General features: G+C 43.5%; 6 protein-coding genes across 7 annotated transcripts in view; 3 read left to right on the plus strand and 3 right to left on the minus strand.

Annotated features, from left to right (window-relative positions):
* Window positions 1-5,119: 5,119 nt before the first annotated feature.
* On the minus strand, window positions 5,120-39,799 carry LOC106584698 (dual oxidase 2). The gene is made up of 34 exons (XM_014170214.3): window positions 39,644-39,799; window positions 39,250-39,375; window positions 39,022-39,105; window positions 38,710-38,874; window positions 38,091-38,278; window positions 35,795-35,996; window positions 34,584-34,750; window positions 33,949-34,012; window positions 33,048-33,144; window positions 31,199-31,289; window positions 30,465-30,567; window positions 28,197-28,369; window positions 27,723-27,898; window positions 25,595-25,713; window positions 24,865-25,005; window positions 23,508-23,618; window positions 22,934-23,136; window positions 22,453-22,638; window positions 20,723-20,948; window positions 20,356-20,449; window positions 19,718-19,893; window positions 19,544-19,616; window positions 17,869-17,949; window positions 16,106-16,284; window positions 14,884-15,114; window positions 14,483-14,582; window positions 13,254-13,303; window positions 10,785-10,912; window positions 9,957-10,110; window positions 9,389-9,621; window positions 8,988-9,146; window positions 7,832-7,987; window positions 7,123-7,251; window positions 5,120-5,938 (listed from the first exon to the last, which is right to left on the minus strand). The coding sequence occupies exons 2-34, from the start codon at window positions 39,314-39,316 to the stop codon at window positions 5,816-5,818; spliced, it is 4,629 nt and encodes a 1,542-aa protein (XP_014025689.3). The 5' UTR covers window positions 39,317-39,375; window positions 39,644-39,799; the 3' UTR covers window positions 5,120-5,815.
* A 20-nt stretch (window positions 39,800-39,819) lies between these two features.
* LOC106584699 (dual oxidase maturation factor 1-like) lies at window positions 39,820-45,265 on the plus strand. The gene is made up of 8 exons (XM_014170215.3): window positions 39,820-39,969; window positions 40,712-40,879; window positions 41,210-41,267; window positions 41,505-41,639; window positions 42,655-42,862; window positions 43,179-43,396; window positions 43,677-43,870; window positions 44,288-45,265. The coding sequence occupies exons 2-8, from the start codon at window positions 40,733-40,735 to the stop codon at window positions 44,345-44,347; spliced, it is 1,020 nt and encodes a 339-aa protein (XP_014025690.1). The 5' UTR covers window positions 39,820-39,969; window positions 40,712-40,732; the 3' UTR covers window positions 44,348-45,265.
* A 246-nt stretch (window positions 45,266-45,511) lies between these two features.
* LOC106584731 (uncharacterized) lies at window positions 45,512-70,634 on the minus strand. The gene is made up of 10 exons (XM_045706232.2): window positions 68,467-70,634; window positions 67,884-68,019; window positions 66,554-66,699; window positions 65,882-65,968; window positions 63,947-64,132; window positions 60,168-60,347; window positions 54,692-54,904; window positions 50,164-50,283; window positions 49,871-50,011; window positions 45,512-47,801 (listed from the first exon to the last, which is right to left on the minus strand). Exons 1-10 carry the CDS (start codon window positions 70,624-70,626, stop codon window positions 47,730-47,732), a joined length of 3,441 nt encoding a protein of 1,146 aa, XP_045562188.2. The 5' UTR covers window positions 70,627-70,634; the 3' UTR covers window positions 45,512-47,729.
* Window positions 70,635-74,847: 4,213 nt separating this feature from the next.
* fan1 (FANCD2 and FANCI associated nuclease 1) lies at window positions 74,848-93,940 on the plus strand. 2 transcript variants are annotated; one of them, XM_014170263.3, is made up of 14 exons: window positions 74,848-75,049; window positions 75,606-77,082; window positions 77,339-77,479; window positions 78,111-78,318; window positions 78,853-79,086; window positions 82,656-82,787; window positions 83,023-83,131; window positions 89,652-89,771; window positions 90,376-90,540; window positions 91,169-91,328; window positions 91,946-92,049; window positions 92,271-92,465; window positions 93,255-93,383; window positions 93,560-93,940. In XM_014170263.3, the coding sequence occupies exons 2-14, from the start codon at window positions 75,714-75,716 to the stop codon at window positions 93,695-93,697; spliced, it is 3,204 nt and encodes a 1,067-aa protein (XP_014025738.2). In that variant the 5' UTR covers window positions 74,848-75,049; window positions 75,606-75,713; the 3' UTR covers window positions 93,698-93,940. The 2 variants fall into 2 exon arrangements, with proteins under 2 accessions (XP_014025738.2, XP_014025736.2); XM_014170261.3 differs by lacking the exon at window positions 74,848-75,049 and adding an exon at window positions 75,079-75,409.
* A 254-nt stretch (window positions 93,941-94,194) lies between these two features.
* On the plus strand, window positions 94,195-125,775 carry LOC106584732 (disintegrin and metalloproteinase domain-containing protein 10). Its single transcript, XM_082968173.1, has 16 exons — window positions 94,195-94,349; window positions 96,879-97,032; window positions 99,907-100,025; window positions 103,167-103,325; window positions 105,393-105,493; window positions 107,335-107,484; window positions 107,655-107,747; window positions 107,992-108,175; window positions 108,856-109,019; window positions 109,683-109,866; window positions 110,353-110,503; window positions 111,074-111,257; window positions 115,529-115,640; window positions 116,918-117,138; window positions 117,775-117,901; window positions 120,547-125,775. Exons 1-16 carry the CDS (start codon window positions 94,283-94,285, stop codon window positions 120,777-120,779), a joined length of 2,403 nt encoding a protein of 800 aa, XP_082824299.1. The 5' UTR covers window positions 94,195-94,282; the 3' UTR covers window positions 120,780-125,775.
* Window positions 125,776-131,302: 5,527 nt separating this feature from the next.
* Window positions 131,303-144,179, minus strand: part of LOC106584734 (aquaporin-9) — a 22,178-nt gene continuing 9,301 nt past the window's right edge. Inside the window, exons 5-6 of the mRNA XM_014170268.3 lie at window positions 137,526-137,743; window positions 131,303-131,620 (exon numbers count right to left, since the gene is read on the minus strand). Of these exons, the coding sequence (XP_014025743.1) occupies window positions 131,410-131,620; window positions 137,526-137,743 (429 nt within the window). The 3' untranslated portion in view covers window positions 131,303-131,409. The remainder of the gene's footprint in view (window positions 131,621-137,525; window positions 137,744-144,179) is intronic.

Raw genomic sequence — 144,179 nt, forward strand, 5'->3', positions numbered from 1 at the left:
GGGAGGAATAATATTGTTTTAACCAATAAGGATTGGAATTTTGCACTGTCTAGGTCAAGGGTAAAAAAAAAAGTTAAATTGCACATAGAGTTGATATTTTTGTCACAATAATGTACTACAATTACAAATATGAATTTTGATTTATCTTTTAACAATTTTCTTTCTCAATATGGCAGTGTTATCCGGAAGGGCATTGGACAAAAAACGGTCAACTTGAAAATGAAAACTGGAGTTTTGCGTTTCAATTTGGTCATTGATTATGTTTACATATAAACAATATTGATAACGTATTATTACGTTTCCAACTAATTCTATCATGAAGGCTTCTACATAGTAAAATATGTTTTCGCGAGCTAATTTGTTATTATGTAGGTCTAATTTGATTAATATACTGAACGAATAATATAAACGCAACATGCAACAATTTCAACAAATTTACTGAGTTACAGTTCATATAAGGAAATCAGTCAATTTAAATAAATTCAGTAGGCACTAATCTATGGATTTCACTTGACGGGGAATACAGATATGTATCCGTTGGCCACAGATACCTTAAAAAAAAAAGTGAGGGCGTGAAATCAGAAAACCAGTCGGTATCTGTTGTGACCACCATTTGCCTCATTCAGCGCGACACATCTCTTTCACATAGAGTTGATCAGGATGTTGATTGTGGCCTGCGTAATGCTGTCCCACTCCTCTTCAATGGCTGTGTGAAGTTGCTGGATGTTGGTGGGAACTGGAACACGCTGTCGTACACGTTGATCCAGAGCATCCCAAACATGCTCAATGTTTGACATGTCTGGTGAGTATGCAGGCAATGGAAAAACTGGGACATTTTCAGCTTCCAGGAATTGTGTACAGATCCTTGTGACATGGGGCTGTGCATTATCATGCTGAAACATGAGGTGATGGCGGGTGGATGAATGGCACAACAACGGGCCTCACAATCTCATCACGGTATCTCCGTGCATTCAAATTGCCATCGATAAAATGCAATTGTGTTCGTGGTCTGTAGCTTATGCCTTCCCATACCATAACCCCACCGCCACCATGGGGCTCTCTGTTCACAACGTTGACATCAGCAAACTGCTCACCCACACGGCGCCATACACGCTGTCTGCAGTTGTGAAGCCAGTTGGACATACTGCCAAATTCTCTAATACGATGTCGGAGGCGGCTTAGGGTAGAGAAATTAATATTTAATTATCTGGCAACACCTGTGGTGGACACTCCTGCAGTCAACATGCCAATTGCACGCTCCCGCAAAACTTGAGACATGCCACACTCTGTGGCATTGTGTTGTGTGACAAAACTGCACATTTTAGAGTGGCCTTTTATTGTCCCCAGCACAAAGTCGACCTGTGTAATGATCATGCTGTTTAATCAGCTTCTTGATATGCCACAGCTGTCAGGTGGATGGATTATCTTGGCAAAGGAGAAATGTTCACTAACAGGGATGTAAATTAATTTGTGCACAACATTTGAGAGAAATACACTTTTTGTGCGTACAGTATGTAACATTTCTGGGATCTTTTATTTCAGCTCACGATACATGAGACCAACACTTTACATGTTGCGTTTATAATTTTGTTCAGTTGAAATTGAAATGTCCCCTTTAATGAAGTGTAAGAAACATTACATTAATGTAACCTTTAATATCAGAAAATATCTTGTTTTCAACTGACACCAAGCATTTTGTCATGTCCTCCGTAGCCTTCACTGAATTTGTATTTAGGATATGAAAAAATAAAATTGCTTATAATTCTTACATTTTACCATTGATATGAACATCTATTTGTGCTCTTTTGCTGAGAAAGTATTTTTTCCTAATAAATGCATGATTATTGATTAAAAATCACTATAATTAATTGCGTACATCAGTCTACCCTCAACCCCATTACGCCAACCAATCTCCCCTCATAAAAAATTGTGAACTTATCCTTATGTGACATCATCAACTGGAAGTGACATCATTACAAGTCTTCTGAAGAACATGGTGCAAAGACAGGCAAGTTGTATATTTTTTTTAATATCTATATTTCATTGATTTTTATTGTTAGATCAAGCTCAACTCTGTTACATGAAATAAAGATAGAAAACTATTACATTTTTTATTGCAAAAATATATACAATTTCTTAATTTCGTGCACACGATCTGGTCTCATGTTCTTCACCACATGAGGCGCAGTGGCCATTTTGAGCCAAAAAACACAACTCCGTTGATCATAACAGGGTTGTGAGACTGTGACAGAGTTGAGTTTCACTTTGTTTGTGAAGTTATCCAATTATTCAAATTAATTAATTATTTTTTATCTTCATTCTTATAACCACATGCATATGTTGACTGTAATGTTGTCCATGTTAAGATTACATACAGTAGTCTACATCGGAGCGATGTCTCTGGAGAGTGCATTCTTTCTTGTCAATCTACATTTCTGCTGTATGTGCTCAACACAGAAGCAACTCGACTGCAAGTGCTTCAACACACAACATCTACATTTTAGCAAGAAGGAGCCAACTGCTGCGCCACATTCAGCCAGTGAAGGAAATCCAGTGGGGAAGTCCAGGGCTGCTTGAGCAGGAGTGTAAGACCAGATCAGACACCAGACACTAGACACATCACGTTGAATCAACCAGATTATTCTGGCCTGCTCGTGATGACATCCACTGATACCTGTTTGAGGATGGCCTTGAAATCATTCCACCCTCACGTAGAGATCTTGAAAGAGGTATGGGACAGACTTTCAGGATGAACGCCATGAAGCAAGAGACACACACACACAAAGTATCTGCCTACCTGTGAGACCTGCTCCATGGTGGCCCTGAGTGTCTTCATGTCCACACACACACACCCCAAAGCCTCAGCCTGCCAAAGGAAGTGTACCAAGTGGGAACCCAGCCTGTGTTGTTTCAACAGGCAGGCCCAGGTCTCAAAAGGCAGGCCCAGGTCTCAACAGGCAAGCCCAGGCCTCAACAGGCAGGCCCAGGCCTCAACAGGCAGGCCCAGGCCTCAACAGGCAGGCCCAGGTCTCAACAGGCAGGCCCAGGCCTCAACAGGCAGGCCCAGGTCTCAACAGGCAGGCCCAGGTCACAACAGGCACCCAAAACCAACACGTATACAAAACACTGGGATGTACCCAAACAAAAGAGCGAGGGTAAACCTCGTAGAACGACACGGGACGATACCCGTAATACACACAGCATGCAACACAGGCTGAGACAACGCATAGGTACTCAACACGACCAACGGACATGGGAACAATAACCCGCAGCCCAATGGGGAAACAAAGGGCACATTTATACAAATACAATCAGTGAGGAATTGGAACCAGGTGAGTGTAATGACACAGTTCAGTGCAGCCTAGAAGACAGGTGACGGCGACCTCCGGAACTGGTGGACAGAATGAGCAGCAGTACCGGAGGGGATCCATGACACACACTTGCATACCCCGCAAGACATGCCACCAGAGGTCTCTTCACAGTCCCCAAGTTCAGAACAGACTATAGGAGGCGCACGGTACTACATAGAGCCATGACTACATGGAACTCTCTTCTACATCATTTAACTGAGGCACACAGTAGAATCAGATTTTAAAAAACAGATTAAAAATACACCTTATGGAACAGCAAGGACTGTGAATAGACACACACACACAGGTACACACACACGCATACGCACACACACGCTGGCACACGCACTCTACACACACGCACATCGTAAAATTGTTGTATGGTGGTATTGTACATTTTACATTGTAGATATGTAGTGGTGTAATAATGTTATATGATGTACTGTTTTATATTTTGTTTTAATGTGTGATGTAAGTGTCAATGTATTTGGACTCCAGGAAGAGTAGTTGCTGCCTTGGCAACAGCTAATGGGGTTCCCTAACAAATACAAAAGTTGGCTGGATGTCCTTTGGGTGGTGGACCATTCTTGATACACACAGGAAACTCAGCAACATTTCAGTTCTTGACACACTCAAACCGGTGCGCCTGGCACCTACTACCATACCCTGTTCAAAGGCACCTACATCTTTTGTCTTGCCCATTCACCCTTTGAATGGCACACGTACACAATCCATGTCCCAGTAGTCTCAAGGATTATAAGTCCTTCTTTAACCTGTCTCCTCCCCTTCATCTACACTGATTGATGTGGATTTAACAGGTGACATCAATAGGGGATCATAACTTTCACCTGGTCAGTCATTGAAAGAGCAGGTGTTCTTAATGTTTTGAACACTCAGTTTATGTAATTCATGTCAAAGTCTAAGTCATCCTGGTTTGGTGGAATTTTTATTGAACTAGGCAAGTCAGTTAAGAACAAATTCTTATTTTCAATGACAGCCTAGGAACAATGGGTTAACTTCCTTGTTCAGGGGCAGAATGACAGATTTTTACCTTTTCAGCTCGGGGGATTTGATTTTGCAAAATTCCGGTTACTAGTCCAACGCTCTAACCACTAGGCTACCTCCCGCCTTTGTTTGAAGCGCTGTCACAATGAATATGTTTTTAAATTAACTTCTCAGCAGCATACATATTTGATGCAAAAAAAAATGTATTAATGGCTTATTTTGTCGATTTGACAGACACAGCTTGGCTAGATTGTAGTCACGGTACGCCTGCATATGGAGCTCAGCCAGAACTGTTATTTTTGTAACTGAATGAAAACGTTTTAATGATGTCATTTAACCGATTGATGTTGGGAAAATAGATTGCGAAATGTATAATGGTCTTAAATGCCTTTAAACAGCTTGGGGAGGAAAAATATTTCCTAAAATGAAGGCTACTGATTATTTCTCAGTATCTACTCGCAAGCGTCTCATTGACAGTCTGAAGCACTACCAGTCATACCGTTTTCTGCCAAGGTGCAACCTTTGGTAGGCTGATGGAAGGCTACTCCGAGTCAAGAGGTTGTGATACAGCAAAGCCAAGACATGCCTGGGCCGTGCTCATCATGGTTCTGACAGGCGAAGTGAAAATGATACCATGATTTTGCTCGTTGTGCACGCTGCTCAATTGATATATCAATCATGGTACCATTTTCACTTCGCCTGTGTATGTAACAACACCATCGGACACGAAACAACGATACAAATGTAACAACAGCACAACAAAATAGATTTAAAAATAACATTTATTTTGCAGGTGCCTTGTCATTTTCTACACCGGTGGTTCAACATGTGCTTTCTAACAGTGACAGCAGGAGCAACAAACATTATCAACCAACATTATCAACCAACATGAGCAACCAACATGAGCAACCAACATTATCAACCAACATTATCAACCAACATTATCAACCAACATGATCAAGTGGTCAAAACCATTCATCTTCAGGCGATGTGGGGAGGTTGGTTCAAAAATACAATCTGTTAATTATTACATCATCTATAAAATGGACATATCTATGTAATACAGACTAGCTCATAACATTGCTAATCGTTGAAAATGACAAATCTACCCAATGGATTATGATAATATTGTGTTTTAAAAAAAAATGTAAGTGGTTGTGCAAAAACATACATTTGTACCTCCATTTTGAAAGTGGGGATGCAGCTGCTCCCTTTGCTCCAGTGCTCGGTAATCTGTAGGGATTACTCAGCATAAAACAATTCTACTATTCTTTTTATTAACAAAAGAATCCAGATGATTTGCAGTATTACGTAAAAGCAGTAGACAGTATTTGATTTTTTTACTTTAAAGAATTTGTAAGTCGTAAAATCTAGTCTGAAGGACTCATAAACTGTTCTTTTTTCATTGTTATTCGGCACAGTAGTAAGTGGTGTATTATGGGTATTCCCCAGTCCTGCTGTTAGAAGTTCTCATAGTGATGTATGAAATGTGTTTGGTCTCTCTTGTTCATCTGTTGGCAGGCCTTCTCTACGTTCTTAGTGAGACCAGGAGGACCACAGCTGAACACACCAATCTTACCCACCTAGGGAGAGAGAGAGACACACAGTAATTTTGTAAGATCAGTTCCAGTGTTTGAGTATCTGTTTATCATGGTAGATTGCTACTGCAGCCGATGGAAACGTGGAGGGGACACAGTACAAGGAAGTGATGCTGAATTCTGTGGAAGGGTTCAGAACGTCATACAGCATTCAGAAAGTATTCAGAACCCTTGACTTTTTCCTCATTTTGTTACGTTATAGCCTTATTCTAAAATGGATTCAATTCATTATTTTCCTCATCAATCTAAACACAATACCCCATAACGACAAAGCTAAAACAGGTTTTTAGATTTTTTTGCAAATGTATTAAAAATAAAAACAGAATTAACAGAAATCTACATAAATATTCAGACCCTTTGCTATGACCTCAGGTGCATTCTGTTTCCATTGATCATCCTTGAGATGTTTCTACAACTTGATTGGAGTCCACCTGTGGTCAATTCAATTGATTGGACATGATTTGGAAAGGTCCCACAGTTGACAGTCCATGTCAGAGCAAAAACCAAACCATGAGGTTGAAGAAATTGTCCATAGAGCTCCGAGACAGGATTGGACAACAGGACAACAACCCTAAGCACACAGCCAAGACAACGCAGGAGTGGCTTCAGGACAAGTCTATGAATGTCCTTGAGTGGCCCAGCCAGAGCCCTGACTTGAACCCGATCGAACATCTCTGGAGAGACCTGAAAATAGCTGTGCAGCGATGCTCCCCATCCAACCAGACAGAGCTTGAGAGGAGGCTGTAATCGCTGCCAAAAGTGCTTCAACAAAGTACTGAGTAAAGGGTCTGAATACTTATTAAAAATAACACATTTACATACATTTGCAAAAATGTCTAAAATCCTTTTTTTGCTTTGTCATTATGGGGTATTGTGTGTAGATTGATGAGGGGGGAAAAAAACAATTTCATCCATTTTAGAATAAGGCTGTAACGTAAACAAAATGTGGAAAAAGTGAAGAGGTCTGAATACTTTCCAAATGCGCTGTATGTAGCATAGTCTTCTTCCAGAGATGTTTGGGCTGTATTAGCTAACTTCTATGGACAATTAATACTGATAGATACTATGATAACATATGATAGCAATATAATGACCACTATAAAGCACAAACAGGTCTGGCATCAGGTTTTACGCAACATGGCGCTGATGGATGTGTCTATGTAACTGACCTCAGGGTGCACCTCCTGCAGAGAGCTGAAGAAGGAGAGAAATGGTGGACGACCGAAGTGGGTCACAGAACGCAGGCCGGTGAACAGGCTCCGATTCCACTCCTTCTGGAAGTGACGCTCACACACGTACTGACCAGACACATCAGGACATCCCACTTTAGTACCACATACTACATTTACTGTTAAATGTACAGTCCTAAAGTCCTCAAGTCCTAATGTTTTAAAGTCCTAAAGTCACAAAGTCCTAAAGTCTAAAAGTTCGATTCTTAAAGTCCTAACGTCTTAACGTCTTAACGTCTTAAAGTCTTAACGTCTTAACGTCCTAACGTCTTAACGTCTTAAAGTCCTAACGTCTTAACGTCTTAACGTCTTAAAGTCTTAAAGTCTTAACGTCCTAAAGTCCTAACGTCTTAAAGTCCTAAATTCTTAACATCTTAACGTCTTAAAGTCTTAACGTCTTAACGTCTTAACGTCTTAAGTCCTAAAGTCCAAAAATACAAACTCTGCCCTCCCGGTGCACCATAGTAGCTACAACTAAACCACACAACATATCTAAACTGTTGTACTCTTATCCTGTGACATTTCAAGCACTTTTAGGGCCAGTTTTCCAGACCCAGATTAAGCCTAGCCCTGGGTTGAGAATGTTTTGTTTTCAGTCCAGGACTAGGCTTAATCTACGTCCAGGAAACCGTTTGTTGGTTGTTCTCACCAGCATGGTGGTTCGCAGGTCAAACTTCTCTGCCAGCTGTGTGATGTAGATGTGGACAGAGACCAGGTCCAGACTGTCCTGCTCCTCCACCTCCCGGATGATGTCAGACACCCACTCAAACTGACGTTGCGTCCGCGTCACCCAGATAAAGTATACCTTCAGACAGACAGGATATTCCCCCCGGGCAAAGCCAAAGGTTAGGCATAGGGATTCAGATTAGGTTAAGGACATAAAGGCAGGAGGTATATTTACTTTTATTCTGATACGGGACAGTGTAAATACTGAGTAAATACTGAGTAAATACTGAGTAAATACTGTGTAAATACTGAGTAAATACTGAGTAAATACTGTGTAAATACTGTACATGCAACCATATCTACATGTACATACTACCTCAATCAGCCTGACTAACCGGTGTCTGCATGTAGCCTCGCTACTTTTATAGCCTCGCTGTCACGTCCTGGCCAGTATAAGGGTTAATTGGTATTGTAGTTTGGTCAGGACGTGGCAGAGGGTATTCGTTTTATGTGGTTCGGGGTGGTGTGTTTGTTGAAGGGGCATTTGATTTAAGTATTCCGGGGTTTTTGGGCACTGTTTGGTTTTCATGTATTCTATGGTTAGTCTAGTGTGTCTGTTTCTATGTTTGGTTAATTGGGGTTGGTACTCTCAGTTGAAGGCAGGTGTTGTCTATTTGGCCTTTGATTGAGAGTCCCATATATTAGGGTGTGTTTGTTTGTCATATGTGGGAGATTGTTCCGTGTTTAGTGTGTGTCAACATTACAGGACTGTCAGTTTATTGTTTGTTCTCTTTTGTTCATTTTGTGTTCATTTTGGAGTTAATAAATGTTCAAAATGAACAACCGCATGCCTGCTGCGTTTTGGTCCTCCTTCACCGCCGATAATCGTGACACTCGCTACTGTATATAGCCTGTCTTTTTACTGTTGTTTTATTTCTTTACTTACCTATTGTTCACCTAATACCTTTTTTGCACTATTGGTTAGAGCCTGTAAGTAAGCATTTCACTGTAAGTTCTACACCTGTTGTATTCGGCGCAAAGTGACAAATCAACTTTGATTTGATTTGGATCACTAGAACAAGCAGAAGCAGAAGAAGAAGAAGGAGAAGGTTCCTGACATTCTCATGTGGACAGCTTACTTTTTTACACTGTATCTTGAACTTGACTGAGGACTTGAACACCAGGTCCTTGAGGATGGAAGCGAAGGGGGTGACTCCAATCCCTCCTCCCACCAGGACTGACACGTCAAAATTTGTCCAATCCTGGTGGCCCTCCCCAAACGGCCCGTCCAGGTACAGCTGTAGAATGGGAGTACAAAGATGTGATAGAGAAAGCATTGCAAAACAGCAAGAATTAATCAACCTTCCAACCAACCAACCGCATGCACACAGACACGCTTGCAGCAGACACGGATGGATGCACAGATGTACACACACAGACCCCCCCAACCTACACACAGACCCCCCACCATACACACAGAGCCCCCACCCTACACATACACATCCTCCCTCCATGCCTCCCTTCTTCCCTCCCTCCATGCCTTTGGATATGTTCGCAGTTGTTCCAGGTTGTTGGGGGCGTATGCCTCTCGGAGGTGGCTGGTCCAGGGGCCTATGGCGCGGATGTGAAGGCTGAGGGTCTCCTCATGTGGAGCTGACGTCAAGGTGAATGGGTGGTACTCATCTGTGCCAAGCGCCAGACACGCCACCCTCACCCACTGGCCTGAGCGGTACACAAAGCCCTGGGGACGCTTGAACTCCAGGTGTGTCACTTCTATGTTAGGGTGGGGAGGGGTTGAGAGAGAGAGAAGAGACAGAATGAGATAGAGAGAGAGAGGAGAGCGACCAGTAGCACAAGGCAATAGCCAGAGTGGAGGGGAATATAAGGATAGAACTAGAATTAACCCACAAAGAGCATTAACTGGAATGGGAACTCATGCATTCATCCGCTCATCTATCCATCCATCCAATCCACCATCCATCCATCCCTCCTTCCTCACTCCTTCCCTCCCTCCATGCCTCCCTTCCCCCTTACTCTATCCCTCCCTCCCTGCCCCCCTCCCACCCACCCTTCCTCCCTCCCCTCCCACCCTCTATCCCAGTCCCTACCTGAGGGCAGCAGCGTAGCATTGACCACAGGGATCTCCACCTTCTTCCTGTTGAGGCTGATGAGTTTGTCCAGGAGGAAGAGCAGTCCCGGGGGGATCAGGTAGATGTAGAAACGAGGCTCCTGGAGCAGAGCAAAGCTGCCGTGGATGACTGTCTGGCGGGACGAGACATAGACAAGAGGATCATGTTTTAAATAAACTAGAAACCAGGGGACGAGAGGGCTATGAGGAAATATACTTCATGTTCTCCCTACAGGGACCAGCATTTACGTTCAATCCAACCAAAATGCATCCTACCGGCTGTATGTATGTATTTCTAAAGTTATATAGCTTAAAAACTTGATTGCTGACATAGAAAACATTTTGGGACTATATCAACAATGTACTAATGAAACAAAGAGCAAAAATATCGTTTTTTTGGTGGAATTTAGTTGGTAATGAATGAGGGGAGCAGGTTCCTTCCTTCACCTACTGACTAATTACATTTACATTTTAGTCATTTAGCAGACGCTCTTATCCAGAGCAACTTACAGTAGTGAATGCATACATTTCATTTCATGCATTTAAAAAAAAAATGTATTATTTTTTTATTATTATTATTATTATTTTACAAAAAAAGGACACTCTCCTAGACCACTTTTCGATTTCCAGGTCACGGAGGAGTCGAGGAGAGGACGGTCTTTTCGTCCAAATGAGAATCTCCCTGTGTTCACCGTGGTTCAACGTTATGGCAAGCCCCTTCGGTTAACCAGCAACTACTATAGTAATACTCATCTGTATATGTTGTACAAGGTATACGTATATGAATATAATGTATCTCTGTGCTCACCAGAATGTAGACAACCACATAGAGGTAGTGTGTGAGCCAGAAACCCCGGAAGCTGATTCGTCGGAAGTAGTGAGTGGCAAAGACGTACATAAACGCAAAGATGAAGAGAAGCAGGATGCCCGTTAATCCTGCAGTAACATTAGAGAGAGAGACACGTTAGAGTAACGTTAGAGAGAGAGAGACATGTTAGAGTAACGTTAGAGAGAGAGAGACATGTTAGAGTAACGTTAGAGAGAGAGAGACATGTTAGAGTAACGTTAGAGAGAGAGAGACATGTTAGAGTAACATTAGAGAGAGAGACACGTTAGAGTAACATTAGAGAGAGACATGTTAGAGTAACGTTAGAGAGAGAGACACGTTAGAGTAACATTAGAGAGAGAGACATGTTAGAGTAACGTTAGAGAGAGAGAGACATGTTAGAGTAACATTAGAGAGAGAGACACGTTAGAGTAACGTTAGAGAGAGACGTTAGAGTAACATTAGAGAGAGACATGTTAGAGTAACATTAGAGAGAGAGAGACACGTTAGAGTAACGTTAGAGAGAGACATGTTAGAGTAACATTAGAGAGAGAGACACGTTAGAGTAACGTTAGAGAGAGAGAGACACGTTAGAGTAACATTAGAGCGAGAGAGAGACACGTTAGAGTAACGTTAGAGAGAGAGAGAGACGTTAGAGTAACATTAGAGCGAGAGAGAGACACGTTAGAGTAACGTTAGAGAGAGAGAGACACGTTAGAGTAACAGAGCGAGAGAGAGACACGTTAGAGTAACGTTAGAGAGAGACACGTTAGAGTAACGTTAGAGAGAGACACGTTAGAGTAACATTAGAGCGAGAGAGAGACACGTTAGAGTAACGTTAGAGAGAGACACGTTAGAGTAACATTAGAGCGAGAGAGAGACATGTTAGAGTAACATTAGAGAGAGAGACACTTTAGAGTAACGTCAGAGAGAGAGACATGTTAGAGTAACATTAGAGTGAGAGACACGTTAGAGTAACGTTAGAGAGAGACGTTAGAGTAACATTAGAGAGAGACATGTTAGAGTAACATTAGAGAGAGAGACACGTTAGAGTAACGTTAGAGAGAAAGACACTTTAGAGTAACGTTAGAGAGAGAGACACGTTAGAGTAACATTAGAGCGAGAGAGAGACATGTTAGAGTAACGTTAGAGAGAGACACGTTAGAGTAACGTTAGATAGAGAGACACGTTAGAGTAACATTAGAGAGAGAGACACGTTAGAGTAACGTTAGAGAGAGAGACATGTTAGAGTAACGTCAGAGAGAGAGACATGTTAGAGTAACGTTAGATAGAGAGACATGTTAGAGTAACATTAGAGAGAGAGACACGTTAGAGTAACGTTAGAGAGACATGTTAGAGTAACGTTAGAGAGAGAGACATGTTAGAGTAACGTCAGAGAGAGACATGTTAGAGTAACATTAGAGAGAGAGAGAGACATGTTAGAGTAACATTAGAGAGAGAGACACGTTAGAGTAACGTTAGAGAGAGACATGTTAGAGTAACGTTAGAGACACGTTAGAGTAACGTTAGAGAGAGAGAGACTCGTTAGAGTAACATTAGAGAGAGAGACTCGTTAGAGTAACATTAGAGAGAGAGACACAGAGAGAGAGACACGTTAGAGTAACGTTAGAGAGAGACGTTCGAGTAACATTAGAGAGAGACGTTAGAGTAACGTTAGAGAGAGAGAGAGACTCGTTAGAGTAACGTTAGAGAGAGAGACACGTTAGAGTAACGTTAGAGAGAGAGACACGTTAGAGTAACGTTAGAGAGAGAGACACTTTAGAGTAACGTTAGAGAGAGAGACATGTTAGAGAGAGAGACACGTTAGAGTAACAGAGCGAGAGAGAGACACGTTAGAGTAACGTTAGAGAGAGACGTTAGAGTAACGTTAGAGAGAGACGTTAGAGTAACGTTAGAGAGAGACGTTAGAGTAACGTTAGAGAGAGAGAGAGAGACTCGTTAGAGTAACATTAGAGAGAGACGTTAGAGTAACGTTAGAGAGAGAGACTCGTTAGAGTAACATTAGAGAGAGAGAGAGAGACGTTAGAGTAACGTTAGAGAGAGAGACACGTTAGAGTAACATTAGAGAGAGAGAGACACACGTTAGAGTAACATTAGAGAGAGACGTTAGAGTAACGTTAGAGAGAGACTCGTTAGAGTAACATTAGAGAGAGACGTTAGAGTAACGTTAGAGAGAGAGAGAGAGACTCGTTAGAGTAACGTTAGAGAGAGAGACACGTTAGAGTATTGAGCTACTGTAATATTCAGCAATAACATAACATAATAACATAGCTCTTTACCGTCAATATTTTGGGACTAAAGCAAACCCAGCGGGCAAAACTGGTTGCATTGTTGTCGTTATAACTAGAAACGGGTTGAAATGACATAATTATGACATCAACTAGTTTTGCCCAGTTTTGACCGGTGGGAACGGTTTGTATTCTGTCCTACCTGGAACAGTCTGAAAGAACCACCACGACCATTTCATCGGCATCTCAGACCTGCAAATAGTCAATACATAGCAAATAGTCAATACATAGCAAATAGTCAATACATAGCAAATAGTCAATACATAGCAAATAGTCAATACATAGCAAATAGTCAATACATAGCAAATAGTCAATACATAGTAAATAGTCAACACAGAGTAAATAGTCAGATAGTAAATAGTCAACAGAGTAAATAGTCAGATAGTAAATAGTCAACACAGAGTAAATAGTCAACACAGTAAATGGTCAACACAGAGTAAATAGTCAACCCAGAGTAAATAGTCAACCCAGTGAATAGTCAACCCAGTGAATAGTCAACCCAGTAAACAGTCAACCCAGTCAACACAGTAAACAGTCAACACAGTAAAACCCATTGAATAGTCAACACAGAGTAAATAGTCAACACAGTAACCAGTCAACACAGTAAATGGTCAACACAGAGTAAATAGTCAACCCAGAGTAAATAGTCAACCCAGTGAATAGTCAACCCAGTAAACAGTCAACCCAGTCAACAGTCAACACAGTAAACAGTCAACACAGTAAAACCCATTGAATAGTCAACCCAGTCAACAGTCAACACAGTAAACAGTCAACACAGTCAACAGTCAACACAGTAAACAGTCAACACAGTAAACAGTCAACACAGTCAACAGTCAACCCAGTCAACAGTCAACACAGTAAACAGTCAACCCAGTCAACAGTCAACCCAGTCAACAGTCAACACAGTAAACAGTCAACACAGTAAAACCCATTGAATAGTCAACCCAGTCAACAGTCAACACAGTAAACAGTCAACACAGTAAACAGTCAACACAGTAAACAGTCAACACAGTAAACAGTCAACAGTAAACAGTAAACAGTCAACACAGTAAAACCCATTGAATAGTCAACCCAGTGAACAGTCAACACAGTAAATAGTCAACACAGAAGATAGTCAGATAGTAAATAGTCAACACATAGTAGTCAACCCAGTCAATAGTCAGCACAGTCAACTAGTCAACACAGTAACTAGTCAACACAGTAACTAGTCAACATAATAAATAGTCAACACATAGTAAATACTCAACACATAGCAATTCAGATACAAGAGTATGCATGTAAAGAGGTACACATGTGAAAATGGAGAAGAATCCCCAAAATATTCCCGAAGAATCCAGAAGAATGAAGAAGAATCCAGAATAATGCCATTACCCATTGTTGACTAGGACCCTAGGGAACAGACAGGCCAGGATGCTGAGGTCACTGACTGAGAACACGTAGACATTAACCACATGACCCAGAGAGTGGACAACTAAAGAGAGGAGGAGAAGAAGGGGTTAATTCAGGAGTAAAACTTAACATGAACTGGAAACACGTTGTAATTGTGTTACTACAATGAGATGTGAAGAACTAGTATTTATAAATGTAGGAGTTCCCCAAGTGAAATCATTTAGACCAAAAATATATCTATTTTTTTAGGATTTTACATTGGTAAGTGACTTTTTTCCAATATCCGCCCAGTCAACCCCTCCTTTTGTGTCGATTCTCTGAGAAGTGAGTCAACCTCTGATCTCTAACCTCTGATCTCTAACCTCTGACCTTTAACCTCTGACCTGTGAGTAAGAGGGCGGACATGGCCATGAAGCGGTGGAAGTCTATAGCGGCGTCGAAGGGGATGTATTGGTTGAGGAAGGTCTCTCGTCCCAGGGTGATGAGGTTACGGCACACCGTCAGCAGCATGTAGGGGTACAGGAAGGAGATGGCCGCCGCCGAACCACGCGACGCCAAGATACCCACGACCGACGTCTCTGGCACGCCCGTGGAGTATGCCTGTAAACCATAGTCTAAACACACAGCTAGGGGTTTGTTTCTGTTAGTCCACAGGCTTTACCTGAATCCCAAATAAGACCCTCAGCCCCTCCGTATTCCCTAGGGCACTCCCGTAGATCTGAAGGGATTGGATAAGTGTAATCAAAATGGCAAAAAAAGTCAGCCAAACAGAAGGGTAAGTTTAAGTCATCACCATATTGCGTAAACATATCCCATTCTGTTAGATCTACAGGAAGGATTCGGGCCAGGGCTTGATTTGGGATTCAGGGTATATACAAGGCTGACAGAAGACCTTTATATTCAGATACAGTATAGCTATTTTAATGTGATGGAAAATGTACCTAAGCATTCATAAGATGCTTTTGTAGGGCAATGGAGTTAAAATTGCACGAGTAATCAACAAAATTATGAATATCTCATTAAGTTAAGCATTTGTGTCAACAAAACAGTCATCTCTCGTGACCGCTGATTTGGTTCTGGGCATTGAGATAAAAAACAAAAAACAGGTAACTCCCAGCCTTCTTCTTCTTCTTGGCACAGCCTGGTCTCAGATCTGTTTGTACGGTCTTGCCAACAATCATAATTGTTGGCGAGACAGCACAAACAGATCTGGGACCAGCCAGGCTAGCTCAAATTCAAATCAATCAAATGTATATTATAGCAGTTGTAACGAAGTGCCAGCTAACTCCCAAAACAAAAGATCAGACAGAAGAGAAAATAATAGAAAAGAAGGACGAGAGAAGACAAGACGAGAGAAGACGAGAGAAGACGAGAGAAGACAAGAAAAGACAGAAGAAGAGAAAACAAGAGAAGACAAGACGAGAGAAGACAAGACCAGAGAAGACCAGAGAAGACAAGACGAGAGAAAACAAGAGAAGACAAGACGAGAGAAAACAAGAGAAGACAAGACGAGAGAAGACAAGACGAGAGAAAACAAGAGAAGACAAGACGAGAGAAAACAAGAGAAGACAAGAGAAGACAAGAGAAGACGAGAAGACAACTTACAGTAGCATCTCTCCAGAGCCACTCCGGCTGTGATGCCATAGACGATAGTGAAGCAAACAATGTGGCGACGGTAGTTCTCTACGAAGCGTTTGAATTGCTGGATCTTCTGCTGGATGGGGCTCCTGTTGTAACGCTCCTTCTTCGGCTTCACGTAGACCTTAGGACTCTGGAGGCCCGATCTGCATGGGAGGAGGAAGGAGGAAGTCATTTGCAGTGGTTTAGATTGAGAAAAGCTACATTGTCCCAACATAATTTATTAAACTGAAACTACCAAAGAAGGTTCAGGCCGCAGCATAACTGACTTCAATGGCATTTATTGCTGAACACGTTTAAGAGAAAGCTCCAACAAAGCACTATTGCGACCTTTTTTAACCTTTAAGTTACAGCAATGCAGCAATCAATGAATACAATGGATGAGTCAGAGTTAGCAAGGACAATAGAAATAAGTCATAAGGACAGTGGGTAAAAAATCAGAACATCCGGATGAGGTTCAGGCTGGATTCCCCTTAAGGGGAATAATTAAATGTTAAGAGGTATTACTGGGCGTTAGTGATATAACGAAGCCACAGGATAGATAGAGTGTAAGTACTGTGCTCCATGGTAACACCATCGTACCATCATCAATATATGTAAGGAACTCAGATTCAAGTCTAGTGTTATCTGATAATGGCGTTAAGTAGAGGCTGGTTGCATCACTGGGAGGACAACTCTAGATACCACACATGAGGTCAACCACAAAGCAAGAAAACTCTCTTACGCAACCCGAGGTAACCATGGTGAACCCATAATTACTGGTATCACTCTGCTTCACTTCCTTGAAATAGAATACTGTACAAATGTAACAGTTTTGCTTCCGTCCCTCTCTTCGCCCCAACCTGGGCTCGAACCAGGGACCCTTGCACACATCAACAACTGACACCCACGAAGCATCGTTACCCATCGCGCCACAAAAGTCGCGGCCCTAGCAACGCAAGGGGAACAACCACTTCAGGTCTCAGAGTGAGTGACGTCACCGATTGAAACACTATTAGCACGCACCACCGCTAACTAACTAGCCATTTCACATCGGTTACACATACAGGTAAGCACAACAACCATTACCACTACTGGTATCGACCTACTGTATAAGGACTTATTGAACTTTATGTAAATAGATTTTTAAAAATGATTAGAAAGCCATGCGAGAAAGTCATGAGAAAATCTGTCAATAAATAAAAAATAAAAACACGTGAGGAGAAGTCTGGTAGTGACATGAGCAGCATGAGGTTGGATGTGATCTCTGGTAGTGACATGAGCAGCATGAGGTTGGATGTGATCTCTGGTAGTGACATGAGCAGCACGAGGTTGGATGTGATCTCTGATAGTGACATGAGCAGCATGAGGTTGGATGTGATCTCTGGTAGTGACATGAGCAGCATGAGGTTGGAAGTGATCTCTGGTAGTGACATGAGCAGCACGAGGTTGGATGTGATCTCTGATAGTGACATGAGCAGCATGAGGTTGGATGTGATCTCTGGTAGTGACATGAGCAGCATGAGGTTGGATGTGATCTCTGGTAGTGACATGAGCAGCATGAGGTTGGATGTGATCTCTGATTGTGACATGAGCAGCATGAGGTTGGAAGTGATCTCTGGTAGTGACATGAGCAGCATGAGGTTAGATGTGATCTCTGGTAGTGACATGAGCAGCATGAGGTTGGATGTGATCTCTGGTAGTGACATCAGCAGCATCAGGTTGAAATTGCCCAACCCAAGAGAACTTACCTTTTCCCTTGTCGTCTGCGAAGTTCCTGCCCGTCTTTCCCCGGGCTACTGGAGAACTGTGTGTCCCGTTCTGAGGGCGAGCTAAGGAAGTGAAGACATTACAGTTTTTAAATAAAGAGCATGAGGCCTGCAGGCCGCCGTTTCAAAACTGATGCTGATAACTGATACTCCAAGGGTGGAGTAATTAAAATAAAATAATCGTAATAGTCGTCGTAATAGTAATATAACAGGTTACTTGGAAAAAAGTAGTTATCGTCATGAAGTAAATCATCATCATGTCCACAATCACACCCTGATAAGAGCATGACTATCGAGATCTTGGTGAATGGAGATTGTGAAATACAGTAAATGACCTTGCAATGAAGAGTGCATTTTTTCAATCAATCAAATCAATGTTTTGTTTGTCAGTAGTTCTCTCATAAGGGTGTATCCTCGTTACTAAGTTATTCTCTTCCTCTATTCTAATGTTGTTATCTTACCTGTTCCTCTCCGGGGTGATGAAAGAAAACGGGCTGGTGTTATTTGTAACGTCTGCTTCCAACTCACACCCTCAAAACACATAGATCCCCTGAACGCAGCTCACTTTCCAGCCCACTTTCCAGCTCACACTCTCAAACACCTAGATCCCCTGAATGCAGCTCACTCTCCAGATCCCAATCACCTGAATTCTAATCACCTGTTCACACACCTGTAGGTCATTATCAAACACTATTTAGTTCAGTTCTTTGCACCTCATCACTGTGAGGTATTGATTGTTTTGGGACACATGTCTGTCAGAGTGCTTGGTTTCCCGTGAGTTACTCCTCCCGTGTATGATAGTTTTTGCCTGCCTCACTAACGACGCCTTTTTCCTATTCCCTGCTTGTACTTAAGCCTATTGGATTTCCTGTTACCTACCTATTGCCTGATCTCCCAGACTACGTTACTAGCCTTTTCCCTGCGTGTACTGTTGCCCTTTTGGACCCCTGTGTATGACCTTCTGCCTGCCCCTGGACCCAGCTACATGCCTCCTCCTGTGTATGACCTTCTGCCTGCCCCTGGACCCAGCTACCTGCCTCCTCCTGTGTATGACCTTCTGCCTGCCCCTGGACCCAGCTACCTGCCTCCTCCTGTGTATGACCTTCTGCCTGCCCCTGGACCCAGCTACCTGCCTCCTCCTGTGTATGACCTTCTGCCTGCCCCTGGACCCAGCTACCTGCCTCCTCCTGTGTATGACCTTCTGCCTGCCCCTGGACCCAGCTACATGCCTCCTCCTGTGTATGACCTTCTGCCTGCCCCTGGACCCAGCTACCTGCCTCCTCCTGTGTATGACCTTCTGCCTGCCCCTGGACCCAGCTACCTGCCTCCTCCTGTGTATGACTTTCTGCCTGCCCCTGGACCCAGCTACCTGCCTCCTCCTGTGTATGACCTTCTGCCTGCCCCTGGATCCAGCTACCTGCCTCCTCCTGTGGTCCTTTACAATAAACATCTGCTGTGCTTGAAACCATCTCTCTCTCACCTCATGTTCATTACATTATTATCTTACCTGTTCTTCTCTGGGGTGATGAATGAAACGGGCTGGTGTTATTATCTTACCTGTTCCTCTCTGGGGTGATGAAAGAAACGGGCTGGTGTTAATATCTTACCTGTTCCTCTCTGGGGTGATGAAAGAAACGGGCTGGTGTTATTATCTTACCTGTTCCTCTCTGGGGTGATGAAAGACACATGCTGGTGTCGACTCAGTCTGTTTCCCCCCTCCTTCTCCATCCCTGCAGAGATACATAACATTAGAAGAAGAAAAAAAAGAAGCTTTGCAGAAGCCTTTGAGAGTATTTTGTGTCCCTGGTCGGCCTTCTCCAGCCTTTGTCACCTTTGATGTTAAGCTGAGCGAAGGTCAGTTCCTTCTCGTGGTCCCGGAGCAGGAAGTGGAAGTCCTCCCAGGTAATCTGTTCCTTGTCGTTGAAACCTGCGGCCTTCAACATGTCCTTGATGGCCTCCTCAGCCTGGCTCTTAGACAGAAGACTGCTGGAGATCTCTATGAACGACCTGCAGAACAGACCACAAGATGGCCGGAGTTAAGACGGCCGGAGAATCCATTATACGGTGCTTATCTTTTTCATTCATTTTGGATTGCGCATACAGCTGGATCTACAAAGCAGACGGCATGGAATGTGGACGTACTTTGACAGAAGGTGGCTATTGAGGTCTGAGTGTAATGTCCTTTCAAGAGACAATGTTTTTCATGAAATTGGATGATATTTGGATGAAAACAGATCAAAGTATGATGACCCAAAGTATGAAAAATGACTGTTGCTTCTATACTTATCAAGTTTGACCATAAAGTTACTGGTTTCTTTTCAAACTTCCTGGTAGTTAGCCATGAGAGAGAAGTACTTTTTCTCAAATCTTGAGCATTTTTTTCCCCCAAAAAATATTATGGGTGATATTTTACATGGGAATCAGAATGACTGTTCGGGGACCTTTAAGAGAATTGATAACAGTGCTAACCTGAGCAGCCTGGAAAAATCCTCTTTCGATAAGAAACCGTCTCCATCGATGTCGTGCATCGAGAACATCAGTTTAGACTTTTCCTCGGGAGAACCTGGACAAACAACACAGTGGAATATCAGTACAAAATCTGTGTTTCTTATTGGACAATTCCTGTTTCAGTCAGTTGTCTTCTGTTTGTTGCCTAATAAACACGACCCCCGGACTCCAGGGTTTGGATCAATTCCACTTAAATTCCAGTCAATTCAGGAAGTACACTGAAATTCCAATTATCTTCAATGCTTTTCAATGAGTAAAATGTGGAATTGGAATCTGGTTTACTTTCTGAATTGACTTGAATTGAAATGGAAACCTACCCTGGACTCACCTTTCATGAAAATGACGATGACATCAAGGAACTCCTGGAAGGAGAGGTATCCGTTTCCGTCCTTGTCGGCCAGCGTGAACATGGCGTCAACAAAGAGCGAGTCCGGTTTGAGTCCCAGAGCGTCGGCAAATTCAGTTCGTGTCAGCTCAGTCTCCAGGGCTTCGCGGGTCTTCCTACAGGACGCACCACTCATGTCCCTGGCATCACAATTCTCTATCTCCAGGACCTATAGGGTGGGGATGGATGTATATATTTTTGAACCTTTATTTAACCGGGTTGTCCCATTGAGCCAATACATATGAGTGATAGATCGTTTCGTCAACATGAAAGACAAGAGGATGGCATTGGCGTTTCTCACCATGTCGTTTAGCACCATGAACTGCTAACTGAAAGTAATCAGATTATGATCCTAAATTTGGGTAATACTAAAGTTACTGATGTCCATTTTGGACAGGTAACTAGTAACTGGAATGGATTACATTTAGAAAGTAACCTTCCCAACCCTGCACATGTCAGCATGGTGCCATTGCGATTGTTAATGGTGGTCACGTTGAATGGCTCAATAGGTTAGAGGGGCGGCAGGTAGCCATAGTGGTTAGAGCGTCTGTGTCTGTTGTTAGCTAGTTACTGGCTAGCTAGGTCTTCATCTGTATCTGTTGTTAGCTAATTACTGGCTAGCTAGGTCTTCATCTGTATCTGGTGTTAGCTAGTTACTGGCTAGCTAGGTCTTCATCTGTGTCTGGTGTTAGCTAGTTACTGGCTAGCTAGGTCTTCATCTGTGTCTGGTGTTAGCTAGTTACTGGCTAGCTAGGTCTTCATCTGTGTCTGTTGTTAGCTAATTACTGGCTAGCTAGGTCTTCATCTGTGTGTGGTGTTAGCTAGTTACTGGCTAGCTAGGTCTTCATCTGTGTCTGGTGTTAGCTAGTTACTGGCTAGCTAGGTCTTCATCTGTGTCTGTTGTTAGCTAATTACTGGCTAGCTAGGTCTTCATCTGTGTCTGGTGTTAGCTAGTTACTGGCTAGCTAGGTCTTCATCTGTGTCTGGTGTTAGCTAGTTACTGGCTAGCTAGGTCTTCATCTGTATCTAGTTACTGAAATGTTGCTAGATCAAATCCCCGAGCTGACAAGCTAAAAATCTGTCGCTCTGCCCCTGAACAAGTCAGTTAACCCACTGTTTCTAGGCCGTCATTGTAAATAAGAATTTGTTCTTAACTGACTTGCCTAGTTAAATAAAACAAAAAATGGTGTTAACAATACTAGGGTTGTGGGTTCAATTCCTGCATGGGCCACGTAAACTGTCACTGTCCATTGGGTTGTGGATCTAACCCAATGTGACATTAGATAAAAAGTCTCCTAAATCACCATATTACAGTAAACATTTCCTAAATCACCATTTTACAGTAAACGTCTCCTAAATCACCATATTACAGTAAATGTCTGCTAAATCACCATATTACAGTAAAGCGTCTCCTAAATCACCATATTACAGTAAAGCGTCTCCTAAATCACCATATTACAGTAAACGTCTCCTAAATCACCATTTTACAGTAAACGTCTCCTAAATCACCATATTACAGTAAATGTCTGCTAAATCACCATATTACAGTAAAGCGTATCCTAAATCACCATATTACAGTAAAGCGTCTCCTAAATCCACATATTACAGTAAAGCGTCTCCTAAATCCCCATATTACAGTAAAGCATCTCCTAAATCACCATATATTCCAGTACCTTGGCAAAGGCACTCCTGATGAAGTTCTCTACTATCTGAGCTCTCTGGTCTCTGGTCACTGCCTCTCTCAGTAGCTCCTTCTCTGTCATGTCCCTCACCGCCAGCTCCTGTCCACCGGCTGTCACCTCAGAGCGAAGGTGCCGGACAAACTCTCCACGCTGGCCCTCGTCCTCAAAGTACAGCACCTGGGGACAGACCACAACAAACAGAGATCACAGTCACACACACACAGGGATTGGCATGGAAACATCTAACAATGAAGACGAACAAAGGAGAGGCACATGAAACACAAGAGTAAACAAAGGTAAATGAATCCGTAAACAAGAGTAAACAAATCAGTAAACAAGAGTAAACAAATCAGTATACACAAGAAAACAAATCAGTATACACAAGAAAACAAATCAGTAAACACGAGTAAACAAATTAGTAAACACGAGTAAACAAACACACGCACAATCATACACACCCCCATCTACTCACCAGGTCATACTCTTTGGGTACTTTCATCAGCAGAGCCCTGCGGTATTTGTTGCTGGACAGCAGGACCTCCAGGTGGGTCTGGGTACCCAGACTGAGTGACCGTAGAGCGGGTCCAGACTGGTCAAACACCTGGAGTTTCCTCCTATCATCGATCAACAGACTGACTGGAAATAGGGGCTTCTTAGGGCCCTGCCACTCACAGGCTAGAGGAGAGGAGAGGAGAGGAGAGAGAGAGAGAGAGAGAGAGAGAGAGAGAGAGAGAGAGAGAAGGGGGTGAGAGATGGACATCAAGACATATTGCAATTTTCACACTATCATGCCTATCCAAACGGTATTCTGATGGCTCTGATATGTTCTGTTGACATTGTCCTTCCCAGCATAGTTCTAGCAGCAGTTATGGTGGATGTGTAACCAGGCCAGCTCAGCTTGGCTCGGCCCAGTAGTGTGAAAAGAGTAAAGCACACCAGTTCTAACATAACACACACCTGTTTTACACAGAGAGTGACGATTCTGTCATAACACAGACCATGCACATGCATGTACTGCACACACACACACACACACACACACACACCTGTGATTCCAGCAGCAGGTTCCTCTGTTGTGTCGTCAGCCCCTCTCTTCTGGAACTTCTTAAACTTGGACTTTCTGAAGTGGGCCACCACAAGGGCCATGAGGAAGCTCACTGGCCAGGGGAACACATGGACAATAGTCATCAGAGAATCCCTGGTAACCCGTATAATAGGGTTTATGATATGCTATGTCTCTCTAAGTAGGCCACAGCAAGAGCCATGAAGAAGCTCACTATGAGGGTACCACAATCAACAAAACAATTATACTGTAGCAATCACAATGGTTATTTGATTATTTGATCTTAAAATGTACATTTAGGAGAATTGTACAAGAGAAAATATTTGTTTTGGGAATTTTCTCAATACTTTGAATATGATTAATTTCCATGTCAGCTCTATGCCTGGAAATGCCCTTGTCTGGAGCAAAGGATACCAATTTCAAACTTTCCAAAAAAAGTGTTTACATGTTTTTTTTACTGGCAAAAATTGATATTAACTGAGAAAATAGCGTGTGTAGTTTCTTGCAATAGTCCTCTGTGACTTTAAAGAATATTTCTCAAAAAATGTTGATTCCTAAAAGATGTGTCCGGAGATTTGGTTTACTCCGTCAGATTTGTCAGAAATCCTAAATCAATCAGGAATGAGCAGGGCCAGCTATACCATAAGGACCCCTTATTCACGTCCTCATTACATGGAGTGCAACAAGAGAAGTTCTTTACTTTTGAAAGATTTAAACAATATTGGAATCACTCTGGTCACAACCATAAACTTTTAACTTCACCTGCCTGATAGATTAAGATAGAATATGAATACTGTTTTAAATATGTTACAATTTAATTAAGTTTTAGAGTCAGAAAGCAACTGAGAAAAAACTACATTGCTACTGTGTATACCATTTGAACGAAGAAGAAAAATTGCCATTTTATTTTCGCCAACTATGTAAAACACCAATTCCGTCAGATTTATGTCTGACAGAAGGGTTATTTTTATTGGGGATTTTCAAATGAATCATTTTCTATATTTTACAAATGTTTGTATATTAGATGTCTGTTTTGAGTATCTGTTGTCAACTGCGTCACTGATGGCTAATCCCCTTGAGATCGATTTTTGTTGTCAATATTCTGAAAAAACATTGGAATCACTGTTCTGCACCATTAGCTAGACATAACGGATAGTGTTTCCGTAATACATTTTGTTTAAATGCTAACAAAATTAGCCCTGATGTATTTTAAATTGCTATAAAACAAAACAAAAAGAAGTTTGGAGATTTGTATTACTTATTTGAATAATCTAATGTTAGAATTATAAAATCAAGGCCTTTTGCTTGTGGATTCTGATTGGTTAACGTCAGATACTGACCAACAGGAAAGAGGAACAGGCAGATGACTGAGATGCCAAAGCCAGCTTTGCTTCCGTCGTCAAAGTAGTTGAGCTTGGTGGCGTTGGTGCAGGGGTGGAGCTCAGAGGTCGTGACCTGAGAAGGCTGGGGGCAAGGGTCACCTGTAACAGACAGACAGGCAAGACAGGCAGGCAGGCAGGCAGGCAGGCAGGCAGGCAGCCAGACAGACAGACAGACAGACAGACAGACAGACAGACAGACAGACAGACAGACAGACAGACAGACAGCAGCCAGACAGGCAGGCAGGCAGGCAGCCAGGCAGACAGACAGACAGACAGACAGGCAAGACAGGCAGGCAGGCAGACAGACAGACAGGCAGGCAGGCAGCCAGGCAGGCAAGACAGGCAGGCAGGCAGGCAGGCAGCCAGACAGACAGACAGACAGACAGACAGACAGACAGACAGACAGACAGACAGACAGACAGACAGACAGACAGACGGGCAGGGATACAGGTAGGCAGACAGGCAGAGAGAAAGGGAGACACGAAGGCAGGCAGGGAGACAGGCAGGGAAACAGACAGGGAGGCACGTAGACAGAGAAACTAGTTACTGTGCCAGCAGCACGTACAATCAACATTTATGACTTACAGTGAATACTGTCATAGATTACATATCTTTATTGTTTGAATTGCAGAGAACACTATCATTTATTGGCCAACCACAGAAACTTTAAGGAAGAAATGAGCTTTACCATCCCTCCAGAAGAAGACTTTCCTCTGTATGTCCTCAGCCTCTGCACTGGTAACTGCTGTAATGACGTCATGAAAGGTTGTGTCCCGAAGGGCCTGCAGCTCCTCAGCTGTGAACAGACTTGAGGAACAAACAGGAGTGGTCAGATTGACTGGAAATATTATGATAGTATCACCCAAACGGTGAATCAAAGCTGATCATAAATGACAATAGTCTTGTGTTTCCTCAGTTCAAAGCTGATCAAAAACTGACAGAAGTCTTGTGTTTCCTCAGTTCAAAGCTGATCATAAATGACAATAGTCTTGTGTTTCCTCAGTTCAAAGCTGATCAAACTGATAGAAGTCTTGTGTTTCCTCAGTTCAAAGCTGATCATAAATGACAATAGTCTTGTGTTTCCTCAGTTCAAAGCTGATCAAACTGACAGTGGGTCTTGTGTTTCCTCAGTTCAAAGCTGATCAAACTGACAGTGGGTCTTGTGTTTCCTCAGTTCAAAGCTGATCATAAATGACAATAGTCTTGTGTTTCCTCAGTTCAAAGCTGATCAAACTGACAGAAGTCTTGTGTTTCCTCAGTTCAAAGCTGATCAAAAACTGACAGAAGTCTTGTGTTTCCTCAGTTCAAAGCTGATCATAAATGACAATAGTCTTGTGTTTCCTCAGTTCAAAGCTGATCAAATCTGACAGAAGTCTTGTCTTTCCTCAGTTCAAAGCTGATCATAAATGACAATAGTCTTGTGTTTCCTCAGTTCAAAGCTGATCATAAATGACAATAGTCTTGTGTTTCCTCAGTTCAAAGCTGATCAAACTGATAGAAGTCTTGTGTTTCCTCAGTTCAAAGCTGATCATAAATGACAATAGTCTTGTGTTTCCTCAGTTCAAAGCTGATCAAACTGACAGTGGGTCTTGTGTTTCCTCAGTTCAAAGCTGATCAAACTGACAGTGGGTCTTGTGTTTCCTCAGTTCAAAGCTGATCATAAATGACAATAGTCTTGTGTTTCCTCAGTTCAAAGCTGATCAAACTGACAGAAGTCTTGTGTTTCCTCAGTTCAAAGCTGATCAAAAACTGACAGAAGTCTTGTGTTTCCTCAGTTCAAAGCTGATCATAAATGACAATAGTCTTGTGTTTCCTCAGTTCAAAGCTGATCAAATCTGACAGAAGTCTTGTCTTTCCTCAGTTCAAAGCTGATCATAAATGACAATAGTCTTGTGTTTCCTCAGTTCAAAGCTGATCAAACTGACAGAAGTCTTGTGTTTCCTCAGTTCAAAGCTGATCAAACTGACAGAAGTCTTGTGTTTCCTCAGTTCAAAGCTGATCAAAACTGACAGAAGTCTTGTGTTTCCTCAGTTCAAAGTCTAGTTCTCCACTAGACTATTGTTTATTTCATTAGTACTTACGTTATGAAAGGTATCCCTCCAGGCATTCAATTTACATTTGACATTTTAGTAATTTAGCAGACTCTCTTATCCAGAGCCACTTACAGTAGTGAGTCATTTAGCAGACTCTCTTATCCAGAGCCACTTACAGTAGTGAGTCATTTAGCAGACTCTCTTATTCAGAGCCACTACAGTAGTGAGTCATTTAGCAGACTCTCTTATTCAGAGCCACTTACAGTAGTGAGTCATTTAGCAGACTCTCTTATCCAGAGCCACTTACAGTAGTGAGTCATTTAGCAGACTCTCTTATCCAGAGCCACTTACAGTAGTGAGTCATTTAGCAGACTCTCTTATCCAGAGCCACTTACAGTTAGTGCATTCATCTTTAGATGGAGCTAGATGAGACAACCACATATCATAGTCGTAGTCAGTACATTTCAGCAAACTCAGTGCAAGTAGGAAAAGTTTGTATAAAAGGGTAAAGGTTAGGCTTCCAGACGTTTTCAGGAAGATGGGCAGGGACTGCTGTCCTAGCTTCAGGCGGGAAGCTGGTTCCACCATCGGGGTGCTGGGACAGAGAAGAGCTTTGGCATGGGCTGAGTGGGAGCTGACCTCCTTTTCAGAATGAACGAACGTGAGAAAGCCAGGAAATAAATCGAGGTTCAAATGACAGTAACAGTTTCATACGATTAATGAATGTATGTATGAGGTGTACATTTTACATGACATATTTACATATTTGACATTCCTTCCTACCCATTTTGTGTGTTCTCGAACCAGAAGCGGTCCCCGTTCCTGATGCGGTTCAACTGATCCAGTATGATAGAGGAGAAGACCTGACCAGGACCGTCCACAGACTCCAGGAGACCCCCAGGAAACAGCTCCAGTTTAGAGATATCCCCGTCATACAGGTCTGATAGGTCCCTGAATAACTAGAGATACAGAACGGGTAGAGATGGAATTGAGAGAGTATGGTAGATTATTCACTCTATTATAGGCTATTTGGCCAGTGGTTTGAGTCCCCACTCTTTGGCTCAACTCTCCCTGCCTGGTTACATTTATGTTTTAGTCATTTTGTGTGACGTATACCTATGTAAAACAACCACATACACTATCATGATCATTGGCAATTAAAATTTAAATGGTCAGTAGTACATAAGGATTTAATAACACATTCACATCACGTACATAAAGCATTTATAAGCAGTACGTAAGCAGTTCTGAACATACCTGTGGGTTGGTGATGTTGAGCTGTGGGTTTATGTCTCCCCACCTCCCCACAGGGGCCAGGCCCAGCCCCTCTCTGACCTGGTTGTAGCTGGGCAGGCCAAAGTCCCGGCCTCTCTGCACCGTCAGAGCAACCAGGTCTGACCGTGAGAAACGCAAAGGACCGTACATGTAGTCTGGTGGGTGGAGAAAAACCACTATCAGTAACATTTAAATCATGTATTATTGTTGTATTGAGAACACACCTTTCTTAAAGTCAACAGGTATAATGCATTATGATGTGGTTGTTATGCATCATTATGTGGTTGTAATGCATTATAATGTGGTTGTTATGCATTATGATGTGGTTGTAATGCATTATGATGTGGTTGTTATGCATTATGATGTGGTTGTTATGCATTATGATGTGGTTGTAATGCATTATGATGTGGTTGTTATTCATTATGATGTGGTTGTTATGCATTATGATGTGGTTGTTATGCATTATGATGTGGTTGTTATGCATTATGATGTGGTTGTTATTCATTATGATGTGGTTGTTATGCATTATGATGTGGTTGTAATGCATTATGATGTGGTTGTTATTCATTATGATGTGGTTGTTATGCATTATGATGTGGTTGTTATGCATTATGATGTGGTTGTTATGCATCATTATGTGGTTGTAATGCATTATAATGTGGTTGTTATGCATTATGATGTGGTTGTTATGCATTATGATGTGGTTGTAATGCATTATGATGTGGTTGTTATGCATTATGATGTGGTTGTTATTCATTATGATGTGGTTGTTATGCATTATGATGTGGTTGTAATGCATTATGATGTGGTTGTTATGCATTATGATGTGGTTGTTATGCATTATGATGTGGTTGTTATGCCTTATAATGTGGTTATAATGCATTATAATGTGGTTGTTATGCATCATTATGTGGTTGTAATGCATTATAATGTGGTTGTTATGCATTATGATGTGGTTGTTATGCATTATTATGTGGTTGTTATGCATTATGATGTGGTTGTAATGCATTATGATGTGGTTGTTATTCATTATGATGTGGTTGTTATGCATTATGATGTGGTTGTTATGCATTATAATGTGGTTATAATGCATTATAATGTGGTTGTTATGCATCATTATGTGGTTGTAATGCATTATAATGTGGTTGTTATGCATTATGATGTGGTTGTTATGCATTATTATGTGGTTGTTATGCATTATGATGTGGTTGTAATGCATTATGATGTGGTTGTTATGCATTATGATGTGGTTGTTATGCATTATGATGTGGTTGTAATGCATTATGATGTGGTTGTTATGCATTATGATGTGGTTGTTATGCATTATGATGTGGTTGTTATGCATTATGATGTGGTTGTTATGCATCATTATGTGGTTGTAATGCATTATAATGTGGTTATAATGCATTATGATGTGGTTGTTATGCATTATGATGTGGTTGTTATGCATTATAATGTGGTTATAATGCATTATGATGTGGTTGTAATGCATTATGATGTGGTTGTTATGCATTATGATGTGGTTGTTATGCATTATAATGTGGTTGTAATGCATTATAATATGGTTGTAATGCATTATGATGTGGTTGTTATGCATTATGATGTGGTTGTAATGCATTATAAGGTGGTTGTTATGCATTATGATGTGGTTGTTATGCATTATGATGTGGTTGTAATGCATTATAATGTGGTTGTTATGCATTATAATGTGGTTGTTATGCATTATAATGTGGTTGTTATGCATTATGATGTGGTTGTTATGCATTATGATGTGGTTGTTATGCATTATGATGTGGTTGTTATGCATTATGATGTGGTTGTAATGCATTATAATGTGGTTGTTATGCATTATAATGTGGTTGTTATGCATTATGATGTGGTTGTTATGCATTATGATGTGGTTGTAATGCATTATAATGTGGTTGTAATGCATTATGATGTGGTTGTTATGCATTATGATGTGGTTGTTATGCATTATGATGTGGTTGTAATGCATTATGATGTGGTTATGCATTATGATGTGGTTGTAATGCATTATGATGTGGTTGTTATGCATTATGATGTGGTTGTAATGCATTATAAGACTTTTCATAAGCAACTACTTGTCCTCTTCATGTTTGAAGGCCTACATAAAGCACGGCCATCCCTCCACTGACCCTCTAAAGCAGAAGTGAGAGGTCTCTGCCTTATGATCAGTAGACACAAAGTATTCTGAAAATATATGATGATGATGATGTGATGGAAATTGACCTCTTAAGTCCTCCACAACCATGTTGTCCTCTCTCTCTGCGATCTGAGAGGCCATGCCCATAATCAGATGGTCTATGTCCTGGCCTGACTTCAGGTTGGGGTTCTACAACAGACAATCAGAGAGTTTTGTTTGAAACATGTCATTCAGTTTCTCTAATAGAAATGCTGTCTTGCCACCTCCTATGGCTGTTGGCTATACGGATCTAAGACCAGTCTACATGGAGGCTATACACAGATCTGAAACCAGTCTACATGGAGGCTATATACAGATATGAGACCAGTCTACATGGAGGCTATACAGATCTGAGACCAGTCTACATGGAGGTTATATACAGATCTGAGACCAGTCTACATGGAGGCTATATACAGATATGAGACCAGTCTACATGGAGACTATACAGATCTGAGACCAGTCTACATGGAGACTATACAGATCTGAGACCAGTCTACATGGAGGCTATATACAGATCTGAGACCAGTCTACATGGAGGCTATACAGATCTGAGACCAGTCTACATGGAGGCTATACAGATCTGAGACCAGTCTACATGGAGGCTATACAGATCTGAGACCAGTCTACATGGAGTCTATACAGATCTGAGACCAGTCTACATGGAGGCTATACAGATCTGAGACCAGTCTACATGGAGGCTATACAGATCTGAGACCAGTCTACATGGAGGCTATACAGATCTGAGACCAGTCTACATGGAGGTTACATGGCATATTTTTACCTGACGGTTCCAGAAGCTGTTACACATGCGAATGGCTGAGGACGTGCTTCCATCGATGTTGACAACCTTCTGAAAGTGGCAAGTTCTGTTTCTGTAGCCAAAAGAAGGTATGAAAAATTAATGATGACACAAATTACATGCAGCTGTTGAAATATGAATGCTGACACAAACACTGCATTTGGGACCATGTTTTTTAGTACATAACAACAAACCGGCCCCAAAAGAGCCTTATAGAGATATTTACTCTGCTAGCAATAGTGTACAGTGTTGAATTGAAGGGGTAGCCTGGTGGAACCATACAATACAAGTGTTTTAATAGCCTGTTGAATGCAGCATGATAGCCTGATAACTCTACCCTCCTGTAGGTTTACACTCTGACCCTGTTCCTGGAGAGATACCCTCCTGTAGGTTTACACTCTGACCCTGTTCCTGGAGAGATACCCTCCTGTAGGTTTACACTCTGACTCTGTTCCTGGAGAGATACCCTCCTGTAGGTTTACACTCTGACTCTGTTCCTGGAGAGCTACCCTCCTGTAGGTTTACACTCTGACCCTGTTCCTGGAGAGATACCCTCCTGTAGGTTTACACTCTGACCCTGTTCCTGGAGAGATTCCCTCCTGTAGGTTTACACTCTGACCCTGTTCCTGGAGAGATACCCTCCTGTAGGTTTACACTCTGACTCTGTTCCTGGAGAGCTACCCTCCTGTAGGTTTACACTCTGACCCTGTTCCTGGAGAGATACCCTCCTGTAGGTTTACACTCCTACTCTGTTCCTGGAGAGCTACCCTCCTGTAGGTTTACACTCCTACTCTGTTCCTGGAGAGCTACCCTCCTGTAGGTTTACACTCTGACCCTGTTCCTGGAGAGCTACCCTCCTGTAGGTTTACACTCCTACTCTGTTCCTGGAGAGCTACCCTCCTGCAAGTTTTCACCCCAACCCTGTTCCTGGAGAGATACCCTCCTGTAGGTTTTAACTCTGACCCTGTTCCTGGAGAGATACCCTCCTGTAGGTTTACACTCCTACTCTGTTCCTGGAGAGCTACCCTCCTGCAAGTTTTCACCCCAACCCCAGTCCATGGAGAGCTACCCTCCTGCAAGTTTTCACCCCAACCCTGTTCCTGGAGATACCCTCCTGTAGGTTTTAACTCTGACCCTGTTCCTGGAGAGATACCCTCCTGTAGGTTTTCGCTCCAACCCCAGTTCTAACTAACCTGATTCAGCTTATAAACCATCTAATTAGTAGAATCAGGCGTGCTAGATTAGGATCGGAGTGTGAACCTACAGGAGGGTATCTCTCCAGGGTCAGAGTGTAAACTTACAGGAGGGTATCTCTCCAGGGTCAGAGTGTAAACCTACAGGAGGGTATCTCTCCAGGGTCAGAGTGTAAACCTACAGGAGGGTATCTCTCCAGGAACAGGGTCAGAGTGCAAACCTACAGGAGGGTAGCTCTCCAGGAACAGGGTCGGAGTGTAAACCTACAGGAGGGTATCTCTCCAGGAACAGAGTCAGAGTGTAAACCTACAGGAGGGTATCTCTCCAGGAACAGAGTCAGAGTGTAAACCTACAGGAGGGTATCTCCAGGAACAGAGTCAGAGTGTAAACCTACAGGAGGGTTTTTCTCCAGGAACAGAGTCAGAGTGTAAACCTACAGGAGGGTAGCTCTCCAGGAACAGAGTCAGAGTGTAAACCTACAGGAGGGTATCTCTCCAGGAACAGGGTCAGAGTGTAAACCTACAGGAGGGTATCTCTCCAGGAACAGAGTCAGAGTGTAAACCTACAGGAGGGAATCTCTCCAGGAACAGGGTTGAAGAGGGGCCTGCTCCAGACAGTGGAGGCTAGTCATCAGTACCTCATATAAACACCAGGTGGGGCCATCGTGGTGGCAAAGCGGATGGCAGCAGCCTGGAACTCAGGTGAGATCCCTGGATCCACAAACTTCTGGTAGCCTGCAGGAGACAAGACAGACAGAGAACAATGACACGGGATGTAATACTGTTAAACTGCTCTAAAATGGAAGAGATGGAGTCTCCAAAACCATTGTCATAGGTGCAGCATGTATGTGTCTGCCCACTGTACAGGAAGCATTTTTTAACATTGTGAAAGATTACAGGGAAAGGAATACTACTAAGGGGCGGCAGGTAGCCTAGTGGTTAGAGCGTTGGGCCAGTAACCGAAAGGTAGCTGGATTGAATCCCTGAGCTGACAAGGTAAAAATCTGTTGTTCTGCACCTGAACAAGGCAGTTAACCCACTGTTCCCTGGTAGGCTGTCATTGTAAATAAGAATTTGTTCATAACTGACTTGCCTAGTTAAATTAAGGTTCAATTTAAACCTCCATATGATTTATTAAGAGAAAATAACATAATGTGACTTTCTTCTTCTGGTTGCTGACCCCTGTGTGCGTGCATGTGGTTGAGTGTGTGTGTGTGTGTGTGTGTGTGTGTGTGTGTGTGTGTGTGTGTGTGGTGTGTGTGTGTGTGTGTGTGTGTGTGTGTGTGTGTGTGTGTGTGTGTGTGTGTGTGTGTGTGTGTGGAGCATCGGTCTCTGAGTGTTTCCTTTCTGACACAGCACATATTTACACAATACCACTAGAGGTAACAACTCTGTCTTGTGATCAGCTTGACCCTGCCCCCCCCCCCCCCCCTCCACACAGTCACTTTCTCCCTCTCCCTCTCTCTCTCCCTCCCTCCCTCCCTCCCCCTCTCTCTCTCCCTCCCTCCCTCCCTCTCTCTCTCTCTCTCTCTCTCTTACCCTGGTATGGAGGCATTGTCTTCTCCCCCAGGAATCCAGGCAGCCATTCGTAGAAGGCAATATTCTGTAAAAAAAAACAACAATATTATTCATTTTACTTGTCAAGTGTTTGTCAATACACAGGATAATTACATTGGTGCTAAACCAGAAGGAATAAGAGGTGACACAGTCACACAGACACCCTCAACTAATACCATTTAATCCAGTCACACAGACACCCTCCACTAATACCATTTAATCCAGTCACACAGACACCCTCAACTAATACCATTTAATCCAGTCACACAGACACCCTCCACTAATACCATTTAATCCAGTCACACAGACACCCTCAACTAATACCATTTAATCCAGTCACACAGACACCCTCCACTAATACCATTTAATCCAGTCACACAGACACCCTCCACTAATACCATTTAATCCAGTCACACAGACACCCTCCACTAATACCATTTAATCCAGTCACACAGACACCCTCCACTAATACCATTTAATCCAGAAACCCACGACCACCTGGCATTGATGTAACTAACAACACTCTTCCCTGGTCATGTGACATGCTATATTACTGTAAATAACCACTAAATGACCAGCTATGTGTTGGTTGGATTACAGCAGACTTTTCCTAGTACCTGGAACGTGGCGACCACGGTCTTCCTGGCGTTTTGAAACAGGTCTTCGTCCGACCACGACGAGTGTTTCTCACTAAGCTGGGAGGCGATGTAATTGTGGTAGCGAAACCACACGATCCCCTCGGCCATGGTGAACACATTCTCGTTGCCCCAGGCGTTACCCAACTCTGGAGGGTGGAAACGAAGAAACAAAAAGGGTTTACTCTGGCTGCATGTTTGGCTGTTGAACTGCAGTATCGACTGTATGACAGGGTTGGGGTCATTTCCATTTGAAATCAGTCAATTCAGGAAGTAAACTGAAATTCCAGTAATTGACTGAGTAGAAACTGAACCCAACCCTGGTATATAAATGTTTATAAGCAGTATTAACTGTCCTGAGAATAAAGTATTTTCAGTGATTCTTTAGATGTGCCGATATCTTTTTCTCTCTGACCTCCTTAAAGGGGTTGATATCTTTATAAGTTATTACTCAATGTTTCTGAGCATATCTTCGTAGACTTTAGCTGTGCCAAGGCATGAATATAATGGACTCACACCCAACTGATCAGGAGCAGGAAGTTTTACACAGCTTGATCATATCTAGTTCTTGTGTCAATATCTTTATATCCATTAACAGTTTTGTATTTTGTTTTGTATTTCCTTATTGTATTCTTCGTCATTAGTGAAGTGTCTTGCCAGATCAACTGGCATTATGTAGCTTTACTGTGCAAGTCCATTGTCACGGACTACTGGGATTGTGGAGTAACTGATTACATGATGTATAATCAGCTACATGTTATCTGATTACATTAAATAAAATCAACTTTAATCAGTTACATTACCAGCCAAAATATCATGAAAAAAACCCACATGATTACTTCTTGGATTTCTTTTAAATTCAGAAAGGATTGTTTGTTAAAATGTTTTAAAATACATTATGACACCTTTCTGTTTTCTCAATGACATTCAGATCAGCATCGAAAAAAGGTGCACGTTTATATTTGTTCCACCTGAGCGAGTCTGACCACAAGTTAAGAGACCACTATGACAACACACCAAATGTGTTTCATTGATCTTTTTTTGTCTTATTCTAATACCTCTTAAGGGGAATGTAATCCAAAAGTAAAAGTAATCAGATTACATTACTGAGTTTTGGGTAATCAAGAAGAAGATGAAGAAGAAGATGAAGAAGAAGATGAAGAAGCAGAAGAAGACAACGAGCATCTACTCACCATAGAGTCCCTCAGGTCCATGCTGACCAGTGGAGGGATCAGCAGCACTCCACATGAGGCTAGTGCTCCCGCTCCTCTTGGGCATGTCCAACTGCTCCCCCGAGGCTAGGAGACCTCCAGAGAAACTCCTCAGGGCGTCAGACCAGGAACTAGATGGGCCGTAGATAGAGCTGCCGTCCAGCCATGCTGTCACCAGGTTCACCTACGTAACATGACATGACATAGCGACGCTATCACCAGGTTCACCTACATAACATGACATGACATAGCCACACTGTCACCAGGTTCACCTAACAACATGACATAGCCACGCTATCACCAGGTTCACCTACATGACATGACATAGCCATGCAGTCACCGGGTTCACCTACATAACATGACATGACATAGCCACACTGTCACCAGGTTCACCTACATAACATGACATAGCCACACTGTCACCAGGTTCACCTACATAACACAACATAGCCACGCAGTCACCGGGTTCACCTACATAACATAACATGACATGACATGTTTCACCTAATAACATGACATGACATGACATAGCCACACTGTCACCAGGTTCACCTACATAACATGACATAACATGACATAGACACACTGTCACCAGATTCACCTACATAAAATGACATAACATGACATAGCCACACTGTCAATAGGTTCACCTACATAACATGACATAACATGACATAGCCACGCTGTCACCAGGTTCACCTAATAACATAACATAGCCACACAGTCACTGGGTTCACCTACATAACATGACATAACATGACATAGCCACTTCACCAGGATCACCTTTATGAAACATGACATGACTTAACATGACATAGCCATACAGTCACCAGGTTCACCTACAGGTGTTATGATAAAATTGATGTAATTTTGGATTTATTACTTGATTATTATGCCCGACAGATGTCCAACAGACTGACCATGTAATCACTGAAATATGACCAACTGGTCTTACCTTGTGGCATTATGCTCCTGTCTGGCTCAGTTCATAAGGACATTGCACTAACAATGCCAAGATAGTGGGTTCAACGAATGTATAAACTCATTAAGCATCTGTTATAGTACCTGTCTGTCTGTTATAGTACCTGTCTGTCTGTTATAGTACCTGTCTGTTATAGTACCTGTCTGTCTGTTATAGTACCTGTCTGTTATAGTACCTGTCTGTCTGTTATAGTACCTGTCTGTCTGTTATAGTACCTGTCTGTTATAGTACCTGTCTGTCTGTTATTGTATCTGTCTGTTATAGTACCTGTCTGTCTGTTATACTACCTGTCTGTCTGTTATAGTACCTGTCTGTTATAGTACCTGTCTGTCTGTTATTGTATCTGTCTGTTATAGTACCTGTCTGTCTGTTATACTACCTGTCTGTCTGTTATAGTACCTGTCTGTTATGGTACCTGTCTGTTATAGTACCTGTCTGTCTGTTACAGTACTTGTCTGTCTGTTATAGTACCTGTCTGTTATAGTACCTGTCTGTTATAGTACCTGTCTGTCTGTTATAGTATCTGTCTGTTATAGTACCTGTCTGTCTGTTATAGTACCTGTCTGTTATAGTACCTGTCTGTTATAGTACCTGTCTGTCTGTTATAGTACCTGTCTGTTATAGTACCTGTCTGTTATAGTACCTGTCTGTCTGTTACAGTACCTGTCTGTTATAGTACCTGTCTGTTATAGTACCTGTCTGTTAAAGTACCTGTCTGTCTGTTATAGTACCTGTCTGTTAAAGTACCTGTCTGTTATAGTACCTGTCTGTCTGTTATAGTACCTGTCTGTTAAAGTACCTGTCTGTCTGTTATAGTACCTGTCTGTTAAAGTACCTGTCTGTTATAGTACCTGTCTGTCTGTTATAGTACCTGTCTGTTACAGTACCTGTCTGTTATAGTACCTGTCTGTTATAGTACCTGTCTGTCTGTTACAGTACCTGTCTGTTATAGTACCTGTCTGTTAAAGTACCTGTCTGTCTGTTATAGTACCTGTCTGTTAAAGTACCTGTCTGTTATAGTACCTGTCTGTCTGTTATAGTACCTGTCTGTTAAAGTACCTGTCTGTTATAGTACCTGTCTGTCTGTTATAGTACCTGTCTGTTAAAGTACCTGTCTGTTATAGTACCTGTCTGTTATAGTACCTGTCTGTTATAGTACCTGTCTGTTAAAGTAACCTATTTCCTGTGGATATTACCTGTGTGTGGGGGCTATTACCTGTGTGTGGGGGCTATTACCTGTGTGCGGGGGTTATTACCTGTGTGGGGGGGTTATTACCTGTGTGCGGGGGTTATTACCTGTGTGCGGGGGTTATTGGGGCTCTGGCTGGAGTGTTTGTCCCAGGGCCCCCTCTGGAAGGGCAGCAGGACCCGGCCAGCACGGTGGGGGTCAAAGACTGGGTCTCCCTCTGGGACGGGGATGTACATGAACTCAGGGGGACAGCCAGGAGGACGGGAGTCTAGCATCTCAAACATTACATGGTAACCTTCACAGACAGAGGAGACAGAGAAACACAATGACATTTACAAGACACATAAAGGGTCATTATGTGCTTATAACAAGTTATATGGATCTCAAACATGACATGGTACCCTGAACAGGCAATGGAGAAATATACTTATATAACATTTGACTTAAAGCCTGCTGCAGCTATAATGCTGTATAACTTGTATTTTATAATGAGGCTGTTATTTAGTCTGGATCATTATAAAATGGTAATAAGACATTATTATAGAATCTCAAAGGGGGTCGTACATATTTAAAATGTGTTAGAATCATCTTACTATGCATTATTATAATCGGGTGACTATGGCAACCTCACCTCAATTATTTAGGTTCATTTCATAATGCAATTTTTTTTTAAACAATACCTCCTGAATGTCATTATACCATAGTGAACAATAAACATTGACTTACCGAAGAACACAGAGAGTACGGTCTGGTTGTGTGCGGAGGGCAGGCCCGAGTGGCCCCTGGCCGTCACATCGCTGAGTTTGCGCGGGTTGGGGAGCTGTGGTTCCTGCAGAGGCTGGAGCACCCCGTCAGAGTAACGCGCGGGCAGCAGTCGCACCAGGGGGGAACCTGCACCCGCACACACTTCCGTGAGTTCCATCATCTAGCAACAATGCAACTTATGGTTTTCTATAATCGCATCCTATATCTTTAAATATTCATATTTCAAATGGTTTATATTGTCAGTTATATTGTCAGATTTTGTGAGAAACTTACCAACAGCTCCTCGACTGTGATAGGCTAAATTGTTATACCAGCCGTCATATCGTTGGACTTCCCAGGTGACTTTAGACTGAGCATCTAAACAGGTGGATTTATAGATAGACACTTTCAGTATGGTACTCAAATTGAGGACTTTTTTTATCAAACTTATTTATCAAGATGAGATATTTTCCGTGGGTTTTAACCGAATAATTTAAAGTAACTAGTTACAGGGCTACTTACGTTCAACGATAAGGGCAAGCACTGCCAGCGCTGTCAAGATACTCCAGATCGGTTTACGCAAATCCATTGATGCGAGAGATGCAACTGCATGCACTCTGAGCCAGTCAAGAGTCTAGTCGAGGAGCACTTGTGTGGAAAGGCCAGGGTAAGGTAGGAAAACACTGGGCTAAATCTTTACATAAAATAATCTTTACCTCGCATTTTAGTTTTGATTGGTAATGTGTAAAATCAATGTGGGTATCAGTGCTTCATAAATTAAATTGTCACTCTAACGTAGAGAAGAAGTGTGTTGGTTGGAAGCGATAACGAATCCTTTAATTAAACAAGAAGAGGACAATTGGTTGATTGACTCTAAAAAGCCTATTTTGAATAGACAGATAAGTTTGTTACTTACCCTAATTGTTGTCGATGAAATGTCACGCGCACTGAAGAATCAGAACAATAAAAAAATGTAGTTGATAGCCATACAATATAGCCTATTGCTACAGAGAAGGATAGTCTACAGTGTCGATGACCCAAGTTCTTACAAATGACTGACACATGCGTTTCCTTGATGGACTGGTCATCACCAGTTAACACACCCCTTATTCTAAAGAATACCAATAAATTCATCCTTAAAGATAAACAAAAGACATAGACTATAAAAGAGAAGTCTGTCGCCTTCGTGCGTTACATTCGTTCTTTTCTTGATCTGCTCTAGTAACTTTTATACACTTAAAGGTGAGTATTATTTTAAGCATATATATTTAGCATTATGCAGGGTAGCCTAGTGGTTCGAGCGTTGGACTAGTAACCGGAAGGTTGTAAGATCGAATCCCCGAGCCGACAAGGTAAAAATCTGTCGTTCTGCCCCTGAACAAGGCAGTTAACCCACTGTTCCTAGGCTGTCATTGAAAATAAGAATTTGTTCTTAACTGACCTGCCTAGTTAAATAAAGGTAAAAATATATATCGCACACTGGCATGTTTGTATGGTTCCGAGGTATATAGAATAGTTTTTTGGTTTTTTGTTGTTGTGTGTGTTTGCTTTGCTATTTGTTTGTTGCTTCCAAAACGAGTCGAGTTTGAGATGGGTTGGTCTTTGTCCTTGTAGTTTGCCAGGGAGGGTAAACTTGAGTGCAAGAGTATCCACTTACTGTACCCATTGACTGTACTGTACCTGACACTGTTTAGTTTGCATGTGCTTTCAATCTCAACAGTGGTTTCTTAAGGCACTTTGTATTTTACAATAATTTAAAAAAAATGTATGTTGAATTAAAAATCCAGAAAACAGTCAAATTCATTTGATAATTGAAACAATTCATATTTTTACTTAAAAAGTTTCACTTTTTAAATGATGTAACATTCTCATTCCTCAGTGTACAGTATGTAAGGAACGGATGTGCTAATCTCTGGATCTTTAGACAGTAACTGAGACACCCTGCTCTCCACACTGTCCCTTCTGTCACGCTGTCTGCTCTCAGCCCCGGAGATCCTGAGGAAAGATGACTTTCTACGATGGCATTTACCCATTCTACCCCCTACAAAGAACCTCCTTTATCTTCAGCACCCACCTCCTCACCATTATCCTGGTCTTCCTGGTCCTCACGGTCAGCTTCCTTCTTATTCTGCCAGGTATCAGAGGCAAGTCGGTGAGTATAATGAACTGGTGCAACCCTAACTATGGATTCATTCATATTAATGCCGACAGAAGTGGAATCTTCAGATTCCATTCATCTTCAGATTCCATTCATCTTCAGATTCCATTTCTGTTGGCGCTAATATGAGTACAACATTATGACGTCATACAAAATTGTAGATAATACAATTTCTCAATGTAAAAATGCATATTTAAACATATTATTTACCCTCGGAATGTGATTGAGATAAACTGGATTAATAAACCTGAGTTAAGAATTTATGGATGTGAGATCTGTCAGTAAGTCACCCCCCCCCCCCCCCTCCTCCTCTCTCTCTTCTAGAGACTTTTCTGGATGCTCAGAATCATCATCAGTTTATTCATAGGCATTGTGATAGTGGGTAAGTACCTATAACTGGAAATTGATAGACATTTCCACGTCACATGACATCTATTGCAACACGTCAAATGACTGGCAGTCATTGGATTCAAATCTTCTTATCTTATTGCCCTAATAAAAAGACCGATTCTGATAGATTGAGAGGATGTTGATTATTTCACACGTCCATAACGGCTAACTGTTTGTTTACTATTATGTCTGTAAGTGTGTCATCTCATCTCATTTCATATCATCTCAGCACTGAATTTCACCAGTGACTGGGCTGAGGCCAGAACCACCACCAACACCACCTACAAGTCCTTCAGCAGCGAGGAGGTGAACGCTGAACTGGGACTGCACATAGGACTGTATGGTATTAACATTACTTTAAAAGGTAAGCCCGTACAATTAAAACGTAATATTATTATTTATTTGTTTACAGTATTACACCTGTATATATTACATATGTCCTTTTCTGCAGCGTTGAATGTTCTGTATATGTTACCTGGGGTGTAATCTCTCGTCGACAGACGCACCTAACATAACTGGTATCGTAGTGTCTGTCAAGAGACAACGCAATTCCGCAAGATTATTGTTCTGGGTTTTCTGTGACTGCCTAAGGATAATATTGAATACAGCTACTATAACCCTTTAAGTCATCTTATATTTGATAGCATTCCACTGTTTTTTACTGTCATGCATTTGAATATGGAGTACATGAAGAAAGACGGACACAAGGCTAAAGTTTTGATACAGTATGTGACACATAGGGTTGTTATGGTGATCCTTCCCTGTGGCTCAGTTGGTAGAGCACGGTGTTTGCAACACCAGGGTTGTGGCGTTTGATTCCCACGGGGGGCCAGTACAAAAAAAAAATGTATGAAATGTATTCACTACTGTAAGTCGCTCTGGATAAGAGCGTCTGATAAATGACGTAAAATGTGATCCTGACCCTGCCACACCGGGGTGATGATCACAAGTCATGTAACTTGTAATATGTGTTATGTGAATTAATATATTTTTTTGTTTTCGTGTCAAATCGCCATTTGACGACCCATCCCTTAAGGCAGGGGAGGGCAACTCCCTTCCTTCAAGGGCCTGATAGGTGTCAGACCCCCCCCCCCCCCAGCCCTAGCAAACACACCTGATTTAAACTAATTGCATTTTTGACTGAAGATCATGATTAGGTGATTATTGGAGTCAGGTGTGTTAGCTGGAGCTGGGGAAAAACTGTGACACCAATCAGGCCCTGCCGAAGACTGGAATTCCCCACCCCCCAATCCATTAAGGGATTCATTGACACATTAAACAAACATCACAATGATTCTTACAAGGATTCTTACAAGGATTCTTACAAGTGCATGGATTATAACCGCCATTGTCCTCTATGGTCCACTCTGTCCCTCCAGGGAATCCTGTGAATCAACTCAACGAGACCATCAACTACAACGAGATGTTTGCGTGGAAAGACACCATCGATGAGGAGTACGGGGAGGCCTTAGAGAGAGGTCTACCTAACCCCATCCTCTATATCGCTGAGAAGTTTACCCTCAACAACCCATGTGGCCTCATCTACCAGTATAGATACTCTGGGCGCTATGCCTCGGCCACCCTCTGGTAAGATTAGCCATATAAAAAGAAATAGTTCTGTGAGACAACCGGTCTCAATCTAAACATATATACCTGTAGATGTTTTCAGTGAGACATTGCTCCTCAAACTATGAGTCAGAATTCGAAGGAAGTGGATATTTGACCACCAGGTATCCAGAGGTTAAGGTTAGGCATTGGGATCGAAAATGGTCGCGACCCCTAGTTTGGAAAACGCCAGGGTAAGGGTTAAGGTTAGGCAATAGATTAACAAACCGCCATTGAGAACGGTACAAATTCTGCCGGCTGTACATACACATATACCAAATTTAACTCGCCTCCCCAGGACAGCGTTCTGCTGCTGGCTGGTAGCCAACGTGCTGTTCTCCATGCCTGTCATCCTGTACGCCGGCTACATGATGGTGGCCACCGCCGCTTTCATCTTCTTCTCCATGGCCTCCTTCTCCACCATCATGAACCTGCCTACCTGTCTGTTCACCATAGGCACCTCTGAAGCCTTCCAGACAGAGTACAGCGGTTCTTTCTGGCTGGCGCTGGCCACAGGTAAGGAAAGGTTCACCAGAGCCCAAGGCTCTTTCCTCAATTCATCTTTCCTCAATTCCTTTGTGTCCTCTCTCCTAGCCTCCATCTCAAAAATGCATTGGAAGTGAAGGTTTGAGGGAAAGGGACCTTGGACCTTCTCCAAATGTGCGTTTTGAGAAGGAGGTGAGGAGAAAGGACGCTAGGATCAAGGAAAGATGAATTGAGAAAGATCCCAGTTATCCACACCAATGACAACATTTAACGAAAATGTTGCTTAAAAGGCATCCATCTTGTTTTCCAGGTGTGCTGTGTTTAATCATTGGAGTCCTGGTGGTTCTGTTGGACTGTCTGATCCCTGGGAAGATACGAGAGGCCTTCAGTGTCGGGGTGGACAACGACGAAGATGAGGATGTTTATTTTGGAGAGGGATACCTGAACTCCAACTTCCTGGCAGGAGTAACCACCACACCTTTGACAACCTTAGTACTTCCTACAGTAAGTCTCTGTCAGTTTAATGAGATGAAGTACTGTAGGTCCAGTGTGATCTCTCACAATCATCATCACTAGCTCTGGTCCAGGGTGATCTCTCACGATCATCATCACTAGCTCTGGTCCAGGATGAGCTCTCACGATCATCATCACTAGCTCTGGTCCAGGGTGAGCACTCACGATCGTCATCACTATCTCTGGTCCAGGGTGATCTCTCACGATCATGATCACTATCTCTGGTCCAGGGTGATCTCTCCCGATCATGATCACTAGTCTATTAAAGTCTATGACATTCATTTTGGCTATCTTCTCAAAAAGAACAGCATTTATTTTCCAACTCTGCTACATAAGTACAGTAATAGGGAATAGTAATTATTGATTTAACTGTAAATAATGTTATTTTCTTCTTCTTATGTGTTCCAGGATGAAATTCGGAATGTCAGCCGCCAACCATCACTCCAGGAGCTGTCAGTCAGAATGTAACGGAGTCGGATTTATAACCTCCTATCCCCTGCTTGAAATGTCTCCACCCGCGCTATCGAATCGCTAGCTTTTTGGCAGCGTAGTTGGCTAAGACGTTGTCAAGGAGGGGGGTCAAGTGTGTTTGCGGGTCAGAGGTCCCAGGTTCTAGGTGTGAGCTGGATGGGGAGGAAGTGGTATGGTTAAGCTAGCACGGTGATGGAGGAAGTGGTATGGCTACGCTAGCATGGTGAGGGAGGAAGTGGTATGGCTACGCTAGCACAGTGAGCTAGGAAGTGGTATGGCTAAGCTAGCACGGTGAGGGAGGAAGTGGTATGGCTAAGCTAGCATGGTGAGGGAGTGGTATGGATTCGCTAGCACGGTGAGCTAGGAAGTGGTATGGCTGAGCTAGCACGGTGAGAGAGGAAGTGGTATTGCTAAGCTAGCACGGTGAGCTAGGAAGTGGTATGGCTAAGCTAGCACGGTGAGCTAGGAAGTGGTATGGCTAAGCTAGCGGTGAGGGAGGAAGTGGTATGGCTAAGCTAGCACGGTGAGGAAGTGGTATGGCTAAGCTAGCACAGTGAGGAAAAGGTATGGCTAAGCTAGCACGGTGAGGGAGGCTAGCACTATCACATGCACAGTGACATCCGTGTCTGTCACGTCAAACAATATTATCTCAACTTGAAAATCAATTATCATTGCAGTTACCAAGAAAAATGTGTTTAACTTTGTGAATTAGTTGTGAATATCTCTGGGAGTCCTTTAGACCTACTGTACAATATATTTAGTTATATAAATCATGTATATACGTATAATGTGTTAATGCCATAATTGGTTAATATGTACTATATAAGTGTTGTATCTGTGCCATTTGTCATGTTCCAATAGTGTAACAAAAATTAAACAAACGTGTGAGATTCACATACTTCCTTTTAATGGACATCGTTGAGTCGGGTATTCAAGTCATTGATGATCTGCTTCTTGTGTAATGAACATAAGAGTAAAGTGTGAACGAACAAGTCGACTGCGTCCCAAATGGCACCCTATTCCCGATATAGGGCACTACTTTAGACCAGAGCCCTATTCCCTACATAGGGCACTACTTTAGACCAGAGCCCTACGGGAATAGGGTGCCATCTGGCACTCAGCCGTTGTCCTCAACCTCATGAATATACACCACTTACATCATTGCATGTCATAAATGCCTTTTTTTATTTTATTTTTATTTTTTACATATTTGGAAAGCAATAGTAAGCATTGTCATTAACATTTCATTAATCACAGTATAGTCTTAGCTTCTCACAATACAGCAACTAAACAAGTTAATACATTGTCATTATACCTGCTCTGCATTCCAAAATGTCCCCCCCCCATATCCTTTACAGTGCACTCGTTTTTTTTTAAATACATTTTTTAATTTTTTATTTATTTCACCTTTATTTAACCAGGTAGGCAAGTTGAGAACAAGTTCTCATTTACAAGAATGCATGTCGCAGTATTATCTTTGGCCTTCAGCATTGCCATAATGTTATATTGAAACCTTTGTTACATCCAAGGCAGTATAGAGAGAAAAGGACAGCTTCCAGACACTGGTTTGTATTCCAAAGGGCACCCTATTCTCTACATAGTGCACTACTTTTGATTAGAGCCCTATGGGCCTTGCATGGTCAAAACTAGTGCACTATCTAGGGGAATACCCACTGGACAAAAAAAAAAACGTGTTGAATCGATGTTTCCACGCCACTTCAACCCCACCCCGCAAAAACTTGTAACATAAATCCAATGACATGGTGAAATGTTTTGTGGTTGTTGTTGTTCATTTCACGTTGAATTCACATTAGTTGACAAACTCAAAACTAGACATTGAAACTGATATCTGTTCCCAGTGAGTAGGGTGTGATTTGGGACACAGTACCCTACATTACATTGTTTTCTGTTGCTCAATACCCCACCCCCTAGCCTGGTCACCAGATCGGTCTGTGTTGTTGTCTCACCAACTCCTAAGGTAGTAGTTATGCATTGGCATGGCAGGCTCCAATGACAGACAAGGCTACAATGGCCCTGCTATTGAAGAATAGCCTTGTCCTATGCTGTTTAGGTATACACGGGACGTTGCTTAAATATCCCTGCTATTAAAGAATAGCCTTGTCCTATGCTGTTTAGGTATACACGGGACGTTGCTTAAATATCCCTGCTATTAAAGAATAGCCTTGTCCTATGCTGTTTAGGTATACACGGGACGTAGCTTAAATACCCCTGCTATTGAAGAATAGCCTTGTCCTATGCTGTTTAGGTGTTCACGGGACATAGCTTAAATACCCCTGCTATTGAAGAATAGCCTTGTCCTGTGCTGTATAGGTATACACGGGACGTAACTTAAATATCCCTGCTATTAAAGAATAGCCTTGTCCTGTGCTGTATAGGTATACACGGGACGTAGCTTAAATACCCCTGCTATTGAAGAATAGCCTTGTTCTATGTTGTATAGGTATACAAGGGACGTAGCTTAAATACCCCTGCTATTGAAGAATAGCCTTGTCCTATGCTGTTTAGGTATACACGGCACGTAGCTTAAATACCCCTGCTTTGCCACTTGAACTCCTATTGAAGAATAACGACAGGCCAACCCCTTCCCTACAATAAGTTCAGTTACCGTATCAACACGTTTATGTCACTACATTGTTTAATCTGGCATGTTATCAAATTGGAAATAAAATGTGGCGTGTTTGTAATCTAGTCATAAGAACATAATCATTACCTTGCATTTACAGTTTTTTTAACATTATACATTCGTATTCACACACATGCGCACACACACACACACACACACACACACACACACACACACACACACACACACACACACACACACAGACTGTACACATCAAACCATTATGACCGTGTAGCTTTTCAATTATAGCCTGGTACCAGTCTGTTTAGCTTACATTCCACTCCTTGTACTACGTGTCATCGCCAAACAATGTGTTATCCAGGCTACTCCAACTAAGCCTGAAGTTGAATTTTTTTGTTGTTGTTGACATTTTCATCAGAGTAACATATTATTACCCCCAAAATAAAATGATATATCAAAAATAAATGTTGCTAATGTACCACCTTGTCACCAGTGGAGGCTGGTGTCACTATAAATCGGAGGACAGGCTCATTGGAATGGCTGGAATACCAGCCTCCTCTGCCTGTCACCCACCCGGTCTGTCCACCATCTTCTCCTAGACATGCAGAAGCAGTGAGAGAGTACGCAGAAAAATATGCATACCAAATGCCACCCTATTCCTTACATAGTGAACCTACAGCCATATGGGCCATGGTTAGAAGTAGTGCACTACACAGGGAAAAGGGTGCCATTGAGGGTGCAGTCATGGAGGGACTAGATGTAGACATGGAGGGACTAGATGTAGACAGGAGTCTCCTGTCCTGTTAACAGTCTGAACATCACTGCAGGCATGGTCTTCATGTTGATCTGACAGAGAGGAGGAGGAGGTGGAGGAGGAGGAGGAGGAGGAAGAGGAGAAAGAGGTGAGTGAGGAGGAGGATGAGAGTGAGGAGGAGAGTGAGGAAGAGGAGGAGAAGGAGGAAGAGGAGGAGGAGGTGAGTGAGGAGGAGGAGGAAGAGGAGGAGGAGGAGAATGAGGAAGAGGAGGAGGAGAAGGAGGATGAGGAGTAAGAGGAAGAGGAGGAGGAGAAGGAGGTAAGTGAGGAGGAGGAGGAGGAGGAAGAGAAGAAGGAGGAGGAGCATGAGGAGAGTGAGGAGGAGGAGAGTGAGGAGGAGAGTGATGAGGAGGAGAAGGAAGAGGAGAAGGAAGAGGAAGAACAGAAGGAGAGTGATGAGGAGGAGGAGGAAGAGGAGAAGGAAGAGGAAGAACAGAAGGAGAGTGATGAGGAGGAGGAGGAGAGTGAGGAGGAGGAGGAGGAGAGTGAGGAGGAGGAGAGTGAGGAGGAGGAGAGTGAGGAGGAGGAGGAGAGTGAGGAGGAGGAGAGTGAGGAGGAGAGTGAAGAGGAGGAAAGTGAGGAGGAGGAGGAGGAGAGTGAGGAAGAGGAGGAGAGTGAGGAGTAGGAGGAGGAGAGTGAGGAGGAGGAGGAGAGTGAGGAAGAGGAGGAGGAGGAGGAAGAAGAGGAGGATGAGGAGAAGGAGGAGGAGGAGAGTGAGGAAGAGGAGGAGGAGAGTGAGGAAGATGAGGAAGCGGGGGAGGAGAAGGAGGAGAGTGAGAAGGATGAGGAAACAGAGAAGGAGGAGGAGGAAGAAGAGAAGGAAGAACAGAAGGAGAGTGAGGAGGAGGAAGAGGAGAAGAGTGAGGAGGAGGAGGAGAGTGAGGAGGAGGAGGAGAGCGAGGAGGAGGAGGAGAGTGAGGAAGAGGAGGAGAGTGAGGAGGAGGAGGAGAGTGAGGAGGAGGAGGAGGAGGAGGAGAGTGAGGAGGAGGAGGAGAGTGAGGAGGAGAGTGAGGAGGAGGAGGAGGTGGAGCAGGAGGAGAGTGAGGAGGAGGAGGAGAGTGAGGAGGAGGAGGAGAGTGAGGAGGAGGAGGAGAGTGAGGAGGAGGAGGTGGAGCAGGAGGAGAGTGAGGAGGAGGAGGAGAGTGAGGAGGAGGAGGAGAGTGAGGAGGAGAGTGAGGAGGAGGAGGAGGAGGAGAGTGAGGAGGAGGAGGAGGAGGTGGAGGAGAAGTGAGGAAGAACAGAAGGAGAGTGAGGAGGAGGAAGAGGAGAAAGATGAGGAGGAGAGTGAGGAGGAGGAGGAGAGTGATGAGGAAGAGGAGGAGAGTGATGAGGAGGAGGAGGAGAGTGATGAGGAGGAGGAGGAGAGTGAGGAGGAGGAGGAGAGTGAGGAGGAGGAGGAGAGTGAAGAAGAGGAGGAGAGTGAGGAGGAGGAGGAGAGTGAAGAAGAGGAGGAGAGTGAGGAGGAGGTGGAGAGTGTGGTGGAGGTGGAGAAGAGTGAGGAGGAGGAGGAGGAGAGTGAGGAGGAGGAGGAGGAGAGTGAGGAGGAGGAGGAGGTGGAGCAGGGGGAGAGTGAGGAGGAGGAGGAGAGTGAGGAGGAGGAGGAGAGTGAGGAGGAGAGTGAGGAGGAGGAGAGTGAGGAGGAGGAGGAGGTGGAGCAGGAGGAGAGTGAGGAGGAGGAGGAGAGTGAGGAGGAGGAGGAGAGTGAGGAGGAGGAGGAGAGTGAGGAGGAGGAGAGTGAGGAGGAGGAGGAGAGTGAGGAGGAGAGGAGGAGGAGGAGGAGGAGAGTGAGGAGGAGGAGGAGGAGGAGGGTGAGGAGGAGAGGAGGAGGAGGAGGAGAGTGAGGAGGAGAGTGAGGAGGAGGAGGAGGAGAGTGAGGAGGAGAGTGAGGAGGAGGAGGAGGAGAGTGAGGAGGAGAGTGAGGAGGAGGAGGAGGAGAGTGAGGAGAGAATCGGACAGATCAGTGCTCATCATGAAGACACTCTCTTGTATTTTTATAAATACTTCTGATTCGTCTGTTTCGTCCAGAGGGTTCTGATTGACTATTCATTGAACGTGTATAACGTTGGCAATTAGCTAACAGTCATAGGATCCTGATGCTCACCTCTCCCACTGATACAGACAGGGTCTGTACTATCTTCTCATGCGGCATGGCAACCACACTCTGCCCATTGATCTCAATGATCCTGTGGCCGACTCGCACCCCTCCTCGCTCTGCGATACCGCCACGCATCAGACTGCAGATCTGAGGAGAGAGAAAGAAAAGCTCAACTCTCTGAATCCAAATGGCTGTTATCAGGATCATTATAAGAGAGATGATAATTAGAGTACAAAGAGGTCATACATGCTTATGACAAGTCTTATAATGCATTATAATGGTATCATAATCCTACTCACGATGCCGTTCTGAACACTGAAGCCCAGCTGGAACTTGAGGTCAGGTCTCTTGATGAGGACAGTGGTGACAGGAGGACAACTCACGATGCTCAGCTTCACCTGCACCTGGCTCTTCAGACCCTGGCAGGACAACCGGAACACGATAAATAGCAATGGCCATTCTAGAGTGTCTCAATACTCTAGAATGGCTTCCTAGAATGGCCATGTCTCAATCGAATTACTCTAGAATGGCTTCCTAGAATGCCCGTATATCAATCTCAATACTCTAGAATGGCCGTGTCTCAATCTCAATACTGTAGAATGGCTGTCTCAATCTCAATACTATAGAATGGCTGTGTTGATCTCAATACTCTAAAATGTCTTCCTAGAATGGCTGTGTGGATGGATCTCAATACTCTAGAACAGTGGTTCCCAAACTTGTTATAGTCCCAAACCTCTTCAAATATTCAACCTCCAGCTGTACCCCCTCTAGCACCAGGGTCAGTTGTTTTTTGCCATCATCGTAAGCCTGCCACACACACACACAATACGATACATTTATTAAACATAAGAATGAGTTTTTGTCACAACCCGGCTCGTGGGAAGTGACAAAGAGCTCTTATAGGACCAGGGCACAAATAATAATATAATAATAATCAATTATTTTGCTCATTATTTAGCCATCTTACAATATAAAACCTTATTTTATATGTAAGATTGTGAATAACTCACCACAGGTTAATGAGAAGGCTGTGCTTGAAAGGATGCACATAACTCTGCAATGTTGGGTTGTATTGGAGAGAGTCTCAGTCTTAAATCATTTTCCACACACAGTCTGTGCCTGTATTTAGTTTTCATGCTAGTGACGGCTGAGAATCCACTCTCACATAGGTACGTGGTTGCAAAGTGCATCCGTGTCTTAACAGCACGATTTGCCAAGGCAAGACACTCTGAGAGCAGCCCAATCCAGAAATCTGGCAGTGGCTTCTGATTCAATTCCATTTTCACAGAACCGCTTGTTGCAATTTCGATGAGGCTCTCTTGTTCAGATATCGGTAAGTGGACTGGAGGCAAGGGATAACGAATCCAGTTGTTTGTGTCTTCCGTTTCGGGAAAGTACCTGCGGAATTGCGCACCGAACTCCTTCAGGTGCTTCACTATATCACATTTGACATTGTCCGTAAGCTTGAGTTCATTTGCACACAAAAAATCATACAATGATGGAAAGACCTGTGTGTTGTCTTTGTTAATGCAGACAGAGAAGAGCTCCAACTTCTTAATCATAGCCTCAATTTTGTCCCCATGAAATATATTTGCAGTCCCTGTAATCCTAGATTCAGATCGTTCAGGCGAGAAAAAAACAGATCCCAGACAGGCCAGTTGTGTGAGGAACTCATCATGCAAGCGGTCAGACAAGTGAAAATTATGGTCAGTAAAGAAAACTTTAAGCTCGTCTCTCAATTTAAAAAAACGTGTCAATACTTTGCCCCTTGATAACCAGCGCACTTCTGTATGTTGTAAAAGCGTTACATGGTCGCTGCCCATATCATTGCATAGTGCAGAAAATATATCAGAGTTCAGGGGCCTTGCTTTAACAAAGTTAACCATTTTCACTGTAGTGTCCAAAACATCTTTCAAGCTGTCAGGCATTCCCTTGGCAGCAGAGCCTCTCGGTGGATGCTGCAGTGAACCCAAGTGGCGTCGGGAGCAACTGCTTGCACATGCGTTACCACTCCACTATGTCTCCCTGTCATGGCTTTTGCACCATCAGTACAGATACCAACACATCTTGACAACCAAAGTCCATTTGATGTCACAAAGCTGTCCAGTACTTTAAAAATATCCTCTCCTGTTGTCCTGGTTTCCAGTGGTTTGCAGAAGAGGATGTCTTCCTTAATTGACCCCCATAAACGTAACGTACATATACCAGGAGCTGTGCCAAGCCCGCCACGTCTGTTAACTCATCCAGCTGTAACGCATAGAATTCCCTGGCTTGTATGTGAAACAGTAATTGTTTCAAAACATCTCCTGCCATGTCACTGATGCATCATGAAACAGTGTTGTTTGATGAAGACATTGTCTGTATAGTTTTTTTGGGCCTTTTCCCCCAGCATTGTCCCAGCCATATCCACGACAGCAGGAAGAATTAAGTCCTCCACAATAGTATGGGGCTTGCCTGTCCTAGCCACTCAGTAGCTCACCATATAAGATGCTTCTTGCCCCTTCTTACTAATAGTATCTGTTGCTTTTATACATGTCTTACTACTCGTCGTCTTAATTCTCGCTCAAAAAACTCCTGTGGCTTATTTTTCAAATTGTAATGTTTTGTTTCTGAATGTCTGCGCAAGAGTGAAGGTTTCATCGAGTTGTGAGATAGTACTTTTGCACATATAACACACTGTGGCTGATGAAAGGCACTACTCCCAATATAAGCGAACCCCAAATAAATGTAGTTCTCATCATATTTGCGCCTCTTCGATGGTCCAACGTCCCCGTCTGTTGTTCGGTACTTTCCCTGGTAAGGGGGCAGTAGCTCTTCAGCTACATCAGATTCAAAACTGTCAGTGTCCATGCTAGCTGGGCTAACAACACATGTAGAATTACTGATGCTAGCATTGGATGTGCTCGTGGAATCAGGACAACTTGTGTCGTCGACAGGTGCAGGTGTGGTACTGCTGGTAGTAGCAGTACTACCAGTAGAGCTGGTATGTGTCTTTTTTAACCATTTATCAATTTTGGAGGAAACGGAATGAGCAGCAGCTATGTTTGGCTACATACGGACCGTTAGTGGAATTCCCGCTGAGAGAGTAACGGTTAATGTGATTGGATGTTAATTATTTGACTAGGCTACCTGTATTTGACATTGTGTTGTTATTTCGCTGAACACTAGATGGTTTAATTGTATTTTTGGCAGTGAAAAGAGGCTACTCAGGCGAGAAAGAAACCTCACCCAAATGTATAGCCCCGTTGGAAAATGGACTGTTTGGAAAAGTGAAGAATTATTATTATTTATTTTTTTTTAAATGTGAATCACATTTTTTTGGCGTACCCCGACGGCATTGCAGTTTGGGAATACCTGCTCTAGAATGCCGATGTCGATCTCAATACTCTAGAATGGCTTCCTAGAATGGCTGTGTCGATCTCAATCTCAATACTCTCGAATGGCTGTGTCTCAAACTCAATATTCTAGAATGGCCGTGTCTCAACCTCAATATTCTAGAATGGCTTCCTAGAATGGCCATGTCTCAATCTCAATACTCTAGAATGTCTTCCTAGAATGGCTGTGTCGAGCTCAATCTCAATACTAATGGCTTCCTCATCTCCTTTTCTTTAATGACTGATAAGAGACAAAGAAAGGAAGTGGTTTGAACTTTTGAGTTAAAAACAGTAAAACAGGCTCGATGAGCAGTAACATAACATAGATGCTGCCTGAGTTGACTGTATGCTCCAAAACTTGGCTGCGGTCCAAACACTTAAGACACACCCTATCCCCCTCAGCCCTCAAATTTAGTGGACACTTCTGATGACGTATCATGACGTCTGACGAGTATACACTTGCAGGGCAACGGGCGAGGGAGGAAGGAATGATTTTTAAATGGACCACCCTTGGCCGGAAACGTCACTCGTTCAACCTGCGATGATTGTGTTTTCAGCCCCCGGGAAGCTTGTGGGTGGCTTTATATGCACTACAGTCAATTATGAGCGCATGTCTACTTATATTAAATATATACTTATTAATATATGCCTACTGTATGATAGCTAGCAAATTATTTAGCTAACTAACGTTAGCCTGCCTAGCTGGATCTTCTGAAGAAGGAAAATGTTTTATTGCTACAATTTCCAAAAGGTAACCAAAACATGCATTCGTTTTTACTTGCACTTGTATGTTGACTTCTCCATTGATGTTGTTTATAAGTTTTCGCTGAATTTTCTTAGCGGATGTACAATTGTCGTGAATTGAATTATGGGGAGTTTCAGGCCCCGGAGTGAACATAATTGTACACTCGCAATGGCGACTAAAAACGAGAGCTTACGTTGCAAACTTCCCTTGCTTGGCTAATAATTTTGGACCGTCCACCCAAGATGGCGACGGGGATTTCCTCCAAGGGCATAAGGCGAGGGTAAGTGGACGAGGATGTGTCTTTTAAGTCTTTGGACCGTAACCCTTGACGATGGCCTGGCAGGTGGCTAGTGGTAAGTCCCACCAGGCTGGTGTTATTGATGGACTTGATCTGGTCTGCAACACTAAGCTAGTATTACCACACACAATGCTAACTAGCATTGTCATGCCTGACTGCCTGACAGACTGTCCGCCCTGAGATTGGACGGTAGGGAGTTGTCCAGTCGAGTCATACAAAAGGCTGGAACCAGATGTGTTATGGGCCGTTCTGGCTCGGACAAGGCTTACCTATTTTGTGTTGTTGATGGACATGTCTGACTAGTGACTAGTGTACGGTACCTTGATTATAGCCTGGCAGGTAGCTAGTGGTAGCCCTACCAGGCTAGTGTTGTTGATGGACATGTCTGACTAGTGACAGGTGTACGGTACCTTGATTATACCCTGGCAGGTAGCTAGTGGTAGCCCTACCAGGCTAGTGTTGTTGATGGACATGATCTGGTCTCCCACGTTAAGCTTCCCAGAGCGGGCAGCCGGGCCGCTGTTCAACATGTTAGCTAGGATCACCGTAGGCAGGATGGAGCCCCAGCCAGACTCCACTATCACCACACCTAGGCTCTCTCCCTTCTGCTTCTCCAACTCCAGCTATGGAGGAGGGGGGAGGGAGAGAGAGAGAGGGGGGAGAGGGAAAGAGAGTAAGAGAGGGGGGGAGAGAGAGAGAGAGAGAGAGAGAGAGAGAGAGAGAGAGAGAGAGAGACTGAGAGCGAGAGAGAGAGAGAGAGAGAGGGGGAGAGCGAGAGAGGGGGAGGGGGAGAGAGAGAGAGCGAGAGAGAGAGAGTTCAGACTCAACTATCACCAGCCCCAGGCTCTCACCCTGCTGCTTTAAGTTATTAGTGTATAGTGCCTTCAGAAAGTATTCAGACACCTTGACATTTTCCACATTTTGTTACATTACAGCCTTATTCTAAAATGTATTAAATAAAAATAAATACTCAGCAATCTACACACTATACCGGATAATGATAAAGCGAAAACAGACCTTCGCCTCTCCCGAGTTGCAGCGATGAGACAAGACTGTAACTACCAATTGGATACCACGAAATTGGAGAGAAAACAGGGTAAAAAAAAGGTCCCACAGTTGTCAGAGCAAAAACCAAGCCATGAGGTCGAAGGAATTGTCCGTTGAGCTCCGAGACAGGATTGTGTCGAGGCACAGATCTGAAAGGTCCCCAAGAACACAGTGGCCTCCATCATTCTTAAATGGAAGAGGTTTGGAACCACCAAGACTTTTCCTAGAGCTGCCAGTCCGGCCAAACTGAGCAATCGGGGGAGAAGGGCCTTGGTCAGGGAGGAGACCAAGAACCCGATGGTAACTCTGACAGAGCTCCAGAGTTCCTCTGTGGAGATCGGAGAACCTTCCAGAAGGACAACCATCTATGCAGTACTCCCCAAATCAGGCCTTTCTGGTAGAGTGGCCAGACGGAAGCCACTCAGTAAAAGGCACATGACAGCCTGCTTTGAGTTTGCCATAAAGCACCTAAACACTCTCAGACCAAGATACTCTGGTCTGATGAGTCAAGATTGAACTCTTTGGAGTGAATGCTAAGCATCATGTCTGGAGCAAACCTGGCACCATCATTACGGTGAAGCATGGTGGTGGCAGCATCATGCTGTCGGGATGTTTTTCAGCAGCAGGGACTGGGAGACTAGTCAGGAACGAGCAAAGATGAACAGAGAAAAGTACAGAGAGATCCTTGGTGAAAACCTGCTCCAGAGCGATCAGGACCTCAGACTGGGGTGAAGGTTCACCTTCCAACAGGACAACGATGCTAAGCAGCCAAGACAACGCAGGAGTGGCTTCGGGGACAAGTCTCTGAATGTCCTTGAGTGGCCCAGCCAGAGCCCGGACTTGAACCTGATCGAGCATCTCTGTGAGAGACCTGAAAATAGCTATGCACCAACGCTCCCAATCCAACCTGACAGAGCTTGAGAGGATCTGCAGAGAAAAATGGGAGAAACTCCCCAAATACTGGTGTGCCAAGCTTGTAGCATCATATCCAAGAAGACTCGATGCTGTAATCGCTTCCAAAGGTGCTCGAACAAAGTACTGAGTAAAGGGTCTGAATATTTATGTAAATGTGATATCAGTTTTTTATATTGAATAAATTAGCAAACATTTATAAAAAACTGTTTTTGCTTTGTCATTATGGGGTATTGTGTGTAGATTGATGACGAAAAAACAAACAATTGAATACATTTTAGAATAAGATTGAACCCAACCCCTCTGAATTAGAGAGGTGGGGGGGCTGCCTTAATCGCCATCCACGTCTTCGGCGCCCAGGGAACAGTGGATTAACTGTCTTGCTCATGGACAGAACGACAGATTTTTACCTTGTCAGCTCATGCATTCGAACCAGCAACCTTCCGGTTACTGGCTGATAAGAGAATTATTTAATAAAGGTAAATGAATCAATAAACCATGATGAATTATTAGTCATACAGCATGGTTAATGAATAATCAATGTAATGATCAATGTAGGGATCGATTGGTCTGATTAGTTCCGGAAAGTCCAGGAACCACTGGAGAGGGAAAGAAATGTGTGTATGCAATTAGTATAGAGAGCTACAGAAGCAAATGGTCAAGGGCGTAAAACTTCAGAGAGTTCCTATCCTTGATGGAAAGGAACAGGCTGAGCCAGAAGGTGATAAACAGCGTGAGAAGTTTATGGGGGTTGCAGGTCACCAACAGATTGTGTGTAAATGCATGTGCGTAAGTAAGCAAGAACTATATAATGACTGTTTTGTTATCCTGACGGCAGAACATTCTCATGAATAAAGCTACAGATGCCTTCTGTAGAAAGCTGAGTCCTTGCCTAATTATTTTAACCCATTGTCTTACAAACCTTGGGCATTAGTCAAGGCGAATTGATTATTGATTATTATCATCAAGATATAAAATTCCTTTAACAATTGGTCCTTCGAGCCGGAATTCAAACTGCCGCTGTCGTTCCAAGGAGACACGGAAACCGTGCACGGGCGGATGAAATATCCGTAAATCACCTGGCCCTTTACTGTGGGTTCTTTACAGGCCGGTGGCAAACTGGTACGCGACAGAGGTGGTGACGAGATTCAACGAACATTGAAAAACTCAGCTGCAAATTATAAGGTTAGTAGACTTTATTCATACTTTTGGGGAATAGCACCTGTATGATTACATTAAATAAGGGGTGAGTGATATACCTATAGGTCTGCATTGCATGGTGAAATGAGTGAAGTACCTATAGGTCTGCATTGCATGATGAAATGAGAAATACACCTGTATGTCTGCATTACATGATGGAATAAGGGACACAATTGGGTGTTGGCATTTGATGAGTTGTGAGTGAAAGGCAAAAGCGATTGTTGTGAGTGAAAGGCAAAAGCGATTGTTGTGAATGACAAAAGCGATTGTTGAGAGTGAAAGGCAAAAGCGATTGATGTGAGAGTGAAAGGCGGGAGCAAGTAGAGGATTTTAATGTACTCTGGGTGTTAGACGCTGAAATTCGTGAATGTTATAGCTGGTGACCTGGCTTCAGAAGTTCGCGTGGAGAAAAATCGGTTTTAAAGGGAATCAAGTATTCTGCGCGAATGGAAGGCAGGAATTAGTTGTAAATTCAAAACGACGAATTCGAAAACGAAGTAGGGTCCGAAATCGACCCTGGGCAACTGTGGCCACTGCATAAAACTAAACTAGGGCTTGTGGTGAGACCTGATAATGTAGCACAAGGGTCAAAAAACCATAAGGGGATAGTTGGTACCTAAATAAAGGCTTTAGGTCTGATATCTATGGTGTCAACAGTTACATGAAGCAACAGATAAATAGGCTGTTAACTAGGGCTTTACGACCCCTGGAAAGTAGTTTATAGTTGCATACGTATGCGACCTAATGTCTGATCGACAGTCCCATCTATAGATAAAGTTTCAAGAGAGATAGAGTAACTATGCTGGGATGAGTGATGCGTGTGAGGAGGATTCAGTCAACAATCGCGAAAAAGACAGGCAGTAAAACCTAATAATAAAACGGGTTGCAGTGTTTGTCTATGAGTGATGAGGACAGGGTGTGAGGATAGATACGTATAATCATTCTAGCAGAACAACTCTATATTGCGAATAGAAGGATAACAAAAACATATTTCTAGAATCAACAGTCGCGGGATATAAGCCGTTTGTTCTTTTGAGCGAGAGATAGAAGCAATGTGTAATATAGCATGCGAATAATTATTCCCCAAATTCTAGGTTAATAACGAAAACATATTGTTAAAATCAACAATCGCGGGATAAAAGCCGTTTGTTCTTTTGAGCGTGAGATAGAAGCAATGTGTCTTATAGTGTCACAAGTATCTTCGTCTTCTGACGATAATGCGAAATCGTCATCAGAAAAGGTAGACCAATACGCAGCAGGTGTGCAGTTGTTCATTTTGAACATTTAATTAAATCAACACGAATACAAAAACAACAAAACGACCGATAAACTGACAGTCTGCAAAGCATAAAGCTCAACACAGAACAATCACCCACAAATCACACACACAAACACACCCTAATATATGGGACTCTCAATCAAAGGCAGATAGACAACACCTGCCTTCAACTGAGAGTCCCAACCCCAATTAACCAAACATAGAAACACACACACCAGACTAATCATAGAATACAAACACATAGACCATCAACCAAAAACCCGGAAATACTAAATCAAACACCCTTTACACAAACACACCACCCCGAACCACATAAAACAAATACCCTCTGCCACGTCCTGACCAAACTACAAAACAATTAACCTTATACTGGCCAGGACGTGACATATAGCATGCGAATAATTATTCTCCAAATTCTAGGTTAATAACGGTAAATAGTATACACATAAAGATTAACAGCGAGTAGACACTGATTGTATTTGGTTCGGAGTTGTATAAATTAAAGCACATAGTTTAAGGTTCTTACGAATAATATTTCAAAAATTCTAGATTGGGAGAAGAAACAGAATAAATACGAGTGTACTTTAACAACATGGGTAGTAAATCCTCTAAGGAGATCCCGGTATTGACGGGAGATGAACGGTTTATGCTGGGAAAAGATAAAGAGGAACATTTATTTTGGCCCGAAATGGAGGAAGAAATACGATTTTGATGGATGTTTAAATGTTAAAAGATTGGAATTAATGGTAAAACAAATACATTGGGTCTGTGGGGGTAAGATAGAGAAGCAGCGCACAGAGGGCCTTGACACTGCTCGGGTATGGCTGGCAAAAGCTAGGAAGAGAGCGGAGGGTGCCAAGAGTAAGGGAGTTACTAAGAATGAATGTTTGGGTAGCCAGGAGCAGACAGAGAGGACTCCCACGGCTCCCACAGAGACAACATCTAAACCCGAATTCAGATTAGTCATTTTGATCTGATTATGTTATTTGAAAATATTATCATCAAGATATAAAATTGCTTTAACACTGGCCCAATGCTCTAACCACTAGGTTACCTGCCGTCACAAGAGTTCTGTTGGTAATGAAATCATAGAAGATGAATAATAATGTCAGAAGTGTATGCTGAATAACAGTTTAGTTGAAGCAAGAACACTAATTACTTGTACTCTTCAAAGTTATCTCTTTTAATTTACTGGAAGGAAGGAAGGAACAAAGTAAGGAACGAAGTAAGGAAGTAAGGAAGGAAGTAAGGAAGGAAGTGAGGGAGGAAGGAAGGAAGCGGGCAATACGTCCTGAAGAGTCATGCATCACGGTCAACAATCAAAGCTCTGCTCACTACAGTAGGCCGTCACACCTCTTTACACTTCAGTACACACACACACACACACACACACACACACACACACACACACACACACACACACACACACACACACACACACACTTCACCTCTTTACAGTTGTCAGAGTTTGAGAAATGGACCAGGTCATCATTGTACATCTCCTGGGAATTGATGATGTCACTGTATTGCTTCTGACTCAGGTCCTTAGGATTGATCCCATTGGCTCGGAGGAACTCCCTGTAGGCAACGCTGAACGCCTGTCCGATGGACTGGGCAATGAGCTGGGCCTGCGGAGGGTGAAAGGGGGCATAGGGAGGGGGCAAAGGAAGGGGGCATAGGGAGGTAGGCCGGAGGGGGAAGGGGATATAGGGAGGGGGCAAAGGGAGGGAGGCTGGTTGGTAGGGGATAACTACTCAATGGAAACTACAAGCTATTCAAGTTGACAACAATACAGGGGTGGGAAAGAGCACACAGTTAGGGACCAACTGAAATGATGAATGAAGATACAACACATGTTATAGGAAGGTATAGCACATGTTATAGGAAGATATAACACGTGTTATAGGACGATATAACACGTATTATAGGAAGATATAACATGTGTTATAGGTAGACAACACGTATTATAGGAAGATATAACATGTGTTATAGGAAGATATAACACATGTTATAGAAAGGTATAGCACATGTTATAGAAAGGTATAGCACATGTTATAGGAAGATATAGCACGTGTTATAGGAAGATATAACACATGTTATAGAAAGGTATAGCACATGTTATAGAAAGGTATAACACGTGTCATAGGAAGATATAACACGTGTTATAGGAAGATATAACACGTGTTATAGGAAGATATAACACATGTTATAGGAAGATATAGCACGTGTTATAAGAAGATATAACACGTGTTATAGGAAGATATAACACGTGTCATAGGAAGATATAACATGTGTTATAGGAAGATATAACACGTGTTATAGGAAGATATAGCACATGTTATAGAAAGGTATAGCACATGTTATAGGAAGATATAACACGTATTATAGGAAGATATAACATGTGTCATAGGAAGATATAACACATGTTATAGGAAGATATAACACGTGTTATAGGAAGATATAACATGTGTTATAGAAAGGTATAACACATGTTATAGGAAGATATAACATGTGTTATAGGAAGATATAACATGTGTTATAGGAAGATATAACACATGTTATAGGAAGATATAACATGTGTTATATAACATGTGTTATAGGAAGATATAACATGTGTTATAGGAAGATATAACACATGTTATAGGAAAGCCTACATTAGAGTTAAATAAGGTATGGCCTCTGTACAAGTCATACATTTTCAAAGCTTTAAAATTATGTTCAGTAAGATTGTACTGTAATAGTGTATAGGCCATTCTATCTCAAGGCCATCAGACTGTTAAACAGCCATCACTAACATAGAGAGGCTGCTGTCAACATACAGACTCAAATCTCTGGCCATTTAAATAAACTGACTTAATAAAGGTATCACTAGTCACTTTAAATAACGACACTTTAATAATGTTTACATATCCTACATTACTCATCTCATATGTATTTACTGCTCTATACCATCTACTGTATCTTGCCTATGCCCTTCGGCCATCACTCATCCATATATTTATATGTACATATTCTTATTCATCCCTTTACATTTGTGTGTATAAGGTAGTTGTTGTGAATTTGTTAGATTACTTGTTAGATTTTAACTGCATAGTCGGAACTAGAAGCACAAGCATTTTTCTACACTCGCATTAACATCTGCTTACCATGTGTATGTGACCATTAACATCTGCTAACCATGTGTATGTGATCAATAACATCCGCTAACCAAGTGTATGTGACCCATAACTTTTGATTTGATTTGACCTTTGCAAACACTGTGCCAGACAATCTCAAAGAACAAAATCATTGCCCCAATAGATCAATAACATTCAACAGTATTCAAAGTTCAAGAGTGGGAGAATAGAACAGAATAAAACAGAACAGAATAGAACAGAATAAAATGGAACAGAACAGAATAGAACAGAATAGAACAGAATAAAATAGAACAGAATAGAACAGAACAGAATAAAATAGAACAGAATAGAACAGAACAGAATAGAACAGAATAGAACAGAATAAAACAATAGAACAGAATAGAACAGAATAGAACAGAATAAAATAGAACAGAATAGAACAGAACAGAATAAAATAGAACAGAATAGAACAGAACAGAATAAAACAATAGAACAGAATAGACCAGAATAGAACAGAATAGAACAGAATAAATCAGAACAGAATAGAACAGAATAAAACAATAGAACAGAATAGAACAGAATAAATCAGAATAGAACAGAATAGAACAGAATAGAACAGAATAAAACAGAATAGAACAGAATAGAACAGAATAGAACAGAATAAAACAGAACAGAATAAAACAGAATAAAACAGAACAGAATAGAACAGAATAAAACAGAACAGAACAGAACAGAATAGAACAGAATAGAACAGAATAGAACAGAACAGAACATAATAGAACAGAATAGAACAGAACAGAATAGAACAGAATAAAACAGAATAGAACAGAATAGAACAGAATAGAACAGAATAAAATAGAACAGAATAGAACAGAACAGAATAAAATAGAACAGAATAGAACAGAATAGAACAGAATAGAACAGAACAGAATAGAACAGAATAAAACAGAATAGAACAGAATAGAACAGAATAGAACAGAATAGAACAGAATAGAACAGAATAAAACAATAGAACAGAATAGAACAGAATAAATCAGAATAGAACAGAATAGAACAGAATAAAACAGAATAGAACAGAACAGAATAGAACAGAATAAAACAGAATAGAACAGAATAGAACAGAATACAACAGAACAGAATAGAACAGAATAAAACAAAATAAAACAGAACAGAACAGAATAGAACAGAATAAAACAGAATAGAACAGAATAGAACAGAATAGAACAGAATAGAACAGAATAGAATAGAATAGAACAGAATAAAACAGAATAAAACAGAACAGAATAGAACAGAATAGAACAGAATAGAACAGAATAAAATAGAACAGAATAGAACAGAATAAAACAAAATAAAACAGAACAGAACAGAATAGAACAGAATAAAACAAAATAAAACAGAATAGAATAGAACAGAATAAAACAAAATAAAACAGAATAGAACAGAATAGAACAGAATAGAACAGAATAGAACAGAAAAGAACAGAATAGAACAGAATAGAACAGAATAAAACAGAACAGAATAGAACAGAATAAAACAGAATAGAACAGAATAGAACAGAATAAAACAAAATAGAACAGAATAGAACAGAATAGAACAGAATAGAACAGAACAGAACAGAATAGAACAGAATAAAACAAAATAAAACAGAATAGAACAGAATAGAACAGAATAGAACAGAATAGAACAGAACAGAATAGAACAGAATAAAACAGAATAGAACAGAATAGAACAGAATAGAACAGAATAAAACAGAATAAAACAGAATAAAACAGAATAAAACAGAACAGAATAGAACAGAATAGAACAGAACAGAATAGAACAGAATAAAACAGAATAGAACAGAATAGAACAGAATAAAACAGAATAGAACAGAACAGAACAGAATAGAACAGAATAGAACAGAACAGAACAGAACAGAATAGAACAGAATAGAACAGAATAGAATAAAACAGAATAAAACAGAATAAAACAGAATAGAACAGAATAGAACAGAATAGAACAGAATAGAATAGAACAGAACAGAATAGAACAGAATAGAACAGAATAGAACAGAATAAAACAGAACAGATTAGAACAGAATCTTATTTTAAGGCTGCCAGCTCAGTACTCACGTCTTCTGACTCAAAGACATAGCAGATCATTCTGTAGTGCCTCTGTCCCTCTGAGGAGGAGAGATCAGCTTCAGTACAGTCCTGTGAGGATGTTCCTGCCATACGGGTACGAGCCATCAGAACCACGATGCTCCCGATGTCTGCGATGTAGGATATGGAACGCAGCGCACTGTCCATCAGCGTCTCCTGGGGGGGATAAATAATATATATGGCTGCTGTGGTAATAACTGTCCATCAGCGTCTCCTGGGGGGATAAATAATATATATGGCTGCTGTGGTAATAACTGTCCATCAGCGTCTCCTGGGGGGATAAATAATATATATGGCTGCTGTGGTAATAACTGTCCATCAGCGTCTCCTGGGGGGGATAAATAATATATATGGCTGCTGTGGTAATAACTGTCCATCAGCGTCTCCTGGGGGGATAAATAATATATATGGCTGCTGTGGTAATAACTGTCCATCAGCGTCTCCTGGGGGGATAAATAATATATATGGCTGCTGTGGTAATAACTGTCCATCAGCGTCTCCTGGGGGGATAAATAATATATATGGCTGCTGTGGTAATAACTGTCCATCAGCGTCTCCTGGGGGGATAAATAATATATATGGCTGCTGTGGTAATAACTGTCCATCAGCGTCTCCTGGGGGGATAAATAATATATATGGCTGCTGTGGTAATAACTGTCCATCAGCGTCTCCTGGGGGGATAAATAATATATATGGCTGCTGTGGTAATAACTGTCCATCAGCGTCTCCTGGGGGGATAAATAATATATATGGCTGCTGTGGTAATAACTGTCCATCAGCGTCTCCTGGGGGGATAAATAATATATATGGCTGCTGTGGTAATAACTGTCCCATCAGCGTCTCCTGGGGGGATAAATAATATATATGGCTGCTGTGGTAATAACTGTCCATCAGCGTCTCCTGGGGGGATAAATAATATATATGGCTGCTGTGGTAATAACTGTCCATCAGCGTCTCCTGGGGGGATAAATAATATATATGGCTGCTGTGGTAATAACTGTCCATCAGCGTCTCCTGGGGGGGGGGGGATAAATAATATATATGGCTGCTGTGGTAATAACTGTCCATCAGCGTCTCCTGGGGGGATAAATAATATATATGGCTGCTGTGGTAATAACTGTCCATCAGCGTCTCCTGGGGGGATAAATAATATATATGGCTGCTGTGGTAATAACTGTCCATCAGCGTCTCCTGGGGGGATAAATAATATATATGGCTGCTGTGGTAATAACTGTCCATCAGCGTCTCCTGGGGGGATAAATAATATATATGGCTGCTGTGGTAATAACTGTCCATCAGCGTCTCCTGGGGGGATAAATAACATATATGGCTGCTGTGGTAATAACTGTCCATCAGCGTCTCCTGGGGGGATAAATAATATATATGGCTGCTGTGGTAATAACTGTCCATCAGCGTCTCCTGGGGGGATAAATAACATATATATGGCTGATGTGGTAATAACTTAGTACAATAAGGCCCGAGGTACCTTATTGCTATTATAAACTGGTTACCAATGTAGTTAGAGCAGTAAAAATACATGTTTTGTCAAACCCTTGGTATACGGTCTAATATACCACGGCTGTCAGCCAATCAGCATTCAGGGCTCGAACCACCCAGTTGATAAATATATATATATATATATATAGCTGCTGTGGTAATAACTTAGTACTGTGTGGAGTAAACGGTCCTCAACAACATGTCCACAGGATGCCCCTAAAGCTAGAAGAGCTAGAGATAGGACTCATATGACAGTAGATCAGATTTTTTTCAATTAGGAGAATAGGAATTGGAACTGGAATTTCAGTCAACTTCCTGAATTGAAACCACAATCCGAGAGCAGACACTAAGCTAACACAGAGGTGAGTGTTTTCCCTAGACACATAGCTCAACACTGTAGTTACACACCTGTGTGTCAGCATTCAGCACTTTGACTGCTTTGGTGGAGATAAAGAGGTCAACTTCTGTCACCATCTGAGAGTCTTCATCTTGGCTCTGTGGGCAGCAGACATCATAGATAAGGGATCATCAACTAGATTCAGCAGTGGGATGATTTTTCTCTTGAGCGGATATTCGGGGTGCCGGAAGATAAATCCAAATCATTTGTAGACTGCAAATCAACCGCAAGAATCTCAAACAGATATCATATTTGACTAAAACATAATAATTTCAAACCTTGCTTATTATTGTATACATTATACGTGGGAATACTTGGGAACAGATGTCCAAAATAAAAATCACTTGGAGCTAATTTCCTGGCTTTTATTTATTTTTTACAGTCTTTTATGTCCAACAATGAATATCTATATTTTTAATATAATAATAATTTAAGAGAAGGGGGGGGGGGGGGGCAAATATAATCACCACCAGTTTGGAAATCCTGTCATAAATGTAAGACACACAAAACATGGTGAAAAGGAATGAGAGAGCGCCATCATGTGGCTGAAAAAGTGTACTCCAACTGTGAGTTTTTTCAAAGGCAAAAATCCTTATTGTGGTTAGAGAGAACGCATATTCAGTTCAGCTGACATTCATTGATTGATCAGAATATTAGGTAGGCAAAAAAATAGAATAGAATACCTTGACCTGGCTGACAGCTTCCTGGGCCTGGGCCATGCGTGTTCCTTTGGATGGGTTCTTGTCAGACAGCAGCTGTGTGGAACCCAGGTAGTTAGCAGCAAAGATGATCCCATCAATCAGATCCTCCGGCTCACACGGACCTGGGACTGGGCATGAGATTTAAAGTCAGAGTCAGGTTCAGAGTCAGCCATCGGTCGACGAGCCCTTCAGAGTCAGATTCACATTCAGATTCACATTCAGAGTCAGATTCAGGGTCAGACTAACATTCACAATCAGAGTCAGATTCAGATTAACATTCAGATTCAGATTCCCATTCAGATTCACATTCAGAGTCAGATTCACATTCAGAGTCAGAGTCACATTCAGAGTCAGACTCACATTCACATTCAGAGTCAGATTCAGATTAACATTTAGATTCAGATTCCCATTCAGATTCCCATTCAGAGTCAGATTCACATTCAGAGTCAGACTCACATTCACATTCAGAGTCAGAGTCAGATTTACATTCAGAGACACATTCAGAGTCAGACTAACATTCACATGCAGAGTCAGATTCAGATTAACATTCAGATTCAGATTAACATTCAGAGTCAGATTCACATTCAGAGTCAGACTCACATTCAGAGTCAGATTTACATTCACATGCAGAGTCAGATTCAGATTAACATTCAGATTCAGATTAACATTCAGAGTCAAATTCACATTTAGAGTCAGACTCACAATCAGTCAGACTCACATACAGAGTCAAACTCACATTCAGATTCACATTCACATTCAGAATCAGATTCAGATTAACATTCAGAGTCAGAGTCAGATTCATATTCACATTCAGAGTCAGATTCACATTCATTGTCAGATTCAGAGCCAGATTCACATTCAGAGTTAGATTCAGAGTCAGATTCAGAGTCAGATTCACATTCAGAGGCAGATTCAGAGTCACATTCAGAGGCAGATTCAGATTAACAGTCTGAGTCAGATTCACATTCAGAGTCAGACTCACATTCACATTCAGAGTCAGATTCAGATTAACATTCAATGTCAGATTCACATTCATATTCACATTCAGAGTCAGATTCACATTCAGAGTCAGATTCACATTCAGAGTCAGATTCAGATTCACATTCAGAGTCAGATTCACATTCAGACTCAGTTTCAGATTCAGATACAGATTCACATTCACATTCACATTCAGAAGGTCGTTATTGTCCCATTGCTGGGCAATATGGTTGCAGCAGTACAGCTACGTCAAGGTGTGTACACACCAGAAACCAATCACATGTCCGTTACTCAGGTATGGAATCAATGAGCTACACAGAGAAATTACATTTACCATCCACGAAGCTGGGGAACGAGGCGTTGTTCTGTGTTGGTTCAGGCTGAGGTGTGTTGTTGCTGTCCTTCTGTAGGGCCTGGGGCTCTGGGCAGTGGGGCCTGCCAGGCTGCTGCTCTGAGACATTGTGAGGCATCTGGAACAGACAGAGGGGAGATCTTACTAACAACTGGAACAGAAAGAGGGGAGATCTTACTAACAACTGGAATAGGCAGAGGGGAGATCTTACTAACAACTGGAATAGACAGAGGGGAGATCTTACTAACAACTGGAATAGACAGAGGGGAGATCTTACTAACAACTGGAATAGACAGAGGGGAGATCTTACTAACAACTGGAATAGACAGAGGGGAGATCTTACTAACAACTGGAATAGACAGAGGGGAGATCTTACTAACAACTGGAATAGACAGAGGGGAGATCTTACTAACAACTAAACAGACGGAAAAATGACCGGACTGCAGATGAGACTTAGCCATGTAGGTCAAATCTGGTGCAATGTTTGTTGTACATGGTCCCTGTCAAGTAAACTAATAACATAAAACAAACCCTGTTGAGTTGGCAGCATCAGGCGGTTGATTACCTGTGTCTGTGTCTGTGTCTCCTCTGGGGACTCCCTCTGTGGCTCTGTGTTCTGATGTGGAGCTGCTGATACATTGACAGCCCTTGGATGGCTCTCCAGGCTGGGAGTGGAGTTAGAAGTAGGCCTTGGGCTGGGGCTGGTGGTGCTCTCTCTGCAATGCTGCTGGGTCTGTCTGCCCTGGCTCTCGGTCTGATAAGAGTGGGCCTGGATGTGGACCTGGTGGCTTTCCTGGAGGGGAGGGGAGTCAGAGGGGGGCCTGGGACTGGTGGTGCTCTCTCTGCGATGCTGCGGTGTCTGTCGGGTGTGGGGAGTGTGGTCCTGTATTTGGGTCTTGTGGCTGGGAGGGGAGGCAGAAGTGGGCCGGGACCTGGGGAGACTCTCTCTGTAGTGCTGCTGGGCCTGAGACTGGTCATTTTGGGCCTTACTGGGTGGGGAGTCGGAGTCGGGCCTGGGGCTGGTAAGGCTCTCTCTACGGTGTTGCATGGTCTGCCAGGCCTCTTGTTGCCGAGGATGGTTCTGGGCCTGGGTCTGGTGGTTCTGGGCCTGGGTCTGGTGGGTGGGAGGGGGGTCCGAAGTGATGGGACTCCCTCTCCGATCCTGGATTTGCCAGGCTTTGGTCTGGGCCTCTGACTGCTGGGTCTGGGCCTCTGACTGCTGGGTCTGGGCCTCTGACTGCTGGGTCTGGGCCTCTGACTGCTGGGTCTGGGCCTCTGACTGCTGGGTCTGGGCCTCTGACTGCTGGGCCTCTGACTGCTGGGTCTGGGCCTGGCGCTCCTGGCTGTGTGTAGGCTCAGTGGTGAGACTCTCTCTGCGATGCTGAGTCTGCTGGGTGGGAGGGCAGTCAGAGGTGGGCCTAGGCCTAGGGCTGGGCCTGATGGAACCTTCTCTGTGGTGCTGCAGTGTCTGGGCCTGTGTCGGATGGGTGGGTGCTTGTCTCTTGTGGTTTTGGGCCTGTGTCGGTAGCACCTGTCGGGCCTGGGTCTGAGCCTGTGTCAGGTGGGTGTGGGTCTTTGTCGGATGGGCCTGTTTTGGGCAGATCTGGTGAGGCTGGGTGTGTGTCTGCTGGGCCTGGCTGTGCTGTGTTTGGGCCGGGGTTTGAGGAGGGTGAGGGTGTGGTGTGATGAAGTCAGATCTAGGTCTAGAACTGATGGCACCGTCGCTGCAGTCCTGTGTCTTAGTCTGCTGGCTCTGTCGGGCGTCGCTCTGAGCCTCTAGGTGGTGGTTCTGTGTTGGGTGGGCTTTTGTCGGTCCAGCATGGCCCTCTGTCAGGTAGGTGTGGGTCTGGTAGGCCTGTTTTGGGCGGGTCTGGGTGTGGGATTGTGTCTGGTGAGGTTGTGGGGTGCTGGAGCTGGGCCCGGATCTAGGCCTGGGCCTAGGCCTTGGTGGTCTGGGCCTGATGGCAGCCTCTCTGCAGTCCTGTGTCTCTGAGCTGCTGCTACTGCTCATACATACCTTCATCTCAGATACTATCTGGCCAGTGTTTTCCTCCCTGTCAGTCTCCCTCACGACCCTTCCTCCTTCCCTCCCACTCCTTCCTCCTCCCCTCTCACTCCTCCCACCTCGTCCTCCTCCCCTCCCCTGCCTCTTCACCTCCTTATGGGCCCTTTGAGGGGCATCAAAAGTCCAATCCCTTCCCCCCACACTTCCCCTATAGGGGGCCCTTTGTGGAGACTCTGAGACACACACTGAGATCGTACTGTCCTCAGGAGTATCACCGTTTCTCAAAGAGTAGACCTTACCATCTTCCCTGTCCCTGTCACCCCTCTCTCCCTTTCTCATTCTCTCTCCCTCTCTCACCCCCTCCCTCTCTCCCTCTCTCACCCTCTCCCTCTCTCTTACCCTCTCCCCCTCCCTTTCTCCTGCTCTCATCAGCCTCCCCCCCTCCCTCTCTCCTGCTCTCATCCTCTCCTCCTCCCTCTCTCCCACTCTCACCCCATCCATCTCTCCCTCTCTCACCCTCACCCTCATCCTCTCCCCCTCCCTCTCTCCCTCTCTCACCCTCTCCCCCTCCCTCTCTCCCTGTTTCACCCTCACCCTCTCTCTCATCCTCTCCCCGTCCCTCTCTCCCTCTCTCATCCTCTCCTCCTCCCTCTCTCCCACTCTCACCCTCACCCCATCCCTCTCTCCATCTCTCATCCTCTCCCCCACCCTCTCTCTCATCCTCTCCCCCTCCCTCTCTCCCTCTCTCATCCTCTCCCCCACCCTCTCTCCCTCTCTCATCCTCTCCCCCACCCTCTCTCCCTCCCTCATCCTCTCCCCCACTCCCTCTCTCATCCTCTCCCCCACCCTCTCTCTCATCCTCTCCCCCTCCCTGTCTCCCTCTCTCATCCTCTCCCCCACCCTCTCTCTCATCCTCGCCCCCACCCTCTCCCTCTCTATCATCCTCTCCCCCTCCCTCTCTCCCTCTCTCATCCTCTCCTCATCATTCTCCTGGTGGCTGCTAGTGGTTTTCTTTTCCTGCTCTCTGTCCTCTGTCTCTTCAGACTCCTCCTCTGTGTACGTGGTCACATCCCGCTCTTCCTCTGTTTCACCAGTTTCATCTGGGAAATTCTCCTCCTCCTGCCCCTCCACCTCCTCTTCCTCCTCCTGCCCCTCCACCTCCTCCTGCCCCTCCACCTCCTCCTGCCCCTCTACCTCCTCCTGCCCCTCCACCTCCTCCTGCCCCTCCACCTCCTCCTGCCCCTCCACCTCCTCCACCTCCTCCTGCCCCTCCTCTTTTTCTTCCTTGTCTCCAGCCTTGGGTGTCTGATGTGGATTGTCATTGACCTGATGGTAATACTCAGAAGAGCTACAGGGTTTTCTATCTTTATCCTGCATCTCCTCAGACTCAGGGCCGTACAGTGGCCTGGTGGCTTTGTATTGTACAGTGGTGCTGCTGTCCCCCTCCAGGCTGTCCCCCTCCAGGCTGTCCCCCTCCACACTACCCTCCACATAGGTACCATCCTCACCTTCTACATAGGTGGAATCCTTGGGGCAATAGGGTCCATCGTCACCTTCTACATAGGTGGAATCCTTGGGGCAATAGGGTCCATCCTCACCTTCTACATAGGTGGAATCCTTGGGGCAATAGGGTCCATCCTCACCTTCTACATAGGTGGAATCCTTGGGGCAATAGGGTCCATCCTCACATTCTACATAGGTGGAATCCTTGGGGCAATAGGGTCCATCCTCACATTCTACATAGGTGGAATCCTTGGGGCAATAGGGTCCATCCTCACCTTCTACATAGGTGGAATCCTTGGGGCAATAGGGTCCATCCTCACCTTCTACATAGGTGGAATCCTTGGGGCAATAGGGTCCATCCTCACCTTCTACATAGGTGGAATCCTTGGGGCAATAGGGTCCATCCTCACATTCTTCTACGTAGGTTTCATCTTCATGCCTCACATACATTCCGTCTTCGTCTTCTATGTAAGTTCGGTTTTCACATTCCACGTAGGTTCCGTCTTGGTGTTTCACGAAGGTTCCGTCTTGGAGTTTCACGTAGGTTCCTTCTTGGTGTTTCACGTAGGTTCCGTCTTGGTGTTTCACGTAGGTTCCGTCTTGGTGTTTCACGTAGGTTCCGTCTTGGTGTTTCACGTAGGTTCCGTCTTGGTGTTTCACGTAGGTTCCGTCTTGGTGTTTCACGTAGGTTCCGTCTTGGTGTTTCACGTAGGTTCCGTCTTGGTGTTTCACGAAGGTTCCGTCTTGGTGTTTCACGTAGGTTCCGTCTTGGTGTTTCACGTAGGTTCCGTCTTGGTGTTTCACGTAGGTTCCGTCTTGGTGTTTCACGTAGGTTCCGTCTTGGTGTTTCACGAAGGTTCCGTCTTGGAGTTTCACGTAGGTTCCTTCTTGGTGTTTCATGTAGGTTCTGTCTTGGTGTTTCACGTAGGTTCTGTCTTGGTGTTCCACATAGATACCATCTTGCGGCTCAGGGTAGTACCTCACCTCCATACCCTGGTCTTCCACCTGCAGCACCTGATCAATATCTTGCTCCACACCTTCCACATCTGAACCCACATTGTCGTACTCTGAGCAGCTGTCCTCCTCCTCCTCCATGCTGTCAGGGGTGGTTCTGTCACCGGGCAGGTTCAGAGAGAGCTTGGAGGAGACACTAGCTGTAGTAGGGACAGGAAGAGGTGAACTGGAGGGACTAATCAGACACGGCTGGTAAGGACTGGCACTGGTAAGGACAGGTGATGGTTTAACAGCCCTGGACTGTCTCTCCTGACTGGATGGGGGGTCAGAGGTGGGCCTGGTGCTGAGGCTCGTTGGACTGTCTCTGAGATGCTGCTGGGTCTGTCGGGGCTGGGCCTGGGCATCCGAGGGCCGAGGGTAGTTCTGGGCCTGGGTCATTTTGCTGTAGGCCTGGGTTGGGCGGGCCTGTGTTGGACTAGCAGGGACAGGGACAGGTGCTGCAGGCCCAGGGGTCCTCTCGTCATTGTAATTGTCCAGCTCCTCATTGCTGGTGCTCTGCGAGTGCTGAGGAGGGCCTTCACTCTTCAGACTCTGAGTTCCATCATGTAGTCTTTCAGTTGGGCCTTTGCTGCTCAGACCCCGGGGTTCTTCATCAGTAGGCTCCCCTGTGGATAGGGGGTCAGGGCAGGGTGGAGGGCCCTTACTCCTCAAACTCTGTGGTCTTTCTTTCTGAGGTCCTTCATCATGAGGTCCTTCATTAGACTCCTCTGTGGATCCTGTGGGACTCGGGCTGGGCGGAAGGCTGGGGGCCAATATTCTCCTAATAGTCCCTGGCTTTTTCTCTATGGATCCTCCTGGGCACGACGAAGGGCTGGGTCCCAGGATTCTGGTGATCTTCCCTGGTTTCTTCCCATGAGCCATGGCTCAGGCTGGCCTATTCCAACACTATCCTAAGTCCTAGAATAACACAGCAATGAACCCGTGGTCAAATTATAATTGGAATTGCATATCGGGTTTACTATGCCTAGGATATTGTTTACTAGTTCTATTTACACAGCCAGACCAAATAAGGGTGTACGGGAACGCATGCAATCCCCAAGTGGGCGAAATCAAATGGTTTATTCTTCTAAAACTGCGTCACTACACATCGGTGTTCAATAATACCCGCCAAACACACACATCTAAATGCGAAATGTCCCTGTCCATGGTGTTGAACTGTACGGATGACTGATGCTATTTGTAGTAGGACTTTTTGTTGATCATTATGACGTTGCAAATGCTGTTGCTAGTGTGGATCTTATAAAATCTCACGCGAGATTATTGAATTTGCACACTGCAGATAATCAGATGATAAACGATCACGCCAAACTTTTGCCGCAACTGCAGGGGTAGTGTTGTTAGAAAACTGTTCCTCGAGCACTAGGACAGGGAAACGTACGTATTCGTTCTATCTCCAACCTATTTCTTATATCGGATCCGGGTTTTCACTGCACTCAGCATATTATCCCTGTTTTTCGTAAAACGCAGGAATGGTTTTCTCATCCATTCTCTGAAAATCCCGATTCGTCACATTGATCTATAGCCATGTAAATCGCAGACAGACAAACCGTTAAGTTCTTATAAGCACAATTAACATCGACCTTGATTTGAATGATTTCTCATTGAGACTGCATCACGCTGGTTGGGTGTTATAGGCTAATTAGGCTGGTGGTGTGTGCCATGATTCCTATGTGCCATTAGGACCATATCTTTATAATAAGGATCTCAGATATAGAGTTGCAAACTGAATATGCTACTGATCTCTTTCTGTTTAAGCTTCCTAATCAAAACAATATAGGCTGATATCCGACTTACCAGCATCGACTGATGATAGGATCTTAGCTCCTTTGAAATTATTGCCTATGTCCCGATCAGAGATTTGCCTTAGAAACCCCGGAATATGGTGAATTTGGAAGCCAGGGGCAAGTAGCCCTGGAACATGTGTAAAGAATACCCCATGCAGGCTCTATTCTCTCCTCAGTACGTGCGGGCAGCACCCCGATGAAATGGTCTGGTCCATCTGATGTCAATAAAAATGATCCTTTGTGCCACATGAGATTATACATACATCCTTGACAGAGTCAAAGTGAGTGGCCTATAGCAACAAAAAAAAGCACACAGATTTGTTTTATTGGGGTCTTAAAAACACAATACATTTTTCCAGGTAGTCAATGCATTGTCTATTCATTTATTTTTTATGTGCAGTTGATGCTGCATTTATTTCTATAGAAGTGGTAGGCTATATACACCTCATAGGCCTATTATCTTAATTAATAAGAGTCTTAACAATTCATATTTTAAAGTGTTTTATGTTGTGTTATTATTACTATTTTGTGAAAGCACACAATTACCTCCCTTTTCACCAATATATGAAAATCCACTAAATCTATGAATTTGTCATCTACTACTTGAGTCTGCTAAACATCCTTTCTCGATTGCTCTAGCGTTGCGCGCGAACCCGGCTGTTCTGTAACGATAACACACCGGATACTCAAAGAGCTTCATTTCTCATCTAAAACTCAAAAATAATTATATTATAACGCAATGCATTACAAGTATGACCGTTTCTATATCATAGTTCGCTAGCTCAGCCACGCATTGCCCATTCTAGATGAACGATCTGCGGTGAACGCCACTGGTGACACTGGTGAGTGGTTGAGCTACAATGTGAAGGAATTATACGTTTATGATGTGACATTGTTCTAAATGATATATGGTGTTAGTGTAGTCTTTATGACAACAATGTTCAGCAAGTAGGTTTCTCTCACTGTCCCATTACAGAAATACTCGGAGTATACCAAACATTAGGAACACCTTCCTAATATTGACTTTTTATTTGTGTCGCTTAACTTAACGCGAATGAGCGAATTGAATCTCCGTTTACGTAACGTTAGTACCAGCAACACAAATGAGGAGAAATTCGGTGGTGGTATTCGATAGGTTTTTATTTAAAAAAATGAATTTCACCACCCTGCGGAAGAACGGCAGTTGAACAGGACAAATTTAGGTACAGGTAACCGTTTTCAGATGTGATTTATTTTTTTATTTTTTTACAAGAATCGACTGATGGTGGGTAACTCAGTGTTATTGCTATCAAATCCCGCGACCGGTTATCAAAACTCAACTCTGCCTCGATATAAGAGAACAGAGTTAAGCGTTCCTCAGCTATGTGAACTGTAATCTTTGCCTCTCTCACTTTACAGATTGGTGGTGGACCTACATTTGCAAGTTACTGTCAAGATAGCTACATAATAGAATATCAGCCCCTGTTTTTGTAGACAAAACGTGAAAACAACAACAGTTGAAACACCATGGCAGAGAAAGGAAACAAACGCAAACAGAGAAGCCTCTCAGTAACAAAGAGAAAAGGATATGTCAGTAGTAAAGATGGTAAGAAGAGTGCCAATGCATGTCCTGGTACAGCCTCCATCTCATCATTCTTCAACAACGCCCCGCCACCTAGACTTCCATGTCCTCTGTGTGGTCAGCTTGTGCCACGGTTCAGGATAAACCAACACATTGACTCACAGTGTCAGAACTTTCAGAGGGAAGATGGTGCGTCCATTGATACTGCTTCAGCCTGTAACATTGTTACTACAACAAAGCTGGCATCGTCTCGCTCTCCTTCCAGGAAGGCCAGTAAGGTCCATGATCCAGACACAGGGCCTTCCTCTGCGAAGGAGGAAAAGCCTCAGCGAGAGGTCAACACCAGCCCGTACTTTAAAAAGTCTGGTGCTTCTTCTCAGCAGGTAAACACCAGAGAGATGAGCAGTAAGACTGTAGTCAGGCCCATTGACATAGGTAGCAGGCTGTCCTCTAAGCTCTCCAGGAGGGGCCTGAAGCAGAGGCTGAAGTCCCCTGAGGACCTACAGTCGCAGGTCGATGACATCATCACCATCCAGGAGTCCCCAGAGAAAGACAGAAGGTCTGAGGAGCTGAGCAGCTCTCAGAAGGAGAACCACCTCCCTCAGGGATTTGGTGACCAGACAACATGCTTAATGGACACAGAGACAACAAATGTCACAGTGGAAAGTCACAGTACTATATCACTGGGCAGACCTCAGGTAGAAAGCAGAGAAGAAACCTTAGAATGTTTAGAATCTGAATCTAAATTAGAATCATTGTCTCCGGTAGTTTCTATGGCCCCGCGACCTCTGTCCTGTGCTCCATCCAGACTGAACAAGAGGAAGAAAGGAGGGAGAGCAGAGGTCTCTGTTAAAACACAGAGGATGTCTACTCGCAGCAAGAAAGGCAGATGTGAGAAGAGAGATGGTGAAGAACCAGATGATGACCTCACTAGAAACCAACTCCTTACGTCAACAACAACAACAGCTGATGGTGATAAGCAACACGGAACAGAAGAATCTTCAACTGGTAACTGTGACACTCGTTTGAAGAGCAGCTCAGAGGTGCCTGAGGAGGAGCGTCAGAGAAGAAAAGTAAAACTAGAGGAAGAAGAAGGAGAAGAAGAAGAATCCACAGTGACTGGTAGCAGTGATCAGCTGACAGAGCCTGACACAGACAGAAGAACTGATGAGCAAGATTCAGAGTCACCACGGTTACCATACTACCTGGGTAACTTCCTGACCGTGCTAGAGGCAGTTCTGGAGAATGAAGATGATAGGATGCTGTTCAATCAACTAGACCTTTCAGCCATACATGGCTTTGAGCGTCTGTCAGGTGTGTAGAATAGAACATGACTGTCTATGACAAATGTTATGTTTTATATAGCTGTTATAAGGGCTTTATGAATGCATACATAAGGGCTACAGGAAAGTGTTCTGCAAATGTGTTTTTTGAACATACATGATTTATAACACAAGATAATATAAAATCACAATGTACAATAGAATTACATGTAGTAGTACACGTTTAGCATTTTTACTACTATTTTATCATCAACCAGTCTTGCTAATTTGCCTTTCCTTCCTCTCAGTGACAGGACAGAAGCTGTATGTGAGACTGTTCCAGAGGAAACTGAAGTGGCTCCAGGTCAACAAGCTAAACTATAATGAGATTAGCACTGACCTGGGACCTGTAGCTCAGGAGCTGGTGGAAGGAGGTTTCCTACAGACAGGTGAATTGATTGGACTGGAATTGTTTTATGCTACATGCTAACTGTTGAATGGACTTGAATGGTGTTATGCTAACACTAGGCTGATCTAGGACTTGTAGTTCAGGACCTGGTGAAAGGAGGCTTCCTACCAACAGTTGAATGAGTGGACTTCAATGGTATTATGCTAAATGCTAATTGTTGAAAGGTCTTGAATGGTATTATGCTAAATACTAATTGTTGAAAGGTCTTGAATGGTATTATGCTAATTGTTGAAAGGTCTTGAATGGTATTCTGCTAATTGTTGAAAGGTCTTGAATGGTATTATGCTAAATGCTAATTGTTGAAAGGTCTTGAATGGTATTATGCTAAATGCTAATTGTTGAAAGGTCTTGAATGGTATTATGCTAAATGCTAATGTAGTGGATGGCTAAGTGCATTGCTACTGCCTTCCTGGGATCTAGAGGTGCTGAAAGCCCTGGATGCAGACAGGTCTTTACTGAGTCAGTATTGACTGTGCTTCTTGAGTGTGTTGTGTTAATGGTGCGGAGGGTTGAATTTCCACTCTGTCACGCTAACAGTGGGAAGTCACTCAAATGTTCAACCCTAACCAACCCCTACCATCCAATGCCCAACATCCTCAACTGTTTTCCAGACAGTGACCTCCAAGATCTGGAGGAGGTGCTGGACCTGCTGCCCGCCCCGGAGCTCCGGAGCCTGGCTAAGACGTTCCACCTGGGGGGCCCTGGGTCTGGTACCCAGAAACATCAGCTGGTGGAGGGACTCCTGAAGCTGAGCAGACAGAGGTCTCTGTTCGCCCTGGCCCCTGGACAGAACAACATTGGGACTGTCATACTAAAGAGGTGAGAAGGGAGGGACTCTAGTGACATATTCTAGAGTCATTCACAGCAATATGTCCCACCCTTTTTTCTGCTTGCCTTTTATTTTATTTTAATTGAAAGGGATAGACATTAGTGAATGGGAGATTGATGGAATGGGAGACTGACGGAATGGGTGACTGACGGAATGGGTGACTGACGGAATGGGTGACTGACGGAATGGGTGACTGACGGAATGGGTGACTGACGGAATGGGTGACTGACGGAATGGGAGACTGACGGAATGGGTGACTGACGGAATGGGAGACTGACGGAATGGGTGACTGACGGAATGGGTGACTGACGGAATGGGTGACTGACGGAATGGGTGACTGACGGAATGGGTGACTGACGGAATGGGTGACTGACGGAATGGGATAAAGTGTACAGAAGGGCATTACATTGGGACAGGCATTCGTTCCTACGCAGGCAGGGGATTGCATATGTGACGAGGTCATCTGCCTTAAACACACAACCGTCCTCAGGCACACTCCTACACTAATTATCTCTCCTCTCCAGGGCAAAGCAGCTAGCTGGTTCCTGTGTACGTCTGCATCGCGGCCCCAGGGCTGTGTTCTCTCGCGTCCTCCTCCTCTTCTCCCTGACAGATGGTCTGGAGGAGGAGGAGACGGCCGGAGGGGGTCAGGGTCAGCTCTACACCATCCTACTGGTCAACTCTGGCCGACTGGCCTTCCCTGACTACACCATACAGCGCAGAGCCAAACTGTTCCTGGATAGAGAAGATCTTATCAGGTTAGAGTATAGATTTACAGTGTATTTGGGTCAGATCTCATTGGTCAGTGCTGTGGACACTGATTGATCAACCTCAAATGTTTATTTAGGTGTGCGTTCCATAGGCTATCTAAGTGTTATTATAAAATGGGATGTTTGGGTCCTAGATGCTGATTGATTGATAGCAGGGACTTATTCACGACAATCCCCAGGTAATGCCTGTTAACAGTTCAATGCACGTCCACTGTCCCACAGCCCAGGCCAGGCAATTCATGAACTTCATGTCACCCGGAAAAAAATATCTAGACATAATTTTTCATTTGTATAAACATTGCTGCCCGCCTCTCTGATCTTTGCAACAATTGTGCCATTTTTGTTGTTGTTGCCATCTCCACCGTACTCCGCTTCCCGTCGTGCATAAGGACAGCCCTTAGTCCTTTGTTATTCTTACAATAATCCCTGGGTTTTTTATGCCTTATTGCTTAAAGATCGGAAAGGAGAGAGAGGGAGATGCATGTAGAAGGGGCACACACAGACATGAAAGCTCTAGACACCAGGCGGATATGTAGTCCGTAATCAGCAGCGCTACCATTAGTCCAGACTCTGGCACACATTCTGCCAATATTAACAAGATGGCTCCGAAACGACAGTCACCCTGTTTCCAGCTCCTAGCCAGCTTTGCAGTATTTCTGTTGTTGTCGTTGTGTTTCTTACATTATTTGCTCAGAACATTTCTAGTATTATTACCTACAGCCCAAAATAACTTTTTGGACATTAGATTGGCGGTCACACACCAGAAATGTTCCTTTCCCTGACCCTGACTGATCCTTTGTTTTGGATTCTCTGAGGCAAAACGTCGACGCCAGAGAAGTGGGGTCCTAGTCAGGCTCAGGTGGCGAGCAAACCATCCACCGCTTCCGTGTATATTACTCGCTAACATTCAGTCTCTGAACATCAAAGTAGATGAGCTTAGGGCGAGGATCTTCTTTCAGAGAGACACAAGGGACGGTAACATACTCTGTTTTACGGAATCATGGCTCTCTGTGGATAAATTATCCCCATCCACACGGCCAGCGGGGTTCTCAGTTCATCGCTCGGACAGCAAGAAAGAACTCTGGGGAAAAACAGGTGGAGGGATATGATTATGATTAACAACTCACGGTGTGATTGTGGTAACGGAAGTCCTTTTGTTCTCCTGATCTGGAATACCTCACCATCAAATGCCGACTGCATTACCTTCAGAGATAATTTTCTTTGGTTATTGTTACTGCCGTGTAAATTCCCCCCCCCCCCCCCCTCCCAAGCTGACACTGTGACGGCTCTCAAGGGACTGAGGAACTGAGGCTGCAAACTGGAAACCACATATCCTGAGGCCGGGGACTATTGTAGCTGGGGACTTTAATAAAGGAAATCTGAGGAAAACTGTTGTTACTCTCCTTTCAGGGACGACTGCAAGGTCATCCTCTGCCCTCCCTTTGGCAAATCAGACAACGCCTCCACCCTGCTCCTCCCCGCCAATAGGCAGAAACTTAAGCAGGAAGCACCCGTGGTAAGGACCGTTCAACATTGGTCTGACCAATCGGAATCTATCCTTCAAGACTGTTTTGATCACGTGGACTGGGAAAGGTTGCGGGTCGTCAAACTTATTCAAACCAAACCGTGGATAGATAGCGCCACAGTTTTTATTTAAATCTGCTTGAAAATCGATGGCAAGACCTGAAAATGGTTGTTCATAACCAATTCGACAGAACTTGAGGAATTCTGAGAAGAATAATAGGTACATTTGCACAATCCAGGTGTGTAAAGCTCTTAGAGACTTAGCCAGAAAGACACAGGTGTAATCACTGCCAAAGGTGCTTCTAACATTTTTGTTATTTACATTCTTTTTTACATTTAACCTTTAAGAACAAATTCTTATTTACAATGACGGCCTACACCGGCCAAATCGGACGACGCTAGGCCAATTGTGTGCCGCCCTATGGGACTCCAAATCACAGCCAGTTGTGATACAGCCTTGATTCGAACCAAGGTGTCTGTAGTGACGTCTCAAGCACTGAGATGCAGTGCCTTAGACCGCAGCGCCACTCAGGAGCCCTAACATGTATTGACTCAGTGGGTGGACTACTCATCTAATCAACATATATTTGTGTTAGATTAAATTATTATTATTATTATAATTTTTTTATGATAGAATTTTTCTTCTGCTTTGACGTTACAGTATTTTGTGTAGATTGTTGACAATGACAATTAAATCTATTTTAGTCCCACTTTGAAACACAACAAAATGTGTCAAGGGATGTGATTACTTTCTGATGGCACTGTATATACTGTATTCTAGTTATGGCTCGTCCATGCTCAACTGGCGGAACGCGGTCCTGATTCGCACCCAAAACAGGGTCAATACGGACCGCGGGTCCTGATGACAATTATTTTAAAAAATGTACTCGCTTCGATCCCTGATATCATATCAGAATTGCAGGAAATTAGCTTTTAAAACGGCAAACAAACAAAAATCTCTGCCCAATGCAAAATGTGTAGAATTGCAGGACATTAACTTTAAAACTGCAAAAATGTTCTCTCCGCCAACAAGAGGAGTGTGAACAGTTTGGGTTTGTGAGGTTTGTTACCGCGTCGGTAATAACTAAATAGTCAAGGCCCATCCTATATAATTACTGCTGTACATAACTCTTCTTTTCATATATACTGACCATACACACATCCTTTATAACTAATGCTATCCATACATCATTTTTCTAATCATATACTGTCTATATAAACCATCCTATATAACTACTGCTGTACATAACTCTTCAATTCATATATACTGTCCCTTCTGTCTATATTCACCATTAACGTTTAAACTGAGTGTCAAAACATTAGGAACACTTTCCTAATATTGAGTTGCCTCAATTAGTCAGGGCATGGCCTCTACAAGGTGTTAAAAGCGTTCCCGCAGGGATGCTGGCCCATGTTGACTCCAATGCTTCCCCACAGTTGTGTCAAGTTGGCTGGATGTCCTTTAGGTGGTGGACCATTCTTGATACACACGGGAAACTGTTGAGTGTGAAAAACCCAGCAGCGTTGCAGTTCTTGACACACTCAAACCGGTGCGCCTGGCACCTACTACCATACCCTGTTCAAAGGCACTTAAATCTTTTGTCTTGTCCATTCACCTTCTGAATAGCACACACACACAATCCATGTTTCAGTAGTCTCAAGGATTATAAGTCCTTCATTAACCTGTCTCCTCCCCTTCATCTACACTGATTGAAGTGGATTGAACAGGTGGCATCAATGAGGGATAACAACTGCTATATGTTCCTAATATTTTGTCCAACTTGGTGTAGCTGTATTCATACTCTCACTCTGACTCTGGGTCCTAGACTTCTAATATTTCTGTCTTAATGTCTTTGTTCTTTTTAACTTTTAGATTGCGTGTATTGTTATTGTGTCGCTAGATATTGCTTCATTTTTGGGAGCTGGAAACAACACTGGTGATAACGTCTGCAAAAAAAAACGGTGTACGCGACCGATAAACGTTGATTTGATTGTGTCGTTGGATTCAGCGCCTCTCTGTCCTGTTGTGTCAGGTATGAGGCGGCGATGCGAGCGCTGCAAGAGGTGATTACAGCCATGCAGACAGGCCACTGGGAGGACGCTCTGGCACTTTACACTGCAGCCAAGACGACCTGGCAGGAGATGAGCAAGACGTACGACCTCAGGTGGGGACCACTAGCGGCATATGCATCCCTGTTTGTCAATCTTTGATATGTGGCCATGCGGATCTCATATTGGCCTGCACAGCCAAATGCAAACCTCCTCCCCCCCACACACACACACACACACACACACACACACACACACAATAATCGCTTGATAAGCAACGTTATCATTGACATTGGTCGACAGCCATAAGCCAGCCAAACCTAAAGTGTGTGTGTGTGTGTGTGTGTGTAGCCACCAGGAAGCGCTGCCAGTGTTCCTGCGCTGTTTCACCACAGGGTGGGCCTACACACGCATCCTGTCCAGGGGAGTAGAAGTACTACAGAGACTACGTTGCTACAAGGTGGGTGCAGACACACACATCATATACCTCGATACACACTAGGACTGTCCCAGACAAAAAATATATATATAATGGTCTGTTCTATCGACCAACCTGTATTGTTCCATATATATACACATCCTATGTGTTTTAATCAAATCAACTTTATGCACTGACCTTGTCTGATGCTTCAAGTGCGCTGTTTGATGAAATAATTAATACACACCGATGACTAGAGGGAATCCGACCGCAATTGATTTGATTGTGCCGGGCCGGACTCAGACTTGCTGCGCTGTGTGAAAAAAGAAAAAACGACAGCGAGGGACTTGGTGACCCGTTGTCTCTCTGTCCTCCCTGCTGCAGCGACCACCACAGAACATCAGCAGTGTTTATCACACGGTCTCTGCTGCAGCGACCACCACAGAACATCAGCAGTGTTTATCACACTGTCTCTGCTGCAGCGACCACCACAGAACATCAGCAGTGTTTATCACACTGTCTCTGCTGCAGTGACCACCACAGAACATCAGCAGTGTTTATCACACTGTCTCTGCTGCAGCGACCACCACAGAACATCAGCAGTGTTTATCACGCTGTCTCTGCTGCAGCGACCACCACAGAACATCAACAGTGTGTATCACACTGTCTCTGCTGCAGCGACCACCACAGAACATCAGCAGTGTTTATCACACTGCCTCTGCTGCAGCGACCAGCACAGAACATCCACAGCGTGTATCACACTGTCTCTGCTGCAGCGACCACCACAGAACATCAACAGTGTTTATCACGCTGTCTCTGCTGCAGCGACCACCACAGAACATCAACAGTGTTTATCACGCTGTCTCTGCTGCAGCGACCACTACAGAACATCAACAGTGTTTATCACACTGTCTCTGCTGCAGCGACCACCACAGAACATCCACAGTGTGTATCACACTATCTCTGCTGCAGCGACCACCACAGAACATCCACAGTGTGTATCACGCTGTCTCTGCTGCAGCGACCACCATACAACATCCACAGTGTTTATCACACTGTCTCTGCTGCAGCGACCACCACAGAACATCAACAGTGTTTATCACGCTGTCTCTGCTGCAGCGACCACCACAGAACATCAACAGTGTTTATCACGCTGTCTCTGCTGCAGCGACCACTACAGAACATCAACAGTGTTTATCACACTGTCTCTGCTGCAGCGACCACCACAGAACATCCACAGTGTGTATCACACTATCTCTGCTGCAGCGACCACCACAGAACATCCAGTGTGTATCACGCTGTCTCTGCTGCAGCGACCACCATACAACATCCACAGTGTTTATCACACTGTCTCTGCTGCAGTGACCACCACAGAACATCAACAGTGTTTATCACACTGTCTCTGCTGCAGTGACCACCACAGAACATCAACAGTGTTTATCACACTGTCTCTGCTGCAGCGACCACCATACAACATCCGCAGTGTGTATCACGCTGTCTCTGCTACAGCGACCACCATACAACATCCACAGTGTTTATCACACTGTCTCTGCTGCAGTGACCACCACAGAACATCAACAGTGTGTATCACGCTGTCTCTGCTGCAGCGACCACCACAGAACATCAACAGTGTTTATCACACTGTCTCTGCTGCAGCGACCACCACAGAACATCAGCAGTGTCTATGACACTGTCCGTGTTGCTGAACTGCAACATAATTACAGCCATTTCTCATTGAAAAGTTCTGTTTACAGAATTCCCTAATTTATTTAGGAAAATATTCCCTCAACCCTTGCTCTCTTTATGTGACACGTGTGCATCGAATGCACGTGACCAATAGGGCCTGACCTTATAGCATATCATAATCACATTAATAAAGTGGTTATAACTAACTGAACACCGGAACACATGTGACAGTAAAATGGATGCAGAGGACGTGACTCGAAACGGGGGAATGTTTTACTGGTTGCTCAGGAGGTAAAGGGGAAGTCAGGTGTGTGGAATAAATTTGACTAGTTGTGGAAAGTTCTGGAGATCAAGAAGGTAAGGAGCAAGAGCTGCGTGTGTATTATGTGGCAAACAGGTGCTGTTACAGTATACACACACACATTCATACACACACACACACACACACACACACATTCATACACACACACACACACACACACACACACATTCATATACCAAGATATACACACACACATTCATATACACACACACACATTCATATACCAAGATATACACACACATTCATATACACACGCACATTCATTTTTCAAGATATGCACACACACATTCATATACACACACATTCATATACCAAGATATACATACACACACACACACACACACACACACATTCATATCAAGAAATGTAGAACCAGGAACAGATATAGCCCTTGGTTCTCTCCAGACCTGACTGCCCTTAACCAACACAAAAACATCCTGTGGCGTTCTGCATTAGCATCAAACAGCCCCCGTGATATGCAACTTTTCGGGGAAGTTAGAAACCAATATACACAGGCAGTTATAAAAGCCAAGACTAGCTTTTTCAAGCAGAAATTTGCTTCCTGCAACACAAACTCAAAAAAGTTCTGGGACACTGTAAAGTCCATGGAGAATAAGAGCACCTCCTCCCAGCTGCCCACTGCACTGAGGATAGGAAACTCTGTCACCACCGATAAATCCACTATAATTGAGAATTTCAATAAGCATTTTTCTACGGCTGGCCATGCTTTCCACCTGGCTACCCCTACTCCGGTCAACAGCACCGGACCCCCCACAGCAACTCGCCCAAGCCTTCGCCATTTCTCCTTCTCCCAAATCCAGGTAGCTGATGTTCTGAAAGAGCTGCAAAATCTGGACCCCTACAAATCAGCCGGGCTAGACAATCTGGACCCTTTCTTTCTAAAATGATCTGCCAAAATTGTTGCAACCCCTATTACTAGCCTGTTCAACCTCACTTTCGTGTCGTCTGAGATTCCCAAAGATTGGAAAGCAGCTGCGGTCATCCCCCTCTTCAAAGGGGGGGGGGGGGACACTCTTGACCCAAACTGCTACAGACCTACAGTGCCTTGCGAAAGTATGCGGCCCCCTTGAACTTTTCGACCTTTTGCCACATTTCAGGCTTCAAACATAAAGATATACAACTGTAATTTTTTGTGAAGAATCAACAACAAGTGGGACACAATCATGAAGTGGAACGAAATTTATTGGATATTTCAAACTTTTTTAACAAATAAAAAACTGAAAAATTGGGCGTGCAAAATTATTCAGCCCCTTTACTTTCAGTGCAGCAAACTCTCTCCAGAAGTTCAGTGAGGATCTCTGAATGATCCAATGTTGACCTAAATGACTAATGATGATAAATAGAATCCACCTGTGTGTAATCAAGTCTTCGTATAAATGCACCTGCTCTGTGATAGTCTCAGAGGTCCGTTTAAAGAGCAGAGAGCATCATGAAGAACAAGGAACACACCAGGCAGGTCTGAGATACTGTTGTGGAGAAGTTTAAAGCCGGATTTGGATACAAAAAGATTTCCCAAGCTTTAAACATCCCATGGAGCACTGTGCAAGCGATAATATTGAAATGGAAGGAGTATCAGACCACGGCAAATCTACGAAGACCCGGCCGTCCCTCTAAACTTTCAACTCATACAAGGAGAAGACTGATTAGAGATGCAGCCAAGAGGCCCATGATCACTCTGGATGAACTGCAGAGATCTACAGCTGAGGTGGGAGACTCTGTCCATAGGACAACAATCAGTCGTATACTGCACAAATCTGGCCTTTATGGAAGAGTGGCAAGAAGAAAGCCATTTCTTAAAGATATCCATAAAAAGTGTCGTTTAAAGTTTGCCACTAGCCACCTGGGAGACACACCAAACATGTGGAAGAAGGTGCTCTGGTCAGATGAAACCAAAATCGAACTTTTTGGCAACAATGCAAAACGTTATGTTTGGCGTAAAAGCAACACAGCTCATCACCCTGAACACACCATCCCCACTGTCAAACATGGTGGTGGCAGCATCATGGTTTGGGCCTGCTTTTCTTCAGCAGGGGCAGGGAAGATGGTTAAAATTGATGGGAAGATGGATGGAGCCAAATACAGGACCATTCTGGAAGAAAACCTGATGGAGTCTGCAAAAGACCTGAGACTGGGACGGAGATTTGTCTTCCAACAAGACAATGATCCAAAACATAAAGCAAAATCTACAATGGAATGGTTCACAAATAAACATATCCAGGTGTTAGAATGGCCAAGTCAAAGTCCAGACCTGAATCCAATCGAGAATCTGTGGAAAGAACTGAAAACTGCTGTTCACAAACGCTCTCCATCCAACCTCACTGAGCTCGAGCTGTTTTGCAAGGAGGAATGGGCAAAAATTTCAGTCTCTCGATGTGCAAAACTGATAGAGACATACCCCAAGCGACTTACAGCTGTAATCGCAGCAAAAGGTGGCGCTACAAAGTATTAACTTAAGGGGGCTGAATAATTTTGCACGGCCAATTTTTCAGTTTTTTATTTGTTAAAAAAGTTTGAAATATCCAATAAATTTCGTTCCACTTCATAATTGTGTCCCACTTGTTGTTGATTCTTCACAAAAAAATACAGTTTTATATCTTTATGTTTGAAGCCTGAAATGTGGCAAAAGGTCGAAAAGTTCAAGGGGGCCGAATACTTTCGCAAGGCACTGTATATCTATCCTACCCTGCCTTTCTAAAGTCTTCGAAAGCCAAGTCAACAGATTACCGACCATTTCGAATCCCACCGCACCTTCTCCGCTATGCAATCTGGTTTCAGAGCTGGTCATGGGTGCACCTCTGCCACGCTCAAGGTCCTAAATGATATCTTAACCGCCATCGATAAGAAACAATACTGTGCTGCCGTATTCATTGACCTGGCCAAGGCTTTCGAATCTGTCAATCACCACATCCTCATCGGCAGACTCAATAGCCTTGGTTTCTCAAATGATTGCCTCGCCTGGTTCACCAATTACTACTCTGATAGAGTTCAGTGTGTCAAATCGGAGGGCCTGTTGTCCGGGCCTCTGGCAGTCTCTATGGGGGTGCCACAGCGTTCAATTCTTGGGCTGACTCTTTTCTCTGTATACATCAATGATGTCGCTCTTGCTGTTGGTGAGTCTGATCCACCTCTACGCAGACGACACCATTCTGTATACTTCTGGCCCATCTTTGGACACTGTGTTAACTACCCTCCAGACGAGCTTCAATGCCATACAACTCTCCTTCCGTGGCCTCCAACTGCTCTTAAATACAAGTAAAACTAAATGCATGTTCTTCAACCGATCGCTGCCTGCACCTGCCCGCCCGTCCAGCATCACTACTCTGGATGGTTCTGACTTAGAATATGTGGACAACTACAAATACCTAGGTGTCTGGTTAGACTGTAAATTCTCCTTCCAGACTCACATTAAGCATCTCCAATCCAAAGTTAAATCTAGAATTGGCTTCCTATTTCGCAACAAAGCATCTTTCACTCATGCTGCCAAACATACCCTCGTAAAACTGACCATCCTACCGATCCTCGACTTCGGCGATGTCATTTACAAAATAGCCTCCAATACCCTACTCAATAAATTGGATGCAGTCTATCACAGTGCCGTCCGTTTTGTCACCAAAGCCCCATATACTACCCACCACTGCGACCTGTACGCGCTCGTTGGCTGGCCCTCGCTTCATACTCGTCGCCAAACCCACTGGCTCCAGGTCATCTACAAGACCCTGCTAGGTAAAGTTCCCCCTTATCTCAGCTCGCTGGTCACCATAGCAGCACCCAACTGTAGCACGCGCTCCAACAGGTATATCTCTCTGGTCACCCCCAAAGCCAATTCCTCCTTTGTCCGCCTCTCCTTCCAGTTCTCTGCTGCCAATGACTGGAACGAACTACAAAAATCTCTAAAACTGGAAACACTTATCTCCCTCACTAGCTTTAAGCACCAGCTGTCAGAGCAGCTCACAGATTACTGCACCTGTACATAGCCCATCTATTAATTTAGCCCAAACAACTACCTCTTCCCCTACTACATTTATTTATTTATTTTGCTCCTTTGCACCCAATTATTTCTATTTCTACTTTGCATTTTCTTCTACTGCAAATCTACCATTCCAGTGTTTTACTTGCTATATTGTATTTACTTCGCCACCATGGCCATTTTTTGTCTTTACCTCCCTTATCTCACCTCATTTGCTCACTTTGTATATAGACTTATTTTTCTACTATATGTTTGTTTTACTCCATGTGTAACTCTGTGTTGTTGTATGTGTCAAACTGCCTGCTTTATCTTGGCCAGGTCGCAATTGTAAATGAGAACTTGTTCTCAACTTGCCTACCTGGTTAAATAAAGGTTAAATAAAGAAATAAAAAATATACCAAGATATACACACACACACACACACACTCACATTCATATACCAAGATATACACACACACACAGTCACATTCATATACCAAGATACACACATATATATATATATATATACACACACACACACAGCAGTGTGTAGTGTAATGTATTGATTCAGATTGGTTGTGTTCCAGGAAGCGGTGAAGGAGCTGCGCTCCCTATTGGCCCAGTCAGTCTACTGTCCAGACAGCAGGGGGCGATGGTGGGACAGACTGGCACTCAATCTCCAGCAGCACCTCAAACTACCTGAACAGGTCAGTCAACCTCTAGCCCAACCTCAAACTACATGAACAGGTCAGTCAACCTCAAACTACCTGAACAGATCAGTCAGCCACTCAGCCTCCAGCTGCACCTGAAACTACCTGAACAGATCAGTCAACCTCAAACTACCTGAACAGGTCAGTCAACCTCAAACTACCTGAACAGATCAGTCAACCTCAAACTACCTGAACAGATCAGTCAGCCACTCAACCTCCAGCAGCACCTCAAACTACCTGAACAGGTCAGTCAACCTCAAACTACCTGAACAGATCAGTCAGCCACTCAACCTCCAGCTGCACCTGAAACTACCTGAACAGATCAGTCAACCTCAAACTACCTGAACAGGTCAGTCAACCTCAAACTACCTGAACAGATCAGTCAACCTCAAACTACCTGAACAGGTCAGTCAACCACACCGTCTCTGAAGTACTTTGTCCCATGTTTCTTCCTGAATTTATGGACACTTTGTTAATGTTTGTCTGGATTTCACTTTGCACTGTTGTTATACGTGGTATTTATTAAACGTGTGTCTTTTTGTCTGTGTCCTAGCAGTAATTAGCATTAATTGAATTGAAATTCCCCATGTATCAATCCCAGGCTATCAGCGCCATCAGAGACGGTCTCGCTGACCCCTTGGTGAGGACGGGCCACCAGCTTTCACTCCACCAGAGAGCCAATAGGATGAAGGAATCCCCCAGCTACAAGAATTACCACCCTGTACTCAGTGACCTGCCCACCATCCACATCAACGACGTCACTCATGTGAGTCACTTCTGTCACTGATGAAATATACATTATATTTAGAGATGGATAAATTATAAGCGATGATCGAGATGACAATCTTTGTTATCAAGTTAAGTAAACGCTAATGCAAAAAAAAAACTAAAACGTTAGATAAGAGGTGGGTCAATTATATTCCCAAAATATAAAGGAGAGTAAACTGGGTTTACTTGAGTTTATGCTTCATTACATCACTGATGATGTCTTTTTGACTTCCTAAACATCAAGCAGTTTTAAGGGGCTCCCGAGTGGTGCAGCCGTCTAAGGCACTGCTAGAGGCGTCACTACAGACACCCTGGTTTGATTCCAGGATGTATCACAACCAGCCGTGATTGGGAGTCCCATAGGGCGGTGCGCAATTGGCCCCAGTGGCGTCCGGGTTAGGGTTTGGCCGGTGTAGGCCGTCCATTCTGAATAAGAATTTGTTCTTAACTGACTTTCCCAGTTTATTTTTTTATTCCACCTTTATTTAACCAGGTAGGCTAGTTGAGAACAAGTTAAATAAAAATCAGACTTGTTTTGTGTGTGCTATTGTGTCTGTGTGCTATTGTGTCGGTGTGTTTTTGTGTCTGTGTGTTTTTGTTTATGTCTGTGTGTTTGTGTCTACTAGGTCACTATCCGAGGGCAGCTCTTCCCCCACGAGGGGGGGACAGGGAAGAATGTGTTCCTCATGCCTGCTGAGGAGGGGGCAGAGGGAGGATACTCCACTGTCATGTGTTCTGTGGAAGAGCTGTCACTGGCACACTACCGTCGGCAAGGCTTTGACCAAGGTCTTCTGCTTCACTTCTTTTATAGTTTCCTTTTTTTTTTTGCTTCTTTTAAATCGTCAAGTTTTCATGTTTTAAGTGCATTTAACATATAAACCAGAGCTCTCACAGTAAAAAACGATTGAAAACAGCAAGTTCAGTAAAGTTCTCCTGTTGTCACATGAACCTGTACTTAGAAATGTAATCAAATGTAATTGTATTTGTCACAGACTATTTGCATTGCCCCCCCCCCCCCCCCCCCTCCTCTTTTACACTGCTGCTACTCTCTGTTATTATCTATGCATAGTCACTTTAATACCTCTACCTACATGTACATATTACCTAAACTAACTGGTGCCCCCGCACATTGACTCTGTGCCGGTACCCCCCCTGTATATAGCCTCGCTATTGTTATTTTACTGCTGCTCTTTAATTATTTGATACTTTTATTTCTTATTCTTATATATTTTTTTTAACTGCATTGTTAGTTAAGTAAGCATTTCACTGTAAGGTCTTCACCTGTTGTATTTGGCGCATGTGACTAATACAATTTTATTTGGGTGTAGACTTTACCGTGAAATGCTTCCTTACCACATGGATGGAAGTGAAGTTTGACTGAAACTTCTCTTGGTTATCTATAGGGATCCATGGAGAAGGCTCCACGTTTTCCACTCTGTTTGGTCTTCTGTTATGGGACGTCATTTTCATGGAGGGTATTCCAGATGTCTTCCGGAATCCCTACCAGGTTAACATGCTCAACCTGTCCTTTTTTTGTGGTTCAGTTGGTTGAAGTGTGTCAGTAACGACGCCAAGGTTGTCAGTTCAATTCCCACAAGGCTCACGTATACCTTAACCTACATGCCCTCACTACATGCCCCCACCTACATGCCCTCAGACTCTGTGGATAAAAGTGTCTGCTACTAGGCATATATTGATATGTTCTCGTCCCTCTTGTTCCTCTCCTAGCCCTGCCCACTGGACCTCTTCACAGACTGTTTCTATGGGAACCGGAGGGAGGCGATAGAGACGCGTGTGCAGGTGCTCTGTGAGGCGTCCATTGAGACGCTGCACAACCTGATGGCCGAGGCCTGGACCAATCAGGAGGGGAGAGTGTGTTCACTGGTCAACTGGGAGCGCTTCGCATCCCTGCAGCGGGCACAGGTAAGCACAGTTAAGGCTCACTTCAAAACCGATTGGATGACGCATTGTCGAGCACAGGTAACCACAGTTAAGGCTCACTTCAAAACCGATTGGATGATGCATTGTCGAGCACAGGTAACCACAGTTAAGGCTCACTTCAAAACCGATTGGATGACGCATTGTCGGTACAGACAGTCTTGTTTGTCATTGACTTACCACGTGGACCAGTGTGGTTCAGTTGGTAAAAGTAGCTTCGGTGCTAGCAACGCCAAGGTTGTGGGTTCACTGGCCTCTTTAGTAATGGAACACTAGTCACTCTAATAATGTTTACATATTTTTGCTTTACTCATCTCATATGTGTATATAGTGTATTCTTATTCTACTGTATTTTAGTCTATGCCAGTCCGAAATTGCTCATCCTATAATTTATATATCCCTTAATTCCATTCTTTTACTTTTAGATTGTGTGAATTGTTAGATATTACTACACTGTTGGAGCTGGAAACGCAACCATTTCGCTACATCCGCAATAGCATCTGTGACAAATAACTCCCTTTACTTTAAAGTTGAAAAGCGTCTGCTAAGTTTAATAAATATTGACTTTCAGATTAGTCATTATAAAGCCTATGCTATGATTTCACCTCCATGTATAACGATGTGTTAGTAACATGGTTATTGTGTTATGGTAAATCTCATGTAATTGTAGCCTGGTTAAACTAACCTGCTGTCACATTGAACAAAGTGCTGTTTACCTGGCTACTGTAATGCTACTGAGCTGGTCTAACCCTCTGTGGTCTCCTCTCTTTGCAGAGTCTCGTGTCTTGTCTGGGTGGATCGTTTCTGGGAGGGATGATCACTAGGATGGCCAAGGACTACAGACACTGTCGAGCAGGACTGCCTGACCTAGTGGTGTGGAACACATCCAACAACACCTACAAGGTGAGCTCACAGGACTGTCTAGGCCTGCCTGGGGCTGTGGAATTAAACACATTTATTTGAGATGACTAGAAGGTCTATCTATTTGTCCCATGATGACATGTTGATGAGAGGTAGAGGGGCTTAGCGACAAACTCTCTATTCTATTCTATGAATTCTATCATATTCTATTGTTCCAGTTGGTGGAGGTGAAGGGCCCTAGCGACAAACTGTCCCAGAAGCAACAGATCTGGCTGGATGAGCTACAGAGACTGGGGGCTGATGTAGAGGTCTGTCACGTCACTGCCACTGGGGCCAGAGGAGCTTGGCTGGAATAGGACTGATGAGCTTGACAAACACCTGCTTTGACCTTTGACCGTCTCACTGAAGTACAGAATTGAATGAAATTGATTTGATAAAAATAGCACTTGGTACAGTTTGTTGCAGGACAGACAAGGTTGAGGGGGGGATAAAACACAGTGAGCTTTAATGACTGGATTTTATACTATAACTGTCTAATATGTAAATAAAATAATCTCTCTAATCAATGTAATAAATCTGGTTGAATGTGAAAATGTTAACTTTCTTAGTATCTGGTGATGCCGGAAAAGGCTTTTTGTCCTATTTAGTCAGCAATGAGTAGAAGAATGACCTGAACATTACATGATGTACTTGAGTTATACTTTTTGAAACATTACCTGAAATATCTGTTACAATAGTTGGAATGCATTCAGTTGTACACCTGACTAGGTATCCCATTTTCCCAATCTATCGCTCCATAATGATGGGGGAAGGGAGATCCCTACGTCTGACGTCGGGGCGTGAAAGAGGGCAGGCGAGGAGGAGAGGAAGCTGCGATAAACACAGGCAGGGCGTCTGAGCCTAAACAAGGACAAAGTGATCACGGTATCAATGCTCTAACAATGGACTTAGCAGATATGCTTGTCGTCAAATTCTTCTGTTTCGTCTACTTAATAAATTACACCCAGGGTGAGTGAGAGAGCATTTGTATTTGTTCTGTTGCCGCGAAGCATTAGCGGGCTACATTCACGAAGGGAAGAGTAGCCAAGCAAGACAGCGTTTGAGCGAATGGCTAGCAGGCTAGGCTACGAAAGCTAACATAGCGGTCCAAGGCCTGGTCGTTGTGAAGATGCCTAGTGTCCCTTTTTGACAGAAACTCCAAACCACAAAGCTATATAGTTGTCAAAATAAATGTTATGTTAAGCTTGGCGGAAGCTAGTTTTCTTTAAAACGAGAATTTACAATTTATATGGATGGTTACGATAAGACTACTAGCTAACTAGCTTGCGGAGGTGCCATTGTTATGGGAAATTAGGTGGAATCTGTTGTCTTTTGGCACGAACGAGCAAAGCGATTTGGGCAATCTGATTTAGCTTGCAATATTTTCAGTGCTGTCGGACAGTGTTGTTTTTGCACCACGTCAATACCACATTTGCAATGATGGGCTGTCCCACTTTCTGTCAACATTAGCTAGCATGCTAGCTAGGTAGCCAGCTAATTTAGCATCGTTTTTAGCAACAACAGTTAGCTAACTAGGGATATTGCTAGGTAATTAGCTAACTATGCCTGTTGACAACTTAATATTTTTTACACGTTTGACCCAAAGGCAATGGCTCCCTAGTAAGAACATATTCGATCTTTGTTAGCTAGCTATTAGCTTTCCGATGGCAGTAGCAAGCGCCAATATATTATGTTGTAGCTATTCGATGAATACAGTAGTAATGGCTGGAATGGAGTATTTGGAAAGGAGTCAAACATGGTTTCAATATCTGTGATGTTTTTTTACTGTTCCATTACAATGAGCCCGTCCTATAACACCTCCCACCATCCTCCACTGGTAGAACGATACAATAGTATTAATGTGAATACAGAAATGTCCTTATTTTCATGGACACATTCTGATCGAGTAATCGATAGAGGCAACGCACTGTACGTTTTCAATGAGATGTTCTTGTTGACATGATGCTAATCACACATAGAATTGATTGAACAGCTTTGAATGTGTTTCATGGTTCACGTAATACTATATGGGCCAACTGCTGTGAAAAAGATGAGCAGCAGATAAGATGTCAAATTAATGAAAATTCAAAAGATGAGGTTCACTAGACTGCTGGTATCTAACAAACAGCATCCAGATTGGTGGTAGTTGGACAAATACAATCTGAAACTACTCAATACGAAATAGCCTAAGTCTCTTAAAGCTATTACAACCACAATTAAATATTTGAATGGTCAGTTTAATATTTTATCATGCAAATGTAGGGAGCAGAAAATAGAAGAGTATTCCCAGGCCTGTAGCTATATAGCAGTGGAGGCTCCGGAGGGGAGACGGCTATTAATAACGTCTGGAACGGAGTAAATGGAATGGCATCAAACACATGGAAACTATGTATTTGATACCATTACGCTCAAGTCATTACCATGAGCCCATCCTCCCCAATTTAGGTGTCATCGACCTCCTATCCTATGTAGTATTTGTCCTACCTACCTTAATGACATCATGAGCTCTAAAATGAATAGCCTACGACAGTAGCTGGGAGCAGGCACAGGAATAAACACCTGCTACTGTTAGTGATGGCAGACCTGGGTTCAAATACTATTCAAATACTTTTCAGCCTTTGCTCTAGCCTGCTTGAGGTGCTAGATGGGTGGTGTTTGCACTTTTAGCACTGTTTTATTGGTCCATTAAGCCAGGCAATCTCAATCGAGCACAGATAAAGTATTTGGAATGATTTTTAAATAGTGTTTGAGCCCACGTCTGAGTGATACTAATTCAGTTATAATCCATGTTAAAGCCTTTTATGATGACATCCAGTTGATTTATTTATAGGGTTGAGACTGCGATTGCAGTAATCGCCAGGTCTTTTACGGATGTAGACATAGAAATAGGCCTAGATTCTATTCCCGTAATAGATTCCATTTCCGTAATAGATTCACTTTATTTGTTATCGTTTAAGGACAGGCACCACACCCTAATAGATGATGTTTTTGTCAGTTACAGGTGTACTCAGCAGCACCACCTTGTTAATAAATCATTGGGAGAACCGTGAATGTAGACTAGGCTGTACGCTCAATGAACTACCACTCCTTTGCAACAATGTGATGACACTTGCCGTCTTTGATAGTTTTAGTCATTGGGGGGGGGGGGGTGAATCCAGACATTATGGTGGCCTCCACAAATTAGGAATCCTATGTAATTCCAAACAGAATGTGCCTTTTGTTCTGAATGAGTAGAGTATTGTGTTTCCAGGCTTGGCTAGAATAATGTAGGATCATGGATGTTATGAGGGCTAGTGTGCTATCACGTTTTCAGTCTGTTTCAAGAAAATAGGCTACTATCTTTATATGGCTTGTTGATTATAGCTAGGCCTCGAAGAAGATAACGAATTATAGAATTGTAGTTTAATATTCAGCTTACAGCCTGTGGTTTGAAGAGGTGTCCTGTGTGGTGTTGTTTTTCTAGTGGGTCTTAGTTCCTCTGTGTTATCATCTCTCCAGGTTATCATTATGGGAACCCCCTGAACAAGTATGTGCGTCACTACGAGGGTCTGTCCTATAACACCTATGAGTTACATGACAAGCACCTGAGAGTCAAGAGGGCCCTCCACCACCAAGACAAATTTCTCCATCTAGACTTCCACGCACACGGAAGGTTAGTGTCCCAGACTTTTTCACTGTGCTTGTGTGTCCATTTAGTGATTTTTAGTTTATTTTGTTAAAAAGTCTAAATGAAGTACCAGGAGTGAACCTCATCTTCAAGATGAGTCTTGTTCCTCAATAACTGAACCGTGATGTTCCTCAATAACATAGGCATTATTGTTGTTTTATTTAGCCTTGTTTTCATCTTTGATTATTTTCATAGAACATAGCCTAATTATTAATATCCTGTACCTTCAAAACAAGCCTTGCCTGGCTTTGTGGGAGAGCGTAGTGTTTTGTTCTCTCCCAGCGCTGTGCCCAGTCGAGACCCACTCGAGACCATCTGGCTGTTAGTCTGACCTGGGTTCAAATACTATTTCAAATAATTTCAAATAATTTATCTGTGCTTGATTGAGCTTGCCTGGCTTAATGGCTCATTAGAGTAGGCCCCAAATGGCAAACCCTTCTTATCTAGCACTCCTAGGAGGCCAGAGCAAACGCTCAAAGTATTTAAAAAAAACTTCAAATAGTATTTGAACTCAGATCTGTTGCTAGCTTGGCAGGAAGGGGACTAGGCCTCTCATTCTGCCAGTGGCAAAGCCTGGTGCTCCCATTGCTCCTAGCCTCAGATGCTACTGCTTAACAGGGATGGAAACAAATAAACACAAAATAAGGAGAGGAGGAGGTCTGCAGCTGTTCTGAAAAGCAGGAGTCTCTAAAGCTCTGAGTTCTGGCTTGGAATTAATTTAGCCTAGTACCAGGGCCCAGTTTCCCAAAACCATCTAAAGGCTCTCTCTGTTCACCCCCAAAGCCAATTCCTCCTTTGGCCGCCTCTCCTTCCAGTTCTCTGCTGCCAATGACTGGAACGAACTACAAAAATCTCTAAAACTGGAAACACTTATCTCCCTCACTAGCTTTAAGCACCAGCTGTCAGAGCAGCTCACAGATCACTGCACCTGTACATAGCCCATCTATAATTTAGCACAAACAACTACCTCTTCCCCTACTGTATTTATATATTTATTTTGCTCCTTTGCACCCCATTATTTCTATTTCTACTTTGCACTTTCTTCCACTACAAATCTACCATTCCAGTGTTTTACTTGCTATATTGTATTTACTTTGCCACCATGGCCTTTTTTGCCTTTACCTCCCTTATCTCACCTCATTTGCTCACATTGTATATAGACTTATTTGTCACCAGCAAAGCACCATCACACCACCACCTCCATGCTTCACAGTGGGAACCACACATGCGGAGATCATCCGTTCACCTATTATGCGTCTCACAAAGACAAGGCGGTTGGAACCAAAAATCTCAAATTTGGACTCATCAGACCAACGGACAGATTTCCACCGGTCTAATGTCTGTTGCTCGTGTTTCTTGGTCCAAGCAAGTCTCTTCTTCTTATTGGTGTCCTTTTAGTAGTGGTTTCTTTGCAGCAATTCGACCATGAAGACGTATCTCAAAGACACACCAACATGCACAGGTTGGAGCAGGGGGTGCCACACTGGGATCCGGTTGGAGCAGGGGGTGCCACACTGGGATCCCGGTTGGAGCAGGGGGTGCCACACTGGGATCCCGGTTGGAGCAGGGGGGGCCACACTGGGATCCCGGTTGGAGCAGGGGGTGCCACACTGGGATCCCGTGGACAAGTTGTTGATGTCTCTGTCCCTTACGTTGAAAAACATCCCCACAGCATGATGCTGCCATCACCATGCTTCACCACAGGGATGGTGCCAGCTTTCCTCCAGACGGGTCTCTTTGGTATTCAGGCTATATAGACCTCCTTGTAGGTTTATTTTGGGAGAAGTCACTGATTTTTGGCCAACTCAAAATGATTTTCTTTCACTGTTCTAGTGTTTGAGGAGCCATACAGAACGTAATGAATTTCGTTCTTCAATTATTTACGTCCCCCCCCCCCCCCAACATCGTTTAATATGCAGTAAAACCGTACTGTTTTTAAGATGACCTCATTTCTCTGTTGGTGTTGGAAATAATGTTTACTGCTCTTTCACCGTCTTTCAGGAGAGAAAAAAGAAATGCAAAAAAAAAAAAAAAATTTGAATAAATGTTTTTATTTTCAGCTGAGCCAATGCCCTGGTCTTTTATCTCTGCATCTTTCATTTGCATTTTATTTTCTCCTGAGTCCTGAAATATAAAGGCCTAGTTCCATCCAGAGTTTCTTATATTTGTATTTATTATTTAATTTATGTAATCAGGTTGGCCATAGTATTGCAATGTTCAGACCATAGAAATATATTCTATAGAACAGACCATTCTATGCTCAATATTTAAATGGTTCAGACCCACTCCCAGGCCTGAAGGCACATGTTCAGTGCCACATGTTTATAACATTATTACAGGGTCACAGGAGTAAGGGGTTTTGAGACAAGAGACCGTTATCATCACGGGTAACTGAAACGTAACTGAAACGTTTCATCTCCATGGTGTACTCAGAATGGTAAACAAGTCATTATGAAGGACAGATTTTTCTGAACGTGTCTTCCAAACTTTGCTAGTTTGTTCAGATCTGTCTCTCCACAAGCACGAAAACACCTCATGTCTTAGTGCTACTATGCCTGTGTCTTTTCTTTGGCTCTGTTCATGGACATATTGTGGACCCCAGGAAGAGTAGCTGCTGCAACAGCTAAAGCATGTGACTAAACATATTTGTGTGTGTATATATATATATATATATATATCTCTCTCTCTCACACACACGCACACACACGCACGCACGCACACACACACACACACACACACACATCAGGTGGTTGTTTAATCAACAAGTCAATGTGTTTGTATCTGTCCCTACTCCAAATCAGCCATACAGAAATGTGGCATGAATGACTTGGTACTAAACCTCTGTTTCTTGTCTGTCAGACATTTTAACCTGAGGATGAAGAGAGACACCAGTCTCTTTGCTGAGGACCTGAAGGTAGACATGGGAGGACAGGAGGTGAACTATGACACCTCTCATGTCTACACTGGAGAAATATATGGTGAGGACCGATGTCACTACAGTGCATTCAGAGAGTATTCACACCCCTTGACCTTTTCCACATTTTGTTGTTACAGCATGAATTAAAAAAAAATAATAATCTTCTTCTTCACTGGCCTTCACACAATACGCCTTAATGTCAAAGTGGAATTATGTTTTTTTTCCAATATTTTTACAAATTAATAAAAAATGAAAAGCTGAAATGTCTTGAGTTAATAAGTATCCAACCCCTTTGTTATGGCAAGCCTAAATAAGTTCAGGAGTAAATATGTACTTAATAAGTTGCATGATTTTTAAAACATTTTTTATGACTACCTCATCTCTGTACCACTCACATACAATTATATCTGTAAGTTCGCTCAGTCGAGCAGTGAATTTCAAACACCGATTCAACCACAACGAGGGAGGTTTTCCCAATGCCTCACAAAGAAGGACACCCATTTGTAGATCTGTAAACATATTAAATGCAGACATTGAATATCCCTTTGAGCATGGTGAAGTTATTAATTACACTTTGAATGGTATAGCAATACACCCAGTTACTGCAAAGATACAGGAGTCCTCCCTAACTCAGTTGCTGGAGAGGAAGGAAACCGCTCAGGGATTTCACCATAAGGTCGATGGTGAGATTAGATTTGAATGGCTGTGATAGAACTGAGGATGGATCAACAACATTGTAGTTACTCCACAATAATAACCTAATTGACAGAGTGAAATGGAGGCCTGTACAGAATAAAAATATTCTAAAACATGCATCCTGTTTGCAACAAGGCACTAAAGTAATACTGCAAAAAATATTGGCAAAGCAATTCACTTTTTGTCCTGAATACAAAGTGTTATGTTTGGGGCAAATACAATACAAAACATTACATATTTTCAAGCATAGTGGTGGCTGCATCATGTTATGGGTATGCTTGTATTATTTTTTTTTACATTAATTTATTTAACCTTTATTTAACTATGCAAGTCAGTTAAGAACAAATTCTTATTTTCAATAACGGCCTAAGAACAGTGGGTTAACTGCCTTGTTCAGGGGCAGAAAGAGAGATTTTTACCTTATCAGCTCCGGGATTCAATCTTGCAACCTTTCAGTTACTAGTCCAACGCTCTAACCACTAGGCTACCTGCCTCCCTATTTGGTAATCATTAAGGACTGGGAGTTTTTCAGGATAAAAAATAAATGGATTATAGCTAAGCACAGACAAAATACTAGAGGAAAACCTGGTCCAGTCTGCTTTCCACATTAATTCACCTTTCAGCAGGGCAATAATCTAAAACACATCTACACTGCAGTTGCTTACCAAGAAGACAGTGAATGTTCCTGAGTGACTGAGCTACAGTTTTGACTTAAATCTGCTTGAAAATCTATGGCAAGACTTGAAAATGGCTGTCTAGCAATGATCAACAACCAAATTGACAGAGCTTGAAGATTTCGGCAAAGAATAATGGGCAAATATTATACAATCCAGGTGTGCAAAGCTCTTAGATTACTTACCCAGAAAGACTCGTAGCTGTAATTGCTGCCAAAGGGGATTCTAACATGTATTGACTAGCATATATCCCTCCCTATTTCTGAATACTTATGTAAATTAGATATTTCTGTTTTAGATTTTCAAAAAATGTGCAAAAATTTCTAATACCTTGTTTTCACTTTGTCATTATAGGCTATTATGTGTAAACGGGTGAGAATGGTTTATATATGTTTTATCCATTTTGAATTCAGGCTGTAACACTGTAAACAAAAAAATATATATTAGGTCATGTGGTGTGAAATACTTTTTGAAGGCGGGGGGGGGGGGGGGGGGGGTGTGTGTGTGTGTGTGTGTGTGTGTGTGCGTGCGTGTGTGTGTGTCCATTCTATGAGTTCATCTGTATGTGTTCTGTTAGCTGTGTGTTGCAATCAACTTGTATTTTGTGCAAGAGAAATTCCCTTTGGAGGACACAGTTCCATGCATCTATCTAAAACCCCCCCCCAAAAAAATTGCCTGCGTGAGGTTGTGGTAGTTTAAAAAAAAATAACTTATTGGCCAAGTCCGGGTATTCTGTCTCTCTCTCCCTTCCCTGTTTTCAGTTCAGTTTCTTCCATTTGGATCCCCAACAGGGGTTGAAACCGAACATATTTTAAACAGGGAAGGGAGAGAGAGACAGAATACCCGGACTTGGCCAATAAAGTTATTTAAAAATATTTTCGGTTCCAACCAGCAAAATGTATGTTCTGAACTGGTTCAAACCTCCAAAAAAACAGACAGTTTATATTGTTTCTTTCTGTTCCTTTTTAAACCTCTGAAATTAAATTACTTTACCAATCAGTACAGATAGAGAAGCTTGCTATGGAACGGGCAAGCTATTTACATGCATTGGACAGACAAGTGTAGGGCGCGAGATACGACTGACATTTTTGCGGGTGTGTAGACAGAGAGGGCGAAAGAGGCATGGCTTGAAGCGCTGGGCATCTTGTTGTTATGACATGGAATTATCTGAATTAGTTAGACCCATGGAATTATACCTACAGAGGAGCGGCTTCTATGAAAGAATTTGGAATGTCTTTTGATCTTTAAAGACATTCTAAGAGCACTGACCCTTAACGTTGGACCAGAGCTAGCTAGCTATCAAGCTTGTGTGTGAAAATCGGCACCAGAATTTTAAATAAAAACACGTTTTACCTTTTTGTAGTTAATACATCCAATGTAAAACGTGATAACTATAGTATCCTTAATTAGCATTGAAAAGGTTAGTTCCTTTTTCTCTCATGAAAAATCTCTCCCTCATTTCTGAATCACGCTTGTAATGTCAGTAGTCAACTAGACCATGCTTCAGAGAGAGGGGGAGAGGTAGGTAGCCTACACATACACACATACTGGTAAAGATTTCCTGCTGCAGGCAGACACTTGAAGAAGTTTCTGAGTGACACAGTGAGGGCTTTGCATAGGCGCTTTGTTGCATTTTTTTGTTCTGTTGGACTGAGGAAAAACAATACCCTGAATGTAAAATAACATTAATAACCAGTTCCCACGCTTTTTAAAATAATGGTTCTGTTCCGGAACAGTATAGATCACTTTCATTCCTGGTTCTGATTCTGTTCCTCAAATGTTTATTTTACGGCTTCCTGCTTTCTCACAACCCCCCCCCCCCCTCTCCATAGGTGAGAAAGGAACCCTGAGCCATGGGTCTGTGGTGGATGGGAAGTTTGAGGGCTTCATCCAGACGTACCAGGGGACGTTCTACGTAGAGCCAGCTGAGAGATACCTGAAGGACCGGGACGTTCCCTTCCATTCAGTTATCTACCACGAGGACGACATCAGTAAGTACTGTAGTATGTGTGTGTACTGGAGTATACAGCTCCTTTCACTATAAAAAAAAAACACAAACACGCTTTGATGTACCCTCTTGTCATCTTTTAATTGTGTGAGAGTGTTTGTTGGTTTTCCATTTGGAGGATAGAGACCGGCTCAGTGCTGGCCCCTATCATTCTCTTAGGCACCGCAGCTCAATAAAACAAACGGAGATGCTTCTGTGGTGTGTCTGATGTTACCTGATATATTAAGGTACAAGTCCTCATCCAGTCATCTGTAGTGCAGACTAGTCATTCCTTAAGTTACCTGATATATTGAGGTATAAGTCTCTGTAGTGCAGACTAGTCATTCCTTATGTTACCTGATATATTGAGGTATAAGTCTCTGTAGTGCAGACTAGTCATTCCTTATGTTACCTGATATATTAAGGTACAAGTCCTCATATAGTCATCTGTAGTGTAGACTAATCATGCAACACCTAGGACGGATTAAGAGAGTGTTAACTGAGAGTAGCTCCCAGGTGACAATAGAGTAGCTCTCTGGTGACTGTAGAGTAGCTCCCAGGTGACTGTAGAGTAGCTCTCTGGTGACTATAGAGTAGCTCTCTGGTGACTGTAGAGTAGCTCTCTGGTGACTGTAGAGTAGCTCTCTGGTGACTGTAGAGTAGCTCTCTGGTGACTGTAGAGTAGCTCCCAGGTGACTGTAGAGTAGCTCCCAGGTGACTGTAGAGTAGCTCCCAGGTGACTGTAGAGTAGCTCCCAGGTGACTGTAGAGTAGCTCCCAGGTGACTGTAGAGTAGCTCCCAGGTGACTGTAGAGTAGCTCTCTGGTGACTGTAGAGTAGCTCTCTGGTGACTGTAGAGTAGCTCTCTGGTGACTGTAGAGTAGCTCCCAGGTGACTGTAGAGTAGCTCCCAGGTGACTGTAGAGTAGCTCCCAGGTGACTGTAGAGTAGCTCCCAGGTGACTGTAGAGTAGCTCCCAGGTGACTGTAGAGTAGCTCCCAGGTGACTGTAGAGTAGCTCCCAGGTGACTGTAGAGTAGCTCCCAGGTGACTGTAGAGTAGCTCCCAGGTGACTGTAGAGTAGCTCCCAGGTGACTGTAGAGTAGCTCCCAGGTGACTGTAGAGTAGCTCCCAGGTGACTGTAGAGTAGCTCTCTGGTGACTGTAGTGTAGCTCCCAGGTGACAGTAGAGTAGCTCTCTGGTGACTGTAGAGTACCTCCCAGGTGACAATAGAGTAGCTCCCTGGTGACAATAGAGTAGCTCCCTGGTGACAATAGAGTAGCTCCCTGGTGACAATAGAGTAGCTCCCAGGTGACAGTAGAGTAGCTCTCTGGTGACAGTAGAGTAGCTCCCTGGTGACAATAGAGTAGCTCCCTGGTGACAATAGAGTAGCTCCCAGGTGACAGTAGAGTAGCTCTCTGGTGACAGTAGAGTAGCTCTCAGGTGACAGTAGAGTAGCTCTCTGGTGACAGTAGAGTAGCTCTCTGGTGACAATAGAGTAGCTCTCTGGTGACTGTAGAGTAGCTCTCTGGTGACAGTAGAGTAGCTCCCAGGTGACTGTAGACTAGCTCTCTGGTGACTGTAGAGTAGCTCTCTGGTGACTGTAGAGTAGCTCTCTGGTGACTGTAGAGTAGCTCTCTGGTGACTGTAGAGTAGCTCTCTGGTGACTGTAGAGTAGCTCTCTGGTGACAGTAGAGTAGCTCCCAGGTGACAGTAGAGTAGCTCCCAGGTGACAGTAGAGTAGCTCCCAGGTGACAGTAGAGTAGCTCCCTGGCGACTGTAGAGTAGCTCTCTGGCGACTGTAGAGTAGCTCTCTGGCGACTGTAGAGTAGCTCTCTGGCGACTGTAGAGTAGCTCTCTGGCGACTGTAGAGTAGCTCTCTGGCGACTGTAGAGTAGCTCTCTAGCGACATCCACGAGTAGCTCTCTGGCGACATCCACGAGTAGCTCTCTGGCGACATCCACGAGTAGCTCTCTGGTGACATCCAAGAGTATCTGAAGAGGATGAAGTGGGAAGTCGTGAAGGTGACAAATGTTACCTCGGGTAATCTAAACGTGTGTCTCTCTCCCTTTAGATTACCCACACAAGTATGGTCCAGAGGGGGGCTGTGCCGACCACTCAGTGTTTGAGAGGATGAAGAAATACCAGGCCACTGCCATGGAGGAGCCAAACAAGGTGAGTTAACAGACTGGGGGTGTGTCTGAAATGGCACCATAATTCCCTATATAGGGCACTACTTTGGACCAGGGTTCTATGCCACTACTGTATATACATTGAGTGTACCAAACATTAGGAACACCTGCTCTTTCTCTGACAGATTGACCAGGTGAAAGCTTGATGTCACCTATTAAATCCACTTCAATCAGTGTAGATGAAGGGGAGGAGACAGGTTATAGAAGGATTTTTAAGCCTTGAGACATTTTATTTTTCCTTTATTTAACTTGGTGAAAGAGAGATGGGAGGAGAGAGACAGACAGAGAGAGAGGGGGGAGAGAAAATGACAGAAAACTCTCCATAAACTCCAACATACAACCAACGACACTGGGCGATAAGCAATCTCACAGTGCAAACAATTAATATTAGCCCAGGGCACTCCAACATCAGCCAGCTAGTTATACATTAACTAGACCCATCAGAGGAGCATCTGACTGGCAACGGGCCTGTAATTGGCATGACTATTTTTTTATTTAATTTATTTTTTCACCTTTATTTAACCAGGTAGGCAAGTTGAGAACAAGTTCTCATTTACAATTGCGACCTGGCCAAGATAAAGCAAAGCAGTTCGACAACATACAAAAACACAGAGTTACACATGGAGTAAAACAACATACAATCAATGATGCAGTAGAAAAAAAAATAAGACTATATACAATGTGAGCAAATGATGTGAGATAAGGGAGGTAAAGGCAAAAAAAAATGCCATGGTGGCAAAGTAAATAAAGTATAGCAAGAAAAACACTGGAATGGTAGATTTGTAGTTTGAAGAAAGTTCAAAGTTAAAATATAAATAATATGGTGCAAAGGAGCAAAATAAATAAAATAAATAAATACAGTAGGGGAAGAGGTAGTAGTTTGGGCTAAATTATAGATGGGCTATGTACAGGTGCAGTGATCTGTGAGCTGCTCTGACTGCTGACTGCTGGTGCTTAAAGCTAGTGAGGGAGATAAGTGTTTCCAGTTTCAGAGATATTCAGAGATATATTGGAGGCCGGCCAGAAGAGTCACTCTAGTAGTTGTAAATCCGTGACCTTTTAACCCCAAACTGCTTTCCACTCTGATCCAAGATTTTTACCTTGTCAGCTCGGGGGATTTGATCTTGCAACCTTCCGGTTACTAGTCCAACTCAATATTAGGAAGGTGTTTGCTATACTCTGTGTGTATGTAACTATGTGATGATACTCCATGTAAGTATCTTTAGCTCAGTGGATACTAACATACTACATCTTGTATCAGATATTCGACTCAACACCTCATCAGTGCTTCAGGCCCAAGAAAATGTATAATACTATGAAACTGTAAGATTAGGGATTTCTTATCCTCATGGGGAGCTGTTGGTACAATACAGTCTACAATAATACAGTCTACAATAATACAGTCTACAATAATACAGTCTACAATAATACAGTCTACAATAATACAGTCTACAATAATACAGTCTTTAATAATACAGTCTTTAATAATACAGTCTACAATAATACAGTCTACAATAATACAGTCTACAATAATACAGTCTACAATAATACAGTCTACAATAATACAGTCTACAATAATACAGTCTTTAATAATACAGTCTACAATAATACAGTCTACAATAATACAGTCTACAATAATACAGTCTACAATAATACAGTCTTTAATAATACAGTCTACAATAATACAGTCTACAATAATACAGTCTACAATAATACAGTGTTTAATAATACAGTCTACAATAATACAGTGTTTAATACTGTCCTTCTCCCCCTCCCTCGCTCCACCCCTTTTCCTCTCCTCCCCTGCACCTCTCCTCCTCCCAGAAGCTCCATGCAGAGGAGGCGTCCAGTGACCCGGTGTTGCTGAGGAAGAGGAGGACGGCTCAGATAGAGAAGAACACCTGTCAACTCTTCATCCAGACAGACCACCTTTTCTTCAAGTACTACAAGACCAGGGAGGCTGTCATCGCACAGGTACTGGATGATACACACAGTATTCCTCAATAGCACCAAGTGTATTGTTTGTGTGATACCGGGTTCTTTGGGGATGGGGAAACATGTCAACAATGTTTAGAACTGTGTGTCAAGATTCCATTCCAGAATAATGATGTGAATTCTGATGCATCTTGTTGTTGTTGTTCCAGATCTCTAGTCACATCAAGGCTATTGATGCCATCTACCAGGGAACAGACTTCATGGGTATCCGGAACATCAGCTTTATGGTCAAGAGGATACGGGTGAGACCCTAGACAGTTGTTTTACCTGGCAACGTTCAGTCAATCAATCACCACCGGTTCCCACTTCCTGTTGTACTGTTGGTTGTCTGTCGTGATGTCACTTCCTGTTACCGCATCCCGTTTGTCTGTCATGATGCCACTTCCTGTTGTACATCCTGTTACCACTTCTTATTGTCTGGTGTGACGTCACTTCCTGTTTCCACTTCCTGTTATATGTCTAACATGTGGCCACTTCCTGCTCCAGATCAACACCACTACAGATGAGAGGGACCGGTCCAACCCTTTCCGCTTCGCTAACATCGGCGTGGAGAAGTTCCTGGAGCTGAACTCTGAGCAGAACCATGACGACTACTGTCTGGCCTACGTCTTCACTGACAGGGACTTTGATGATGGTGTGCTGGGTCTGGCCTGGGTCGGAGCTCCTGCAGGTACTGACACACAATTACTGGTCCTGTCTGGCTCATTTGGGAAGACCGTGGCGCTCCAAAACTATTTGTGATGCATTATGGGTCTTGAAGGGATGGACCGACCCTCACTAATACCTGTCTGTCTCTCCACAGGGAGTTCTGGAGAGATGGACCGTCCCCTCACTAATACCCATCTGTCTGTCCACAGGGAGTTCTGGAGAGATGGACCGTCCCCTCACTAATACCTGTCTGTCTGTCCACAGGGAGTTCTGGAGAGATGGACCGTCCCCTCACTAATACCTGTCTGTCTGTCCACAGGGAGTTCTGGAGGGATGGACCGTCCCCTCACTAATACCTGTCTGTCTGTCCACAGGGAGTTCTGGAGAGATGGACCGTCCCCTCACTAATACCTGTCTGTCTGTCCACAGGGAGTTCTGGAGAGATGGACCGTCCCCTCACTAATACCTGTCTGTCTGTCCACAGGGAGTTCTGGAGAGATGGACCGTCCCCTCACTAATACCCGTCTGTCTCTCCACAGGGAGTTCTGGAGGGATGGACCGACCCTCACTAATACCAGTCTGTCTGTCCACAGGGAGTTCTGGAGAGATGGACCGTCCCCTCACTAATACCCGTCTGTCTCTCCACAGGGAGTTCTGGAGAGATGGACCGACCCTCACTAATACCTGTCTGTCTGTCCACAGGGAGTTCTGGAGGGATCTGTGAGAAGAGTAAGCTGTACTCTGATGGGAAGAAGAAGTCCCTGAATACCGGCATCATCACGGTTCAGAACTACGCCTCCCACGTCCCTCCGAAGGTCTCACACATCACCTTTGCCCACGAGGTGGGACACAACTTTGGCTCGCCGGTGAGTTAGATAACCTAGCCTGCTGATGGTAGATGCATGGAACACAGCAAAACCTCATCCGGACCTGCAATGGTCTATCTCTCTCTCTTTCTCTGTCTCTCTTGTCGCTCTCTCGCTCTTTCTCTGTCTGTCTGTCTGTCTGTCTGTCTGTCTGTCTGTCTGTCTGTCTGTCTGTCTGTCTGTCTGTCTGTCTGTCTGTCTGTCTGTCTGTCTGTCTGTCTGTCTGTCTGTCTGTCTGACCATGGTCATACATTGGGCAGGAGGTTAGGAAGTGCAGCTCAGTTTCCACCTCATTTTGTGGGCAGTGTGCACATAGCCTGTCTTCTCTTGAGAGCCATGTCTGCCTACGGCGGCATTTCTCAATAGCAAGGCTATGCTCATTGAGTCTGTACATAGTCAAAGCTTTTCTTAAGTTTGGGTCAGTCACAGTGGTCAGCTCTCTCTGTGTCTCTCTCTCTGTGTCTCTCTCTCTCTCTCTCTGTGTCTCTCTCTCTCTCTGTGTCTCTCTCTCTCTGTGTCTCTCTCTCTCTCTGTGTCTCTCTCTCTGTGTCTCTCTCTCTCTCTCTCTGTGTCTCTCTCTCTGTCTCTCTCTCTCTCTGTGTCTCTCTCTCTCTCTCTGTGTGTGTGTGTGTGTACCTATGTATGTTTTGTTTGTAACCGCAGCATGACTCGGGGTCAGAGTGCACCCCGGGGGAGTCTAAGACCCAGGATAAGAAGGAGAAGGGGAACTACATCATGTACGCCCGGGCCACGTCAGGAGACAAGCTCAACAACAACAAGTTCTCCGTCTGTAGTGTCAGGAACATCAGCCAGGTCCTGGAGAAGAAGAGGGGAAGCTGCTTTGTCGGTACGTTTCCACTGCTGTCTATGGTTTTTAAAGCTCATTTATCGGTACGTTTCCACTGCTGTCTATGGTTTTTAAAGCTCATTTATCGGTATGTTTCCACTGCTGTCTACGGTGTTTAAAGCTAATTTATCGGTACGTTTCCACTGCTGTCTATGGTGTTTAAAGCTAATTTATCGGTACGTTTCCACTGGTGTCTATGGTGTTTAAAGATAATTTATCGGTACGTTTCCACTGCTGTCTATGGTGTTTGATCCTAATTTGTCGGTACGTTTCCACTGCTGTCTATGGTTTTTAAAGCTAATTTGACGGTCCATTAGTTTAAGATTGGTTGTAGAATTCCGTAAAATGTCTTCAACCAGGATTTCTGGAAAGCCTTGGAATTTTGGGAACGTTTGTGAAATTCTACACTGTATTAAAGATCAAATGTGTTATTATGAATGTCATTTCGTAACGTGCATGTGTTCTTTCTGCCCCCCTCCCCTACAGAGTCAGGCCAGCCCATCTGTGGTAATGGGTTAGTGGAGCCAGGGGAGGAGTGTGACTGTGGATACAGCGATCAGTGCAGAGACCAGTGTTGCTATGACGCCGACCAGCCTGACAACAGGAAGTGTAAACTAAAACCCAACAAAGTCTGCAGGTAAGATAAGATGGCCCACCTGACAGAGTAGCTGTCGTCCAGGAAGTTAACCTGACAGAGTAGCTGTCGTCCAGGAAGTTAACCTGACAGAGTAGCTGTTGTCCAGGAAGTTAACCTGACAGAGTAGCTGTCGTCCAGGAAGTTAACCTGACAGAGTAGCTGTCGTCCAGGAAGTTAACCTGACAGAGTAGCTGTCGTCCAGGAAGTTAACCTGACAGAGTAGCTGTCGTCCAGGAAGTTAACCTGACAGAGTAGCTGTCGTCCAGGAAGTTAACCTGACAGAGTAGCTGTCGTCCAGGAAGTTAACCTGACAGAGTAGCTGTCGTCCAGGAAGTTAACCTGACAGAGTAGCTGTCGTCCAGGAAGTTAACCTGACAGAGTAGCTGTCGTCCAGGAAGTTAAGGGACTCAAACTGAGGAAACAAGACGCTTTGTTTCTTACAAATGTCATTGTAATTAAATGACTAAAATTGATGTGTGTGGAGACTTATTTCTGTCATTTTGTTATTTTCTGTCAAATGGTGTATTTTCCATAATACAAATTGAAGCCTTTGGTCTTTCCCTCCCCCAGTCCTAGCCAGGGCCCGTGCTGTACTCCTGAGTGCTACTATAAGGGCCGTAATGAGAAGTGTCGTGAGGAGTCTGAGTGTGCTCATCAGGGCATGTGTAACGGGGGTACTGCCCAGTGCCCCACCTCTGAACCCAAGGCCAACTTCACCGCCTGCCACGGAGAGACTCAAGTCTGCCTCAACGGGGTGAGTGGATACCTGGCTACCTGAGGTTAAATACCTGGCTACCTGAGGTTAAATACCTGGCTACCTGAGGTTAAATACCTGGCTACCTGAGGTTAAATACCTGGCTACTTGAGGTTAAATACCTGGCTACCTGTAGTGTGTAGTTAAATACCTGGCTACCTGAGGTTAAATACCTGGCTACCTGAGGTTAAATACCTGGCTACCTGAGGTTAAATACCTGGCTACCTGAGGTTAAATACCTGGCTACCTGAGGTTAAATACCTGGCTACCTGAGGTTAAATACCTGGCTACCTGTAGTGTGTAGTTAAATACCTGTCTACCTGTAGTTAAATACCTGGCTACCTGTAGTTAAATACCTGTCTACCTGTAGTTAAATACCTGTCTACCTGTAGTTAAATACCTGTCTACCGGTAGTTAAATACCTGTCTACCTGTAGTTAAATACCTGGCTACCTGTACTGTTTAGTTACATACAGTTGAAGTCGGAAGTTTACATACACTTAGTTTGGAGTCATTAAAACTAGTTTTTCAACCACTCCACACATTTCTTGTTAACAAACTTTAGTTTTGGTAAGTCGGTTAGGACATCTACTTTGTGCATGACACAGGTAATTTTTCCAACAATTGTTTACAGACAGACAATTTCACTTATAATTCACTGTATCACAATTCCAGTGGGTCAGAAGTTTACGTACACTAAGTTGACTGTGCCTTTAAACAGCTTGGAACATTCCAGAAAATGATGTCATGTCTTAAGAAGCTTCTGATAGGCTAATTGACATAATTTGCGGTGTACCTGTGGATGTATTTCAAGGCCTACCTTCAAACTCAGTGCCTCTTTGCTTGACATCATGGGAAAATCAAAATAAATAATCCAAGACCTCAGAAAAAAAATTGTAGACCTCCACAAGTCTGGTTCATCCTTGGGAGCAATTTCCAAACACCTGAAGGTACCACGTTCATCTGTACAAACAATAGTACGCAAGTATAAACACCATGGGACCACAGAGCCGTCATACCGCTCAGGAAGGAGACGCGTTCTGTCTCCTAGAGTTGAATGTACTTTGGTGCGAAAAGTGCAAATCAATCCCAGAACAACAGCAAAGGACCTTGTGAAGATGCTGGAGGAAACAGGTACAAAAGTATCTATATCCACAGTAAAACGAGTCCTATATCGACATAACCTGAAAGGCCTCCCAGCAAGGAAGAAGCCACTGCTCCAAAACCGCCATAAAAAATGCCAGACTATGGTTTGCAACTGCACATGGGGACAAAGATCGTAGTTTTTGGAGAAATGTCCTCTGGTCTAATGAAACAAAAGTAGAACTGTTTGGCCATAATGACCATCATTATGTTTGGAGGAAAAAGGGGGAGGCTTGCAAGCCGAAGAGCACCATCCAAACCGTGAAACACGGGGGTGGCAGCATCATGTTGTGGGGGTGCTTTGCTGCAGGAGGGACTGGTGCACTTCACAAAATGGCATCATGAGGGAAGAAAATTATGTGGATATATTGAAGCAACATCTCAAGACATCAGTCAGGAACTTAAAGCTTGGTCACAAATGGGTCTTCCAAATCGACAGTTACCCCAAGCATACTTCCAACATTGTGGCAAAATGGCTGAAGTCAAGGTATTGGAGTCAAGGTATTGGAGTGGCCATCACAAAGCCCTGACCTCAATCCTATAGAAAATCTGTGACAGAACTGAAAATACGTGTGCGAGCAAGGAGGCCTACAAACCTGACTCAGTTACACCAGCTCTGTCAGGAGGAATGGGCCAAAATTCACCCAACTTATTGTGGGAAGCTTGTGGAAGGCTACCTGAAATGTTTGACCCAAATTAAACAATTTGATGGCAATGCTACCAAATACTAATTGAGTGTATGTAAACTTCTGACCCACTGGGAATGTGATGAAAGAAATTAAAGAAATAAAAGCTGAAATAAATCATTCTCTCTACAGTCGTGGGTAAAAGTTTTGAGAATGACACATATTAATTTTCACAAAGTCTGCTGCCTCGGTTTGTATGACGGCAATTTGCATATACTCCAGAATGTTCAGATGAATTGCAAAGTCCCTCTTTGCCATGCAAATGAACTGAATCATGTCAATGATTCTCTTGTTAACACAGGTGTGAGAGTTGACAAGGCTGGAGATCACTCTGTCATGCTGATTGAGTTTGAATAATAGACTGGGAGCTTCAAAAGGAGGGTGGTGCTTGGAATCATTGTTCTTCCTCTGTCAACCATGGTTACCTGCAAGGAAACATGTGCAGTCATCATTGCTTTACACAAAAAGGGCTTCACAGGCAAGGATATTGCTGCCAGTAAGATTGCACCTAAATCAACCATTTATCGGATCATCAAGAACTTCAAGGAGAGCGGTTCAATTGTTTTGAAGAGGCTTCAGGGCGCCCAAGAAAGTCCAGCAAGCGCCAGGACCGTCTCCTAAAGTTGATTCAGCTGCGGGATTGGGGCGCCACCAGTACAGAGCTTGCTCAGGAATGGCAGCAGGCAGGTGTGAGTGCATCTGCACGCACAGTGAGGCGAATACTTTTGGAGGATGGCCTGGTGTCAAGAAGGGCAGCAAAGAAGCCACTTCTCTCCAGGAAAAACATCAGGGACAGACTGATATTCTGCAAAAGGTACAGGGATTGGACTGCTGAGGACTGGGGTAAAGTCATTTTCTCTGATGAATCCCCTTTCCGATTGTTTGGGGCATCCGGAAAAAAGCTTGTCTGGAGAAGACAAGGTGAGCGCTACCATCAGTCCTGTGTCATGCCAACAGTAAAGCATCCTGAGACCATTCATGTGTGGGGTTGCTTCTCAGCCAAGGGAGTGGGCTCACACAATTTTGCCTAAGAACAGAGCCATGAATAAAGAATGGTACCAACACATCCTCCGAGAGCAACTTCTCCCAATCATCTGGGAACAGTTTGGTGACGAACAATGCCTTTTCCAGCATGATGGAGCACCTTGCCATAAGGCAAAAGTGATAACTAAGTGGCTCGGGGAACAAAACATCGATATTTTGGGTCCATGGCCAGGAACTCCCCAGACCTTAATCCCATTGAGAACTTGTGGTCAATCCTCAAGAGGCGGGTAGACAATCAAAAACCCACAAATTCTGACAAACTCCAAGCACTGATTATGCAAGAATGGGCTGCCATCACTCAGGATGTGGCCCAGAAGTTAATTGACAGCATGCCAGGGCGGATTGCAGAGGTCTTGAAAAAGAATGGTCAACACCGCAAATATTGACTCTTTGCATCAACTTCATGTAATTGTCAATAAAAGCCTTTGACACTTATGAAATGCTTGTAATTATACTTCAGTATTCCATAGTAACATCTGACAGAAATATCTAAAGACACTGAAGCAGCAAACTTTGTGAAAATTAATATTTGTGTCATTCTCAAAACTTTTGGCCATGAATGTAAACTTCCGACTTCCGATGTTGATCTGTGTCTTGTCCAATCAGTTACCACATATGATTTTTCCTCACAGGGAAATAAAAGAGATGTATTTTCCTACTAGCTCTGACTTTGCTGATTTAGTGTTAGAGAATTTCCAGTCATCGGGTGATTTTCAGTACCTATACTGTTCTCTTTGAAGTAGAAAGAAGAATCTATAGAAGTTTAAATATTAGACATGTAAAACAAAGTCAGAACGTAAGCCGAATCCATGTGGATTAAGCAAGGTAGACCAACAAGACGTGACTGGTCTTGGCCATATCTGATCTTGTGAAGGCTACTGGACATGCACATGGGTTAATCACACACAGACCACATCGGCCTGAACTTGTGAAGATCTTTGGACAGGAACATTAGCTAATTACTTATAGGCACCATTAGACCTGCAGTAGGATTGTGCATGTCACGCCATCAATAGAATCTATGCCCCAATGTCTGAGCCAATAAGAGAATGGAAACTAAGCAAGACAACAACATTCATACTGTGGAGTGACGATGTTATGTAAGGATAAGACTGTATAAAAGCCAAGTATTAAGAATACAGAGTCAGTTGTTCCATGGAATTGCTCGGCTTTGTTACTCTCTGTAATAAAGTCTGTTCACAAGCTCCGGTATCTGAGAAATATTTGATTCAATATTTCCACGACATTAGCTACTTTGAGGAAAAAAATGTACTTACTATAAATGTGATATGTGGTTGTCCCACCTAGCTACGTTAAATGCATTAAACTGTAAGTCGCTCTGGATAAATGACTAAAATGTCACATGATATCTCATCCCTTCTATTGGCTCCTCCTCCAGGGCTGTTCTGGCTCCATCTGTGAGAAGTATGGTCTGGAGGTCTGTACCTGTGCCAGCGTGGAGGGCAAGGACGAGACTGACGAGCTGTGCCACGTTTGCTGTAGTGAGAAAAGTGAGTCCTGTTATCACGTCCTCACGGTCCCCCCCCTGTTACCACGTCCTCACGGTCCCCCCCTGTTACCACGTCCTCACGGTCCCCCCCTGTTACCACGTCCTCACGGTCCCCCCCCCTGTTACCACGTCCTCACGGTCCCCCCCTGTTACCACGTCCTCACGGTCCCCCCCCCCTGTTACCACGTCCTCACGGTCCCCCCCGTTACCACGTCCTCACGGTCCCCCCCTGTTACCACGTCCTCACGGTCCCCCCGTTACCACGTCCTCACGGTCCCCCCCTGTTACCACGTCCTCACGGCCCCCCCCTGTTACCACGTCCTCACGGTCCCCCCCTGTTACCACGTCCTCACGGTCCCCCCCTGTTACCACGTCCTCACGGTCCCCCGCTGTTACCACGTCCTCACGGTCCCCCCCTGTTACCACGTCCTCACGGTCCCCCCTGTTACCACGTCCTCACGGTCCCCCCCCGTTACCACGTCCTCACGGTCCCCCCCGTTACCACGTCCTCACGGTCCCCCCCTGTTACCACGTCCTCACGGTCCCCCCCTGTTACCACGTCCTCACGGTCCCCCCCTGTTACCACGTCCTCACGGTCCCCCCCTGTTACCACGTCCTCACGGTCCCCTCCTGTTACCACGTCCTCACGGTCCCCACTTGTTACCACGTCCTCACGGTCCCCCCCTGTTACCACGTCCTCACGGTCCCCCCCTGTTACCACGTCCTCACGGTCCCCTCCTGTTACCACGTCCTCACGGTCCCCACTTGTTACCACGTCCTCACGGTCCCCTCCTGTTACCACGTCCTCACGGGGTCCCCCTGTTACCACGTCCTCACGGGGTCCCCCTGTTACCACGTCCTCACGGTCCCCCCCTGTTACCACGTCCTCACGGTCCCCCCCTGTTACCACGTCCTCACGGTCCCCCCCTGTTACCACGTCCTCACGGTCCCCCCCTGACGTTCACGTCGTTTTAGGAGTTATATTGGAATTGTATCATGTCCTTTACAGGTTTAGTTCAATTCTAGATACTTTCCAAACGTTCCTGGGTGTTTCAGAATTCCCGGTTGGAGGATTCCCTCCTGATTTTGGGAATCCTCCAATTAAGGATTTCTGGAAAAAACAGGAACATTTTCTTGAATTGTTCAACCTTACTCGCCAGCTTGTATGATAGCTACATTGTAAGACAATGTTTAAAGCTCTTCGAGATTCTTTGTGTAATAAATAGCGTTATAAAATATTCCATTATTATTGAGTCCTGTGATTGTCTCCCGTTGCAGTGAACCCCAACACCTGCAGCAGTACAGGCTCAGAGAAACTGGCCCGGTTCTTCAATAAGAAAATCACCACGCTGCCCGCGGGGTCTCCCTGCAACGACTTCAAGGGCTACTGTGACGTGTTCATGAGGTGTCGGCTGGTGGACGCGGACGGCCCTCTGGCCAGACTGAAGAAGGCCATCTTCAACCCTGAGCTCTATGAGAACATCGCAGAGTGGATAGTGGTACGTAGCTTTACTGACCGACTCTTCAACCCTGAGCTCTATGAGAACATCTAAAATGATAGTGTTATGTGTCGTTGCTGACTTCACTCACATTGTATTTTAATATCATACCATTTTCACACTACTGCGCTGGCCTGGTTCTGTATACACCGTATAGTAAAGGAGATATCAGCACAAGCACAGTATTGGTCAGGTTGGTGTGAAAAGGGTATTTGGTCAACTGACCATTTTGGTTTTCAACCGATGTAAAGTGGCACACTGGCATGCCTTTGGGAACTCTCACGTGTACTGCGAAACTTATTCTAATCTTGTTTTTTATTTATTTTATTTTATGTACACTATAAATGTGACCTGTGGAATGTACACAGGGAGCACCAGCTCAGATAATACATGAAATGTCACCTGGTTCCATCTGTGTGGCAGTGTTTGTCACAGAAAATAGGTGCTTTGCAATATGGATCAAGATGAGATGGAGGTCATTTAAAACAAAATAAATTATTTGGAAAAGTTTTTGTGCCGCAGAAATGTTTATCCCATCAAGGTGTGACACGGTTTAAAAAAAAGTTGGGATCTACTGCAGTAGATGTCACTATATGCCCTTAAATGTAATCTGTGTTTTCCATTGTCTAATTCCAGGCTCACTGGTGGGCAGTGTTGTTGATGGGCATCGCTCTGATCATGTTGATGGCTGGCTTCATTAAGATCTGTAGTGTCCACACCCCTTCCAGCAATCCCAAACTGCCCCCACCCAAACCACTACCAGGTGAGTGTCTGTCGTCACACCCAGCTCTCCCACCCAAACCACTACCAGGTGAGTGTCTATTGTCACACCCAGCTCTCCCACCCAAACCACTACCAGGTGAGTGTCTATTGTCACACCCAGCTCTCCCATATAAACCACTACCAGGTGAGTGTCTGTCGTCACACCCAGCTCTCCCATATAAACCACTACCAGGTGAGTGTCTGTCGTCACACCCAGCTCTCCCATATAAACCACTACCAGGTGAGTGTCTGTCGTCACACCCAGCTCTCCCATATAAACCACTACCAGGTGAGTGTCTGTTGTCACACCCACTCTCCCACCCAAACCACTACCAGGTGAGTGTCTGTCGTCACACCCAGCTCTCCCACCCAAACCACTACCAGGTGAGTGTCTGTTGTCACACCCACTCTCCCACCCAAACCACTACCAGGTGAGTGCCTGTCGTCACACCCAGCTCTCCCACCCAAACCACTACCAGGTGAGTGTCTGTCGTCACACCCACTCTCCCACCCAAACCACTACCAGGTGAGTGTCTGTCGTCACACCCACTCTCCCACCCAAACCACTACCAGGTGAGTGTCTGTTGTCACACCCACTCTCCCACCCAAACCACTACCAGGTGAGTGTCTGTCGTCACACCCACTCTCCCACCCAAACCACTACCAGGTGAGTGTCTGTTGTCACACCCACTCTCCCACCCAAACCACTACCAGGTGAGTGTCTGTTGTCACACCCACTCTCCCACCCAAACCACTACCAGGTGAGTGTCTGTCGTCACACCCAGCTCTCCCACCCAAACCACTACCAGGTGAGTGTCTGTCGTCACACCCACTCTCCCACCGAGTCCACTACCAGGTGAGTGTCTGTCGTCACACCCAGCTCTCCCACCCAAACCACTACCAGGTGAGTGTCTGTCGTCACACCCAGCTCTCCCACCCAAACCACTACCAGGTGAGTGTCTGTTGTCACACCCACTCTCCCACCCAAACCACTACCAGGTGAGTGTCTGTCGTCACACCCAGCTCTCCCACCCAAACCACTACCAGGTGAGTGTCTGTTGTCACACCCACTCTCCCACCCAAACCACTACCAGGTGAGTGTCTGTCGTCACACCCACTCTCCCACCCAAACCACTACCAGGTGAGTGTCTGTTGTCACACCCACTCTCCCACCCAAACCACTACCAGGTGAGTGTCTGTCGTCACACCCAGCTCTCCCATATAAACCACTACCAGGTGAGTGTCTGTCGTCACACCCAGCTCTCCCATATAAACCACTACCAGGTGAGTGTCTGTCGTCACACCCAGCTCTCCCATATAAACCACTACCAGGTGAGTGTCTGTTGTCACACCCACTCTCCCACCCAAACCACTACCAGGTGAGTGTCTGTCGTCACACCCAGCTCTCCCACCCAAACCACTACCAGGTGAGTGTCTGTTGTCACACCCACTCTCCCACCCAAACCACTACCAGGTGAGTGTCTGTTGTCACACCCACTCTCCCACCCAAACCACTACCAGGTGAGTGTCTGTCGTCACACCCAGCTCTCCCACCCAAACCACTACCAGGTGAGTGTCTGTCGTCACACCCACTCTCCCACCGAGTCCACTACCAGGTGAGTGTCTGTCGTCACACCCAGCTCTCCCACCCAAACCACTACCAGGTGAGTGTCTGTCGTCACACCCAGCTCTCCCACCCAAACCACTACCAGGTGAGTGTCTGTTGTCACACCCACTCTCCCACCCAAACCACTACCAGGTGAGTGTCTGTCGTCACACCCAGCTCTCCCACCCAAACCACTACCAGGTGAGTGTCTGTTGTCACACCCACTCTCCCACCCAAACCACTACCAGGTGAGTGTCTGTCGTCACACCCACTCTCCCACCCAAACCACTACCAGGTGAGTGTCTGTTGTCACACCCACTCTCCCACCCAAACCACTACCAGGTGAGTGTCTGTCGTCACACCCACTCTCCCACCCAAACCACTACCAGGTGAGTGTCTGTTGTCACACCCACTCTCCCACCCAAACCACTACCAGGTGAGTGTCTGTTGTCACACCCACTCTCCCACCCAAACCACTACCAGGTGAGTGTCTGTCGTCACACCCAGCTCTCCCATATAAACCACTACCAGGTGAGTGTCTGTCGTCACACCCAGCTCTCCCATATAAACCACTACCAGGTGAGTGTCTGTCGTCACACCCAGCTCTCCCATATAAACCACTACCAGGTGAGTGTCTGTCGTCACACCCAGCTCTCCCATATAAACCACTACCAGGTGAGTGTCTGTCGTCACACCCAGCTCTCCCATATAAACCACTACCAGGTGAGTGTCTGTCGTCACACCCAGCTCTCCCATATAAACCACTACCAGGTGAGTGTCTGTCGTCACACCCAGCTCTCCCATATAAACCACTACCAGGTGAGTGTCTGTCGTCACACCCAGCTCTCCCATATAAACCACTGGAGATACGAGCCGTCTTCTCAATGGACTTATTGCCTACTTAGTCTTGTTTTCCTCTCTGTGGTCGTTTTGTTGGGGTGCGTTACAAACCTTCAAACGATTTGGGAAGTGGAGCAGACGAGACAAAGAAGAGCTGTTGATAGGTTGTAAACTAATCCGTCTCCCTCCCTCTACACCAGGCACACTAAAGAGGAGGAGAGCCCAGCAGCACGCCCGGGACGCCCGAGACGCTCAGGTGCACCAGTCCCAGTCCCACCACGGAGGTGGAGATCACGGCCAGCACCACCCGGTCTCCGGAGGCCAGCGACAGCAGCCCTCACGCCAGGCCCAGCCACAGCCCCAGCCTCAGAGGCACCACCGCAGCCAGGGCCAGCCCAGAGAAAACTACCAGATGGGTCAGATGAGACGCTGAGCTGTTGAGACACTGGGGCTTCGGGGTTGGGACCGCTCGGGGTGGGACCGCTCGGTCCACTGCTCCCTCCATCGACTGCTCCTTGCCTTGGCTCCTCCACGTGCCTATCTATGTAACTGGTGGGACTTGGATTTGAACCGATTTGTTGGGATTTGAATCCGGGTCTCCAGGGTGGGAATCCGATGTCCATTTAGATCAACAGGATTTTCTTAGTTTTTTTCTTGATTAGGATCGATGGAATCAAGGGAAAGGGAACCACACTTTAGTTTTTACACGTTTTTTTAGGATTTCCTCTTGGTCTATTGGTTAAGGTGTTGGGTTGCCACGTGGGAGGACCTGGGTTCGAATCCCACCGGTTTACACCTAACAGTAGGATAAAACACTTGCTTCAGTCCTTCCAAAGAACAGCCTAAACTGGTTGTTTACCATCCTCATACCCTCCATCTACAAACAAAACAGAGTTGAGAAAGTGAGAATAAACGGACCCCCCCCCCTCCCAACGACCACCACTGACTGGAGCCTGCAGCACGGCTGACCTCTTCAGTCTTGTTTTCTGTGGCTCTCTATGTGCAGTGGAATCCACCATCAGTCATTTTGTTTGAACTTCCACCATTTTTTTTTTTTTTTTTGTGGAGTGGAAGTGACCATCCACCATTTTGTCTTTTTTGTGGAGTGGAAGTGACCATTGGCCATTTCCAATGCAGTAGGTCTTCAGTCTGCATCTATTTCCCACCAAATCTTTCTTTCTTTCAATGGAGTGCCAACGAGTGGAGGAATGGTTTCATCACTTGTAGCTTTACTACCTTCGGTCGTGGTTTTTTTTTCTTCGATTTTGTAAAGTACCTCCTCTTGAGTGAGAACACCCGCGTGATCCGTGGCTCCTGGTTGGTTGAAATGTTTTGTCAGCCATCTTAGCCAGGAAGTGAAGTGAAAAACACTCGGAGGAGATTTGCTGTACTTGTGACTACAACACAACGTTTCAAACATAAAACTGGGAAAAGAGACGAAGCTCTTCTCTTGGTTTCTCCATGTAGACTGACTGTCTTCTGCATGTGATTGTACAGATTTCAGTGTAACATAAGTGAAAAAACTAAACTATTTCTTCTACTGTAAATGTACGTATGATTCTTTACTGTTTTTGGTTAGTACTGTACTCTCAGGACAGTAACACAAATGAAGATATCTGGAATAGTAAATGGGCGAGTTCAGTGGACTGGACACAGTAGTTGGAAATAGACAGCATTCTTACCAATCAAGTTCTTCTTTTACTGCAGTGATGGAATCATATGGATGGAATTCTCTATGGCATTGTGTTTAGGGTCCGGTTGCTAGATGCTAGGTTCCAAGGATTGAACAAAAAGGTCACCACCATTTCCCACTACTTCTCACCTTTGACCTTTTTGTGACATTCAAGATCTCCCTCATCTCTTCATCTGGTAACAACTTGTTCTGATCACGTCATGATGACATCACGATGTAACGATTTGTTCTGGCCACGTCACGATGACATCATGATGTAACGACTTGTTCTGACCACGTCACGATGACATCATGATGTAACGACTTGTTCTGACCACGTCACGATGACATCATGATGCAACGACTTGTTCTGACCACGTCATGATGTAACGACGTGTTCTGATCACGTCACGATGACATCATGATGCAACGACTTGTTCTGACCACGTCATGATGTAACGACGTGTTCTGATCACGTCACGATGACATCATGATGCAACGACTTGTTCTGACCACGTCATGATGTAACGACGTGTTCTGATCACGTCACGATGACATCATGATGCAACGACTTGTTCTGACCACGTCATGATGTAACGCTTAGAGATAGAAGGATCAGGGAAAGGAAAGGGAACTTCACTTTTAGTTTTTACACACTTCTTCTTCTTGATATGTTTTGATGCAGAAGAATAGAACAAATAACCACTAACGGAAAGCTGATGATTCTGCCTGTTATATTAGGTCAGTGATGCGTTTTTTTTTTAAGAGACATTTTATGGCACGCATTCAAAATGGCACCCTATTCACTATTTAGCCCTATGCACCCTGGTCAAAAGTAGTGCACTATATAGGGTTTAGGGTGCCATTTCGGACATACACTTACTTTAGTACAGAGTGCATTGATAGTATCAAATTGCTAGGTTTACGTGAGTGTGGAAAATAAATAGAAAAACAATTCCAGAATGGATGAACAAAAAAATGAGTACAATTGATATCAAACTGTTAATTTTCAATGTGGGCATGGAGTCATGATTTTATTATTTTATTTTTAAATATGACTACGGTTGATTTGACAAAGGTCTGTACTAAATTGTCTGTTACGTAATTGATCACAACCGATAACTTGCCAATGATGGCTGGGGTTGACTAGTTAGGTCTGTAGTACAGACAGCAGGGTGAGGAGTTATTCCAGGACAATGGCACTTTCAAACTAACACTATGTATAGAGCTAGAATCTGGATTAAATGGTCTTCCATCCTGTAACAATGTGTGTGGATGCCTGGATTGGGTTCATTATGTATCAAACGGAAGAAAGCGGACTGCAACAGGAAGGGCCTACCTGGATTTGTCTAAAAAGAAACGTTCATTTTCGTTTTTTTTCCATTACAAAATGTGTTGAACATCGTTTTCTGCTGTGTGCCCTAATGAAGACGACCTGTTGTGTTGCTCCACTGTGTCCTTTACAGAGGTGAAGACTGTGGGCTTTTACGTTAACATTGGTGTGCCATACATGTCTTTGTACTTGTGGGCGAACGAGTCATATCATTTTATGAACGAGTCATATCTTTTTTTTATCAGTACCTTTTTATGTAGGAAAAGCCAGTAGGAAGGTCTCTAAAAGCCATGCACTAGTTTGAATGGATGAATGGAAGTCTCATAGCCTGGTCCCAGACCTACTACTGCTGTCTGGTCAACTCTATGGTAATTGTCATGCCAAACAGTGATTTGACTATGATTTCTTTTGCATAGGAGTTGTCCAGACAAACAGATGTGGGGGTCCTGGATAGAAGTGTCATGTTTTTGGAGGAGATAGAGACTACGAGGCAGTAGTACTAGGCGTTTACTCCTGCCCTTTTAACACTACAAAGACTGTAGGTTGGGTTGATGTGGAACAACATTTGGAACATAGCCTAGATCACGTAAACAACTTCAAAGCTAACCCCAACCATACTGTTCTTGGTCAAATCAGTTCTTTTCAACACTATCATGCTGACCCCAACCATACTGTTCTGGGTCAAATCTGTTGTTTTCAACACTATCATGCTGACCCCAACCATACTGTTCTGGGTCAAATCTGTTCTTTTCAACACTATCATGTTGACCCCAACCATACTGTTCTGGGTCATTTCCAGCATGGTTCCAGCAACTATGGTTTAATGTGTAACCAGGCCAGAGCAGTATAACTTGGTTTGGCTCGGTTCAGCTCGGTACTGTGAAAAGGGTAATGGACTCTGTTGAGGACTTAGGCGCTTGTCTGTCTTCCATTGAATCCTGTATTTCACATTGCTGAATAACTGGGAGACTGGTTGCTAAATTCAACGACTGGTTGCTAAATTCAACGACTGGTTGCTAAATTCAACGACTGGTTGCTAAATTCAACGACTGGTTGCTAAATTCAACGACTGGTCGCTAAATTCAACGACTGGTCGCTAAATTCAACGACTGGTCGCTAAATTCAACGACTGGTCGCTAAATTCAACGACTGGTCGCTAAATTCAACATGGAGTTTTTCTGAAGAGAAGGAAGCCGTTTAAAAAATGTATCTGACCAGCTAGCACACTTACAGTACACTAAGCCAGACATATTTCCCTGTAAACTTGTATAGTACTTGGAGAATTTAGAGTTTTAAGTTGAAGATAAAAAAAAAATCTAAAATTCTGAAATCGAGGAAAAACTGTTCAGAAACAAAACATCCCCTTCTCAAAACCTTCTCAGTAACACTTGATTTTGAAGGGAACCTACGTAAGTATTTTATAACATTCATAAACCATACATAAAACATTCATAAGCAGTACATAAGTATTTCATAGTAGACATAATGTATTAAATGCTTACTCACTGATTATGAATGTGTTATAATGTCTTATGTAGGTACCCTTTAAATAAAGTTTTACCAACCTCCCTTTCCTGAGTTATTCTCGTATCTATGCTAGTTGAAATGGGATTAGTTTTAAATATAATTTACTTTAATTCTCCACCATCATGAAAATGGAAAAGAAAAAAAAAAAACTATATTCAGTGTGATGGACTTAAATGTTTCCTTCATTCTCATTTCGTTTAAGTCTGTTATCCTGTGGCATGGTTTTCGATTTTATTTTTTTAAATTTTTTATTTCGTGGTCTTCATGATAAAGAAGGTTCTAAGCGTAAAACGTGCACTGAAATGTCCAAAATTGAGTTGAAAAAATGTACTAGGTGAAATGAAGATGTAGGCCCGAAAGAACACACGATGATTAAAAAGTAAAAAAACTACTGTCTGATTTTAATGTTCACTGTGTTTTATACAGTATCAAACATTGTTGTTCACTTTGAACATTTTTACTAAAGAAATTCCAATAATGTATTGTGTAATTTTTTTTGGAGTACTTTAAATGCATTAATTAAAAGACTCGTTCAAAATAAATTGGATTTGATTCACTGTATAAAATTTGTTTAGAACTGTTACTTTAATAATATTTGTATTTAGTTCTACTGGTGTTCTATAGTAATTTATCTCCAGTAATTCAGGTTTGGACTATGGTATTTCAGTGTGAATACAGTTGTAGGTTTGGCCTCGTCTGCTTGCTGTATGTATTTATTTAGTTATAGGCTTGTTACATTTGGTCATGGGGCGCAGCTGGCCAGATATTTTCAACCCTAAAACCACATTGATCTCCTAGATATCCATATCCTAGAGATGGTATTTAACTCTTGTTTATTCTAGCCTATAATCAAATAAATACAAACCAACTGGCAAGTGTCTTCACTGACATTTTCAACCTGTCTCCGACTGAGTCTGTAATACCTACATGTTTCAGGCAGACCACCATAGTCCCTGTGCCCAAGAACACCAAGGTAACCAGCCTAAATGACTACCGACCCGTAGCACTCACGTCTGTAGCCATGAAGTGCTTTGAAAGGCTGGTCATGGCTCACATCAGTACCATCATCCCAGAAACCCTAGACCCACTCCAATTTGTATACCGCCACAACAGATCCACAGATTATGCAATCTCTATCGCAATCCACACTGCCCTTTCCCACCTGGACAAAGAGAATGTGAGAATGCTGTTCATTGACTACAGCTCAGCGTTCAACACCATAGTGCCCTCAAAGCTCATCACTAAGCTAAGGACCCTGGGACTTAACACCTCCTGCAACTGGATCCTGGACTTCCTGACGGGCCACCCCGGTGATAAGGGTAGGCAATGTTGTCTTTGGCTATGCCGGATTAAGTGATATGACATGCTAACCTATAAAATTCTTTCTCTAATTAATATTACCTGATTAAGCTAATCATGTAAATGTAATTAACTAGAAAGTCGGGGCACCACGGAAGAACGTTTATAGAGCCGTTATCTTCCGAATAAACTCTTAAAATACTTAGTAATACTTTACATCGGTAGCAGTCAATATTAACCCTTATCTTATTTTCAGTCTCATAATGAAAGTTGTAAATTCTTGGCTATCTTCACGAACCCTGGCTAACAAGTTGAATCAGCAATACCAAATTGGGTTTAATTATTTATTTACTAAATACCTAACTAATCACACAGAATTACATACACAGAATACAAATGATGTCATACAGAAAACGTCCCGGTGGACGGAACCTGTATCATGGCTGGTTACACAAAGGAAAGGGGGTTGGGCTTGAATGAAAGAGCGGGAAGACTTAGCATAGCTGCTGTTTCTTTGTTCCTATCGTAAATACATTATCTTATGCATTCTAAATTACCGCCCATTTGGAAAAGGAAAATGCAATAAATATTTACTCTGAGCTGCGCTTCGGTAGGTTGGTCGTAGATGCTGGCCGGGTTGGCCAACAGATCTTCCTGTCCTCGGAAGAATGTCTCTGGTGGTAAATTGGATAAGTGGTGGTATCTTCGTCCGTCTGTTAGACTGGATCCGTCGTCCGTCCTTTCCTAGCCCCCGTCTACAGCGGCCGCTGCTAACTCAACGGCTAGGAAGTATCACTTCTGTAGTGAATAAGCTCAAAGTTCATACCATTCGCCACCAAAGCTCACGCCGAGGTTGGCTTAGTTCTGTACTTGACGTGTGTCTTTCTAACGTAGAGGCTGCAGACCTCACGTACTGGAACAACATGGTTATCTTTTTGTCAAAGGCTTATATAGTGGAGAGGGGGAAGGATGTGTTTCATCGTTTATAACCCCTCCTCTTCACAGGGGTGGGCCACTGATCAAGCAGGGCACTTTCCTTATGAAAACCCAAATCTCTCATTTGGAAGCTAAAATTACATTTAATCTCCTAACAAACAATTTCAATATCAAACATTTCAATTGCATAACAATTCCATGTTACTCTGATAACTAGAGGGTGTATACTTTCTCAGGTACAGTTTATGTCGTCCTGTCATCAGTCATAATGTCTCAGATGACAACCGAACTGACATACATACTCATTACGTTCCCAAGCATATTTCCAACTGGTTTTATTACCAAAATATGGTTCCTTTTCCCCATTTGTTTGATGTTCCCAGACTCTCTATATTTAACACAGGCTATTCAAGTCCTTCAGTAGGGTCAGAGAGGGGAAGGGAGAAAGGTATTTATGGGGGGGGGGGGGTCATAAACCTTACCCACAGGCCAACGTCATGACAGCAACAACACATCTGCCACGCTGATCCTCAACACGGGGGCCTCTCAGGGGTGCGTGCTTAGTCCCCTCCTGTACTCCCTGTTCACCCATGACTGTGTGGCCAAGCACGACTCCAACACCATCATTAAGTTTGCTGACGACACAACAGTGGTAGGCATGATCACTGACAACGCTGAGACAGCCTATAGGGAGGAGGTCAGAGACCTGGCAGTGTGGTACAAGGACAACAACCTCTCCCTCAACGTGATCAAGACAAATTAGCTGATCGTGGACTACAGGAAAAGGGGGGCCGAACAGGCCCCCATTAACATTGACGGGGCTGCAGTGGAGCCGGTTGAGAGTTTGAAGTTCCTTGGTGTCCACATCACCAACAAACTATCATGGTCCAAACACACCAAGACAGTTGTGGAGAGGGCACAACAACACCTATTCCCCCTCATGAAAAATATTTGTCATGGGTCCTCAGATCCTCAAAAGGTTCTACAGCTGCAACATCGAGAGCATCCTGACTGGTTGCATCACTGCCTGGTACGGCAACTGCTCGGCCTCCGACCGCAAGGCACCACAGAGGGTAGTGCGTACGGCCCAGTACAAAACTGGGGCCAAGCTTCCTGCCATCCAGGACCTCGATACCAGGCGGTGTCAGAGGAAGGCCCTAAAAATTGTCAAAGACTCCAGCCACCCTAGTCATAGACTGTTCTCTCTGCTACCGCACGGCAAGCGGTACCGGAGCGTTAAGTCTAGGTCCAAAAGGCTCCTTAACAGCTTCTACCCCTGCTGAACAGGCAATCAAATGGCTACCCGGACGATTTGCCTTGACCCCCTTTTTTTTTACATTGCTGCTACTCGCTGTTTATTATCTATGCATAGTCACTGCCCCTATCTACATGTACATATGACCTTAATTACCTCGACTAACCTGTACCCCCGCACATTTACTCGGTACCGGTACCCCCTGTATATAGCCTTGTTATTTTTTTTACTTTTTTTAACTTTATTTTATTTAGCAAATATTGCCTCACTGCAGTGTTCGTTAAGGGCTTGTAAGTAAGCATTTCACAGCAAGGCAACACCTGTTGTATTTGGCCCATGTGACAAATACAATTTGATTTGATTTTCAAGAAGTACAATATCTGGGGTGGCAGGGTAGCGTAGTGGTTAGAGCATTGGACTAGTAACCGAAAGGTTGCAAGATCGAATCCCCGAGCTGCCAAGGTAAAAATCTGTCTTTCTGCCCCTTAACAAGGTAGTTAACCCACTGTTCCTAGGCCGTCATTAAAAATAAGAATTTGTTCTTAACGGACTTGCCTAGTTAAATAAAGGTAACAAAAAAATAGTTTTGTATTGTAAATCATGATTCTACAGAAACTTATAGGATCATGTCCATACAGTATGTTTTCCATGGAAACCACCAGGCGATAGCATGTCAGGACGTGGTGTGTCATTGATTTTCAACAAAGATCCTCAATACACTTACGGTGCAGTGGTATGTGCTGCACACTGCAATGTCACCCATAACAGTGGTATAGGTTCAATAAATTGCAGGAGCAGCAGTATCTCTCTAGCTTTCCATGATGTATCTAATGTACTGGTGTAGGTAGGCTGTGCTGGTCTGGTCATATTCCACAGATCAAATTAGCCTGAAATCCAGATTTGCTTAACGTTCCACTTCCTGTACACTGTGGGAGGAGCTGAATTGGTTTTAGCTTGACTACTCGCGTCCGTTCTTCCGTCCTCCCCTCGTATGCTTTTGAAAAATATCAAAAGGTAACGGAGGAGCGGAAATGTAGAAACAAAGGCACTTTTATGAAACGAGACTCCTGTCGTACTGTATGTTCGGCATATGACACTGAGAACAGGGAGTTGAATGTTATCACAAACTGACTGGTACCCAGGCTAAGAATGAACAGCTACTTATGTCAGACAACTAATCCTTCCAGTCCTTTTTGTCCCTGCACTCCTGGCCAAGATGACCTAAGGCATCTTGGCCTCTTAGAAAAAAAGATGCTATCTAGACCCTGAAACGCTTCTTCGGCTGTCCCCATAGGACAACCCTTTGAAGAAGGCTTTTTGGTTCCAGGTAGAACCCTTTTGGGTTCCATGTAAAACCTTTTACATAGAGAGTTCTAGATGGAACCCAAAATAGTTCTAAATGTAACCAAAAAGGGTTCTACCTGGAACCAAAAAGGGTTGTCCTATGGGGAAAGCCGAAGAAGCCTTTTTTGTAAAGGTGAGTAACTCGTGTCCTCTGGAAGAACACTAGAGCCTGGTCCAGCCTGTGTAGGGCCTTGTACACCAGGCCCATGTTGAAATAGAGGTCTCCATTGGATCATGTTGGTTTATTCTGTCACATTACAGAACAGGAGCCTTTGAGTCTGTCTGGTTATAAGTGAATGGCCAAAAGTGATGGCATTATGCAACAGGTTTTCTACCAACAAACTTTATCAGTGTGTGTTTTGCGCCAAGCCTGGTTCTATCTATTTAACTCCTATGGTTGTTGTCATGTAAATGCCCAAAGGAGTTGTCAAGACAACACAAACAGATCTGGGACAAGGCTATTTCGCTCCTCGGTGCCATGATAACAAGTTTTACTTAAAAAATACAAGACACCATTTTTTAATTTTTTTTTATTATGCATCCAAGTAATAATATTTGTTTACACAAACAGGAATACATTTGTCACATTGAAATAGTTTGGATACTATTTCCATGACAACAATACAAAATCAAAAACAGAAAAAGCACACCAATAAACCAACATAATAATTGAATATTACACAATGGCAACAAAACTTTTAACTGCCATACATGAAATTCATGAATTGTAACAGAAGTTGTTGTTATATTTGTTATTTCTCAGGGTTTCCTTAGATACGCACGTGGTCTCTTTCAATGCACAGAGTATGAAGTGTATGGTCAAAATTGCAATCTAAAGCCTACTTTAAAGCTATACCTTCTGCAATTACAACGCAGACATTACTACAACAACAAAAATTACATCAAATGGGGCTGGGTTAATTGTCTGCATGAACCTCATTTACATAAAACTGACAGAGGTGTAGTCCAAATGGAATCTCATTTACATAAAAATGACAGAGGTGTAGTCCAAATGGAATCTCATTTACATAACAATGACAGATGTGTAGTCCAAATGGAATCTCATTTACATAAAAATGACAGATGTGTAGTCCAAATGGAATCTCATTTACATAAAAATGACAGAGGTGTAGTCCAAATGGAATCGTAAGAGGTGAAATATTATATATACATAATATTACTTTTCCAGTGTTGCGGATTGCTACATTTAAGCACATCATTATGAACTAACCATTCTGTATCTTTACCTATTAAAAGAGTAACAATAGCCTGTTCTACAGGGTTTCTCCATGTAGACTGACTATTGGAGCGCCCATCAGCAGCGGGCTAAAGGCCTTGTACTGTGATCAGTCGCTCATACGTAGCACACCAGTCTGGTTACTAAAGGCTATGACATGTAATAACAGGCTATAAACCGTACTCTGATCATTCACACATACGTAGCACACCGGTCTGGTTACTAAAGGCTATGACATGTAATAACAGGCTATAACTCTTCTACTCCCTCTACCACAGGGTTTCACCATAGCACACTGAGAGAGCAAGCCGGGTGTGTGTGTGTGTGTGTGTGTGTGTGTGTGTGTGATTTGGCTCCCAACATGACATTCCTCTCCTGATTAACTTTACAGTAACACTGATCTGAACCAGACAGATATTTTCTTTTAAAGTCCTTGACAAGTGAATGAATCTCTCTGACTCTAACTCATGGTAATCATCTCATATTTGTCCTTAAGACTGCTGTCCTCCTCCAGATCTTCTTCCTCCTCTTCGTCCTCCTCCTCTTCCTCCTCGTGGGGTTTCTCAGGCTGTTTGTGATGCATCTCGATGAACAGGAAGTAGACCAGGGCCCCGACCACACCCCCTATCATCGGCCCCGCCACCGGGACCCACCACCAGTAGTCTGACGTGCTGTGTATAGGTAGGCACACACACACATACACACACATTACAAGAACACATAACACATGCAATAGATGAAGGTATAAGAACAGATTATCCAGCTGTCCTTCTGGATAATGCTGTGATGCGTCTAGCCACACTTATAAATATGTTCTTAAGCCTTGTACAGTGCATTCGGAAAGTATTCAGACCCCTTGACTTTTTCCACATTTTGTTACGTTACAGCCTTATTCTAAAATTGATTAAATTGTTTTTTCCCCCTCATCAATCTACACACAACACCCCATAGTGACAAAGCAAAACTTTTTTTTTAATGTTTGCAAATGTATTCAAAATGAAAAACGGAAATATGACATTTACATAAGTAGATTGAAGCACCTTTGGCAGCGATTACAGCTTCTTGGGTATGACGCTATGAGCTTGGCACACCTGTATTTGGGGAGTTTCTCCCATTCTTCTCTGCAAATCCTCTGAAGCTCTGTCAGGTTGGATGGGGAGCATCACTTCACAGCTATTTCCAGGTCTCTCCAGAGATATCCGATTGTGTTCAAGTCCGGGCTTTCGCTGGGCCACTCGAGGACATTCAGAGACTTGTCCCGAAGCCACTCTTGCATTGTCTTGGCTGTGTGCTTAGGGTCATTGTCCTGTTGGAAGGTGAACCTTCGCCCCAGTCTGAGGTCCTGAGCGCTCTGGAGCAGGTTTCATCAAGGATCTCTCTGTACTTTGCTCTGTTCTTCTTTCCCTCGATCCTGACTAGTCTCCCAGTCCCTGCCACTGAAAAACATCCCCAGACCATGGTGCTTGCCTACGGAGCTGTGAGGGGAACGGCACCTCCGTACCTTCAGGCTCTGATCAGGCCCTACACCCAAACAAGGGCACTCCGTTCATCCACCTCTGGCCTGCTCGCCTCCCTACCTCTGAGGAAGCACAGTTCCCGCTCAGCCCAGTCAAAACTGTTCGCTGCTCTGGCACCCCAATGGTGGAACAAGCTCCCTCACGACGCCAGGACAGCGGAGTCAATCACCACCTTCCGGAGACACCTGAAACCCCACCTCTTCAAGGAATACCTGGGATAGGATAAAGTAATCCTTCTAACCCCCCCCTTAAAAGATTTAGATGCACTATTGTAAAGTGGTTGTTCCACTGGATATTATAAGGTGAATGCACCAATTTGTAAGTCGCTCTGGATAAGAGCGTCTGCTAAATGACTTAAATGTTAAATGTTAAAATGTTAAATGCTGCCACCACCATGCTTCACCGTAGGGATGGTGCCAGGTTTCCTCCAGACGTGACACTTGGCATTCAGACCAAAGTGTTCAATCTTGGTTTCATCATACCAAAGAATCTTGTTTCTCATGGTCTGAGAGTCCATTAGGTGCCTTTGGCAAACTCCAAACGGGCTGTCATGTGCCTTTTTACTGAGGAGTGACTTCCATCTGGCTACTCTACCATAAAGGCCTTATTGGTGGAGTGCTGCAGAGATGGTTGTTTTTCTGGAAGGTTCTCCCATCTCCACAGAGGAACTCTGGAAAGTATTGTAGGTAATACTCGGTAGGGTCTGTAGAATGGACAGTTGAAGTCGGAAGTTTACATACACCTCAGCCAAATACATCTAAAATCAGTTTTTCACAATTCCTGAATGTGAAATGTCAGAATAATAGTTGAGAGAAGGATTTATTTCAGCTTTTATTTCTTTCATCACATTCCCAGTGGGTCAGAAGTTTACATACACTCAATTAGTATTTGGTAGCATTGCCTTTAAATTGTTTAACTTGGGTCAAACGTTTCGGGTAGCCTTCCACAAGCTTCCCACAATAAGTTGGGTGAATTTTGGCCCATTCCTCCTGACAGAGCTGGTGTAACTGAGTCAGGTTTGTAGGCCTCCTTGCTCGCACACGCTTTTTCAGTTTGCCCACAAATTTTCTATAGGATTGAGGTCAGGGCTTTGTGATGGCCACTCCAATACCTTAACTTTGTTGTCCTTAAGCCATTTTGCCACAACTTTGGAAGTATGCTTGGGGTCATTGTCCATTTGGAAGACCCATTTGCGACCAAGCTCTAACTTCCTGACTGATGTCTTGAGATGTTGCTTCAATATATCCACATAATTTTCCTCCCTCATGATGCTATCTATTTTGTGAAGTGCACCAGTCCCTCCTGCAGCAAAGCACCCCCACAACATGATGCTGCCACCCCCGTTCTTCACGGTTGGGATGGTGGTCTTCGGCTTGCAAGCCTCCCCCTTTTTCCTCCAAACATAACGATGGTCATTATGGCCAAGCAGTTCTATTTTTGTTTCATCAGACCAGAGGACATTTCTCCAAAAAGTATAATCTTTGTCCCCATGTGCAGTTGCAAACCATAGTCTGGCTTTTTTATGGCGGTTTTGGAGCAGTGGCTTCTTCCTTACTGAGGGGCTTTTCACGTTATGTCGATATAGGACTCGTTTTACTGTGGATATAGATACTTTTGTACATGTTTCCTCCAGCATCTTCACAAGGTCCTTTGCTGTTCTGGGATTGATTTGCAGTTTCGCACCAATGTACATTCATCTCCAGGAGACAGAACGCGTCTCCTTCCTGAGCGGTATGACGGCTGCGTGGTCCCATGGTGTTTATACTTGCGTACTATTGTTTGTACAGATGAACGTGGTACCTTCAGGCATTTGGAAATTGCTCCCAAGGATGAACCAGACTTGTGGAAGTCTACAATTTTTTTCTGAGGTCTTGGCTGATTTCTTTTGATTTTCCCATGATGTCAAGCAAAGAGGCACTGAGTTTGAAGGTAGGCCTTGAAATTCATCCACAGGTACACCTCCAATTGACTCAAATGATGTCAATTAGCCTATCAGAAGCTTCTAAAGCCATGACATAATTTTCTGGAATTTTCCAAGCTGTTTAAAGGCACAGTCAACTTAGTGTATGTAAACTTCTGACCCACTGGAATTGTGAGACAGTGAATTATAAGTGAAATAATCTGTCTGTAAACAAATGTTGGAAAAATGACATGAGTAGATGTCCTAACCGACTTGCCAAACTATAGTTTGTTAACAAGAAATGTGTGGAGTGGTTGAAAAACGAGTTTTAATGACTCCAACATAAGTGTATGTAAACTTCTGACTACAACTGTATATACTTCAAAATGTATCAATTGACCAATTTGGCATATTTGGGCAAACTCCTGGCAGGCTTGATACAAAATATTGTGTAGTGATGTAATTATTCACTGGATCAATCTGAAACTTTGCACACACAATGCTGCCATCTGTTGGCCAAAATCGAAATTACACGTAGACTCCAATCTGAATGTATGACCTTTCTCTTGCATTTCAAAGATGATGAAAAAAAGATATAGATATATAAAAACTCATGTTTTTTTGTTTGTATTATCTTTTACCAGATCTAATGTGTTATATTCTCCTATATTAATTTCACATTTCCACAAACTTCAAAGTGTTTCCTTTCAAATAGTACCAAGAATATACATAAATGTATCCTTATTTCAGGTCCTGAGCTACAGACAGTTAGATTTGGGTATGTCGTTTTAGGCGGAAATTGAAAAAAAGGGTCCGATCCTTAATTTAAGAATGATGGAGGCCACTGTGTTGTTAGGGACCTTCAATGTTGCAGAAATGTTTTGGTACCCTTCCCCAGATTTGTGCCTCGACACAATCCTGTCTTGGAGCTCTATGGAAAATTCCTTTGACCTCATGGCTTGGTGTTTGCTCTGACATGCACTGTCAACTGTGAGACCTTATATAGACAGGTGTGTGTCTTTCCAAATCATGTCCAATCAATTGAATTTACCACAGGTGGACTCCAATCAAGTTGTAGAAATATCTCAAGGGTGATCAATGACAACAGGATGCACCAGAGCTAAATTTCGAGTCTCATAGCAACGGGTGTGAATACTTATGTAAATAAGGCATTTGTTTATTTTTAATACATTTGCAAACATTTCTAAAAACCTGTTTTCACTTCGTCATTATAGGGTATTGTGTGGAGATTGATGGTAAAAAAAATGCTTTAGTGTAATAAAATGTGGAAAAAGTCAAAGGGTCTGAATACTTTCCGAATGCACTATAAGTGCGGCTAGATGCGGCCGTCACAGAATTATCCAGACTTTCCGAATGCACTATAAGTGCGGCTAGATGCGGCCGTCACAGAATTATCCAATAGGACAACTGTTTATTTTTTACAGCACCATTATAATTTAAATCTCAGTCTACTTTCCAAGCTCCAAAGCTTTGAAAGTTCAATTCAATAGTAGGCAGGCAGTAACCCAACGGGGTAGCACAGAGCATGACAACAGATAATTAGCTAACATTGACTGCATGTGATGTGAGGTGTTGTGATGTGTTGCTGTGCATGTGAGGTTATATAACACCAATCAACACAGGGTTGTTTTTTCACCTATCAATACCAGACAATCAAAGGATGATTTGATTAAAACGGTCAACTAATAATCAAGCTAGTTTTGGAATAGATCCAGTAAATGGAACTAGAAGTTTGTGAAACAGTCTTTGATCGACATGAGTTACCCTGAACCCTTCTATATGAGTTACCTGAACCCTTCTATATGAGTTACCTGAACCCTTCTATATGAGTTACCTGAACCCTTCTATATGAGTTACCTGAACCCTTCTATATGAGTTACCTGAACCCTTCTATATGAGTTACCTGAACCCTTCTATATGAGTTACCTGAAGACTTCTATATGAGTTACCTGAAGACTTCTATATGAGTTACCTGAACCCTTCTATATGAGTTACCTGAAGACTTCTATATGAGTTACCTGAACCCTTCTATATGAGTTACCTGAACCCTTCTATATGAGTTACCTGAACCCTTCTATATGAGTTACCTGAACCCTTCTATATGAGTTACCTGAAGACTTCTATATGAGTTACCTGAACCCTTCTATATGAGTTACCTGAAGACTTCTATATGAGTTACCTGAACCCTTCTATATGAGTTACCTGAACCCTTCTATATGAGTTACCTGAACCCTTCTATATGAGTTACCTGAACCCTTCTATATGAGTTACCTGAACCCTTCTATATGAGTTACCTGAAGCCTTCTATATGAGTCCTGACCCCTGAGACCGGCTTCTATATGAGTTACCTGAACCCTTCTATATGAGTTACCTGAACCCTTCTATATGAGTTACCTGAACCCTTCTATATGAGTTACCTGAACCCTTCTATATGAGTTACCTGAACCCTTCTATATGAGTTACCTGAAGACTTCTATATGAGTTACCTGAACCCTTCTATATGAGTTACCTGAAGCCTTCTATATGAGTTACCTGAAGACTTCTATATGAGTTACCTGAACCCTTCTATATGAGTTACCTGAACCCTTCTATATGAGTTACCTGAACCCTTCTATATGAGTTACCTGAACCCTTCTATATGAGTTACCTGAAGACTTCTATATGAGTTACCTGAACCCTTCTATATGAGTTACCTGAAGACTTCTATATGAGTTACCTGAAGACTTCTATATGAGTTACCTGAACCCTTCTATATGAGTTACCTGAAGACTTCTATATGAGTTACCTGAACCCTTCTATATGAGTTACCTGAAGACTTCTATATGAGTTACCTGAACCCTTCTATATGAGTTACCTGAACCCTTCTATATGAGTTACCTGAACCCTTCTATATGAGTTACCTGAACCCTTCTATATGAGTTACCTGAACCCTTCTATATGAGTTACCTGAACCCTTCTATATGAGTTACCTGAACCCTTCTATATGAGTTACCTGAACCCTTCTATATGAGTTACCTGAAGCCTCCCCAGTCTGCTACTGCAGTGAAGTGCTGTGGCCCCGGGTGTCTGGCAGGGCTGAGGGGGTACTTACCTCTAATCTTAGCCGCATATATTATACAGTATTATATTATGAGTTACCTGAACACCTCCCAGCCCCAGCCTGCTACAGCAGTAAAGAGCCGTGGCCCCAGGTCCCTGGCAGGGTTGAGGGGGTACCCACAGTTCAGCCCCATGGACACCCCGATAGCCATGATGATCAGGCCGATGCACAGCGGCTCCATGCCCCTAGGGGCGCCGATGTTCTTCCCATCGTTGATGGCCAGGATACACAACACCAGCATGCCTGTTCCCGCTGCCTGGAGAGTACAATCAAAGAATACAGTATGAAGATAGGCAGAATGCCTGTTCACGCTGCCTGGAGAGTACAATCAAATAATACAGTATGAAGATAGGCAGAATGCCTGTTCCCGCTGCCTGGAGAGTACAATCAAAGAATACAGTATGAAGATGGGCAGAATCCCTGTTCACGCTGCCTGGAGAGTACAATCAAAGAATACAGTATGAAGATAGGCAGAATCCCTGTTCACGCTGCCTGGAGAGTACAATCAAAGAATACAGTATGAAGATAGGCAGAATCCCTGTTCACGCTTGTCGGCGATGTCATGGCGATGTTGGCTAGCGAAGTGATCGACGGTTGTCTCACGATGAACTGTGCATGTGAAGGCTGTCAAATTAAAGACACTTCTTCGATATGAAGTTGTTTTTGACTAAAATAAAAACGTATCAGTTTGTCGCTCACGAGGTTGGAGTAATAACATGTTCAACTACTGAAGACATCTTGAATCTTGGTTGTTCCTTTAGATTAAAAAAAATAAAAAACAATTAAGGAAGAGCTTTTCACTTCTCTCATTGACTTTTGGTCTGTTTCGGAAAACGCTCCCGGAAGTCTCTCAATGTTGCGCCTCTGGGTTTAAAATCTCTGTGGTAAGATGATTTCAAAAATAATTTTATTGTTGACAACAGCATTGGGTCAATTACATTTCAGTTCAGTCAATTCAGGAAGGAAATGGACCCTGGTTGATCATTTAAATAAAATTACATTCAGTAACACCTGGTGATATTTTAATTTATTTTAATATTACAGCAGGATACAAAGAAAATAGTTGAAATGTTATTCTTTATATTTGTTGGGAGAACATAATGTTATTCTTCATCCAGACTGCATCACATCCGGCCGTGATTGGGAGTCCCATAGGGTGGCGCACAATTGGCCCAGTGTCGTACAGGTTTGGCCGAGGTAGGCCGTCATTGTAAATAATATTTTTTTTTTTTAACTGACTTGCCTAGTTAAATTTAAAAAAATTAAATATATATTTGTTGGGAGAACGTAATGTTATTCTTTGTATTTTTTGGGACAATGTTATTCTTTATATTTGTTGGGAGAATGTTGGGAAAACATTTCCACTGCATTTCAGCCCTACCACAAAAGGACCAGCTGACATCATGTCAGTGATTCTCTCGTTAACACAGGTGTGAGTGTTGACGAGAACAAGGCTGGAAATCACTCTGTCATGCTGATTGAGTTCGAATAACAGACTGGAAGCTTCAAAAGGAACTCTGGTGCTTGGAATCATTGTTCTTCCTCTATCAACCATGGTTACCTGCAAGGAAACACGTGCCGTCATCATTGCTTTGCATAAAAAGGGCTTCACAGGCAAGGATATTGCTGCTAGTAAGATTGCACCTAAATCAACCATTTATCGGATCATCAAGAACTTCAAGGAGAGCGGTTCAATTGTTGTGAAGAAGGCTTCAGGGCGCCCAAGAAAGTCCAGCAAGCGCCAGGACTGTCTCCTAAAGTTGATTCAGCTGCAGGATCGGGGCACCACCAGTACAGAGGTGTGAGTGCATCTGGACACACAGTGAGGCGAATACTTTTGGAGGATGGCCTGGTGTCAAGAAGGGCAGCAAAGAAGCCACTTCTCTCCAGGAAAAACATCAAGGACAGACTGATATTCTGCAAAAGGTACAGGGATTGGACTGCTGAGGACTGGGGTAAAGTCATTTTCTCTGATGAATCCCCTTTCTGATTGTTTGGGGCATCCGGAACAAAGCTTGTCCAGAGATGTCAAGGTGAGCGCTACCATCAGTCCTGTGTCATGCCAACAGTAAAGCATCCTGAGACCATTCATGTGTGGGGTTGCTTCTCAGCCAAGGGAGTGGACTCACTCACAATTTTGCCTAAGAACACAGCCATGAATAAAGAATGGTACCAACACATCCTCCGAGAGCAACTTCTCCCAACCATCCAGGAACAGTTTGGTGATGAACAATGCCTTTTCCAGCATGATGGAGCACCTTGCCATAAGGCAAAAGTGATAACTAAGTGGCTCGGGGAACAAAACATCGATATTTTGGGTCCATGGCCAGGAAACTCCCCAGACCTTAATCCCATTGAGAACTTGTGGTCAATCCTCAAGAGGCGGGTGGACAAACAAAAACCCACAAATTCTGACAAACTCCAAGCATCGATTATGCAAGAATGGGCTGCCATCAGTCAGAATGTGGCCCAGAAGTTAATTGACAGCATGCCAGGGCGGATTGCAGAGGTCTTGAAAAAGAAGGCTCAACCCTGCAAATATTTACTCTTTGCATCAACTTCATGTAATTCTCAGTAAAAGCCTTTGACACTTATGAAATGCTTGTAATTATACTTCAGTATTCAATAGTAACATCTGACAAAAATATCTAAAGACAATGAAGCAGCGAACTTTGTGAAAATTAATATTTGTGTCATCCTCAAAACTTTTGGCCACGACTGTACACACAACACCTCATAATGACAAAGCAAAAACAGATTTTTAGATATTCTTGCAAATGTATTAAATATAAAAAACTAAAATATCACATTTACATAAGTATTCAGACCCTTTAGTCAGTACTTTGTTGAAACACCTTTGGCAGCGATTACAGCCTCAAGTCTTCTTGGGTGTGAAGCTACAAGCGTGGCACACCTGTATTTGGCGAGTTTCTCCCATTTTTCTCTGCAGATCCTCTCAAGCTCTGTCGGGGGGGGGGGGTCGCTGCAAAGCTATTTTCAGGTCTCTCCCAGAGATGTTCGATCGGGTTCAAGTCCGGGCTCTGGCTGGGCCAATCAAGGACATTCAGAGACTTGTCCCGAAGTCACTCCTTCATTGTCTTGGCTGTGTGCTTAGGGTCATTGTCCTGTTGGAAGGTGAACCTTTGCCCCAGTCTGAGGTCCTGAGCTCTCTGGAGCAGGTTTTCATCAAGGTTCTCTCTGTACTTTGCTCCATTCATCTTTCCCTCAATCCTGACTAGTCTCCCAGTCCCTGCCACTGAAACACATCCCCCCCACTGCATGTTGCTGCCATCACCTTGCTTCCCCGTAGGGATGGTGCCAGGTTTCCTCCAGACGTGAACCTTGGCATTCAGGCCAAAGAGTTCAATCTTGGTTACATCAGATCAGATAATATTGTTTCTCATATTCTGAGAGTCCTTTAGGTGCCTTTTTGGCAAACTCCAAGTGGGCTGTCGTGCCTTTTACTGAGGAGTGGCTTCCGTCTAGCCACTCTTACCATTAAGGCCTGATTGGTGGAGTGCTGCAGAGATGGTTGTCCTTCTGGAAGGTTCTGCCATCTCCATAGAGGAACTCTGGTGCTCTGTCAGAGTGACCAGAGGGTTCTTGGTCACCTCCCTGACCAAGGCCCTTCTCCCCCGATTGCTCAGTTTGGTCGGGCGGCCAGCTCTAGGAAGAGTCTTGGTGGTTACAAACTTACTCCGTTTAAGAATAATGGAGGCCACTGTGATCTTGGGGACCTTAACATTTAAAAAAAATGTTTTTTGAATAAGTCTGTAACGTAACAAAATCTGGAAAAAGTCAAGGGGTCTGAATACTTTCCGATGGCACTGTATAGTATTTTTTGGTCCTAACTATTACAGATCATGGCCTTTTAAACCCACCCCTCAGCTACTCTCAGTCCATCCCACCTATCTCTGTAAAGCTACTCTCAGTCCATCCCACCTATCTCCGTAAAGCTACTCTCAGTCCATCCCACCTATCTCCGTAAAGGTACTCTCAGTCCATCCCACCTATCATCGTAAACCAGACTTATGATCTCCATCTGCAATATATTTTTAAACTGTGCTGTTTTACATAAATTCTGAACCTTTATAATCGCATAATATTTACAGATAGTAAAATATTAATCTTTAATATACAAATGGTGTGTATATTATATTGTTGATTGATTGACTATGGGTTTCCAAATCTCTAAAACAGTGCTATTTGTAGGGTTCGTTTCATGTAAATGTTGTGATTTTTCAGCCGCTCTTAAACCTGTGACCAGAAACAAGCTACATAGGGGCAATACCAAAAGAAGTGATCTAATGATTCTGTCTCTTTGCAGCAAAATCTGCAAAGCTGGGATAAATAAATACAATTCAAATAAATGGTTGCATGCCCCATATACAGGACATAACATTCTGTAGGTGGCAAGAATTGTATATTATCATTTAAATTGAGTGTTGCTTTGTGTATCAGTTCATAAACGATGTACCATGAAAACGGAACATCGGAAATCTCTTCCCACCTATTTTGCAACCTGTATGGCGCCGCTGTCAACATTTTGGTTCTCAAATGAAACTGGTATACAGTGACTTCAGAAAGTATTCATACCCCTTGACTTATTCCACATTTTGTTGTGTTAGCCTGAATTCAAAATTGATTAAAAAATAAAATGTCCACCCATCTACACACAATACCCAATCCCATAATGATAAAGTGAAAACATGTTTTTAGAAATGTTTTAAAATTTATTGAAAATGAAATACAGAAATATCTAATTTACATAAGTATTTACACCCCTGGGTCAGCACATGTTTGAATCATCTTTGCACACGTGGATTGTACAATATTTAAACATTAAACAATTCTTCAAGCTCTATCAAGTTAGTTGTTGATCATTGCTAGACAGCCATTTCCAAGTCTTACCATAGATTTTCAAGCCGATTAAAGTCAAAACTGTAACTAGGCCACCCAGGAGCATTCAATATCGTATTGGTAACCAACTTTGGCCTTGTGTTTTAGGTTATTGTCCTGCTGAAAGTTGAATTTGTCTCCCAGTTTATGTTGGAAAGCAGACAGAGCTAGGTTTTCCTCTAAGATTTTGCCTGTGCTTAGCTCTATTCCGTTTATTTTTATCCTAAAAAAACTCCCTAGCCCTTGACGATGACAAGCATACCCATAACATGATGCAGCCACCACTCTGCTTAAAAATATGAAGAGTGGTACTCAGTGATGTGTTGTGTTGGATTTGCCCCAAACATAACACTTTGTATTCAGGACATAAAGTTAATTTCTTTGCCATATTCTTTGCAGTATTACTTTAGTGCCTCGTTGCAAACAGGATGCATGTTTTGGAATATTTGTATTCTGTACAGGCTTCCTTCATTTAACTCTGTCATTTAGGTTAGTATTGTGGAGTAACTACAAAGGTGTTGATTCATCCTCAGTTTTCTCCTATCACAGCCATTCGTACTAATCTACTGGATAACCAGTTCTTATAAACATTTGTATGACTGAAGCTTTTAGTGGGAAACTCATTTTCATTATATAAACAAGCATGTTTAATTTAGTCTGGTTGGCATTCCAAATCAAGTTAAATATTTCTTGCTCATATAATTTCAAAAAAGAACCATAAGGAAACTATGATGTGACTGAAGAGTTAATCAGTGTGATATAAATACAGGTATTTTCCCTCTCCATGGTTGCAAGATCTTGTTTATTTTTTTGCTAAATTTCTATTTAAATTTGTTGTAGTGAGTTAATTGATATATTTCGGGATATGAATGCCAAGTATGTCTTCTTCACCGGCAGACCATTTTATTGATAAACTACAGGCCGCTGTAAAAGTTGTGTATTTTAATGATGCAATAAGTAATATGGTACATTTATCATAATTAGGTTTTAGTCCAGAGAGGTTAGAGAAATATTCCAGATTCTCAATGAGATTGTGCATCCAGTGCAGGGATCCAAATTCCAGATTTAAGAGAGAACTTGAGTCACTGGCATAGATTGACACTTTTGTTTTTAAGCCCTGGATTTTTAACCCCTTGATATTATTGTTGGTTCTGATACCTAACATTTTGATGGCCAGAGCCAATAGATACTGAGACAATGTACAACCTTGTTTTTGTCCTTTTGACAGTTCAATACTTTCTGAGATGTAGCCATTATTTACTATTTTACACCTCAAGTTACTATACATAACTTTAACTCATTGTATAAGAGATTCTCCAAAATAAATAATATATCAATTCTAGTTGTACTTTATCAGCGGCCTTTTCAAAGTCAGCTATGAAAACCAGGCCTGATTTCCCAGATGTTTCATAGTGTTCTATTGTTTCCAGTACTTGTCTTATATTATCTCCAATGTATCGTCCATGTAAACAACCTGTCTGATCAGGATGAATAATAACAATACCTATTTAATTCTATGCGCCCTGCATTTTGCAAAAATGTTGGAGGCCCCTTACACAACACTGAAGTGTAAGGGGCCTCCAATTTTTTTAAATGGAGTGGATCTTTATATTTCTGTGATCACTGTGATCCTATTTCAGTAATAATGATATCAGACCTTCTTGTTGAGTGTCTGATAATCTACCATTTTATATGAGTGGTTAAAACACGCTAATAGTGGATCTTTGAGTACATCAAGAAAAGTTTGATATAACTTGAGCCCTGGAGTTTTTCCCAGACTGTTCCTCCTCTGT

Source organism: Salmo salar, chromosome 23, assembly GCF_965601325.2.
Source record: "Salmo salar chromosome 23, fSalSal1, whole genome shotgun sequence".
NCBI classification, from domain to species: domain Eukaryota; kingdom Metazoa; phylum Chordata; class Actinopteri; order Salmoniformes; family Salmonidae; genus Salmo; species Salmo salar.

What these genes read in the sequence shown, in the direction of transcription:
- LOC106584698 (XM_014170214.3), bottom strand. Translation starts at nt 39,316, where the DNA reads ATGGATTTGCGTAAACCGATCTGGAGTATCTTGACAGCGCTGGCAGTG. An exon ending in GATTTTTCCAGGCTGCTCAG is followed by an intron (nt 19,894 to 20,355) that starts GTTAGCACTGTT and finishes TCTGTTCTGCAG; the next exon opens with GTCGTTCATAGAGATCTCCA. An exon ending in CGCAGACGACAAGGGAAAAG is followed by an intron (nt 16,285 to 17,868) that starts GTAAGTTCTCTT and finishes CCTCCCATGCAG; the next exon opens with ATCGGGCCTCCAGAGTCCTA.
- LOC106584699 (XM_014170215.3), top strand. Translation starts at nt 40,733, where the DNA reads ATGACTTTCTACGATGGCATTTACCCATTCTACCCCCTACAAAGAACC. An exon ending in CATAGGCATTGTGATAGTGG is followed by an intron (nt 41,268 to 41,504) that starts GTAAGTACCTAT and finishes ATATCATCTCAG; the next exon opens with CACTGAATTTCACCAGTGAC. An exon ending in TATGCCTCGGCCACCCTCTG is followed by an intron (nt 42,863 to 43,178) that starts GTAAGATTAGCC and finishes TCGCCTCCCCAG; the next exon opens with GACAGCGTTCTGCTGCTGGC.
- LOC106584731 (XM_045706232.2), bottom strand. Translation starts at nt 70,626, where the DNA reads ATGAGAGAGAGGGTGGGGGAGAGGATGAGAGATGGAGAGAGGGATGGG. An exon ending in AAGCTGTCAGCCAGGTCAAG is followed by an intron (nt 65,969 to 66,553) that starts GTATTCTATTCT and finishes TGCTGCCCACAG; the next exon opens with AGCCAAGATGAAGACTCTCA. An exon ending in TCAGTGTTCAGAACGGCATC is followed by an intron (nt 50,012 to 50,163) that starts GTGAGTAGGATT and finishes CTCTCTCCTCAG; the next exon opens with ATCTGCAGTCTGATGCGTGG.
- fan1 (XM_014170263.3), top strand. Translation starts at nt 75,714, where the DNA reads ATGGCAGAGAAAGGAAACAAACGCAAACAGAGAAGCCTCTCAGTAACA. An exon ending in GATAGAGAAGATCTTATCAG is followed by an intron (nt 79,087 to 82,655) that starts GTTAGAGTATAG and finishes CTGTTGTGTCAG; the next exon opens with GTATGAGGCGGCGATGCGAG. An exon ending in CATCCAACAACACCTACAAG is followed by an intron (nt 93,384 to 93,559) that starts GTGAGCTCACAG and finishes CTATTGTTCCAG; the next exon opens with TTGGTGGAGGTGAAGGGCCC.
- LOC106584732 (XM_082968173.1), top strand. Translation starts at nt 94,283, where the DNA reads ATGGACTTAGCAGATATGCTTGTCGTCAAATTCTTCTGTTTCGTCTAC. An exon ending in CTGGGTCGGAGCTCCTGCAG is followed by an intron (nt 108,176 to 108,855) that starts GTACTGACACAC and finishes GTCTGTCCACAG; the next exon opens with GGAGTTCTGGAGGGATCTGT. An exon ending in CGTTTGCTGTAGTGAGAAAA is followed by an intron (nt 115,641 to 116,917) that starts GTGAGTCCTGTT and finishes CTCCCGTTGCAG; the next exon opens with TGAACCCCAACACCTGCAGC.